Source organism: Epinephelus fuscoguttatus, linkage group LG4 (genome assembly GCF_011397635.1).
Source record: "Epinephelus fuscoguttatus linkage group LG4, E.fuscoguttatus.final_Chr_v1".
Taxonomy (NCBI): domain Eukaryota; kingdom Metazoa; phylum Chordata; class Actinopteri; order Perciformes; family Serranidae; genus Epinephelus; species Epinephelus fuscoguttatus.
This window is the reverse complement of record NC_064755.1, coordinates 24245926-24390104: the sequence shown is the minus strand read 5'-3', so window position 1 is coordinate 24390104 and position 144179 is coordinate 24245926. Positions and strand designations below refer to the sequence as shown.

At 39.9% G+C, this 144179-nt stretch overlaps 1 protein-coding gene and 1 long non-coding RNA gene across 4 annotated transcripts in view; one reads left to right on the top strand and one right to left on the bottom strand.

The window, feature by feature from the left end:
- nr2f2 (nuclear receptor subfamily 2, group F, member 2) overlaps window positions 1–9849 on the top strand; it is a 10607-nt gene extending 758 nt beyond the window's left edge. The window contains exons 1-3 of one of the 3 annotated variants that reach the window (XM_049573088.1): window positions 1–2487; window positions 6933–7460; window positions 9549–9849. The exon at window positions 1–2487 is cut by the window's left edge and continues 758 nt beyond it. In XM_049573088.1, coding sequence (XP_049429045.1) covers window positions 2451–2487; window positions 6933–7460; window positions 9549–9823 — 840 coding nt within the window. In that variant the 5' untranslated portion in view covers window positions 1–2450 and the 3' untranslated portion in view covers window positions 9824–9849. Of the gene's footprint in view, window positions 2488–4615; window positions 5873–6914; window positions 7461–9548 lie in introns of those variants that run through there. The other 2 variants (XM_049573086.1, XM_049573087.1) reach the window with 2 other exon arrangements.
- Window positions 9850–66049: 56200 nt separating this feature from the next.
- On the bottom strand, window positions 66050–143484 carry LOC125886777 (uncharacterized). The gene is made up of 5 exons (XR_007449094.1): window positions 143376–143484; window positions 142056–142136; window positions 139867–139934; window positions 68818–68924; window positions 66050–66160 (listed from the first exon to the last, which is right to left on the bottom strand). It is a non-coding gene; the product is annotated as an uncharacterized LOC125886777 (long non-coding RNA).
- Between the last annotated feature and the right edge of the window lie 695 nt (window positions 143485–144179).

The window sequence follows — 144179 nt, the reverse complement described above, 5'->3', positions numbered from 1 at the left end:
AGAAGGTAAGGTGAATTAAAACACACTATATGCTGTAAGAATTGCACACATATATATAAAAAATTATCTCAAAATATCCCTACTCTTGAGTTCATTATTTTATGCCCACACAATTATGAAATCTTTTATAAAATTAAAATTTTAATACTAAAATATAGACGATTTAGCTCACGTTTTGCTTATATTTCTTCCCAAAGTAACTTCTTGAAACTTTAATTATGTCAGCAAATATTCTTCACCTAAATGAAGCCAAATGTGCACGCACACATTTGGCTAATTGGCCTTTTTTCCCCCTTTTTTATTTATTATTTTTGCATATAAGCAACATAAAAAACAAGCTGTGCTATAAAGAGACAAGAGACAGTCCTTACCAGAGGGCACTGATTGATATTATGCAATGCAGCAGATAAAACTGACATATGGGGCACAGCCACCATCAATCAAGTGATCTTTATCAAGCAGGAAACAAACCATATTTGGCTGCTAAAGAGACTTCTGAATATTAAAAGTTGCTGAAACCTGTTGCCTGTTAACAAGTAAACCATCTTTTGTGTTATGTGAAATTAATTCCTGCGTTTTTAATATTTTATGTTAATTTAAATTGAGTCAATTATCGAGACTGTTTCTCACCCTTTTTTAAAAAATATTTAAGTGGGACAATTTATTTTCTGTCCTGATTCCACTGTCATCTAATTCAATCAGACTCTTGAAGTTGATTTGCCTGGTTAACATTTGCTCCTGCGTGGGTCTGCAGGGGTTAATCAGGCCGGGAACTTGGAGACCTCCGGGTCAGTATCCCCCCTATCTTCCATGAAGGACTTGGTGACGGCAGAGATGAGATTAAAGTCAACTTTCATCCCAGTTTTTGACTTTTTACGCAAGTGTGAGAGAGATGTCTTGCCATCAGAGGAACCATCATTTTCTTGACTTTATCTATGCAAATGATTTTTAAAAGAATTTAAATTATTATAATTTTTTTAACCCTACTCACGCCGATAGCTGCATAGTTGTCGCCTATAATCTGTTGCCTCTACCCCTGTTTTGACCAGTGCGCGCGTCCTGCCATATAAGAAGAATTACCAATCGCAGTGCACGTGTCAGTTTTAACCTGATACATGAGTGAAAGCTTTCTCTTTGCACGCCCGTAAATCTCAACTATTATCTACTCACTATCGATTAATTTAACTGCACTTATCCCAATCAGCACATCTCCACTCCTGTGTTCCAGAGCGTGTGCTTTGTTTTACTAACAATAATAAAGTGATTTAGTCCTTTCTCCCAGCCGGTGCATGGGAAATCGTTAAAGATCCAGCTATTTGTGTGTGATCAGTAAATATTTAGTGCAGGCGACATCCTCTGTCTCGTCTTAATCGATACTGCTCCCGTTGGGCAGCGCTATTGTTGTGCGCACGCAGGCTTGCTGAGCATATAGTGCTTTTATCCTCTGCTTGAAGGGGAGAACAACTACTAATCACACAGAGGAAACTTTTAAACCCGGGAAATAAAAAACTGCAGCACAAGACTTTCGGAGGGGAGGGGGGTGTTTAATAGCAAATCAATTGTGTTGGTGTGGAAATGTTTAAAAAAAAAAAAAAAAAAAGGTGTTCAATTTTTCAACCCAGTATAGATTTACGCGAGGTTAATTGAGGCTATTATCATTTCATTATATAGGCCTGTGTATTCTCTGCGTAATGTATAATTGCTGGAGGTGTAGCTGTGAAAAAAGAGAGGTATGTTGTTATTTATTTACACGCTTGTGTCTTTATTTTGTATAATGTAGATGCACCAATTTTACATTATAATTATTAATATTAATTAAAGCCAATTAATGATGATAATGATTATAATAATATCACAATAGTCACTGGTGTTTTAGTTGGTGGGTGGTTATTTGAAAATTAAAATTAAAATCAAGCCAGATTTTAATTGCAGCTCTAATCACATGTCTTATTGCATCTTAAGTTGCAATCTCCATATAATTTGTAATATGCAGAATGTCTCAATGCATTGCTCGCCACACTTAAAGACAGGTGTCTGTTCTGACTTCACCCCCTCCCTCTCTCCTCAGTTAGCCCACACAAAGCAGCGGCGTACGAGCGCGTTTTGGCCATATTACTGTAGGAGAGAAAAGGCGCACAGGATCTCTGCTTTGCTGTGAAAGCCTACTTGTCATTTCCAGAGGCAAGTCAAATGATATTCAGCTCGGGAAGACACCTTCAACGTTATATTTCCAAACTGCTCGCTCAACAGCAACACATTGACGTGAATCAGTTGGGTTTGTTCCGGCTCTCCAAAGTTTTCGCATGATCAGACATTTGCAAATTTTCCAATAAACAGCGTGCCTTTTTTGTGTTTGATCCCGGGTCTGTTGGAGAGGAAGCTTTGCCAGTTTCATTCTGAGCACTGTGTCGAAAAAGAGAAGACAAAATATATTCTGAATAAGAGAGAAGATGCATCCCGCTACGGACGAAGCAACATATGCATTTGGTAGGTCTGTTACTATAAGAATACAGCCTCCTGCCTCTCTATCACTATCAAATAACTTTATGAATGGGTATTTGTGAAGTGGTTGGGCTTATTGTGAGCATCATATAAATTAACACTTGGATAATAGACGCGAAAATGCCTAACAGAGTCGCCCGTGTGCAATGCGCACTGGAAACATCGTATATGTTCGCTACTATATGCTCTGTCTGCAGCAGTACATGTTTTTTATTTCAACACACGAGTCTACCCGCTTATTTTGACCACATTTAATTTAAAGCTGAGAAATAAAGCATCGCTACTTTTGCCGATTTTATCTGAATAAAGTGTGCAAAATGTATACTTACCATTTTGGAGCTGGCTCCTCGATAAATGGGTACCTTTTCGGAGTGTTATTTATTTACAGACTCTCCATTTTCACGGGGTTCTGTAAATAAAACCGACAAAATAGTCATGCAGACAAAATATAATCGGCTCATTTGTTTTAGAATAAAGACATAATTGGTCTAAATACCACCGCTGGGACTGCCTGAAGTGGCAAAAAGTAAATCCAACTTTGGCAACTCTCAAAGCTTTGCCGTCCAAGTCATGTAAAACAGAATTTAAACAAACAGTCATCAGTTTAAAATGGTGCTCGTTAGTTTGGTCGATGCGGGAGAAGAGACTGAAGCAGTTTCCGTGTCGGATGGCTCCTCTAAATTGAATCTTATTTGAAGCGAGAACTTCATACGCTAGGGGGCACCCATATACTGTAATACATCCTGGGACAATGCATGCTGCTGCTGCTGCTGCTGCTGCCTGTGCTGCTCTCTCTGTAGACTAACACACAGCCCAGGCTATAGGTTCATCTGTATGGCTCCGTGAAGTTTTTACCTGCAGTTCAACTCTGATAGCCCTGGGGGCATTAAGTAAACCAGTCTTTACCGCTGTTTAAATACAAGTCTGACAAAATATTAACCAGGTAGGCTGCAACTCTGAGCAGCCACTGACCCCGTTTTACATGCACGGCATCCTGCACTATGTTTGCCATCATCTCCCAAAAACTATACATTATCTTTACTATAATGCAACATCTGACAGCTATTATAAAACAGCTTTTACAGCGCTGTTTATCAGGACTTCACTTTCATCCTAACCTTAATGTGAAGGGCACGGCCTTTGACCCTTAGAGACGTTTTTAAATGTAGTCCCTTATTTACAGCTGTGGTCATTTCACGTTTTGACCACATAAAGAAGAAAAAAAAAAGCTCTGACTTTTGAGACCCAGATTTGGCCTCTCTGACCTGATGTGTTGGGGGGGGGGGTATTTGCGGCCGGGAGGGATTAGCAGGCTGCAGCGGGTGTCCAGATGATGTCAGTAGCCTATCATAACATTTTTATAAGAGGTGTGGATTGTGATGAATGGTACCTGGTGCGATTAGAAGCGCTAATAGGTGCAGTAGCCTGTGCAAATATAGGGAAGTTGGAGGAAAAATGAGGAAATGCAGGCGGCACGGTGTTATGAGTGTGACCCTTTTCCAGCATGTGGCTTTACTGTATGCATGTGCATCACTCAAATATGACCTCATGTGTTGTTTTATTTGCAATTATCCTAAATAATGGTAATTTTCATTTAGACTGTCATATTTTGTGCTTTATTTTTATTCCTGTGTGTTTGCTGGGTGGTGAATTCTGTGTGCACATACCTAAAGGATGAAGATTAGGGCACAATAGATTGACAGTTTTATAGTAATGAGCACAGATCATGTCCAGAAGGTGCACCTGTGTCTCGAGGAGATCATCTCTGTGGATATTTCTGCTATAAGGCAATCCTTGGATATAAAAATTGTACTATGATTTTGTGTTTTCTTCATGCAATTGCTAAAGCTTTGCCGGGGAAATGTGAGTATATTCTATAGTCTGGGCGATTTGAGTGACTAGAAATGATTCCTCTTTCCGAAAATCGTCTCTTTTTAGGACCAAGCGGCCCTCTCGACCTCCATGCTGGCTCTGGCAAGGTACCAAGTAGCACAAGTGCCGACTAGCCAATGGGGTTCAGGGGGAGGTCCCTGAGCTCTGACCAGTCAAACACACTCTCCTTCCTTATATGGCAGCTGATCTCCATGGTAACGTGTGCTAAGTTGCAGCAGTCGTGTCAAAGTTCACTATATAGAGAGCTCAGTGAGCTGATCAGAGAGAAAGCATTCTGCCAGCCCGGCTCCTACCAATCGCAAATCACTTCCTAACCTCCGCCTTTTTAACATATTTGATCACTTTGATTCTCTACTCCTTTTTCCTATTATTTTTCAGTGCACGGAGGAGGTTTGTAGGTTGTGATCTTTGTTTTTTTGTTTTTTTGTTTTTTGGTGCTTTCGCTTTTTTTGGGGGAAGAGTTGTCTTCATATTCCAGGCTCTCCAAAAAAACATTGGCTTCAGCTGCGCGCTTGCTGGCGCTACCTCACAAGAAGAAAAGGAAGAAGACGCATTTTTTTTTACCCAGTTGGTGATTTTCTTCAAGACTTGTGCTGGAACTTGATAGTAGCTGCTACAGTGTGCTCACCAATTGTTTTCTGCTGCTGCAGGCACGGTCTCACCAACCCTGCTCCATCATTCACTGAATAGTCCATGCTACCTCGGTTGATTATTTTTAATATTTAGCCTACATTTCCCATTGATGGGTGTACTGGATGGCTGACTGTAAGCGCCCCTGGACTTGGCCTTTAAGCGCAAGGCAGCGACTCAGCTCGCCATCGCATCAGTTTTGAAAACGTGCTTCGCAACGTCTCCAAGAGCAATAAATCGACAGTTTTCGGGAGATTCTGAGTGGATTCAACGTAGGCTAGATTTGACATTTTGTGTGTCCGGCTGTTAATCACAGTTTACCGCGTTTCCTTGAGACATTCTCCACCGCGACACCAAAACGGCAGACAAAAAGTTTCTTTACGTTGACTGATAGATATGGCAATGGTAGTGTGGAGAGGCTCCCAGGACGATGTGGCTGACACCCAAGGCACCCTTTCCTCGCAAACCCAAGGAGGACTATCTCTTCCCACCCCTCAACCAGGCCAGTTGAATCTGACAGCCTCTCAGGTCGCCCCTCCGACCCCTCAGACTCCGGTCCAAGGACCCCCGAACAACACACAGTCCACGCCGACGAACCAGACGACGCAGCAGTCGGAGAAACAGCCACAGCACATTGAATGTGTGGTCTGTGGGGATAAATCCAGTGGCAAACACTATGGCCAGTTTACTTGCGAGGGGTGCAAAAGCTTCTTCAAACGGAGCGTACGACGGAACCTCACTTACACATGCCGTGCCAACAGGAATTGTCCAATCGACCAACACCACCGCAATCAGTGTCAGTACTGCCGCCTCAAAAAATGCCTCAAAGTCGGCATGAGACGGGAAGGTATTGGGACTTTTTGTTTTCTTATTCATGTGTGTGTTTGTGCTTTTAGGCTTTTCCAGACATGAAAACCATCCTATGTCGCCCCCATAGTCTGTGCTCTCTCCCGACTCTTCCCTCCCAGGCTGTGCGGCAGGAGCACGCCATGGAGCCGCTCTCTGCTGTGGTGGAGACGGGGCTCGCCGGATCTTCCTTTTAGCCGTTGTATTATAGTATGCAGCTCCAGCGCATTATAGCAATGCATTTCACAAATAAGATCCGAGCCCTGGCTATACGCTTGGGCTATCGAATTTATATTTAGATAAAGCCACGAGCCGTGGGGGATACATCTGTGCTGAATATGATACAATATAGCCTCCTGCGCTATTATGGCGAGTATCGAATTAAGAGATAGCGTGTTCAGGCTACATCTCCACATCTATCCCGCATGTCTTGTGCACTGTGTCTAAAGCTGGACATCGGAGGGAATTGTGCACACATAGCCTCGGTGTAGCCGTGAGAATTTATCTGAATATTAGTCGAAAATAGGCCCTGCATGTATGGTAAAACGAGATGAATTGCTAAGTAGGTTAAGGGTTAAACATGCAAGGTCTCCCTTGCCCTCTTTGTGTTCCTTCACAGCCAGCTCATGTTGCTGTTGCCGAATAACATCATTTTAAAGCTGGACATATGCATGTGTTGTGGTGTTTAAAGCGCACCTCTGCTGCTCCAGCACATGATTTGTCTCACCACAGCCTCATTGTTATCCATGCTTTATAAACTCCTATGCATTATCACAATGTGTGTGTGTGGGTGTGTGTGTGTGCGTGCGTGTGTGTATGTGTGTGTGTGTGTGTGTGTGTGTGTGTGTGTGTGTGTGTTATGATGTTACATGGCAAACATGCTGTGTGTCATTTATTTTCTTAAGGTGTAAGCTTTTTAATGAGTGGTCAGTTGAAATGTACAATATATGACAGCAGTGTGTGTGTGTGTGTATTGTGTGTGTCTGTGTGTTCACAGTGTTATTGTGTGATGATTTGTAGAATTCAGGCTTCAATATCTGTAGTTTCTCTTTTTACTGCAGCCGTGCAAAGGGGACGGGTGCCACCCACACAGCCACACCACGGTCAGTTCGCCTTGACAAATGGAGACCCACTGCACTGCCATTCCTACTTATCCGGATATATCTCTCTTCTGTTGAGAGCGGAGCCCTACCCGACGTCCCGGTATGGCAGTCAGTGCATGCAACCCAACAACATAATGGGCATCGAGAACATTTGTGAACTAGCAGCCAGGATGCTCTTCAGCGCCGTGGAGTGGGCCAGGAATATTCCCTTCTTTCCAGACCTTCAGATCACAGACCAGGTGGCTCTGCTGAGGTTGACGTGGAGTGAGTTATTTGTGCTCAACGCCGCGCAGTGCTCCATGCCCCTGCATGTGGCTCCTCTCCTGGCGGCGGCTGGCCTTCACGCCTCCCCCATGTCCGCGGACAGAGTGGTGGCCTTTATGGACCACATTAGGATCTTTCAAGAACAAGTGGAAAAGCTCAAAGCTTTGCACGTTGACTCTGCTGAATATAGCTGCTTAAAGGCAATTGTGCTCTTCACCACAGGTAAGACAATAGGCTGGCACACTCCAAGTTCAGTCTGTGTGTGTGAATGTCACTAACATGCTCACTGACATCAGCTAAATCAACGCTGACCTAAATATATCCACACTGGCTGTAGAGGTTGTTGCTTGTCTTAGATGACCCCCTTTGCTTAAACGTCCACCTATGCTGCCTTCATGGTCAAGGGCTTTCTCATAGGCTTCAGGCTGCTAAATTATAAAAGCACCTGATTAATCAGCTGATTTATCAGACACACACTCAGGGCTAATGTGGAGATAGTGGTATGACAAAGCAGGGGATTTATAAAAAATATTCTGACAACAAAACAGAGGAGAGTGGCTGAAATATTAAAACATAATCCCCAGTTTTGTTTTGTTTTTTTAAAAAAGCAATAACTTCACAATAATTACCCCAAGCATCACAACACACTTTTGGAGAATCCAGTAGCTTGCACATGCATTGCTACACTTTGATTTTTTTTTTTATTCCGCCATTTATCAATGTGTGTATACCCCACGTCTTGTTTGTAGGGAATGACAGATATAAATGATGTCAGGCTCCGAGGGGGAGGGGAATAGAAAAAAAAAGAAAAAGCAAGACAAGCCTAATGTCCCATTTGCACACAGTAAAAAGCAAAGCGCAGGTTCCAGCGATCTCGTGTCATTTAGGGGACAGACATGTCCGAGACAAAAGCATGCAGGGACCCAAATGCACAACCCTGTAATTGCAAATATGTCAGAATCAAACAGTATCGTGTGATATGGAGCAGTGACAGGAGGGGCGGCTTTAATTTTTATTTGCTGAAATATTCTCTGCGCCTTAGTAGGATCCAAGGCGTCTCTGGACTTGCTCCAGATCTAGGTCGTGACCCAAACTTCCCAGCTATTTTGTTACATTAGCTCCACCAAGCAAAGGGCGGGAAATAATATTAATAATAATTATAATAAAAGAAAAAAAATCAGCGTGGTAGAGATTTACAAGGTTTCACCGCATGTCTTTGAAATGATATCATACCTGCAAGCCATCAGCCTCTGTATTCCATGTAGCTGTAGCAGCTCACTATTGTTCTCCTGATGGTTTGTTAGCCTATTCACACACACAAGAAAAAAAATCACATTTCAGGTCATTGAATTTTATTATGAAGCCTTTATGGGGCCACGATGGCTTAATTTGTCTCCTCCATACCTGAGTCCCGGAGGCTCGAACATGAGCTGTGTGTTGTAGCTTGAATGACACGCCTTTGCTACTTTGGTGGTTTAGTTGTTGTCATGCATAAACTTTACAAACTTAACCAATGCGCGTACAAGCGTTTTTTGGCACATAATCAGCTGCCGCCCACATGCAGCAGCAGCATAGATAGTGATTATGCGTCTCTGGTGGTATAGTATGACGGCAACTCCGTAGGCTATGGGCCCTTTTTTCCAAGCTAAATCTCTGCTCACTAAAGGTCAGTAGGTCTCCCTGTCTTTCCCTCCCCCCCCTCTCCTGCTCTTCTTTTCCTCCTCGCTCTGCCTCTGACTGTGAAAGACAGGCCCATCTCAAACACAGTCTTTAGCTATGAATATGCTTAATTATTTAGTTCACTTTTAAGTGGCTTTATCGAGGGAAATAACCGAGGTTATGGTAGCGATAAAAAGGAGGAACACCGAATTCACACACTCACATTTTGCTTCTTGACACAGAGTTCAAGAGTTGCCTTTATTTCATCTGCATATTTATATATATTTAAATAAAATTATATTTAATTGTTAAAGCAAAAAAAACTTGTTATAATAATGCATTTTTTTAATTGTGGTGTGGTGATTATTCGCCAAGCGCATTCCTATTATTGAATTATTCTCACACACTGAAAAATATCTGCACTATTTATTTATGTAAACAAGCCTCCAGGCATTTAAACTCCACTTTTACATATAATGGCATGAGAATAATTTCCTAAAATAATTGCTTTTTTTCCCAAATGTGACAGGCTATCAATTTCCGCCACTATATATCACCACAGTGGGGGAAAGAAAAAAAAAAACTGCTCGTGAGAGAAACACTTTAGGGTTACACTTTATTAATGTTTATTTGCTTTCCCCCCCTTCCCAGATGCTTGTGGCCTCTCAGATGTGGCCCATGTGGAAAGTTTGCAGGAGAAGTCCCAGTGCGCCCTGGAGGAATATGTCCGGAGCCAGTATCCCAACCAGCCAACACGGTTTGGGAAGTTGTTACTCCGCTTGCCTTCCCTCCGCACAGTCTCTTCCTCGGTCATAGAACAATTATTTTTCGTCCGATTGGTAGGTAAAACCCCAATTGAAACTCTCATCAGGGATATGTTGCTTTCGGGGAGCAGTTTTAACTGGCCTTACATGTCAATTCAGTAAACCAAGAAGGAGACGAACAAACAAAAGGTGGGGTTGGGGTGGGGGGGGAGGCTGCGAGACTACAATGATTATAGCTGCTTTTGTGGAAGGAATAAAAAACCCAACCGGCTGTTACACGGGGCTGGCTTTCATGAAGAAAGACATTGACGTAAATGACTGTGAATTCCCCCCCTACTCCAACAAAAAAAAAAAAAAAAAAAAAAAATTGAGACATCCACTGAACTTTCAAAATGGCAGATACAAGCTCCCAGTGTTCATGCAGAACAACCTGCTTCGATTCATTTTTTTTTTTAATGAAAGAAGAAAATGAGGACAAAAAAAGGAAAAGGGATTTTGTTGATCCTTATGGGGAAAAATTTAAGTATTAAGTGCATTTAAAAATGATAATTTGGGTAAAAGGAAAAAAAACTGGAGAAAGGGAAAAAAAACGTGATTTTTTTTTCTTTTCTCAAATGAACTTGTCCTGTGTCCATGTATAGCTGTGTTTTGTACTTTCTTTGTTCCTCCTTTCTGGTTCCAAACCGGCCTATGTGATTTCTGTAGTACAGGTGGTGTTAATTTTCTAAGACAATGATTTATTTTGAAAAAAGGTGTAAAAAAATAAAAAAACAAAATAAAAAAAAAAGTTCTAAAAAGAATTAAAACCACAGCAATAGGAGTATAGGCTTATAATCTAGGCTTAATGCTGCAAGCGCACTTATATTCTTTAGGATGACCAATACCATCATGGGAAAAGGGAGTTTTTTTACTTTCTTTCTTTCTTTCTTTCTTTCTTTTTTTTTTTTTTTTTTTTGGAGTTCATGTTCAACTTTATGACCCAGCGGAAACATTTTTAGCTCTTTATTAATATGAAGTTTAATTATTATTTTTTCCCAATTATTTGCCAAAAAAGTATTCCCCATTTTCATCCAGCTTTGAATATTTGGCATCACTTCCCCCCCAATTGGATACAATTTAAAAAAAAAAAATAAATAAATAAATAAATCCTACAAGTTGCTGTAGCTGCTGTAAGAAAAGTATTTGAGACAGGTTGCTCTTAATGCTTTATATGTGCATTTAAGGGGCACTGGAAGCATAACTGACTTGTGATTAAAAAAGATTCGGAGAGGTCAAGGGTCATAAAAGTTTGAAGCCTAGCCAGAGTAGTGTTTAATAGCAGTATTATTAAAGCGTCCCTGAAATGTCACCCTTTATTCACTTCAAGCATTAAGTGCCTGACAAGCATGATGTGATTCCTTATCAAAACGTTGTTAAAGTAGGCCTACAACATTTTGGGGGGAAACACGATTAGATTTTTGGAACTTCAGTCGTGTGTTTCACTTGGAAAACACTGATTAGAGGCAGTATTCTTGTAAATATAGGTCAATTCATTTCAACGAGTTTTTCCTTTATACAAAGTATATGTGATTAAGAAAAAATCTGTGGTTGCCATTATTTTTTTTCTCTCTCGGTAATACAACGTCTTCAAAATTGAGTGGCAGACTTAGCTAGTAGCACTGAAAGTTATGTTTTTAAATGTATATACATATTACTACAAATGTTTTCTTTTTCATGTATATTTAGACTGTGAATGCATGGCCACAGGTCGCTAACCTATTTTACCTTTGATATATAAATGTAAATGTTTTCTCTCTCTCTTTTTTGACTGTATAGATATAATCTGTGCATTCAGTACACTAGCCCTTGTATTTAAAGAAACAACAACAACAACAAAAAAAAGGAAAAGAAACGACGTTCATTATTAGGCTACAGACTTAAACAGGGTGAGCAGGTTTGGGAAAAAAGGAGTTGATATTTTAACTTTAGTGTTATTGCTCCTTTGGTCTTTGACAGGTGCCGTGGTGTGCGTGAGCGTGTGTGCGCGCGTGTGTGCGTGCGTGTGTGTGTGTGTGCGTGTGTATGTGTATTTGGAAGCTAGCAATTTTGTCCTTGTTTTGAGGCTTTTCTTCGCCACACACAAAAAAGAAACACCATGTTGTGGTTGAATTAAAAAGGGATCACTGATTGAACACTGATCTTTGGCTGTTCGTGGCCACATATGGACCAGAGAATGATACATGATTGTAATTATGAACAGTTTAAACTGACCCACGTTTTTATATAAATATATAAAAATATATGACTGCAGGGTATTGATAACGTATAGATACTTTTTTTATGATTATTATTATTATTATTAATTGCAAGTGATATATGTGAGTGTGTGTGAAAGTTTATAGTTGAACACAATTCTTGTTTGTTTGTGTTAGCTTATTGTAAACAAGCATTCTGCTGTAAATTTGTTCTTGGTATTAAATTATAATTTATGAATTTGAAACACAAAGTTTTTCCATGTTTTTTTTTACTGCGCAAACGTGCGTGTAACTTTGTCCTTGTGTGTGTGTGTGTGTGCGAGTGAGTGTGTGTGTGGTGTGTGTGGTCGGTTGGAGAAGGGGGGAGCGGAGTCAATTTGCTGTGGCAGGATGTTGCCCTTTTGCCCCATGAAAGTGATTAATGAATTACAAAATAATTAATCAATCAGCCAACAGGCCCGCTCAACGCCTTCACTTTCTTTTTGCAACAAGGTTAAGATTATTTTCTGTTTATTTAAAAACAAAAAAGCCGATGAGGAATAATGGATTGAAGGCGGATGTGTGTGAAACTTCAGAAATAGGATCCAACAGTTGTAATAAGGCGCCCTGCCTCCACAGATAATAACATCTCATAACAGCAGACCCCCCTTTACGCGGGACAGAGTGGCGAAATACCCACCTCAGCTTCCCTTTGGACGCTCACATTAATATTAATGGCGTGAATTCATATAGCATAAATAGTAGCATCCAAATATTATCTTATATTGACTGGGGGGAAAAAAGTTTAAATTATTATCTGGGGGTAAAATGCTGCCTGTTTGCGTTATTATTATGATCTGCTTTTTATGTGCTTCACACCGGAAGTTAAAGTTTATAATCTCAAATGCATACATGTGTGAATATCCAAGAGGACGTGCATGTGCTGGGTTTAAATGCCAATTATTGATGCGCGTGCCACACACCTTTGGCCTATCGTTAATTATTAGTAGTACTGGCTTAGGCCTGAAATAGAATTAGCCTTGTTGTATAGGAGCTTAATCAGGATCGGTTATGGAAGCCAACTTCACCACGGTTTCTGCTGCTGCTGCTGCTGCTGCCTCTGTGTATGTGTGTGTGTATTTGAGAGAGTGTGTGTGTGATTGTTGCTGTTGATAATGATGAAAATGATGATTATGATGTGGTGCTGATGGTGTTTTATCCCCGGCTTCTTGCTGAAAGCGTTATTTATCCTTACAGTGATGCTTCCACATGCTTGTCCAACCCAATCTGCCTCTGAGGTATCTCTCACACCGAGGCCCCCATATTGATAATTAAAGGTAGACAGCGAGCCAATATCATTTCATAGGAGAAGTATTTACATGAAGAGCAGAAATATAAATATAAAAGCTCACTCCAGCATCCCGTATAGTCTCCAACACGAGGGCTTGGAGCCTCTAAAAACACACTGGAAGCCTGAGTGGAGCTTCAGAGTAGGTTTGGATGGATCTCGACACTGACCGGGCTGATTTCAGTTGACAGAGCGTGATGTATATGCTGGACTCTATAATTTGTACTTCTGCTCATTTATTAGCATTGTACAAAAAGACTAATGAGGTGTAACTCGCCGCGACGTCACTTTTATTTACGTCTGTGTGACGTGAGAAGTTTTTGACACACGAGCTGGTAGCCGCTATATATACCCACCACCACCCACCAACACCACCACCCACCCCCCTCACCCCACCCCCCAAAAATCCTACAGGCTGCGGGGAGGATGCTGCGGGCCGGTGCGTGTGTACAGTAGAGTCTGTGCGGATGCTTGGAGTTTGTTGGGGTTTTACGCACTGAAGCTGAGAACTTATTCAGGGCTCACGGGCTATTAGTGGGGCTATTTGTTTAATAAGATAAGAATATGGTTTGCAGGCTCGCTCTTCCTCTGTCCCCCTTTCACACACACATACACACACGTGCGCGCACGCAGGGACACGCACACCCGCACAGTTAAGCGACAAATATGCACATTATTTGCACCTTGGCACTATCACTATGACAAATTAGCCCATGCTGCATGCGCTTTATTGCATATATAGGCTGAGGCACCGCAGCTCATTTACAACGTTTCCTATAAGTCAGACGCTTTGCAACATGGGCCACCTGTTCCTGATGTTAGCACACTGGCTTTCAATATTATTATTAATAATAAAGCATTATTATTTATATTATAATTACTATTATTGATATTTTTCTTTTCTAACAAGTTGGTTGTAAAATAAAGATAAATCCTGCATCAAGAGCAACACTTTTTATCTTTTATTTGTCTTTATTCTAAAAGTAAAAGCCTATTATTTTTAATTTTTCTGCACATTCTCCCACTTTATCTCTCACCATTAAAACAAATAGCCCTTCACTTCTACTTAGCTGCACCAGGCTTCCTGCATTCTGCCCATATATGTAAGAAAATTGTGCCATCTACCCGCTAACCCCGGAACTGTAGCTCCAAGACCTCGGAGACCTCAGCTCACTTTAAACACAAAGGGAAAAGCGACCAGCGGGCTGCACACGCAGGCGCCTCCTCGCACCAACCATGACAGCAGCTGCCGACTGCTATTAGGCTGTAACTTTACAAGTAGTGCGTGTTTTTAAGCACCTGTCATCCACTCTGTGGCCCACTGCGTCTGTCTGTGTGAGTGGAGAAGGTATAGTTGAAGCTGCCAGTGGACACCTCAGCCGAGAGGAGAGTCCAGCATGTGATGTTGTGGTTTTAAACATGATCAGAAGGAGGAAGGGGTGACAGGAAAAAGTCAGACATGTATTTGGGTTGGTTTTATTAAAATGAAATAACATTAAAGGATAACTTTGGGTTTGTTTTCTCTAAATTGTTGCGCAACACATGTGACCCACGGCTGGATTTTATACCGCAGAGCAAAAAAAATATTATGTTGTTGACATCATCAGCGTCTTTTCTGTCCCTTGATATTGGACATAAGCGGGTTTGGGAAGCTGTAGAGAAAATATTACAGGCGCTGCGTCCGACCTTCTGAGTGCATGTCTGCAGCACACCGTCCACACATAAAACCAGTGATCATTACAGCCCCTTTACACCAGGATATTACAGCCTTGGATTTGTCCTATTTAACCAAACCTTTCCTCTTCGTGGAGTTTTTCATTTGCGGCAGAAATTGAGGAGAAACACGCAGAAAGAAGAACCAATCAACACCAACATGGCAAAGTTCATTTGAAAAAAAAAGAGGAAAGAAAAGGAAAAAACACAGCCAGACTTTCAAAAGAGGGCGCAGCGCTTTGTGGTGATATAAATAGGGGAGATAAAGACAACTGCAGCTGATGTAGTGCATGAGTGTGAATATACCCCATGTTGAATTCCCCCCATTTTGAGAAGGCTATTCCAGTTTTCTTTTAACCCAAGCGCGCGCACGGGGAGCCTATCTCAATGCCACTGGAACAGCCAAACATTTCCTATCATAGCTTGAATATTGCATGCCAAATAAATCCGAGCTACTATTTGGCCACAGAGTACTGGGTGCTTATAGTGGCATTATATTAAAAAAAATATGTATTTATAGCCCGATAGAGGACTAAAACTTTCCTGGACACCGCGCGCCAGTGTGGGTGGAAATTAAATAACGATATGCCCAGAGCTTTAAAGCAGGGACACAGCACCTTTTTTAAAGCATGCAGTTTGATTTGTCTTAATATACACGATCACACACACACACAGAGGGAGAGAGGAGACTGAGCGGTGAGCCAGAGGGATGATTTGAAGAGACCGCAAACACTCTCCTGGATATTAGACAGCCCCCCTCAGCCTCCCAAAACCCTAACGCATTATTTCATCAGGACTACTTCATAGGTATTGATCGATATAGGCCTACATCTTGTATCGATTTGTTACTTGGGGTACATAGATACTTTATTAAGATCCCCATTAGGTGCACCGCAGTGGTTGTCAGTCTTCCAGGGGTCGCAGTATTAATGTTACAGCCTCGTCACTCTCAAGTAGTTTGGAGAAGGACCCTGAGTGTGACCACAGCTCGGCTTTTACGCACACATTAAGGTAGAGATCACGTGCGTGGTGTGGAGGCCCCCTTTGGTGTATGTGTGTGTGTGTGTATGTGTGTCACTAAGAAATGGCTGATTATGACATCTTAATTGACAATGTCAATTGCGCAGGTCTGTTTACTCATCTTTCCCCTTTTACGCACAGACATGAGCGTGCATAGGTGCGTGCGCGCAAGCTACACGAAGATGATGATGCTCGCCTCTGTGATGATGAGAATATTGAAGACACTGGGTATTACGTGTATGTAAAATGCCGCATAAATTGCACAAATAAGTGCTAAATGTTTAATCAATTTTGCATTAATTAGCCGGGCAGGCCTGCCATGCTTTGCTCGTGTCACTCCACACACACACACACACACACGGCTCTGCCCTCGCGCGCCGCTGATGGAGATGTTTTCTATTTTCCTTCCTTGTAAATGCTCTTTCTAGAAAACAGTGTGTGTGTGTGTGTGTGTGTGTGTGTGTGTGTGTGTGTCACTGTGTGTGTGTGTGTGTCACTGTGTGTGGCGTGTGTGTGTGTGTGTGTGTGCTTTACCGAAACTTCAAACACGCACTTGGCAAAGCTCCCTCAAACTGTGAAATTAATTTGGCGTAATTCTGGTCGATGCTGGTGGTAGACTGAAGGTGCTTTAACAAAACACACACACACACACACACACACACCTCACACCCTGAGCGTTATCTCTCGTCCAGCCTTCATCATCATCACCATCACCGTTATTACCATCATCATCCTCACCATCATCATATCCAACACCAACACACTGAGCAGCCTACACGTTCACATATTCCACAGGTGAAAAAAAACAGATACAATTAATTCTAACTTTTCCTGTAAATTATTAGAAAACTCATGTGCAATTTCATGTGGATTTTTTTCCCCCAGTATGCCAAAAAAAAGTCTCGTGAAGTTTATTTGTTTCCTTGCAACGCCGTTCATTTAAATGGGCTTGACATTTCTGCAGAACGGAGCTTACACTGGGCGTCTCACTGGGAACTCCGAGCGCACACCAGACATATGAAAACACAGGATATAATACAAAGGCCTGCATACAGTTACAGCTTAACTCCTGGTTCTCCTTGACCGCATTTTTACGCGTGGTTTAGCTGCGTTTATTTGACCTGGAGGCCTTAATTGTTGGAGAAGTTGGATATTTTTGATCAGGTTTTGCTTGAAAAAAATATTCTTACTCTCGTATAGGCCACACAACAGGTTTAAATAAAGGTAAAATAAATAACTTTATTGTTGACCTTACATCCTGCCGCCACCCACTCACAGTGCGCAGGGAATCTCCGCAGTAATGCTGGATTTTGTTTCTCTGCGTGTTGCAGAAACAGAAACAGTCCCTATAATATTGAAAGCAGATTTCTTGTCTTGTATGCTCAAGCCAACCTAATGATGCATTACAAAGACAGTAAGTGTGTGCAACTCCTCCTGCCCATAGTGTCCGGGACTCTTTCGCTTCCAATTCATGCGCTCCCACACCTTCTCATGTCAAGCACAGCCCGCGCAGAGACGCGCTGCAGCCCCTGGATCCCCGCTTGATAAGATTTTTTTTCCCCACATCTGATATGTTGTGTGGCTTGACGGGATTTGGTGCACACTGTCCATAAACAAAATAAACACAAGCTGAAAATCCCGGATCAGGGAAATTTATATATCCTGTAAAATGTGCAACTGCAAAGCAATCATGACCCACAAGAGAAATTAAATTATTTCTCTGATTTCTGGAGGACCCTGTTTATCTCCCTCGGTGACCCCCCCGGGCGTCCCGGGACGTCAGATTGGGAACTAGTGTACATGTGATCATTTTGTTGAATTAGATTACAGTGGAAATGACAGTACTTCTCAAGTTGCTGGGGACGCGCTGCACCTCCTCTCCTCCTCCCTTCCCCATCCTCCTCCTCCTCCTCTCACTGACCCCCGCAGGTCCCGGGACCCGCTCCGGGACCCCCTGCACTAATCAACAGCGATAACACATATAACTGGTGGCCGCCAAAAGACAGCAGCATGCAGGCTGTTGTCATAGCTGGCTATGCACACAGAAATCGGTCAACCTTATGAGAGGACAAATCTTCACGGAGGGTCTCAGCAGAAGGGGAGAGGAAAAAAATGTGCATGAAGATCTGGCCGCAACAGCGAGATGGCGCTATTCTGCACGTTTAACCTCAGCTGTGCTCCGGTGCCCCGACTGGCTATTATGTGTTACATGTCTAACTAGGTTGCTTTCTTTTTTTATTTCTACAAAATGGATGCATAAAAAAATATTAAAAAAATATTAGACACATGCAGCGGCAGTGCGGTGCTGCTGTGGCACAATTTGGGCTGAAAATATTACATTTTAATGCCAATTTTAATTCAAATTATACATTTTTTTAAAAGATGACTCATTATATCTCTTCTTTAATAATAAATTAAAAATAAATTATGTATTTTTGTTGAAGAAATAACAAATAAAACGCCAAAATGTTCAGTAAACATAAAGTTTAGTTAATTTGCGTTGCACATGAAGCTCAAACACCTCCCTGTATCCTCCACAGCCGTCTCCATCCGTGATATTTCGATTTTTTCTTTAAATCACCTGCTCTTGACAAGTCTTTAGTGCTAACAGCCCGATCTGTCACATAAGGCTGCGTCTCATGTATCGAATATTATTTTACACGTCAAACACATCCGTCTCCAACACCATCACCATCGAACAATTTATATGTTCACTGAAAAGAGTTATTTCTCAAAAAAAATCATCGAAATTTCTCACATTTTTTTCACACCTTTTTTCCACGCTGTAAAACTAAAAATACATTGTGCTGTCACCAGCTTCTTATACTGTTACAATTCACTTATTTCATCATAAGGAAAATGTTGGTTTTATTCTCATGTGTCACAGTTGGAGGTGATAATGACAACGGCTTGTTAACGACGGATGTGCACTGACAAAATGTAACAACAAGACGATGTTATTATTTATTCCTAATTCCGATATTAATCCTTATGCTGCAGTAATAATTTAAATCTGCATTACTGGAAATTAAATGATGTTATTTTCGTTTTTAATTAGCTTTTTAATGCATGTTTTACTCTTATTTAAGCTTCAAACGTGGTAATGCAATTAATATAATCGGATTTTTCAAAAATAAAATTCACTTGATTATTTATTTATTTAATTTTTGCCACAGCAAATTTATTGTAGGTAAAATTAAAGCTTCAAACTCATCTAAACGGGCTCAATTAGCGAGTGTGATAATATTTTTTAAACCTTGAACATGTGATCTGAATGATGTTGGGATGAATCTCACCCGCAGGCTTGATATATTAAGGAAAGCAGATTTAATAATAATTAACAATATTAGGTTTAATTATTGAAGTTAGTCTATTGCACATGCGCACTGCTTTAATTTAACTGCAGCTACCGGGTGTTTGTAACAACATAAATACTTTTAAAAATGAAATAAAATGAGGAAAATCACGTGAAGAACTTCTTAATTTCCATTTTAAAAGTTTTCCAAACAGCTCGTGCACAGAGGGTTAGAGATATGAAGGTGTTTACTGGAGCCCACTTCATGGTGCTCACACTCGCTGATCAAACTCCCTGCAGCCTTGGCCAGTCCTCTGAACTTTACAACTATATGTAAACAAGTTGTCAGTTTGGGAATAATCTTCTTTACTTTTTTTTTTTTTTTTTATTGGAATGAAAATTCAATCTCCCAAGCTTAGATTAAGCAGACGAGCTCTTTTCTCTCTCTTCTTCTTCTTCTTCTTCTTCTTCTCCTTCTTTTTTCCCCGTTCCTTGTCATTGGTGGGGCTGGACTTTGGTGGACAATAATGCGGCAATTGTTGATGCTTTGTGACCCATAAAATTTGAGGGTGGCTATTCTGGCTTTGGTATGTAATTATGCAAAACACTTTGCATAAAGACTTGCCATCCGATCTAATGATAGAGCCTGCAGTCTCATTTCCAGAGAGGGAGGCACCAAGCAAAGCCTGCACTCCGACTGACGGAGGGAAAAAGCTGCCATAATAAAAACCCAAGACAAACTGCACATAAGAATACATGCTATTGTTCAGGTAATTTTGTTGTGGTGTGGATATTTATAATCTAACACAATGGGAGAGTGTATTTAAATGTAACTGCTACTTACAGTATGTGTGTGTTTGTGCAGATTATCTGTTGTGTGCTGTGTTATCATACAATGATGCACATTTAGACGCCACTACCAGTTTATTTCTGGAGTTGTAGTAAATTTAAGTGTAAAATCTTTTCTGTGAAACAACAATAAAAAGATGGAGACACAGTTGAGGGAACATATTTCATGGATCACACTGGGTTTCTTGACTCCAAACACAAATTTCTGTGACAATATTTACCCATTTTTAGTTTAGCAAGAAATGAGATTATTGTGCCATAAATATGAGGTAAAAAAAAAAAAAAAAAGCAACACAATTTACTGTAACATATATGTTTTTTCCTCCCCCTGAATTTCCAGGATGTTTGTTGCTGCAGCCTGCATGCCTTTGAGGTGTGCACTATATGAGATATTCTGTGTGTATGCACATAATAAACACTTGTGCTGCCTGACAGAGGTGTGAATCTGAGAGCTTTTCTACCAAATGAAGTGCCAGCAGAGAGAGAAATAAAGAGATCTGCAGCTGTCAGGGGTCAGTCAGGCAGAGATTGCTTCTAGAGATCTTTTGAAAAAATCACACGTTTGAAGGCTTAGTGCTTTGCTGTCTTCGCATTTCAAGCTCAGATCAGTGGAATCAGGGAAAAAAAAAAGAAGAAGAGGGAGAACATGGGTTGGAGAATTGTGATGTTGGGATGGACACGGGAACGAGTGTGTTTTGGAAGGCACGAGACGGGAGCCTTTTTACCTGATCCTTTAGAGGGAAGGAGGAAAGCCCAAGTTTTTTTGTTCTTACATTAAAACATGTATCACACAATTAAAGCAACAGTGCCTCTAATGTCTCTGTGTGTGAGTGTGTGTGTGTGTGTGTGTGTGTGTGTGAGAGAGAGAGAGAGAGAGAGAGAGAGAGAGAGAGAAGGGGAAATTTAATGTACAAAACCTGCTCCTCTAATTTGCTGTGTGTGTGTCTCGACAGAAAGGAGGAGTGAAGGAAAACAACTCTGAAGTGTTTCATGACTCTCCAAAGGATTCAGTTTGTTGCTGTTGGACAACCTTTATAGTTAAAATGTGGATCCCCTTTTGTGGATACCATTTTGGCACTGTGGAGGGAGGCACAAGGAAACATAAAGTAGGATTTAAATTGAGGCTGCTATACACATTATTAATCATTTTCAGGATATAACTCATCACTTTAAACGCCACTTTGCTGCGTTTTTTGAGTAACTTTTGATCCTTTTCTGATGCCAGAGCCAAACAGGATGTCTTCCTGTAGCTTCTGTTTTTCATACAGATGATTCCATAGATTGTGAAGTTGCTTTATTACGCACAAGAGCAAGTTTGAAGTTGGAGTTAAGCAATAGAGGAAGGAATATGAGTGGGCAAGTTATCGCTAAGAGTATTTTATATTTATTTGCTGACTTATGCAGCCTGGAGGGAATGGTGGAGGCACAGCAGCGTCTGATAACCACCAAGAATTTAACTGTGAAGCCAAGAAAATTTGAGTTAAGGACAAATTTAGATAAAGTTTGAGCTGCACACACACACACACACACACACACACACACGAAACAGAGTATAGTTGCTGCAAAGTAGGCAGTTGTAGTGCATTGTTAAATCACAGCTCAAGACAAGTTTGGGTTTGCATCTTCAGGCTACTGTGAGCAAGACATTTTAAATTGTAGCTTTTATTTTGCCCACATAAGCTTCATCATCACAGTCAAGGAAAGTATTACTTTAAAAAATTTGATATCAGTAAAATCCTGAACTTGTATGAGTCAGTGTTTTTAACATAAGACCACAATAATAATAATATTCTAACCACCAGCATGATTCACATCACTAAATTGACAATTTCAAATGGAATTCAGCACCCTTTACTTCAAACACAAAACAACCCAACCCCTTCACCTAAACTTGAAACTCCCACCATAGCAGGAGAAACAAAATTTTGACACTGACATACCCAACTTGTGTGACAGTGCTCCCCAAAGCAAGGACTAACATTATTTGACAGCCAAGGTTTCGGCGTGTTTAGAGGCTCTTGAAGTGTTTTTTGAAACAGTGTAATAAAGTAAAGCTGTTGAAGTTGAACTAAAGAGAAACTGTTATGCTCAAAGAGAAAAAGGAGCAAAGGTCAAATGATGACTGATTATTTGATTGATAATTTCCTTGACTTTGAGTCTTTCAGATATGAGAATGAAAAAAATATTTTCTTCAAGAAGCTTTTACCTTGAAATCCTCATGTTTTCAATCACAAGTGAGTTCTGGAGAAACACATCCTTCTTAACGTGAACCCTAACTTCTGAGTGTGTGTGGGTTTTTTTCTTCCTCATATGCCATGTGATTTCTTTTGCCTGCTTCTTGCTAAGGGAGGCAAAATATGCAAATCCCATCAGATTTATAACACTCGCTGCCTTTCAGTTGCTCATGTGCTTCTGCTGTGGTGTATTATTATTTTCAAGGGTTCTCAGCAGGACATAAAAGGATCATAAGTTATTCTTCCACCTGACAAAAATATTTCATTCTCCCTCTGTTTCAAAGATGGACCCAAGTAAAAGTGATAATGACGTGATTTATTATCATCTGAATGGATGATGGCGAGCTGATTGCTTTGGACTGAGCTCCACGCAATGCCGCATATGAAACAAAATATAAATTGACAGGGGGATGTTTTTCGATGAAGTAAAAACTTCTTTCATGTGACAGCATCACGCGCTCATTAAATCATCCGCAAAACAGGTGATACAAACATTTTCATTCAAACGACCACAAAGGGAAAAAACCACTGGACTTCATTCATCTGAAACTGGAAATGAAAGCTGAATCCTGTCTGAGAGAGACGCCCCTCGGTGAACTCTGGAGCTTTTGTTTTGCTGTTAATAGTACTCCTCAAAGTTTTTTTAGATAACTTACGGAAACTTTCTCTCTTGTTAATTACAGTTGTTGATCATTTAGAGTTCACTGCATCAATCTCATAGTGTTAACATGATTTAAAAACTTTCTTTTGCTCGTCAGGATTTTATTTCCCTCACAAACTGGCCTGTATTGGGATCCAGTGTCTTCAACAGAAGGACGCCTGATAGGCCTGGTGTTAAAGAGCTCTGATCTGGGCCATGACAGCTTAGTCCAATCAGCCTGTTCAACATGCTGGTTTGACTGTCACTTTCAATTTTCACATGACCCCTTGGTCCTAGAATGGGGGATAAGTGGCAGAAAGTAGGACTGAAAGCTCATATTATTGCTCTGACAGCTTCACTCATCTGAAAGTAATGCAAAATGCAGTTCATATTTATACTCTGACCTTATGCTCAAACAGGGAATCTACTGTATCTGCATGTTAGGTGCTGAGACAAAGGCCGAACTGGTGGATTCCTGCAGCATTATTCGTGTAAAACGCCCATTATTTTCTTTCTAATTATTCAGCAGATGTAGATATAAGAACACGAGCGCTTTTGCAACAAAGAGTTTGACTAAATGTTTACACAAAACAACATATGGAGCATTTTTAGGTGCATAAAGCGAAATGGTTTCGCTTCATGGATCAAGTGACCAGCAGGTACATATGCAACATGTGGCTTTTTCTTCATATAACATCATGAAAATATGAAATAAATCACAGTTTCCGTTGCTGCACGTGCACAGCTGATCATATTCTCAATATCCCCCGTGAAAATGTTTTATCTGAGCTGCATTTATGCTCATGTAGGTCATAAAAGAAGGAGCGCTATCAGTGGTGGTGGATGTGGTCATTATCAGACATGGTGCTAGACAGGAGGGAGGGGTTCATTGTTCACTGTGCACTGCCTGCCCGATGACTGAATAAGGTGTGTTCATTGTGTGAAAGCCACGGGCTCCAGTTTTCCGCCAGTGTTGTTGCTGTGCTTTAACTGTGGCGTCGTGCAGAATGTGGCCACTGTGAGATACTGTAGTTAAAAAAAAAGGTTGTAAAAGAGAGAAAGTGAAATTGCTGGATCACCTCCGATCATAAAAACATCCACAGTATTACAGTCATTTAGCAAAAGACTGTAAATGTGTGATGGTGTTTGGTTTAAACAACATGTCTCATCAACCCTGGGGCATTACACATGTGAGTTATCTCCCAAAAGAACATTTAATTTGGACATGATGGACGTGAATAAACACAAACACTATTAAAGCGTTCCTTTTATTTGGCAGTGTTGTCTGCGTCAGTGTCAGCCACTTGTCATAATTCACTGACATCTCTGTGTATTTGTCATAACTCCAGCAGCAAACACGCAGAGAGTTGGGTGACGGAGCAGTAAAGGTTGTTGTTGTGTTTTTTCCCCCCTTGTATAATCCACACTTCTTGTCCCCTGCCTGCCCTCCTAATCCCTTGGCATGTGTTGGTGACATCACATGGCTACTGGCTCCAAGTTCTCGTCCCCCTGCAACTGTCATTAACTCTGTGAACAAATGAATAATGACTGGGAGACTCGCTGGCTCCCACCACTGACCTTGGGTATTATTAGAGTGACCTCTCTTTGGCTTGACCAAAAAACCTTTTTGATATCATTGCTGGAAGTACACTAGGAATGATGGCCTGTCTGCCGGCGGGGGGAAAGCCGAGCATTACACATGGGAGGGGGTTTGGTGGGGAGGGTGGGGGTGGGGGGGTGGGGGGGCAATGCCGTCGGAACCACCAGTGTCGTGTAAACCTATACTTTGCTCCCACTGCTGCTTCATGAATACTTAATTAGAGAACACAGCCTGAAATACATGACTCACAAGTTGCCTGACCTCGCTTTACCAACAATGCACAATATTTGGGTCTAGCCGGGGCGACATGGTCAGATGACATGTTTCACTGTAAAGGAGAGCCATTTGGGAATCTTGTCACAGTTAGCTGTGTGATATCATCTGTGCAGAGAGAGGAGAGGATCAGTCAGGTGTGGCTGTGGGAGGAAGCATCTCCATATGTCACTGAGATGGTTCTCATAAGAACATGCTGGAAAGCACATGCTGATAGTGATCACAGCCTGCAGACACATGAGTGTGATTTATTGTCAGCTGCAGAGGTGGAGAGTAACTAAGTAGATCTACTCAGGTACTGTACAAAAGCCCAATTTGAAGCACTAGTATATAATCACATGTTACTTTATGCCATTTATTTCATTTATTTGAGAGCTGCTTGCAGATGCAGATTTAGCACACAAAACATGAATGTATGTATAATACGATGCAGTTAGATTAAACTACCCAACAATGTATCACAAATAATCCTCCAATAATGTATCATATAGTTTGATAGTAATGTAACACTCCTCAAGGGGCTATTCTGCATGATAAATACTTTTACTTTAGTTACTTTTTGTACATTTTGCTGCACTTTTACTCACCTAAAGTACTTTTACTTGCAGTGGAGTATTTTTACATTGTCTTCTTTCCACTTCTTCTTGAGGATCTGAATATCCACAGCGGGTAAGTTACTCCGGAAATCTGGAATCTGTCCTTTAACCCAAGAAAACACCGGTGTAAACAGTAAATAGAAAGAAGAAAACAACAAATTATATTTCACATAACCTTACATACACATGGTGATAAACAACACTGTGAAAACAGCTTTGGCTATATAGAGCAGTGCTGGAATGTAACTAAGTACATTTACTAAAGTACTGTGCTGAAGTGCAACCATGCCACATGATCCACATTTCAGAGGGATATATTGCATTTTTTTTTAACTTTACTACATTCATTTAAAAGCTATAGTTACTTAACAGATTGACAATTTATATAAAAGTTGTAATACCAAAAATATAATGCACTATTATGGATAAAAGTAACAAAATAATTGCAATTAGCTCTACTAGCCACTTCTTACACATTAATGCATCCGTAAAAATAATTTAATTCTATATTATAGCCTATAATAAAATAACATTCACTGTTTGTTTGTTTTTTCTAAATTATGAGTACTTTAACTTTTTGATATTTTAAGTGCATTCCGCTGATAACACATGTGTACTTAAGTGACATTTCAAGCACAGGAGGACTTTTACTTGTGGTATTGCTATTTTTACTTAAGTAAAGTATCTGAATACTTCTTCCATCAGTGGTAACTTTGCATGGACACACCATGCAGTAACGGGTGAGGAGGAGCCTCCAGCTCTTTAGAAAAAAGTGTACTTGGTTTATCTCTAATTACAAAGCTCCACAGCAGCCAATAGGAAACCAGAAACGCATTTTAACGCACAATATAAACTTCTGGACACATTCTAACGCCAACTTTGCCTGATTTCTAATTACGCACAGAGATCAATTAATGAGCGAATAAACGAGCGGAGTGAAAAGTGTCAGATTGTTAATCTTACCGTCTGTAATGGAGAGTCCAGTCCCTATATGAACAGTGACAGAGACGTATAGGAGCTGTGGCTTTTTGCGGACCGCGCACAGAACGAATAAATACCTTAGATGAAAGGTAGACACAGAGACTGGCTGATGTAATCAGTGCTGCCACATCGAGGGCTCTCCATCATTACAATCTGTGGATTGCAATAAAAGTTCCACAGAATTGCACTGAGCAACCCAATCTAAACCAATAGACAATCACAGCCTCTGATCTCAGTCCCCAATTGAGACATATCCCAGCTGAACGTCTCAGAAATTAGACCTACTTGGTGCGTTCATGATCCCCGAGATGGACAGATAGAGGCAGGTGCTTCCCTCCACTGTCTCTCTGTCTCATGCGTCAATCAATAAGCTCCACTAAAGGTTGGTTATTTACTACAATTCGTGTTGGGGACTATTTTACACAGCTTTGCACGAGCCCGAGGGGGCAAATTAAGGCGCTATTAAAGGGTAACAATTAGTCGTTTGGTTGTGGCGGAGTCAGGAAAGCCGCGCGTCAGAGCTGGACGACCTCTGGCAGCGGAAAACAGCAGAGAGGAGAAAAACCCTGCTTGTTCAAAAAACATGTGTGACAGGGTCCTAAAAGTTCCGCGTGGAACAGTGCGAAATATCTAAAAATAAATAAAACAAAATCAATAGATTAATAACACGTTTAAAGGACATTCCGTCGATTTATCGAAGTGTTTTGTCAACTATTTAAAATATAAAATAATAAAAAAAATCATAATAATTTGAGCTATACATGAAGGCAATAAATAAATAAATTTAGACACCACTTCCTCATTAAGTTCACACTAGTTACCGCGTGGTTATAATCATAACGCGGAGGTGTCAGTTTGGATATGTGATGAGTTTTACGCACGTAATGATGAGCGGAATAATTTGTCCAGGTGGGATTTTTTTTTAAATCCTTTATTTATTTAATTATTTTCTAATTACATTTAAAAGTCTGCAACCTGAATTTAAAAAAATCTCAGCCTGAAACAAGAAATTTATATTTTTAAATATTTTAATTTATTATGAATATAATTCAGTAATAATAATAATAATAATAATTATAATAATAATTATAATAATAATAATAATTTAATATTATTATTTGCTTCATTTTCAGTATTGCGGGGACACGAGCCAGTTTAAGGGTGCATGTGTATCTGGCTGCAACAGCAGGGAGAGCTGAAATAATTCCCAGTGCACAGACAGAAACATTTCCTCAGGCAGAGTTCCTCAGAGCCAGATTCTGCATGGAAATGAGTCGTGAAACGCGGCGCACTTGGAAACAGAAATCAGCAGGTTTAATGTCCGCCCAGCACCTGTCATGACTTGGATGTTAATGACGAGCACGATGAAGAAGAAGAAGAGGAAGAAGAAGAAAGAGAGGACATGCGCGACGGAAACAGACGAGGATGTAAAGGAGTGGGCGACATAAATGTGCATGGGTTTGACCTGTCAAAAGAAAGTTTAAATGTGCCGGGTAAAGACCACATGTGACCAAGGTGACCAAGATGATAGAAAGCATGAGCAGGGCGATAATTACAGTATAGTTTATGGCTGGCTGCCTTTGCCAAAAACAGTAATTGGAGCACATCTCTTCTTTTAAAGCAGAGAAAGCGTTCAGCTTGGAGGATGGAGGCAGTTGTGAAAGCAGTGATGGATACTATTGTCCAAAATTTGACCCTCTATTAACATCTCTTGGCAGCATCTGGATGCTGTCACCATGGAAGAGGACAAAAGTCATTTTCTCAACATACCAAATCCCCTCTTTTTAAATGCCTCCCCCACCAATAAATGGGTGGAGGCCAGCCCAGAAGCCCAATCTCTTCCTTTATCGCTCTCCACACTACCACCTCTCCATCCTCCCCTTTGTTTTGCAGGTGTCTCCAATTACCTGCTAATTTGCCTCTAATCTTGGCACAATTCTTAATAAACATGTTTATCCCCCCTAAAACCAAAGTCGCTGCAAATCTGAGCGAGAGCGAACACATAGTGGTGACATTCTCCTCCGCTGTGCCATTAAACAATGTGCTGATTTATTAATTCCTGTGTTAAAAAAAAAAAAAAAAAAAAAAAGTATTGCAACCCAAGAGGGAAGTGAGGAGTGTCTCTGATAGATGCAGGCTGTCGGGTGGCATTTCATTATAAATTTTCTTGGTGAAAGATGAGTGCCAAGGACCAGTCAATTCAACACAGACACCAAGAGAGAAAGAGTGTTGCTAAGAGACAGGGATGCTGCACAACTTCCATCAGGAGCTTGACTCTGACCTTATGCAAATTGGCTTCTGCCAAATCTTTTGTGTGAAAGCAACTGCGATGTCACTAATACCTGGCCTAAAAAAATGCTTTAATATCTAGATTCCTCTCAGAATAAAAAAAAAATGCACTTTGGAAAGTGTAACAGTGCAACAAATCCAGACCCCGGCACACTTGTTAGGGTTTTAATTGAAATAAAGGAATGACTGAATGTCTAAATGAAGTGTACAAATGAAGACTGGGGGGTTGCTGCTGTAAACCTGTAATTGAATTTGTCTGTCTGCTATGAAAGTGTTTTTTTTTTTCATGGAAAGAATGCTCTGAAAACTGTGGTGATATTTAGGAGCTGACATGTTTTCAAAATATTCTATGTATGTAAATTCAACCACAGTTTATTACATGTAACTGGAAGAAAGTGCTGCATCTTTCAACTGTCTTTATGCTGCTCGGTAAACCAGATGCATGACATTTTGCAGGAGGTGCATGGATTATTCACATGTGAGACATCAACACAGTGCAGTTTTCTTGACCTGTGTGTCATTTAACACAAGAATGATAATGATGGGTGGGGGTGGGGTGGGGTGGGGGGGGCGGGGCTGGAGAGGGCAGAGAGGTTGCGACCTGTGAGAGGGGCTGTATCAGGTTGTGGCAGGTTATCTGAAGTGGACGCTGATAATGGCCTTTTAGACATGCCAGGTTTGATCCTTTCACCATAGCGGGGGGGGGGGGGGTCAATCAATAGTCTGAGTAGATCAGTGATATGAGGTTACTGTACGAGCAACTAGTCAGCAGACAAACAACAACATCGGCACAGCGGTTAATTGGCTGGACATTTGACGGGGGTCAACACGAGAGAGAGGAAAAAAGATCCGGTTATCAATAGGGAAAATGTTATACGCATTATGTCGCAGGGCGTTAAAAAAGTCAAATCAATTGCATATTGATTCCACATTATGTTATTGGCTCTTTATGCAAAGAAGCATCTGGAAATTTAGAAATTATGATCACAGCGTGCCCTTCACAGATTAACTTGTGGGTGCAATGAACACAACTTCAAGGCGCGGGCATAAAATAGCCATTTTAATCAAAGCTAAGTGAAATATAGATCCCTTCCCTCTCGTGGTGGTTTATATTATGCAGAGAGGAGAAGAAAAGAGAGGCAACACACACACACACACACACACACACACACACAGAGGGAGAGAGAGAGCAATACACTACCGTGTTCAAAGCCAACCTTGTCAATAGTACTCACAGTGGGCTAGGGGAGTGTAATAGCACTTCCCTGATTCTACATTGATATCATATAATCCAGTGTGCCCTGTTTCAGTATCATATTTATCTAACCTGCTGGGGGACAGGGTAAGGGGGACAGTGTCCCTGCTGCTAGGAGCAGACACATTACACACTGCCTCGTGTATTCTTATTGATTACTCCCACCCCACAGCCCAGGGACCATAATTTAACTCAGCAGGCACTACAGTTAATACTGGAATTCAAACATTCCATCTACACTTCAAGAGACAAAAACAATTGACACTTTAAAAATGTGCAGGGCCTCTCTAAATGGGATCTGAAGGGAGTGGATCTCCATTTTCTGGTCTGTGCTTTTTTTTTCCTCCTTCTTCCTCCTTACTACTTGAGTCTCCTCCTGCCTGTGCAGTTACTGTATTGTTTCAGAGAGGAGCTGCGGATGAAGTGCTTTGGCAGAATTAGAATATGTTAAGGAATTTGATCGTTCTATTTGGATCATTTGTTTAACTTTTTCTCTTTTGCAGCTAAATCCCCAAATATGTGGATATGATATGTGAGAAAATCTGACAATAAAAAGCAAATCAAATATTTAACTTTAATTTGTTATATCAAGTTTGAATGTTGGAATTAATAACGAAGGAGTGGGGTAAAATAAAGAGTGTGATGAGAAGCACAAAGGCGACAGCAGTGACGTAGTTTGTCTGCATTAAAACTGTTTTTAAACCTAAAGAGCGATCACAAGATTGAAACCATGTCACCACTGGACGTCTGTGAGATTATACAAATTCAAAAATTGAATACAATTGATTTTTTTGTGACCAGAATTTCGTCAAACATCTGAAAAGCTCCTGCAAGATATGAAAGTGTTGCCATTGGCTGGTTTGTGCTACGAAATTATTACAATACATGTCGTCAGAGGGGCGTCAGATCAACTCATTATTAGAACTTCATCAACCCTGGTTAACTGTCTGATCGTGATGATTGGGTCGGTTAAAGTGGCATCCAATGACATCCATGAAGCCATGTGAAGAGAGCGAACAGTGGGGGACATTCAAACAAGAAATGAAGCTGGTTAATATCAGTGAAACAGACACTGGAGGAGGGTTATGTGAAGAAAATTAATATTATTAACACAGCATTATCTTGACACTGGTGCATTTTAAAATTAAACTCATCTCTTCCTATTAAGACAGATGTATTGAATTTTATACTTTTGAAAAACACAAGAATGATCTCATCGATAGGATTACACATCAAATATATTATTTAATTATTGCCTGGCTTTAATTGAAACCAGCTAACATTAATAAACAAACTCCAAAAATGTGCATCATGGCTACAGGTGACACCCTCACCTGCATTTACATTAATTAATCTAAAGAGCATGACAAATACTACCAAAATTTGTATATGTTGATTCCCAAAGTGATCAAACCTGATTTTTTTAAACCTATGAATGTGAAGTCCACACTGCCATGCCTTTTTTTTTAAAGCTAAAATGAGCATCAGTGGGGATTAATATGCATTAATTAAATTGACTCTGTTTCCTTTAATGAGAGGGAAAGGATTTGATGTTAATGCTGTTGATCTCACGGAGGCTTCAATCCACCTAATTAACCAGTATTTCTGCAACACACTAAAATAATCAATAAAAAAAAAAAAGAAAAAAAAAAGATATTTCATCACTGCTATGGATTGTACGCTCAGATATCCAGATAATTAAAACACATCACATGCTAGCTCACCTTAGCAATGACAGAAATTGGATTTTTCAGTTCGGAAACATGTTTCCTTTTTTTGTCTTTTTTGGTGGGAATAATTAAAGCATGTCTGTTTTATCTCAGCTCTTAGTCATAGTGTGGCAGCACTCACTGTTGCATCTGTGTGTTGTGCAGAGATAGAGCGTCTGTGGAGGGCCAGGGAGCAGACTCCAGAGATCCATCCATCTCAATCTGAGGCTACAGCTGACACCTTACAAAGAGGTACAATTAATAAGGGCATTATCCAGCAGTAGGCAACAATAGAGTCCTAACGCAGAGACACCAACCTCGGGAGGCCCGGCGAGGAGAGAAAGGGAGCGTGTGTGTTTATGGGTGGGGGGAAGGGCGAGCCAAAGTGCTTCAAAATGGGATGCATTACAACCAATGTCTTCAGAACATGAATTACAATCTATTATAACTGAGCCTTATGATAGATGGTACCAGCTGCTTTGTGTGCTAAATGGGTCACTTCCAGCAGCTCATCCTGCACTCTTTAGGTAGTACTTTTAAAGCTCTGCATCTGTAATCTTACATGTGCAAAACAAGATGTAAATCATTACAATAATTCATATTTTTTCACTGTATAAAGTGCATAAAGTAGCAAATTTAAGGCTCAAAAAGGTGAGTATAAAAGCGAAGAAAGCGTGTATAAAACACACCTTTATTGTCGTTTGTTTGATGACAGTCGTTCAGTTTTGTTGTGGCATCATAAGCAGGAAACCTGAGATATCAAAGACAGCCTAACTGATAATGGAGCTCTCATGAAAGTGTCCTATTAGTGCAGGTTGAGTGCAGCCCTATGGTTCACAGGGGAGAGGGCGGAGACGCCGCTGCACTGACATTTACAGCAATCCAGGAGTTGTTTGTGGTCACTGGACTGGAGACAAACGCTGAACCCAAAGGTCAGAGGTCGGGGCTAAATTTCATCCACTGTGGAGGTCCCTCTGTTGGAAAAGACAAACAGAGAAAGCAGCTGAGGTGTGAAGTGCTCCTGCTGTCGGGGAAATCAATCAATCGTCATGTATAAACACAACCCAGACCAAAGGAATATAGGAGGAGAATAAATGCTGGTATAAAATTGTAAAAAAAAAAAAAAAAAGCAAAAAAAAAAAAAAGGGAACAATAAACACACACGGATCAATACGAGATGCACTGGCATGTGAAACAATGGTCTGGGAACATATTCTTAAATAATGAACTCTAATCACTTCTAAGTCTGTTCCAGTTTTTATACACGCGGTCAAGAGTCCTCCACAGTGATGGTTTTATATTTTCCTGCTCGTTCCATGGGGGAAAGGATGGGCTTGGTTATGGATTAACGCTGTGATCAATAACAAGATAGGAGTCCGGCTCTCTAAGCTGGGGAAAATTAATTCGAAATGCAGTCAAACTCTTATCGACCCGGAGACAGGGGTTGCTTTCATTGCAGGTAGCTGATAATCCACCAATATTGTGATGAGCGGCTAATCTCTCATTTTAAATATGACCTCCACTGCTCGTAATAAAAGTTAAGACTGGCCATCCATTTGTTGTCCATAGAGTGTGACGTCTCTGGAGCCAGATTTCTCTGTGTGATCTGAGTCACGTCAGAGTTTAAGTCAATTAAACAACTTAGATATCTTGATCACTGACAAACTAATCGAACTGTCGCTGACATTTTAGTGCTCAGTTGAGAAAAATGGTTTGGTTTACATACTTTAACACAAAAGGATCCTCCATCCTCACCAGTTTTAAACGTCATATAGACACAACAATGCAAAAGAAAACATAGAAATATGTTCACGTTTGCGCACTTTGCTGCTGCAAAAAGAAGTTTATGCAGCAAATGCAAGAGCGATATCAAGAATTAAATATCATTAGACAAATTTAAGGTTTGCTAAACATTCAGGATTATCATTTTGAGCTCATTTGCACCACTAAGTGCAAGATTACACTCAGAAATCATATCAGAAACTAATTTAATTAACTATAAAAAAGTGAAAAAAAAGTAACATCTATGTTTGTTCTTTGCCAACTCAACTTGCAAAGGCGAGTTTGTAAATTGTAACGATTTAATTTGCCTCATCGTTTGCTTTTATTTTTAGTTTCATGAAGTAGAGATGAGCAAAATCAGTTAAAAAGCGAAGAACTTAAATTTTCCGCCTCCTATTTACACATTTTTACATAGTCTTGGAGGATCAGCAGCAGATTATGGTCTTAATGACACATCTTAAATTTGATTTTAGACAAAAACTGTGTTTTATTGTAGGTAACTCCACAATCAATCGTCCTTTCAAATCAACCGATCAAAGCCTGTCCCTCCGTGACATAAGGCAGCACTTATGATGCGTCTTGGTCACCTCCAGCCAAACATTATGCACCAACCCTTAAAGTGGTGTTACGCAAGTTTCACATCAGATGCAACACAAAGCAGGTTAATTGATGATCAACACAGTGTGACTTTAATGAGGCCCCGTTGCCCACGGCCAGGCCCGGTTCAGCATATACGGGACTTTCTCATGACTGCTCGGCTTTCTTTGATCTTGTTTGCTTTTTCCACTGCTGGGACGATCATTGTTGGTTTTAATTACTTCACCACTAAATGGTACAGATGAAAGATAGGTGTCTGTAATTAATAAAATTTCCATAAATTTGAATCACTAACCAGTCTCATTAGCTCGTGCCTTTTGTCTCCACTGAAGTTCCCATGTCATCTTTTTCCAACTCTAACTATACAGAATAATATTACTTAGGGCAGGAAATCACTTGATATGCACCATATTTTCCAATAATCAAATTCCACTGTAGGTAATTAAATGCAGCGCATACTGTAGTCCTACTCCAATGATTGAGGTCAACCTGGAGAAAATGCCAATTGTTGTATTAAAACCGTTATAAAACTCATAAGTCTATTCAATTAGTCGTTTTCAGAGGAGCGCAGGCATGTCGATTTTATTCAAGCTCAAATATGTAATCAAACTGTTGAAGAACCCATCTCTGATCATGTGTAATCAGGATCAGGGCTGTGTGGTACATCTCTGGGCCACAAACTAAATGAGTTGCAATGCTGCTGGCACTTACTGGGTTGGATGGTAGTCAGCTTGGCAGTAAGAGAGCTGTGGTGTATTCACATGACAAAAAAAAAAGGACAGTTACACAGAGGGGTATTTCGAGGAGCAAACACCTGTTGTTTTGATGACTTCAAATATGTTTGCATTGGAAAGCGTGGACTCTGACTTCGATTCTGATCAGATATACGCTTTGAATATGAGCCTGACTGCTGAAATGTTGTTTTGTTTTTGTTTTTTTAAATCACCCTTAAGGCAAACCTCTGTGATAAATGTTTCACATGTAGACAAGTTTCAAGCGAAACTCTTGAACGTATGAGAATACATACATATTTTCCAGCTTGCAGCGCAAAAAAAAAGCAATTTTTATTCAGTAAGTCAATCATATTAATAATTCAACACATTACAACGTAAAAAAACCCCCACACTATTTTAAATATAATAAAGACATCCTTCCATCAGCATCATTTTTTTTTCTGTTTACCTACAGAGTAAAAAATGAAGCTATTCTCAATTATAGTAGACCAGGTCACACACAGGGAAGCAAGTCTTTGTTGCTTTGTGACAGAGCTCTATAATCTTGTGGAGAACAGCCTATCATTACCAGGCTGTGTGGTAATAGACTGACATGGATGCTATGGGGAGCAATTGATTCCACACATCAATCAGTAGGGAAACTCATCTTAACGATTGCGGAGAAGTGGCTTGTTTGTCCTCAACATCACGATAAATACTAACATGGAAGCCGAGCACAATACCTGCGGCTGAATGAAGGGGTAGTTACCCATCATAAGAAATTCATTAGTCTACACCTACTTTGTCTTCCTCCTGATATTTTCCAAACATGTCTAATACCTGCAAATGTATACTGATGTCGTCCAGCTCGGATGAAATGTTAAAAAAAGGTAATTGCCTCTCAGTAAACACAGTGAACTCTGTTTTATATCAGACCATTGTAGCAACAATATTTTTCAAACGTTGGATTTAATTATCCTTGTTGTTAATAAATGATGTCAGATTTGCACTAATGGGGAAATTAAAGTATCAAAGAGAAGCATGCATTCTTGAATTTTTTAAATGCTCGACAATCCGCAGTTTTCTTTACAGACTTCTGAAGGTTTTCCATCAATAAAAAGAAGCACACAGCAGCAGCAGCAGCAGCAGCAGCAGCAGCAGCATCGCTCTCTTCCATCACAATTTCTCTGCTACGTCTTCATCCGCGGACATCTGTGCCAGTTAGTATAAAAGACGCAGCTGGATGCTGAGAATATACCATCTTCCACTCTAAAAGGGAAGGGTCCCACCTGATTAAGAAGGGCAGGGGAAAGACTTTGGCAGGCCAATGGGAGAGGTCAAGGATAGAGCAGCCAGTTTCACTCCCCCACCACATCATTTTTGTATGACAGCACCACCCTAAGGTTGAAGTTCACCGAGACTTTTCATGAACAGAGCGCTTAACGTCAAACACAAGATTAAAGCGGGGGTGTCGCATCTTGGCAGGACCAAATGAAAATATCAACTGCTAAGCCCCCCTCTGAAAAGCCAGGGGACAGGTATCTAATATTAGAGAGTAAGCCTAGTTAGCAAAGGCAGCCTGCTGCTTTCCACGTTCTCAGTGCTGGTCAAAAGGCCAGGCTGGCTTTGGAATTGCTTTATTGGTGAAATATATTACAGTAGAGGCCTGCAGAACTACCTTATTAAGAAGGCAGAGAAGAGATGCCCTCGTGACATATAGCAGGAACTGAGGACATTTCCATATCTCTGAATAAAATACAATCTTAGATTCTATTTTTCTTTTTTTTTTGTGCCATACAAAAGTCAAGCCAATAAAAATTTTGCATGAACAAACATTTACGGTGATATTCATATTTTAGAATGAAAAGAACAAGCGTTTTATTACAGTGAAAGCAGTTTGAAGCATCAAAATAAGCGTTAAAGTAAAATAAAAAAAAGCTTATTTAGCATTATCGAATATTACTTTTCAACATTTTAAAGTCATACAGCTGCTGTGAATCTCACTTTTTAAACTACATTTTTACAAACGAACCCGGGCTGATAAAGCTGATAGTATATTAAGGATTTGAGGGGACACATTTTTAGGGAGAAGCCATTTTGTAGTACACAAATGACTTGTTTTCTTCCCTCGCAGTGTAGCAACAGAAGCTGGTGCTTCAGCTCTTTAAGTGGCTTGGAAGCATAAAAGAGGCTTATCTGCCCCTCTCATTTCTTCAGCCACATAATCAGATGACCTGAGGAGAGCTAAAGAAAAACAAGACTAGACTAACTATCTATCTATCTATCTATCTATCTATCTATCTATCTATCTATCTGAGACAAATTGTTTTAAAGGAACACAGCTGGGAAAAAAAGAATTCCCTCCTCACATTAAAATAATAAGAGGCAAAGTGCACGACCTGAGTTCAGCCGACTTGGGGCGCGGAAATAAATTAATACACAGGAGTTTGACCACATGGTAACTGTGTGAGTGTAATGGCAGTGACATAAAACTTATCTGCTGGATTCTTTTTTCCTGTTTAAAAAATAAAGTTTTTATTTCTATTTCGGTGCTTTTTAATTTATTTAAATAAAGAAAAAAACATTGCAATCAATTAAAACTAAAGGAATATTGAATTTAATTGAATAAAATGATTTTAAGGCGATTTAGAAAAATGTCCCTCACACCACTCCTTCTTTTTAGTTTGACATTGTAGGTAAATAAATGGCTTAAAGATATTTTTTTTCCATATGATCCTTGGCAATGCCTAGTTTTTTTTTTCCTGTAACATAGCACTATTTATAATCAGAAACTCTAGTAAGACATGAAGCTGATCTCGAAGGCTTTTCTATAATCCCTCCCCTGGAAGTGGTCTTTACTGGAAGGCTAGTTTGTGATGGGCTCACCCAGTAGCACAATGTTGCATTGGGATACAGCATTCAGCTTAAGCCAACTTATCAACTACATTCAAAGCACATCCATTGAGCTATGTGGGGAGACTTTTTGCAGATCTATTAAAAATACTCTTATCTGTATTTAGCATATGCTGTGTATGTCAGTGCTGGCAGCTTTAGACGGATTTACACTCAAAACACCTCAAGCTATTCTTGAGCTGAAACTACTGATAACATTCTGAAACTTCTGCAGACAAGCAGGTTTTACAAATAGATAAATTCATTCAACACACTCTTGTATCATTTGCTTTACTTATTGTCATTTTTTCGGTGCACAGTGACTGTTTTTAAATATTGCCCTTTTTCTACAGTGTTTTTTTTTTCTTTTTAGAAATAATTTCCACCTGCGTATAAATAAAAGCTGATTTAAATATTTAACAGAATGCGTTCATTTATTGCTTGGCAGCAGAGAATTAAAAGATATGCCCTCATTACACATATTTAAAATAACATCTCACGCCGTTGCCACAACATGCAGGATAATTTTTGCAAGGTCACATTTTTTGCAGTTGAAGAGGAGGAAATTATAATTTATATTACAATGAAATGATTTTGTTTTGTAAAATGTGATTGAAAGAAAAAGATTTCCTGCGTGTAATACAAACAAGACGGCCAGTGGGAGAGATCTGTTGTTGCTAGTGAGCAAGAACTTTTGGAATCCAGCAGCAAATAATGTGGAAATAATCCACGTGTGAGGCTTTCAGTGCATTTCAGTGGGAAGTCCTTCAGAGGAAGCGCTGGGGCTGCAGAAAGCCTCACACTCTTCTTTTTCTTTCAGTTTTCTTTCTTTGCAACAGACAAGCCCTATTTGTACTGCAGAGTAATTACTATTAGACTGAGGCAAGCTCATATTTACTCTAACTAAAATGTAATTACAGCAAAATTAGTTAAAATTTTAAAAACACACACATTGATTTTGGGGCTTTCTTGAGCTGTTTGAGGCTTTTTAATAGATTAAATTTTCATCAGAAGAGATTTATTCAGTCACAATATTAGCATGACTTCACTCCTCTGCTACTTCTTTTCCAGAATATTTGTTATTTCTTAAAATATTTATCTATCTATCTAATTTTTTTTTCTCACTTGCAAGCAAACCTTTATTTAACTCTGCTCTCTGGGCTGTAGAGGTTTGGCCTTTGAAGCGATTGAGAAAGAGCACCGTTATTCATGCTGCATTCAATGCTGAGAACTGAGACTCCAAAAACAGCAGTATCCTCTCATACCTGTTGAGAACACTTTCATCCTTAATGGGCTCATTAGCCACATTGTTAATTGAGTGCTATTCAGGCCAACATCAAAGCTAATAATAATTGTTTACTTACTTCCTTACTTTGCCAAAATAGACCCAACTGTGGCATAATGCTGCTCTCTTAGAAGGTATATGTTTGTAAAGGGACCTATGTTTCTGAAAGGACTGAAATGCAAACCCCCCCCAAAAAGCACTCTCATCACAAAAAGTCTCACTTCACAAACTCAGTGCTCTGCTTTATTTTGGGGAGTGCACTGCTGCAATTTGGTTTTAAAAATAAAAAACTCTCCTCTCTGTTAAAAAATCCAGTAAAAAATTATCCAATAAATTTAAAAATCACTGCTTTTTATGCTTTAAATCCGCACACTTTAAAAAAAAATGTCTTAAAATTAAAATCTAAATTTTTGTCACCTAAAGAAATAAATTAATCTCTTAATAAATGACATGTTAAATATAAAACAAATAATAATAATAATAATAATAATAATAACAATAATAATACTATAAATAAACATCTAAAAGCATTTATATGTATATGTAAAGACACACATTTTATTTCCTGAGTTCTTGTCCTGTAAGTTTCCTCCTCCCACACGCTGCTGCCACATTAGTGGATAATGGGATCCGAAAATGGAAGCTAACTCATTGGAATTAAATTTATCAGCATGTGCTCAGAGGTAATAAGCTGTCAGTTATAAAATGAAGATTTGTATTTAGATATATGATAGGAAGAAAAATGAATAGGCAAAATAAATGAAGCTGCTTTACAACTAAATTACTTATTTGGAGCCAACAGACCACGAAGAGAATCATGATGATGACAATGATTATTGCAGATAATATTTTCCCTATGGAGGTGAAGATAGCAAATATGAAATAATTATGTAACACGGGCCCACAAAGAGTTAACAGGAGGGGAATATTTGCAGAAATGTTTTGATAGAAGGGACCAAACCTTAAGGCATTATCAAACATTATAATGTAGGAAATCTAATTAGGACTGAGGGAGTGGGGGGGGGGGTGGGGGGGATGTTACCCCAAGATGCTCTGATCAAAACCAGACTTTGTAAACTGCTAACTGACACATGGGAGCATTAATGTTTGGATACAGAAATATCATAAACCACAAACATCTCCGCTAATTTTAACCATCACGACAATCAAGTCCTCAAAAAGTGCCAATCGTGTAAATTGTGTAAATAATAATAATAAAAAAAACTCTGCGTAAAAAAGTTTTGTTTACAGCGCTCTCAGTTTTAAACACACTTAGGACACAGCGGAGGAGCCGAATATCCATTTCAAACTGAAAATTTCATCATAGCAGGATTTCTATTTTTAAAAGGGCTGAGCTGATGAAAGCTGGTCTAAGTTACACCCAAGCTTGGGGCTAAGGCAGCTGAATTTCAATTGATTAGGTACCCATGCATGATGAAAGTTTCTTAAAATGACACCATAGTCACAACATTTCAAAGGAAACAATCCCTGCTGTATGCCAGGATACTGCAAATGTGCCAGAAACCACATGAGAGAATTAGATGAGAGGGGGAAGTGAACACAACTGGGTAAAACAGAAATTCAAACACATTAAATCTAACAATATATGACAGCAACTGTCTTATTATTGCTTATTTTCTTCTGCTCCGCCAATAACTAATTTGTAGCTTGTGTAATATGTCATTTTGTTATTTGCCAGCGACTTGACGGCTGGGAGTTATTATTATTATTTACCTGTTTTTAGTATTAATGAAACAATTTCTGCAGGGGAACAAAGACTTTTGGAGCACTCTGACAAAACAGACATGATGGCTTAGATTTTAAATAATTTCCTACAAAAAAATAAACACTTGCAGCTATAGAATTAAAAGTGTTTCGCTATTTTGACGACTCCAAATGCTTCTTGAGCTGCTGCACAAGTGATACAATCGAAGACGCCACTGTAGGTTTTAATATATATCACTTATTGAGAGAGAAAGAGATGATAGATATGTTCTTTCATCTGGAGGTTGGTGTAAACAAGCAAAGAAAAGTGTATTAAAAAATGCTGTGTCTATAGGGCTCATGTCTGACGCCTGTCAAATCATTAAAAAGGAGAGGTACTGTTATCAAATGCTTGGGATCAGCAATAGTGGTGGCACATTGCTGAGATGAGGTATGTCTTCCATGGGGGCAACTTGAGGGCCTTTTGTGAATTTATAGAGTACGATAAAATCTGCTTCATATTTCTCCACGAAATCGGGCTGATGAAAGCAGCCTGAGAGAGAATTACATGGCAAGAGTTTTGTCACCAGACCCATAGGCTTTATAGGCTGGGAATTGAAAAGGTAATGAGAAAAGCCATGCTGCCGGTTGGCTGTGTTTAATAAGTCATCATGCCTCTATCTATTGTTAGTCGCACAGACCCCACCAAGATTGTGTTTTCACCATACTTAATACTCTGCAGCCAGCAGGCATTTCAATGGATATAATATATCCAGCGCAGAGGAGCAGGCTAGCAGCTTATAGCACAGACACCATTACACAGAGTCGTGTGATAACAGTGAACAAAGAACAAAGTCTAAAAAATGAGACTGTTCTCCAGTTGCCTCTCTTCTTGAAGTATATGTGATTGCAATTAAGATAGATGGCTTTACTTTAAAAAAAAGACAGAGAGAGAGAGAGAGAGAGAGAGAGAAAAGCCAATTCTGGGACATGGTAATTATGTGCAGAACTCACAAGTAAAACTGTCCCTCCCTGCACATTGCACACTACAAGTAATGTGTCCGTGCATGCGTGCAAACACACACAGCATTCAGGCAGCAGTCGACAGCAGGATAAAGAGTGACGTAAACGCCGCGGTCCTCTGGACACAGAGGATGATACTTGGCAGATGTATTTTTCTCCTCTTTTTTTCTTTTAAAAGACAGGTTCATCTCATAACTCATCAAACAAATTCCCGCCATCCCAGTGATCTCTTTATTCTTCTCACAGATTTCTCTGTCTCTGAGTAAACTCGGCATGTAGGGGGAACAGAAAAAAAAAAAAAACAGCCTGAAGGAAAATTTAAATGTGAGCTGATGATGAATGGTTGAACTGATTTTCTGGCAAGAATTACAGCTTTGTAACGACACTTGACACGCATGTGATGAAAGGAAGAGCAGAGTACAACTCAAAAAAAATATATATATATAAAAATGGAAAGGACTACTTTTTACAGTTTGTGTAATTACTGTATGACACATATAAAGGGCCATATTTCCCATCCTGACAGCACAGTCCAGAGCTATCTTTTGTCTTTATGTCATTGCCTCCGGCTATGCATGAAAACAACACTATTACTACACTCAAACCTGGCCACACTGTTTGTTGTACATGTGAACACTTCCATCTACTTACACGTGCAGACCTGCTTTAAAAAGACGGGCTTGTCGCACACTCTGATCAACGAGGGGATTTCTGAACCGTGTGGAGTTTTTAACATGGAAATTGGCTTTGAACCCCATCTGCACAGGTCGGCACATCTTTGGGCAAAGCTCTGCTACTGCTGACAGGGAAAATGAACCATCAATTCCTTATAATGTGGCCTGATTATTATCCTACTTACCCCCCACAAATTCAAACTTAGTGAATTTCTGCACCCTTTGAAATGAGGGAAGGCCTAATATCTCTTTTTTTTTAAACGACAGTCAAATAGCAGCTCCACCAACACAGCAATTCCAGAAAGTAAAACCTATCAACAAACTACTTAAAGAGCAGTGCATGGCGGTTTTACCAACACACTTCAACACATGAAAAACCATCATATCCATCTGATAATAATGGTCTGAATCTGTGTTAAACAAATCTTTAAGAGATTGAAAGTGACGAACAAATAATAAGAAGTTGGTTTTGAGGCAATAGATATCACTTTTACATAAAATCCTGGCACCATGAAAATAAAAAAATGTATCCTACCTGTGTAGAAATGTTGATTTCACACCCCAAAACCAAAATAAAATAACAAAAACAAAAATAAAGATTTATATATTAGGCTCTTAACAAGTGAAATGGGACTCTGACTGTGACACATGATACAAACCGCAGCAAAGTTTGAATGTGTGAAGTGTGTTCAGCAACTTCGGGAAGGGATCTGTCAACGTCCTATCTGGGATGTCTTTATTTGACACGATTGGTTTTGTTAGGTTCCTTGAGTCAGTCCAGCCCGCCGGTGTCCCTTTCACCCCTAAAAGCAGCTGGGCCCTGACCCTTGCAGCACTGGCCCTCAAAGCTGAGCTCCTTTCAGCTCAGGCGTATAGGGAACCTCCCTATTCCCTCCCACCAGCAACATCCCATTCAGCCGCAGAGATAACTTTATTCATCTTGTGCATCATTGTATCCAGTTGAATGCAGAAACTATGCAGACACTCGAGTGAATTGAACTAGCGTGCGTGCATGTGTTAAGGACAGGAAAGAAGGGGAGGTGTTATGTCTTAATTTCTCGGGTTTTGACAGAAAATGCATGCGTGGCTTCACTTTGAAAAACCACCTTCAGCCTTTCTCATTTCAGGACGAGTACTTGCAGTTTACCTAAAGTACAAAATTCGAGGAAGATGGTGTTTTGATTACACGTTGGGGCTTAAAATATTGTAATCACGCCAGAAAATTCAATACATTTTGACAATTACGCCAATGTCTGCAGATGATGTCTGTGTTTCTGGTGTTAATTTACATGAAAGTGCTTCACAGCTCTCTCTCTCTCTCTCTCTCTCTCTCTCTCTCTCTTCTTTTTTTTTTTTTTTAATTTGGTAAACTCTCTGCTCTCCTATTTCTGATTTAGCGATGGGCAGCTGGCGGGGACAGTTGAGCTTATTTTCACCTGCTTAACACCAAAACAGCACTAGGACCACCCTGCTCTTCTCTCATCATTCATATTCAAGCCAGGGCCTCTTGACAAGTCTGCTGATCTCACTCAATGTTTTGTGATTTGGACAATACGTTTTCACTGTGTGGGCAAAAATGCTGAGGCCATCACACTTCTTGAGGCCAGTCTTGTGAGACTCAACTGAGGCAGAAGCTCGGAATTATTCCTCCTCTGTGAGCGTTATGCTCGTCAGTGGATCCGCCTGATCCCAGATAAGTCTGCAGTCAAAGGATCCCATGTTTCCATACTAATATGACCAAAATAAGACTTTAAATAAAGGTCTTACCAAAGAAGAACAGTTGTCTTTTATACAACCTGCACTCTAATTTATACATTCTGTTGCACTCCTGAGTTTTTGCTTCTAAATTTTGAAGACTTGGACATTTATTCTGAATCAAAAGCTGTTTATTTTATGTTGTCTGGAAAAAAAGTCAGCCATAAAGTCAACAAATGCAAAGTTTACTATAAAATGCACTTTATAGTGTTCTTTATATTTAATTTTGCGATGGCTTTTTCAAAAAATAAGGTGGTAATGGCTGAAAATGTGTGAGATATACTGCAATAAATTGGTAGAAATGCTGAATATTTGGTTTATCTTAGTGCTAGTTGACACAAGATATAGTCCTTTAACTGTTTAATGACACATCTGATTTAATTACATTTTAATTTAACAAACAAATACAGGAAACTTGCATCACGAGTGTAAAAACTTCTGTCTCAAACTGCAACTTCTCCTCACAACCTTTAAAATGCCATGTTGTTTTTCTGCTCCACGAAGCGCAACTACTCTCAAAAATATGATTCTTCATAAAGAGCGTGAATATTTGTGATGTGGCCATTGGTAAAAAATCCTTTTGGGGATTTCGATATCTAAAAGAGAGAGGTTTATACATTAGCGCTGTAGTTGCAAAACACTGTTGATATTCAAATGATTATTGTGCAAAATCTGGGATAAGCTTCTGTGTGAGAGCTCTTCTAAGTGCCTACAACTATTGCTAATTCCCCTCACCATTGTGGGCCGAACAAAGGCCTTAATCCCATTTCACTTTTGCAGAAGGCTGGGGCTATTTTCCCTCTCATAAACCAACAACACTCCCCCTAGCCAGAGCTGAGAGGTTCTGAGAAAGGGGCCAGTGTGTGTATACTTCAAGGCTTTTTTGTCCAACTTGGCTAGTGCTCTGCATAAACTTTTAAGTGGTCCCAGTAGGCCTCAAACACCTTTTGGCAGAAAAAATAAGCTACCACAAACTGTAAAAAGGAAACCAAACACTCTCTTAACCTGGACAATACAAAAGAAAATATATGAAGTCTTTTATAACTCAGATTGGGTCCGGACTGCAAAGAGTTAACATGTTTTTTTCATGCACTAGTAAAGGAACTTTCATTCCTCTGAAAGCAGCGCTCTTTCTCTGCATTGTAAATCCTTTAATACATTATTTATAACATGGTGGTCCACTATCAAAGCAAGTGGAGTAGGACAGGATTCGGTTCTTGTACTTTGTAGTTTTAGCTTTAGCTTGCAGCGGAAAATGAAACCACTTCTCTGACTTTGACATAATATTTTCCTTTGTTATTCAGCCCACTTCATTTCTACCTTTCAAATTTGTGGTTTAATTAAAACAAGTAACAGTTTCAGGGGTTTTTTGTCCATTCAATTATAATTACATCACAGAGTCCTGCAAACGTGACGACTGTCCAGAAATACAATTACTTTTTAATGATAGACAAAAAGGCATGTCATTTAAATTTGATGCACCACCTAAAGATTATTTCATCTTTTCCCATTAAACACAGGAACTATCTTAAGGATGAACATTAAACATCCCATATGTATGCATTTTTTTAACCATTCAATTTAATTTTGTAAATACCAGCATGGGCAGAATATGTCTAATAGGAGCTTGAGTCTATACGGAAATGGTGAAGCTCCCTGGAACAGACAGCAACGCCACAAGCCCAGTTGTTCAGTGAGTAAGTGATGGCTTTATTCAGCTGCTGTGTCATGCGGTGCATGTGAACCAGCATGCAGACCAGCATGTGGCCTGTGTTGGCTCATGTTAGGTGTGTAGTTAGAGGGTCTACTTGCACTTAAAAAGGAGGGGCACAGCAAAACACAAATCAGCCAGGAATTTTCTTCAACAGCCAGACAAACCGTCCTCCTTTAATCTTAATCAATTAGACACCCATGAAGTGCAAACAAATCACAAACCTGTCAGCATGCACAATACAGTGTAAAGAATCTGCAAATTACATGCAGTGTAGACAAGCTGCACCCCTTCCTACAAAGCTGCTGGGTTGAGTCCTCTTAAAAAGCTCCACATCACCCAGATCATATTTGTGCCATTGACTTACAGTGTAATAAAGAGGATCTCTTTGCTAAGATGCCCACTGGAATCCAGAACTGTTAGCTTAATATCCACTGGGATCCACTGAGGTGAGTGTAGCCTTTCACATACAATACTCAGTCCTGGGAAAGTGATACGTCTTTGCTTGATGTTAATGGTTTGTAACATCCCAAGATAGCAAAATTTATCTCTGGCAAACCTGGCCTAATGATATTTCCCTTGCTCAAGTTGACAGAGAGAAAAGCCATGGTTAAAGTATTATTGAATATACTTGTGCATACAGGGAGTCGTGTATCAAATTCTACCAACTCTTATCTGCACAGAGGACCACCTGAGGGTTTTTAGGGGGATGGGGTTGGGGGTGGGGATTACATGATGTACCTGATTTTCATTGACGGACTTTAAAATGAACAGTGATTAAATAAAGTTTCTAAAAAAGCACACATTTGCTTTCTAAATACAACTGTCAAGCCCAAATGAACCATAATACATTTTAATAGTAGTGATATTCAACATAGAAACTGTTGCTGAAGTTTAAGGCTCGTATGGCAGCAGTGTTGGGGAGTAGTTAGTTACGTGTAATTAAATTACAACATAAATGTAACTGTGATCAGTTACAGTTAATAAGAAAGAAAAATATGTAATTAAATTACAGTTACTAATAACCATGTTGGCGATTACAAAGGGGTTACATCCGAATATAAAGTTTTCGGTTAAAAGTTTTTGAATGAATATAATATTCATTCTGGTGCTTTGCATCTTTTCCCTGAGCAGGAACGGCTTCTTTTGCCCCCGCCCATTTCTGGACAATGATTTTTCAGCTTGCCAAGTTAAAATCATTTATTACAAAAGTCATCAAAAAGCAATCAAACATATGTTACATTACTTTCTAACAGTACTTTGTAGCAGTCTACAAGCAGCAGCTGATGAACTGATTTCTATTTTTGTTTTTTTACCAATATTGCCTAAGATATAGAAACCAAAAATTAACTATCTCAAAACTTCAATTAGTAGCCCGGCCATTATTTGCTTAAATCACTGAAATCAACAGGCCTGTATTTGGGACTGGCCTTTAATTCCTTTTACACAAAACTGTTGCTCTGTAAATACAATCAAATTGTGTATTTAAACCAGTATGAATACTACTTGTTTAAAAATTAGGCTTCAGATAATACATCAATTATGATCATTCATTTGATATAGCTCCGACAGACAGCGTATCTGAGAGTAACGGCACTTAAGGATTACGGCACCCGGCATACCGATAAAACACCACTTTATCCTGTTTAAACAACACTCACAACTTGGATTAATTTCTATAATAAAATCCCTTTTGCTTCTTTTTATCCGAGGATCCTTACAGACTAAAGGAGTACGAACAACTTACAGGGTTATCAAGGAATGGACACAATTAGAGATAGCCAACAACCTGGTTTTAAATATCTGAAGAACGTCTATAAAAAATGCTTGGCAACCAGACCCGGTGTCTAATTGAGACAGGCCTTTATTTGTTAAATGTGTAGCCACATCGGGCTGGTAAGAGGGACTGGGCGTTTAATTGGAGTTTTACACCATTCAAAGGAGAGAATGGATGAACATTGGCAAGATGACACTCTAAGTCATCTCTTTCACATCTATAGTGGGCCTATATCTACTCCCACTCAACTGCAACAGAGCCATATTTCCTGTATATAGGATACAATAATGATACTGCATTGAAAACCCCCTGTCAAAATGTGGAATTTTAAGAAAAGTTTATATGATCGTCATGACTATGTTTTTTTTTCTTTAACTGAACCACTGTCTAAGACCACTGTCTTTCCATAACCTACAGCTTTAGTTACCTAAACCTAACCAAATCTTATCCACACTGCAGTTGTCATGAGCAGATATTGTAGGAATAATGATGTGAGGAAACTTTGGCGCCAAACAAATGTTGTCACAGAACATAATCTGGGTTTTTGAGAAATGGGCCAATATCAGCGGTCTGTCTGGTGAGTGGGTTGTGTAAAAATGATCTTTGCAACCAACATGTTGTGAGTTTCCCCACAGAAAATGTCCTGGCGGTGGAATCTGGCAGCAGAATCATCTGCAGGGTGTCCTGATTCAGTTTAGCTAATATCCATTCAGTTGATTACTGTCTGTTGTCGCAAAATCAAACCTAACTCTGCAAACTCATTCATCTGGCTTTGAATGCAGCGATCACAGAACCCACTGAGAATCACTGTGCGAGCTTTTGGTTAAAATTGCAGTGGACTCTTGTTTTGGTGGTGGTGTGTGTTCTGCTGTGCCGTTAGCTACGTCTGATCCTCCTCTGGCTACAGAACAATAGATTTTCATCAAGAAGGAGTTTTACAAGTTTCAAAGTGCAATTTTGGCACATATCCTGAAAGTTAGTGAGAAAATATGGTTTTTCATGTCAGTTTCTTAGAGACTCTTCATTTTTATTCCAATGCAGTGTTTTAGAAAGATATATTAGTTGAAGGTAAAAAAAAGTTTGTGTTTTTAAAAGGAAACACCTCTTTGGACAATCAAAAGACTTAAAACCCAAACTGGGGAGTCACCCTTACCGCTAATGTAAAGACATGATCCCTCACCAGCCTTCCATCTACACCCCTGGCTAAATGTGTTTGTTGAAACTGTACTCAGGAACTAAACTTGACTATCTGCTTGAATGTACTGTATATTTTTGTATACTGGAGTTTGTTGTTATTACCAGTGTTTTGAGACAATGGTGACGCATGTGACCAACACTGCTGGATTGCCTACATCAAGGACACCTCATGAAACTGTCACACTGTGTTGAGGTACATCACCCAATTAATTGTGAAATGGCACACTGACACACTGATGATGAGTTTATGTCAAAATGTTTGTTTTCAATCTGCTCATTTGACACTGACTATTAAAAAGCTCATGTTTTTGAAAGACTCTTTGATATCAGAAAACTTATTAAAACTGAAAGTGTGTGAAACCAGTTGATAAACTCTCGGGTTATTTTCTTGGTTTATTTTTAAAATTATGGTAAAGGTCATAATTATTTTGCCTGCGAGGTGGTTGTGATTTTTATTCTTGATTTTCTTAATTAGGAAAAACAGGCTGAATGGTTAAAAAGCTTTCTCTGGTTGAAATCATGTAGGTCTTTTGGGCATTCCACGTAATTTGTGTCGCCATTCCCACTTTTTAATGTGCTGACTTCTGCCAAGTTGCGTCAAGGTGCGCTTGAGATGGACCATCTCCAGAGACAGGTCAAAGCTCACCTGTCTGTCTCCAAGTTAGTTGTGGTGACATCAGATGGGCTTTGTCGTCATTCAGAGATTATTCAGCGACAGTTCAAGACACACCTTCAAGCGGGTAGCCCTGTTGTATGGAGATGCAAATCCAGTCAAGTCAAGCTAGCACACATGTATGGAAAAGGGCTATTAAGAGTAACAATCCAGAGTGAGCCTTTCATAGGTGTTTTAGTGATCTCGACAAGTAATTATTAACAAAAACTGAAATACTAATTCCTTTGATAAACTATAGGCTTTAGTGGTCCAGTAAAAGTCAGACTAAAGGCATTCGCACACTGAGTCCGTTTTTCTCTGATGTGTTTTTTTAATCTGTTGTCCAAAAGAAACTGTAACGCATAGAAACTTTGCACACTGAGTCTGATGCATTTCTCTGTTCTATGCACTGCGAAAATTCGCAATGCGAGACAAAATGAAAAGACACATTTCCTCTCTTGCCTCTCTCCACTGGAGTTATTTATTTGTCACCATTCTCTCTCCGTATGTCTTGCATTTGGCACGACAGCTGCATGGAGGAACTGAGCTTTCCTCCCTGTCTGTCTCCACATTCTGTGTGTGGTCCACATCCTCCTCCTCGTCATCATCATCCACCTGAATATCACTATCTGACCTGTTGAACATGAGCTATCCGAGTTATGAAAGGATACTGTGCGACCCGTTCTTCTCTCTCGTTACGGATGTGTCCCACTGCCACATTTTCTTCACAGATTCTTGGTCAAACAGCTCTGAAGGATTCTGACATGCGTAAAATGCAGAAAATCAAACCTGTTCCGAAAACTTTAATGACGGACTAACGTTTCAGAGTCAGTGTTCTAACGTGAGGTCGTATCTATTTTTAGACGTGCAACATTTCATATGAAACAAATCGACTCAGTGCGCAAAGGCCTTAAGACTGTCTAACTGCCTCGAAGAGACCCTTTTCATAACAGATTGTCATTCAGGTCAATTATATCCAAATATCATACCCATATAATATAACCAAATACTAAAAATGCAATAGCATTTTGATCATATAGTATAAATTACATTTTCTCTATATTTTGCACCCAAACAGTACCATGAGAGCGCAGTATTTTTTAGGGAGACGGTCCTCCAAATTATGACCAAATGCAGCATATTACGACCCATATTTACGTTGTTGTTAGGCCTCTAGTGGTTGTAGTAGTTATTATGGGAGCAAAGCAGAAAGTCAGATGTAGTAGAGGGACGAAGTCAGGTTGGATGGATGGGTCAAACAAACACAGGACTTTCACCCAGGAGACCAATGTTTAATTATTTTGTCTATGTGATATAGGACATGATGCATGGCATGTGGCATATGTTTTAAATGTCACCTAACATACACCATGTTATATTAGTAACAAATGTACATATTTTAACCTAAACCTAACAAAGTACTTTTGGTGGTACTTTGATGCTAGCCATTTTACAATGGTCTTACAATACTAACCATGTGCTTTATCTTTTTTTTTTTTTTTCTTTTTTTTATAAGATATTTTTATGGGCATTTTGTCTTTAATTGACAGGAAAGCTGAGCGTGAAGTGGGGAGAGAGAGGGGGAATGACATGCAGCAAAGCGCCGTGGGTTGGAATCGGACCCGGGCCACTGCGGCAACAGCCTTGTACATGGGTCGCCTGCTCTATCCACCAAGCCACCGATGCCCTGCCATGTGCTTTATCTTTAAATGAAATAAAAATGAAGACACTTGTTTTTGGAACCTTATCCATATGTTTTTCACTGATCTTCTGCATTATAATCCTGGCTGTGGATAAAGCAGGACTGATTTTACAAGGCACTGTTCCATTAATGTAATTGCAAAAAAAAAAAAAAAAGTACTAGTAATGTAACTAGTATGGTGAGTTGAGGTGACATTAACTAGCTACTTCTGCTGGCTAGGTACTTCATCTGTTTACAAGCAGGTAAAGAAAGGGAAAACATTTAGATTAAATGACTGCCATGACTGTTGTTTACAAGCAGTTTTAAACAGATTCATACCCTACTGTAAGTAGGAATCGCATATCTTACGAATCACTGTTATTTAATGTAATTTCTTTGTTCAGTCCAAAACGGCAGCGACTTGGCTCTGGGGCAGTGAGCAGATGTTGTATCGACAAACCAATGGAGTTTCGCCTCTTGCTAACCTCTTTGACTAACTCCAGCATGCTAACATGCTCACAACTACAATGCTAACATGCTGATGTTAAGCAGGTTTATTCTTTACTGTATCTTTGTTGAGCAATTTAGCAGGCTTTTGCTACTTTAGCATTAAACAGACAGTACAGCTCAGCCTGTTTGGAATCTCATTGGGTTTGCATGTAATTACTGATAAAGCAAAGCATGGGACCAACTCTGATCTGATAATGACTAGATGAAAAGTCAGGGATCACCAAAGTTATTATGATTCATCCTGAGGGAGACATGAATGTATGAACCAAAATTGATGGTAATCATTTCAATAGTTGTTGAGAAATTTAACTCTAAACCACATATGCAAATCTTATGGTGTCACTAAAGGAAGTCAGGGGATCACTAATGTCAGTAGGATTCATCCTCTGGAGATCATGAACATCTGTACAAATTTTCATAGCAATACATCTATATTTCAGTCTGGACCAAACAGATAAATGGACAGACCAACCGACATCGCCATCTGAACTATGTCACTGGCTAAAAAAATGAAGTTTGTATCCATATTTCAAAGCTATACTGCACAGGATTTTCCTAACAAACAATGTATGGACTCATTCAAATATAATCCCTCTAATCATAACTTATGACTCACCAAGAGTGTGGTCTCTGCAGAGACTCTGCCCTCTGCCTGTATTTTCTTATTTTCTTCCTATTCTGTTGTGGTTGAGACATTACTCGGCACAGCACAAAGGTGAGGCCTGGAATTTACAAAAAGGTAGCAACCAGGTGCCAGACAGTAAGCAGCAAGCATCCAAGAGGAAGGAACAAAAATCACAGACATAGCACCTAAAAAGCAGGGAAGGCAAAATGCCAAGCAGACAAAGCTTGTTCCAAAACTAGAGTTAATCTAAGGTTGGCTTTCACTTTGACTGGTGTTACAAAAATTCTTGGACAGTATACCTTTAAAACCAAAAAGCTGGAGAATAAGTAAATAACCAGGTCTCTGACAGTCGTCATTGTACAACTTTCTATACAAAGTTTTTATTTGTTCTGTTTTGCTGACATATAAATCAGAGCAAAAATGATTCTCTTTGATAAGATATCAATTATGGATGGATGGAGTTTAATATTAACAATCTGTTAATGTATTTGTATGAGTGAGTTATGCCCTGGTTTGCTCTCTGTGAAACAACACAGGTATACTCTATGATACAGTAACACGGCTTACTGAAAAACTTGGTACAACACTCTAAAAACAGCCCACACAGCATGAGGCAGCATAGACACTTGTGATTGGTGGAAATTACTCCTGCTCTAGTTATAGACCCATTAAAATGCTTTTAACTTGTGAAAGCAACAAACACCCACCCATGGAGGGTAAATATTGGCAGAGGTTGAATTAATAAAATATAATTTGGACTGTTCAGTAGATCGTTCTCTCAGAAAGTAGACAGTGTACCTCAGAAACTGAGCATTTGGCAACACAAGGCAACCAAAATCCTGTGTGTGTGTGTGTGTGTGTGTGTGTGTGTGTGTGTGTGTGTGTGTGTGTGTGATACAAAGTTCTGCATTTGCACATTACTTTCTGTACTAATTGACAATTAGCACGGTCTAGAGCACAAAGTGTGAAACCTTTAAGGAGTCCAAAGTTAGCTTTAGTTTTTTATTCTATTGCAAGTTCTGAAAGAAGGTCAATTTTAATCAACAGTGGAAGTGTTTTGGAGGTAAGGAAATTGTTTTAATACTCATCACTTTGTATAGATAGTACCAAGACTAGAATTATATTAACACTGAATCAAATGACAACACATTTCAGCCCCTCCAGGATGCTACGATTGCAGGCTAAAATGCAGGGAGAACAGAAATATCACGATGACAGAGGCTTTTGCATTCAGATCAATTGCACGTGATGAAAGAATCAGGGTGGTAAGCATGGTTCATGGTAGTGTTGGTGTAGTAAAAATCATAAACTCAGAACACAACAGTTTTACTGTTGTTGAGGAAGTTGCCTTCAATATTTATATCTATTTCTGTTTTTTGCAATTTTTATTTCCTCCTGCAATTGCATCATAAAAATATATTGCACCAATATGCATTGCAATTTTTAGGCGTTGGTAGGCATTTCAGGCTACAACAATGTAATGTAGTGGACACGTCTAGTTACAAACCCATAACAGAATTTTTATTATTAGCCAGGCTTAGTCAGGCTTGGCCTCTTTTAGTTCACCGTTTTGATTATACAGCAAATTTCATTTTACTGTAAAAATCAAATCTCTTGCAAACAGTTTTCTCAGAAGATGGTGGAGACCAAAAACAGAGCAAAGAGGAGATCAAATAACGGATTTGCTGAGAGGCCAGAAACACGACTTAAATGGGACGACAATGTTGCCTCATGTTTGCAATAGGTGGGCAAATGTTTGCGCATATGTGCGTTCTAACAGTTTACAAGGTGATTATATGTTCTGGCCCCTGGTAGCTAAAATTTTACAGCTGCAGCATGACATAAGAGTCTACGAGAGAATGAGTAGCATTTGTTTTAACTAAACCTAGATGGTAAGTCTGTTGAATCACTAGCTGGAGAACAATACACAAGTCTTTCATGGTTCTGTGCAATCTTTCTGTCATATATTTAGGGACTTCTGACCAAAAATTTTGTGTAATACTCAAGAACATTTTTGTGCATGCAAACAAACAAACAAAGGTTTGTTTGTTTGTTTGTTTGTTTGTTGTCTGGTTCAACATGAAAGAGGACTACAACCAGGCAGAGGAGACACAAATTGTAAGTAGACCATACTTGTTTGCAGTGTACTCTGCTTGCTGTACTTTTGTTTTGCCCCAAGAAATGCTGTTTACCAGCTGTATTTATTAACTATTGGCCAAACTTATATTTCATTATCTATTTTCAGGGTTCAAGCACCACACATCGAACACATGTTGTTGAAGCTCCAAAATCCAACAGCTGTCGACAAATATGAAACTGCAAGACCACATAAGAAATATTGGCATTATTAACTACCTTAACTATGTTAAACTGACCCTCTAGAACTCTACATAGCTGGACTATTTATGCAAATACAAATAAATAATCAGATAAAAAATATGTGCAGAAATTATGTGCTGTCATGTGCTATCAAGATCTCATTGCAATATTACAGAATGAAAAGTGGAGTGTTTCTGGCAGGGCTACTAATCATTTGTATTTTGTTTAGGGATTAGGGCAAAAGCAAAAAAAAAAAAATCATCTTTGCCTTTGTGGTATTGTATAAAAACGCATATGTCTAAGAAATTGTACGATACAAAAGAACCACTTAGCCCCAGTAGCTTACTGGTCTTATTAAGGTCTTAACTGGTGTGATAAGTTGTAACATCCAGGTGGTCATTAAATAAAATCTCTTATCAGGTGTTCACTTGTGGAGGAATTAAGCAGTAGTTTGGTAAAGAACATTTTCACCTCAGAGTTTAATTAATATTAAAGGAGTGGCAAAACAATAGCCCCACTGCATTTGAAATCTTAACCCCAGGTGCCCTCATTTGGAGTGCCTGGCATATCTCCATGCTGCACCAGTCTAATCTATGGCATGTCAGCGTGACCAGGTGAAAAGTGGCGTTAATTCTATATTGGAGCTGGGCATGTGTTGAGAGCAGCAGAGACAGGTAGAGCATGCCATGGGAGTAAGCGTGTGACCTGACAGGGATTGGCAGGCAGGGTGTTAATTGGATAGGTGCGCCAGCCCATTTGTGTTGGCCATCCCATCGCAGAAGACATTGTACCTAGTTCTTGACTCCCAAGACAAGCTGCTGTGCTCTTCGTAGACATGCTCTGAATATAGCCGGTGAAATTATTTGTTTCTCAACAGCCACGTGACTTTCCCCAGACACAAAGACAGGGGGATGGGAAAGACAATGCATCACAAGGTAGAGCCTCTCTAGGCTAAAATGGATGTTATTTGGACTGGTAAGAATTCATTGTGTGTGTGTGTGTGTGCGTAATTCTTTAATATATCAAGAAGAAAACCTTATATATATATATATATATATATATATATATATATATATATATATATATATATGAACTGAGTTGTAGCAGCTGGACACAAGTTTGATTAGAAGTTAGGACATTAAAAGATGTTCACAAGGTACCTATATGTGATTAGTTGGTTAGTAAATGTTATATCTCTGTCTGTAATTAGAAAACAGCAGATCTAAACATCTATAACAGGACGAGATATATTCTGATGGTTGTCATGACCTTAAGTTGTCATGGTGGCATAAATAACTTAAATTCAAGGCATGTGTTGTTCATTTGGATTTGTTTGGTGTTTCAACTTAAATATTACATTGTTGAATTGTCAGTTAAGCTCATGTCGACATTGTGGAGTTTCTGAATGCAACCTGCTGTTTCACATTAGTGTTGTCAAGATACTGGAATTTCTAACTGATAAAATACCGCAAAAAATATCTAAATTCAATACAATTTTTGATACCACGGGGAAAAGTGTCAAGTGTGGGCTTTAAATTTATTATTTAATAATAATTTTATATTTGTTAAAAGATCTAGCAAGTCTATAACATGACAATATATATATATTTTTTTGGTTAGTAGCAGAGAACTGCAGAATGATTGTAGTAAACATTATCAATATGAGACCAAAGATACACAGCTGATAGTCGTGTCTCAATACTGCAGAAAACAAACGCTGACACTGTTGTAAATATTCAGAATTGATTTGTATTGATAAATAGACATTTTGTCAACACTGTTTCACGTAGTCAAACCAGTCACATAGGCTACAAAATGAATGCTATACTGAAATCACACAGCCAGTGATATTTCATATTTATACTAACATCATGTGCAATAACTTTATTCATTTATTTATGTGTAAATAATTCTAACTTACATAATGTTCACAGCATATGCTGGCATATATGTTGGCATATGTGGGCACATGTGTGCGTGCATGTCTTATGCGTGTGTCTTATTATTTATATATTATTTCCGTTTTATTCTGTGCATTGAATTTTTATTGTACTCATTTACAATGACAATAAAAGTAATTAAATTGAATTAAATTGAATTGAAAACACTGTCATTTATCTCTATTCATATTAAGTAGTGATACTTTGTGACACCTGTTACTCAAAATAACATCATTTTAGGTTCATCTTAAGTTACAGGTTCATAAGGATTTTCTGCCATGACTTTCAACATATTTATGCTACATCATAGTAGGTGTATCCTGCCGAGAACTGAGGTTTTGTTTGGTTTGCATTTTTAATTTCTCCTTGCTATTTGGGATCAGTAGGATCTGATAACTATAAAAAAAAAAAAACCTAAGCAATGAACAGAAAGTAGATGTCCTCAAAGATGTCCTAAATGATGTCCTCATATGGGGACAATGGCTTTATGTTTAATAGCCATAAGTGTGTAATTAAATATAAAACAGTTTATTTCAATACCCAAACATTGTTGTGCAAAAACAAAACTAAAAACAATGCAACATTTGTTCAATGTTTTGTAACTCTATGAGTTAGAGGTCACTGTTCAAATCGAAAACTGTTGGTAAAACAGTTGTTCAATGCCTGAACTTGGCTGTGCAAAAACTATACTGTGATTTACTCATTTTGTAACTCAGTGTGAATTCTCCTTGCTCCATACTTCAAGCTAGGAATGTCATTTTTGTCTGTCACACCTGATTGGCCTGTGTGAAATGCTGCAACAATCAAGTCCCAATGTCCACAGATGAGACGATAATAAATGACAATGCCTTAGCTTGTTCCTGTTGCTAAAACTGGTCACATTTTTATGCAATATCAAACTACAAACATTATAAAACATTAGTAAACAAGTTTCAACCATAAAATGCGATCAGGTTTGATACCTTGTCCACTTTTGTGTTGGGATTGGCTACAGACTTACTCGGCAGAGATGGCTGCCATCTTGTTTTTACACGTAGTAGTGTATTGTGCTTTTACTTCCACTTGCACAAAAAAAGTGTCCACAAACAAGGACAACAGGCCTAAGTTGAATGTTGAATGGCAGAATGTATTACATGGGGCAGCAAAGCCAAAATGTGATGTCCTTGAATGAGGACGCAGGGTCTCCGGAGGGTATGATTGCAGAAGACATTTTCTTAGCTACGGTGCAGCTCAACATTTTGGCAGAAACTTCAAAAAGCTTTGGATGTAATAAAATTACTTTGCATAGTGTCAAATTCATCAATTTTGTGTCTCTCATCAATGAACTGGTTTCCCTCACCTTTTTATTCACTCTGCTAGGACCATTTATGGCATCATATAACTGAACAAATAGCTGACTACAAAAACTGTGTCAATGTCGCAAAATGTTTTATGGTTACCAGTGATAGGCTGAAGCTTGACTCTGTTAACTGGTGGCACATTTGACAGTGGCTTTGGTTTGAAGCTGAAGTTGAATTGCTGGTTGGCTGACTTCACTAGTTCCCTGATCCTGCTGTAAAACCACAACCGGTGAACGTAAATGTCCATGAGAGAACCAGACAACTTTAACTACCAGGTCTGATGATATCATTTTTAATTCACATTGGCATATGCTGCTTGCGACAACCAGATGTCAAACTTATCTTTATAGTCTTTGCGGTCTTCTTAAGCATTCTGTCACTACCTTTTTTTTTCTTAACTTTGAGTCTTTTTTCTGTCTTAACTGAGAAAACTGATGGAAAATGTTTGATCCTCAATTTTGCTTTGCACGCTGGCTACAAACACTCTCTTCTCTGCTGTCTGATGAGCAAACATGGTTGAAATTATAAACGCTTCTGAGTTATCACTGTCAATAGTCACGGATTGCATTTGTTAGCCATGATTAATATTGACAGATATTTTCTACATTAATATGAAAAAAAAATGTGTTGAAATGAATAAAATAAATGTTGATTAAATTGAATTTGAGAGCTTAAATTTGTATATTTTAGCATCCTTTTGTAAAGCTAGCAAGTATACTGAGCATGTAATAAAATAACAACTTACAAGGCTTATTCAAATATGTTTTTTGGCACTAAAAGGAGTGCGTCTACAGCAGTTTCAGAAATATTGTCAGTGATTGGTACATTGTTGATGAAGGAGAAGTTCTGCTTACTGTTTCATTTTAAATTTCCTCAACTATCAGGGACACATCTCATACACATCAGGCTCTAATTCTACCAGGCAGTATAAAGTATTTTTAGATCAACTAAGTGGAACAATGCACATCCTATTTTTTAATTGCTTGATCAGGCAAGTGGGTCAGAAATCAGACAGAAATATACTTGCCGGTGGTGCCCGCAAGCTTACCTGATAGAGCAGGTGCCCCATGTACAAAGGCCATGTCCTTGCCGCAGTGGCTGCAGGTTCAATTCTAACTCCGGCCCTTTGCTGCATGTCATCCGCTCTCTTCCGCCCCATCTCTCTCCACAATCTAACAAAGGCAAAATGCCAAAAAAAAAGAAATCTACTCACCCAATGTCATTTTTTGTCCCTTTACAAACTATTTTATTTTTTAGTGGTTATCAAAAAACAACAAAGACTAAAGTTAATTGTCATGAAAAATAACTCTGTATTATAGGCCTTGCTCTCAAATTTGGGGGGCAAGCTGCATAATAAAAAGTTGGGAGTTTTGCCCAGATCCTCTGGCCACAACGCCACTGAAATAAAAATCTTGTTACCAGGATAACTGAAATGCTTGCTTGCGCTTTAGCTCATAAACTTTGTCTGTACTTGCTGCCGTAGTCTTGCAATTGCCCGATCAGTGCTGCACATGTGCAACTCTCAACAGAGATGACAAGGAAGTGAGATGGGTCATTACTTAGCCACCTTTATCATCAGCTCCGGGAAAAACCAAAATCATGTGTTTGATTCTTAGGATTGGGCGTTATCTATTTTTCATATCCTTATACCTTCCCAACATTTTACCAGGGCATTGTCACTTTTTATCCTGCCATCCCTCAGAGTTTCCGCTAGGAGGGAGATCTGTTCAAGCCATGAACTCAAATGTCAAAAAAGGAAATATTTTTACACCTATTTTCCGTATTAAACAGAAAAATACGACCATACACCTTCAAAATATAGGTTTATCCCTTCCTAACTAAGACTAGCTTAACTGCCTTGTTGACACATCGTCAAACACACAAACAAAATAAAACTCACCACAACCACCTTGGTTAGCTTTCCATTGTTCCAAAATCACCAACTCTGGTTTGGTCGAAATAAATCCCTAATATTAATTTATACGATGTTAAATATATGCTGGCTCTACACACTATTTTTCACTGCTGTCTTTCTCTGGCATTGCTGACCGTGTTTTTACTAGTCCTGTAATGTTATCCCCACCTCTCTCAGCTTGGCTGCCCGTTCCACCATTGGAGACTGACCTCTAGTGGTGCACACGTTGCACTACATCACCTCAATACAGCATCTCCGTATAAGTTTAACAGAAAGAGGAGCATCTGTATTTTTTTTACAGTATTGAAAATCATAACTTTGGGTTTTCTAAACATCTTAGAATACCGTAATACTGTGATACTGCCCAATCAGTGAGTTGCTGGATTTACTAGCCTGACGTGGCATTTTACTTGCATGGGCAGTCCTCATTGTTGAGCCCTGCAGTTGCTAACATGACTTAGACTGTGTGAAGTGAGTGGCTTTAAACTGGACTGTGAGGCTGTAGCTGAGTGCTGTGGTTATGGTCTCAGTAAGCAATCAGAAAGTGAGGAAATGTGTGAAGAATTATAACTAATACAACATTTTCCACAGCACAGATAGTCTTTTTTCTGTATGTTAGTGCAGTACTAGATATTGAAGTACTTATAGAGGCATTAAGTATTTGGATAGGAGTAAATGATTGCTCACACAATGTTTCAGCATCTGCAAAATGAAAAACCGGTTAAGAGCGTTGTTCATTTTTAATATCAGAAAAATTGTAACTGCGCTGCAGTTTCGCTTTGTGCGTACAAATGCACAATTGCACACTGCTATGCAATATGAACCAGGGCTTCATGCTTTTATTTGAATATGAATGTTCTTCTAATACAGCAAAGGGTATACACAACCTTCAATTTAACCTTAGCCATTGTGTTCGATGCAGACTAGCCTTTCTATTGTTAAAGATGCTGCATCTTATTTTTTTTAATAAGCAAAAGGATTAAATTAAACCCCATGCAATCCAAATGAAATGGGGATTTTTGGATGCATTCATACCAAATGTGTCTGGAAAAGATAATTCCACTTAATGGAGGCATTTAAAGAAGTTGGCTGATGCCTCCACTGCAACTTGGATTATATCATGTGTTTTTTTTCTTTCTGCCATCACATTTATCTTTAAAAAAAGGGAGAAACTCAACATTAACATGAATGTTTACCACAGCTTCTATATTAATGATTTTATTTTTGATGGATGCAGCAAACAGTGAGGTTTTCTACATTCTGAGAGGCATCTAATGAGGCATATTAACACCAATGATAATTATCATTATTATTCTGGTTATAATTACTTTTATAATAATATTGAATAATAATAATAACATTAACAACATTATTTTCTTTGTCATTTAATCTTATTTGGCTCTCTTTCCGTTCCATTTCCGCTCACTATATAGATTTCCCTCGGCCTGAGTTAGGGGCCGGTGTGAGCTGTCAGATTTGCGGGTGATATCTCAATTAAGCAAAATAGGAAAATCCATTGTTTATGGGGGTGTGAGAGGGTATTTCCAAGCCGCGGGCTTTAAAATGGGAACAAGAATGTGTTCGGTCAGCCTGAACAGCGCAGGAGGATTTTGGGGAGGACTCGTCCTTTGTGACACATGCAGCATAGACATAATGAATTATATTATAATTACAAAGCACAGTCTGTAGAAGTGGACAATATAGATATTTGGCCAGGGGGTGGAGTGTGCTGCTCCATAGAGACTGGGCCACTCCAGACTGCATTTCTATTCAGATCACTTTAACTTAGACAAATCTCAATGTGAATGAATGGGGCTTTGTTCAGAAAATAAAAACATTTGAACAAGGACGCATCATCTTCTCATTCTCGGGGCACATAAGCAATTTTACACGTCTGAAAAAGACACTGAGCTGTCGATGTTTTACTTTTTTAGATTCTCAAAAAGTACTCATTATGTATCTTTTTATAAATAACCTAGAAAACACACAAAAAATGCAAGCATGTACTTGTATTACACTTATTCAACAAATAAATGTTTGTAGGGAGGAATATGTTACACCAGAGAACAGTGGTTTATCTGGAGGAGCATGGTGTGTAAGTGTGTGTGTGTGGTGCTAGTGGAGGTAGTGTATATTGTGGAGAGATTGGGCAAAGCAGAGCGAGCAGAGAAGCAGAGGGGAGTGAAGCTGGCAGTGACTGAGAAGATGAGGATTTGACGGCAAGGTGACAAAGAGTTCAAACAAAATGAGGCTTGTAGATTAGCAGCACTCCCCTCAGTGACAGGTGTCATCTCTTGGGGCAGTCTGTCACTCTGCCTGCTGCCACTCTTTATATAATATGAGGAGAGAGGGAGAGACGGAGGGAGAGAGAGAGAAGAGGAGGAGAGGCAGCACACACTTGCACCTCACAAGGCACGGCCTCGCCTGCTCCTACTTGCCAATAAGCAAGATTAAAGACTAAGTGGCAGTGGGAACAAAAGTCGAGCAAATGTTTATTTACCTTTGCTGGTGATGTCGCGTTAATGGTTTTTATCATAACCAGGAAACTTCTCAATCAAAGTCAATGTAAAATCACTTAGGCGGGGACATTGTGGTATAATAGAGAGAGACACTGATGTCCATAATTACTCTTTGACATTGCAGTTGGAGGGTATGCTATTCAGGCAATTCAAACTGCTTTACATCTTTAATTGGTTTCATAATAATCAATCACTTTCATATTCCTGGATTTATTAAGCCATTGTAGAAAATGTGGGAAATCAGTGGGTAGGATTAGATTTTTTTATATAGTTACGTTTTATTTTTTGTATATTTAATCCAATTTTTTTTTTATATAATTTGCCAAAAAACAGAGTTTGCCATCTGTTTTTTAATCCATTTCCTGATGAAATGTACACGACATCTTCTATATTATTCTAAATATTTCATAGAATTTTATTGCCCATTCAATAATACTGTAAATCGAAATAATACTACCCAACTAGAAAAAAAATTAATGAATAAATATGTATATCTATATATGGTTGTATGTATATTAGAAGAGGTTCAAGGTGATACTTACTAGTAAACATTTACTGCCACCCAGGAGAGACAGCAAAACAGAGAGTGACAGAGACACGGAGTATTGTTCTTTTGTAAAGAGTCGCTGAGTTTTGCCAAGACCCTTAACAAGTCTGTGATACAGGAAGGTATTAACTAAAGCTCGGAGGGAGCCAGCTCACATCATCCTGGTGACATGCAGGCTGAGACCTGCTGCTCTCTGCCCAGGACTCCAGCCATCTGCTCCACAGATTGCACTGAAACACACACAGCAAGCGCTGCTGCCACCCCTCTGGGTGAGAGAGTCACCAGAGGGTCAGCTACTTCTTCAGGACTTTCTCCCTTATATGTTTTGACTGCTCTTACTCGCTTATGCTGATTAGGGTCAGCAAGCAACCCGACTAATAATCTCATAATCTGCAGCGAGCGACGAACTGAGGATCTACAGTGTGTCCTAACAGGCAAGCGAGAGAGGCTGCACAAAGAGAGAGAGGGAACGAGAGAAAGAGGAAAATAGCACGAGAAGTATTCTGATATTTGTTTTTGACAGATGAGGGATGCCCCCTATTGACTTTGTCAGGGAGGCTAGAAACAGGGGTAGAGAGAGTAAAACCGGAGAGCAGCGGTGATTGCAAATTGTGAAGAGAAATAACCCGAGTGACAGCATTCTCAGTTACAACCACAATGGTAGGAAAAGGGGTCCCTGAGATTATATGGACAAAGGGAAAGACTCGGGCTGGAAATTCAGATGGCCAATATACATTAAGGTTTTAAAATATTCATTGCACAGGTTGGAAGGGATAGAAGGTTATGTGAGTATTTGGCGCCCTCCCGAATGGAAAATTCTCTCTGAATAACAATCAGGTTGTACATCATCAGACGTATAATGAAAACGAAGATGAGTGGTAGCTGGTTATAGCAACATGGGGCAATTTTCCGTAGCCTGGAAAAGAAAAAATGTATTGACACAATAATTCTAAGTTAGACACAAAATAAGCAGCTAACTGTATATTTTATTTTTGTGTTTTTATTCGGTTAATTCTCTTTAATTCAGAACTGTTTTTTTGCTTAAATGAATTTCCTGATTTCACACACTTGCAGCATGACGGCATCTGTGCCCTGTGCATTGAAAAACAAGTCATATGCCTCACAGTGCGTCTCTGGTCTGTGAACCAGTGTCCGTTGGGGAAATCGACCACCCTGGGCACAGTTGTGCTGGAGTGAGTAATGAGGCAGGCTTTCCACGATGGCTGATAGAGGCTCCCATTAACAGCCATGCTTCAGGGTATTCTCTGTCTCTGTGTTGTGGAATGGAAATGAGATCTGATAGAGCCATGTATAATTTGTTGTCACATCAAAGTGACACTTATTAGCTTTATTTCCTTATCATTGTTACATCTACAGTACCTCTGGGTAAATATTTCAGTAGATCAGACTGCTGCTAGCATGCTTTTGTTATGTGCCTCTAAGTATAGCAGTAGTCAGAATAAGTTTCATTGATTGTAGTTCTGTAACAACTGGTTATGGAGACGTGTGTCTTCTATTGACGTGCTTTTAAATTGGACACAATGAACGTACTTTACCCCACAAATAGATTTCCTGAAAGCTTATATCCAATGTCTCTGTTGGCTCTAAAGGAATAGTTTGGGCATTTTATTCCTTCTGGGAGCGCAAACATTTGTCATTTTTTCTTATTCCTCTGTGTGTCATCTCTTTTCATCGCCAAGGTTGATAATCTTATTACGAATATCATCCTGTAATATGTAAAAGTTTTGTGGTTTTTGATATATTTTATTCATCAGTCCGCATTCTCACACAAACACGTTAGCCCGCGCGCGCACACGGACACACAAGCAAACACGCACATTTTTCCATTAATCTCGCAGCTATCCTGAAGTGGATTATTTTGAATTTATCCAACAGCCCTCTTCATATCTTTGCGACTTTGAATTGGGATATTGCGGGATGGACCGCTATCAGAGCAGAATTATTTTCACAACTCCAACAGAGGACTGAGCATTGAAGGGCTATATTTTACCATTGCATCTATAGATGTGCAGCATTATAACTCATGAGTGGCACCTCATTTCACACAGCCTAATGGCTTGACACTGAGAGCACGCTGGGGATCCAGACAGGGGAGCTTCCCTTCATTTTTTTGGTCTAAGTTTTATGAGATACAAGGATTAGGGTTGATTGAAAGTCACAGTGAGCTGCTGCACAGCACTGCAGTATGTATAAGGGTTTAAACTTCCTTCATTGATGACTTAATTCTATTAATGATACACACACGCAGCCAATGTTACATCACTTTGATTTATGGTTTTTTTTTTTTTTTTGTACAAATTCTGCAGGCTCAATTTGCTGTGTCGATAAAAAAAACCTGACAAGTCAAAGATAAGTTCAGTTGTGGGTCTTTATACGTCCCCCCAAAAATCACCCTAGACTGCAGCAGCTGTGATATTTAACTGATTTAGATAGAGAGAAGCAGACACTGAGGCACAGTCTACTCTTCAGTGAACTTATCTTACCCGCCTGCATGTGACAGACAGCGTGGCCCTCCAGCTTAGTTGTCATACAACGGCGACCAGTCAGAGCTCGTCAGGTTGCATGATTGTATAATTGTGTTGTGACACCTTGAACCCGCCGGTGGTATATAACCATGCTCATTTTCTGATAGCACACCGTGGGCCGTTAGAATCAGAGTTATGATGGGTGTAATTTGTGCCTCCAACGGCGGAGTGAAAGGAGCGGGTCATCAGCAGGATAAATACAAATTAAAATTGATGCAGGTCTCATTTCTGCTTGACCAGTTTGTGTTGGGAGGCTGCAGAGAGCTAGGAATGGTGCACTTGCCATTTGTGCCATTTGGTCTTCCATTTCAATTCAGGGCCTGGAGGCAAAAACTCCAAATAAAATGTACCTGCCCAAAGATATGCCGCAGTATCACAGGCTTGATTATGAAGCTCGGCAGGCTGGAAATACGGCTGCTTTTATAGCTCAAGGTACGCCTTCGTGAAGATGTTGCTCATATTAAGTTTTTAAGTTCATGTCAAAGCCCAAAAATTACTAATATTGAAAAACAGAAAATAAAACAACAATAGTGTAGAGGTAGATTTGTGATATTTTCCTACACTTTAAATTAAAAAGCGAGTGATTTGTGATTGACAGCTTCTTTCTGATTCCTACATTAGCTGTTTGCTGCTGTCTCTGGGTTCGTGTGTGCCTGAGTGTGTACCGGTGTGTGTGTGTGTGTCGTACGTCCAGCAGAGCCAAAGAGGCATCCTCCTGAACTCCTGTCACAGCTTCTCTGACTGCGAGTTCAAGAGCTCTTCATTACAGTCTCTGCGCATCTGAGGGAAAGAGAAACAATGCTTAGAGCTCAATGCACATCACCTTTCCATTCAATCAGCGGTTCAAACTGTCTCCCACTACTGAAAATCACTCTGTTTCTACCCGGTCAAGTGCACCGCTGAGTCAAAAAGCCTCCTATCAAAAATTAATAAAAGTATCTTTCACTGTACTGGCTGCCAGAAACCAAGGAACCTAAATGATAATTTCCAGAATGAGACTGACATTTTTCGGAGATCATAAAGCAATACAGAAGCTCTGATTGAAGACAGTAATCACAACATTTTAACCAGCATGCCTATGCATTACCCATCACTGCCTTTGAAATATGTATATTTATGAAAATAAGCAGTAAAACTAGCCTGACAGTACAACGGCGACGTCAAACAAAGGCTCGTCAGTAATGTTTTATACAAATCCACTGATATAATAATTATACTATCCCCAGTCTTTAGTGGAGGTTGATTGTTCTTGCTGTGAGCTAACACACTTAATTGTAGTATGCAAATGAGAGCAATTACAAAGCTTTTAGGTGAAGAGATGACAGCTGAGGTTGGTTTTATTGGAGGCCTCACCCAAACTGTTGCCATGGAGACCACATAGAATAACGCAACTGTCAAACGGATGTAATCTCATGATATGCCCAGAAATTGCCTGCGCTCTACTTTTTTTGTTCCACGAACTGATCCATATGAAAAAGGAGATGCTTATTACTGATTACTTAACAAATTGACAATTTGTGTTGTGCAAAAAGGGAAAGAGGGGCTCGTTTGAGAGACGGAAATGTTGGAATGGATTCAAATTTTCCAAACCAGAGTCTTCACAAGAATGTAAAATATGCTCGCACGCACAGTCCAAAATTCTTTGAGCTTTTTATGGTGTCAGCAATTAGTCAGATATATAAAAAGGGACAATTATTTAAAGGAAAATAGTTTTATATTATTATTTAGCACATATATCTGACTGCACTGTAAGGTCTGTGGCTTCAACAAACAGGCCTTTGATTTATTGATACATGACAGGATACAGGATATTGATATGTGGCAATTTTATTACTAGTTAGGACTATTAACTGTGAATCAAAGAGACTTACACACTCAAACAGAGCAGGGTTTATTTAGGTGAGTGTTTATTGTCAGTGGAGCCGCCCAGAGTCACCTTTTCACACTGCTGATCACATGACAGTCCTAATAATGCTGCTGATGATTGTCATTGTCTATGACATGACACAGGACGGTACCTTTCCAATTAAAATCATCATTGCCTTTTTTTTTTCTCTTACAGTATATCATTTTGTCAAAAAAATACCTGCACCTTACAGTTTGATCAAGTTGCATGATTTTTAAATTACATACTTTTCAGGACAATTTTTTCATCAGTCCAAATTTAAAAACACTCACTGCTCCATCTTTGTTTATCCCAAATTACACCAAATGACACAATCACTGGCGTTGGCGTGCAAAAAAACAAAAAGTTGCGTTTTAAATTTGGTCAAATTTTCAACAACAATCTATATTACAATTACTCCTGTGCAGGCTTTCATGAATTAAATATGAGTTGTGTCTGAGAATGAGATGTTATAGAGGTAAATGACAAGAGGCAGCCTGTAATTGAGGTGGTGGCAACATGGGCCTACTGAACTAATCCCTGACTCGGTCATGTGACGGGCTGCTCACCAATGGCGGGAGTCCTTTTCACCACAAAGCCAGGGCAGCTGGGAAAATTGATTTCTCATCTGAGCTGTATTTGATAGCTTTTGAAATCAAAAATTGAAATTAACTAACCTACGCCCCGTCATTACAAAAGAGCAAATTAAACCATGCAGCGGCGGTTCCTCCGAGCTCTGGAAGCCTGTGAGGGAGACAAATGTGAAGATGCGGGCTCTCCTCGGCCTGTGACTCACACTCTCTGCCCAGAATAATATTAGAAACAATAAATGAAATGTGTGCTGTTGTATTTCAATAATATGTACTGTAAACCACTGAGCTTTTTAAAATATAATTTACAGCACATAGCAGCACATTTGCCTGGTGTGAGAGAAATAAATTATCTTTTTTATTCAAAAAAACAGATTCTATCATGTAGTTTGCTTTTTGCATGTTTTTTTTTTTAATTTATATATGGCAATAATTTGCCAACATTTAGATTTATTGGCAAAAATAACAGAATATATATAATCAATATAAATATAATTGAAATAATCAACAGATAGAGTAAATTTTTTTTGAGTGCAATAACTAAACTATAGGTTCTGCAGATTAGGCAGCTTCTCTAAATGTACAGTCTCAGTCTTCCTAAATTAAAAACAAAATGTAATTAAAAAAAAAATATATATATATATATATATTTTAATCTAAAGTTGTATTTAATTGTACTGGGAAATGAATCTTTATCTTTAAAGATTCATTTCCCAGTACTACACCCACAATTTGCACAAGATGCAATAACTGTGAGTGACTAATTTACAATTCATTATTAGAACAATGCAAAGAGCAGTTTAACAAGCATTTAGGAGTAAATGTTCTTTGTGAGACTGAGTGAAAGTGGACGTGAAGCAAAACAAGGTAGCTGGTTGCGTTGACAAACGACATGCCGAAACAGATGTTCCTGCAGGTGGACATGAAGATCAATAGGCGTTGGAGAGCAGCTAGATAGTTACCTGAGCTGCTGGAACTTGTAGCAGATGTTAAACAGACTGATGCCCTGGAAGGCTGATCAATGGACAGGAGGCAGATGGAGGAGAACATGGAGGAGTGCTGGGAGGCGCTGTGAGCAGAGAGAAACATAAAATAATGGGAGTCACATTTGATATGTAGATGGGCGCCTGTCCACAACAACGTTAACCCATCAACACAAAAAATAATAGGCTTCAACTTTTGGGGGGAAAACTTCCAACTTCAGCCAAAACTCGGCTCCCTTCATCGACTTCTGTTCGGCTAATTACTGGTGAATTTATCTCGTCAAAGTCAGGATCCTGTGAAGCTGATTATTTGCCCCGTATCGTAATTCTAAACAGGTAGGTTGGGGCACTGTGATGACCATTATCAGGGATGAGAAACAAGAGATTCAGCAGTTTTTCTGGGCTAAAAACTTGCCTAATTAGCAGTGGTAAGAGGTAGTGTCAGGCTGTGATCTAACAGACTATCACCTTTACCTCCCATTAGTGAATTAAATACACACTGAAAATCCCTAAGCATCTCTTGGCCCTCACTACCGGGTATAACTAGTGCATTATCAATCTTATTTTAAAAGCACACATGACAGAAAAAAGCCTTATTCGCAGTGTTGTATTAAAATATTTGTCAGGTATTTTACAAATAAAATAATCAGGAAATATCATTCAAACAAGTTGACGTCATATAAATTACATTTAGTGTACGACACAGTTATTTTCTCTGAACTTTAATCAGGCTAACTAGGTCTGCAGTTAGTAGCAATGTCTCTCAGTTGCTATACACCTGCACAAGCACACACACAGACCCACAGAAAGACAGTGCTTACTGTACACACACATACGCTCGCACACACACACGCACAGATCTTCTGACATCCAGCGTCCCAGTGGCCTTGCTGTCCGAGAAGCAACTTGAACTAGGCGATAACCTGATAGACTTTATCTTGTCTTCCCTGGGTCTCAGTGAAGCCTGAAGAAGACACTTCAACTGCACAGCATCCCCCCAGAGTCCTAACCTTCCCCTCATCTCTCCTCGCCGCCACCGGTGCCTGAGAGCTGTCAGCGGCCTGTTGCTTATTGATGTTTCTGCATGTTTTATGTCTTTCTGAGATATGACGGCCCTGACACAGTGCTGATTTCAATCAGCTTGCCACATACCGCCGAGAATGACAGCTGTGGAAAGTAAGAAGGACAAAAAAAAAAAAAAAAAAAGGGGAAAGAATTGGTGGGGATGTCATTGGCTCAGATCAGCTCTGGCCTTGTCTCTGACCGGGGATTCTCCTCCCTTCTAATGAAAATGTTTCATTCACATCTCGCATCTCATGCCTCCCTCGCTGATGAATTCAATAGAAGAAAAAAGAGAAACGAATAGTGAGGGGAAAGAAATTCAGCTTTTGTCAGATTGCGGAGGCAAGAAGAGAGGATGACCCCGGAGCCAAAGGTTTTGACACTGCATCAATCCCTTTAGGGGTGAGGCCTGCTGGACCAGCTCTGGCTGAAGATTACTTCAGCACATCTGAGGGATGGCTGCTCTATCTATTTCACACATTCTATGCAGAGGAGAGCCTTGTATGCTTTGGATCCTGAGCTGCCCAGTAAATTAGGTCTGAGATCATTCCATGGAATGAGGGGAGCTATCCAGGGCAATTCAACTCCAAACCATTGACAGAGAGCTTACCGAATCCCTGTAAAAGGGAGACACATCTAGTCCCCTCTTTCTCTTTATGATACCAACTAGAATGTACCGTGGGTAATCCCAATAAGGCTCTTTACTTGCAAATTCAAGTATATGCACACATGTACCGATAAGACGCTCCCACGCAGCTTTCTCACATACGCGTTATTGACAAGCATATCACATCTATTCAGTTGTCTGCGCTTTTGTCCCTATCTGAAGTAATATCTTTGACTTATTAGGTGGCGCGATGCTAAATATGATGTGGTGATAATTGCAAATTCCCATCAGTGTTGAATCTGTGTGCGGGTCACACAGATTGTGCTGCTGGTTTATTTTGCTATGTTTCCCAGAACATGTGTATTTTAAAAAGATAATAAAACTTTTTTTTTTCCTAGATTTTTAATTATTCTATATGTTCACTTTAACACCTCTTAGTGTTTTAATATTGAGGCTGTGTTTTTTATTTTTAATTCCTTTTTTTCCAATTGTTTTTTTTTACAGTTTAGATTTTAACTCAATCTAAACTGGACTTTAAAGTAAAAAAAAAAAAATCTCCAAGATCTCAGTCTTTTCAAACTTATGTTTGTCTGAATCTGATAAAGAGAAATTTATTCACTTCTGTTTTCATTGAGAGATATCAAATTAATAGCTCTAGTCGGGGTACTTTACTTTGAGTGCGCAGTCATATTTCACTTTCAGTTTTTTTATAGAACACAATTACTGCGGCCATAATGAGATTCAAAACAAAGACTAAATTAGCTGTCATTAAATTATTTCAATTTCCTTACTCTAATAGAAGATTGTGACAGGTGTCATAGTTGCTGTTATGTTTGGCTTCGCAACATGTTATAATGGATAATTGATCCATCAAAAAACATCAAGCCAAGGCAATAACTGGCTTGAGACTGGCGCACTGAACATGCAGAAAATCGAATTTAACCCCATGTTGACTGAGACACTCCCTTGCTCTGTCGATCAAGCATGTCTCTCCTTGACAGCTCTGTTCGCATGTTGTTAAATAATCTAAAGGGAAAAAAGAAACATGAAAGAAAAAGCAGTCTCAGAGGAACTGTCACAGAGAAAGGAGAATGCCATGGGGGGCGAGGAATGCCTTCAGTCGCACAGCTTTTCACATTTTAATTTCAGTCTGCGGGACTGACTCATGGTAGCGCCTGAGTGAGTGGGTCCTGGGAGTCAGGGCTCGCGCTGACCCCTGAGCATAGACAAGCCCAGAGAGATGTCAGCTGAGAGCTCCTGAGGATCACCAGGCTGCCAAGCGCTTTGAAAGCTGCTGCCAATTCAGCCTAAGTTTCAGCTGAATGGTCGCCACAGAGAAGGGGAGCGACAGCAATAAAAACAGGTTGCAAAAGGAAGAGAATTTGCTTTCAAAATGTATTTGGCCTTTGACCTTGCATCCAACCCCGTGGCCTCTGTCTTTGAAGCTGAGCATATTTTTTGAGAGACATTGAAAGAGGGGAGGGTTTTAGGGGTGGACTTGGGGCCTGTCAGTATAAATATATTAATAATCTGACAGCTTCATCTGCTTTTGAGGGCTAGACTTGACAGCTTCACAATGGCCTGCGCTGTAGTCCTTCTCGTACATGTCTAGCTTTCCTGTCTGAACAACACAGAGAGTTTATTAAGACATCACACTCCTGTGAAGTATTGATTTTACACCAGTCTCTGTCACTTACTGTATTAGCCCAAGCAGGAGCTCCAAAATAAACTATGACAGCTGCATGTAACCTGCTGAATATGTTTGAGAGAACTGCTCAGTTCAGGTAAATGTGCTTTTTATTTTGTTGTACATCTTTAATCTAATATCGCCTGACCAAGTTCCGAGATCAAACGTAAACACACAACAGGAAAAATGCTTTGATTTTTTTTTTTTTTAAAACAGAAAATTCAAATTTTTTGACAGTGACAAATAAAGGAGAAACACATTAGAGAGGAGATTGTTGCAATTAAGTTTCTGCAGCTCAGGAAAAGGAGCGAATGCTATCTTGAACAAAGGAGGGGGATGTGCATCTGCCTGTGGAAACGCGCCCCGCCTCTCAGACAGTGCGTCTGTCCGTGGAGAGACAGAGGGAGAGAGGGGTCAGAGGGAGCACAGGTAATTGAGGTGTCCCCTCCCCTCCTTTTTTTCCAGGGCTTCTCACCCCATCCTTTCACCCCCCACCCTATCCACACAGCGGGCACAATTACGCTCCCCATCACCCCACCAGCTGGCCCCCGTGATCCCACACTTCTTACTAAACGCGACTCCATCGGCCCTTTCCCTCTTAACCTCTCAGCACCCGCTCCGGGGGAATGGTAAGGCTGCACACAAAACTGGGGAAAAAGAACTGACAGTTCTACTACTTTTAACACTTTGCAAAAAAGGGAAAAAATGGAGAAGTTGAGTTAAATGCAGGCTGTGCATTGAGAATGAAACTGTCTTTATGGCAGGTGTACTGTACAGAAACCTACAGCAGCTCTAAAACTGCATGATTCCATTGAATTTAAATGGCAATAGGAGGCTGTGGATTAGTTTAAGAGTAAAATATTGTCATACTGGGTAACAAGACACTGCTAACGTTGTAATAATTAATTTTACACTTTAAATTAGAGGAAATCTGACACATTAAGGAAGATTTGAAGAATAAATTCTTCAATATGGAGTAGCCTGTCCACCGCGCAGCATGCTAACAATTCAAATCAAACTGTAATAGCTATCAACATGTATGTTAATTGAGCGGCTTGAAATAGATTTCAACACCCGGGTGTCAGTCTGATCATACTTCTCGAACACGCTCCGAGTGTCTCTTGATAGACAGTGTTTTCACTCCATCCCTTCACATTAATGAGTGGGAAGGCTCTCCTGTGCGTTATTACCTGAAATAATACCATATGGTAAAATGTAAACAACATCTGCATATTCATGTCATAACTTCATCTGTTTAATTAGTTCCAGCAAAGCAGTTTACCCTCTGAGGCCCTCCCTGTCAGAGCAGTGATGGTAGAGCCGTGCCCTGCTGTCGGTCCTGACAGTCCTCCATTGTTCAGTTGACGCTCCTGCCCTGTCTGTTTAATGCCAGGTGCATCTTTACAGGCCACGGATCAGGTGAAGTGAGTTAGGGAGCTTCTCTCACACTGATGCCAAACCTGACATATTCCTCTTTAGCGAGGAGACCCAGCAATTATTTGAGGATATTCTATATGTGTAAACACAGCTTGGTTAAAAGCCAAACTTTCACCAAATGACACCATCTCTGACATGCATCAGCCACTGCAGGCATCAATATGTGTGGTGAAATGCATCTGTTTTCACTCCGCACAGCCACACTGTCGGAGAGAATGTGATACGCACAGTTCAGGTCAATCACGTGTGTAAAATAATAACCAGATATATATATTTTTTCTATTTAAATGCTGGCCAAGATCAGACCCATTCAACAGACTCTTGCCATGAAATAATTCATACAGACATACGCTTCACGAGTAGGTGGTCTTTGATATGTAACACTGCTTTGCAATATTTTTATGCATGTTTCATTTTGGCAATCAATATTTCTGTATATTATGAAAACAATACTAGCAGTGCCAGAAAATTTACAAGGTTGTTTTTTGTTTTTTTTTATATGCTGCTTTTCTTTTTTCTTTGGACACTTGTCCTACAAACAAAGAAAAAATAAAGAAAAACAGGGCAACGTGGTACGAGAAGCTTGAGTGGGCATTCTCTAATTAAATTCTCCTTCATCAGACGCTCGTTTGTGCACAAGCATTAATACTTTTGACCCCATGTAGCCCGAACACTAACATGCCTGAGGAAGGAAAAAGAGGAGGGAAATGAAAGAGAAAAACATGAAGGAATATCTTATTAGGGGAGTCAGGCATGTTTTGGCCCTCGTTTCTTGATGGCTGCTCTTGGTGTCGCGACCTACTGGCGTCTAGCTAATACGACAGTGTACGCCATGCCATTGTTCTCAATCAATAACTAATTATCAAAGTACTGGCTCCGACTTGTATTGTCCTCTTTGCTTGGAGCCCCTTGTTGTGGACTGAAAGACAGAAAGGGGGAAGAAAGGGGAAAGGAGGGTGGCTTTTGGCTACACAGTGATGCTGCCGCCACAACATCCTCGCAAGCCTTTCAAGATACACTGTGCCGTCAGTTTGAATTACCATCCCCTACTAATTGATATGAATTAGAACAGAAGAATTATTGTTGCTGCTGAATGTCATAACGATATCCTCAAAGTAATCATGGGAGACAAAAAGAGAACAGCACAAAACACACAAGCAGACCAAATAAGAAAAGACAAATTAAGCCGACTCCTGCTAGGGACTTTGCAAACGAGGCTTTAAACAATAGGGAAAGAAAATTAGACTGCTACCAATCTGTATGTTTCATTATTTCAATCTTGTTTGCAAGTATGTACCACGATTTTAACCAAACAGAAAGGATTCCTCCTCCAGACAAACAGCGTAAAGTTGTGTTTTATTTGCGAGCCGTATCTTAACCATCAACAGGTTCAAATGCAGCACTCTAATCACTGATACAATGTCCTTTTATCACCTTGTCATTGTTCGTTGGTTTTTACAAATGAGCTGACTGAAATAGAGGAACCCAGTAATTCGTAGTTGGCAACACAGCGTGGATTGTGTGCTGGTGCCTGCCTGTCTCTGTGCCTCCTAATGGAGTGGCGAGTCCTGTCATCCCACGTGGCAGCACAGTTCACTTCTCCACAGTCCTGTTGGTGCCACTGGCACCAGGACTGGGGGCCAAAACCCCCAGGAGCCCAGGGGGTGGCTGGTGCCCCAGTGGCAGGCAGGGGTCAGCCTAGTAAAAGTGCAGCCCTCAGGACAGTGAGTCTAATCCCACAGCAAGAGCATGGCAGCTGGAGCGGCCCATCCGTTCAGCCTGTGTAATGATATCACTTGCACTAGATCTGATGTCTGACCTCATTACCAGAGTTTAATTGCGTTGCTAACAGACTTTCAGTTCTTCTCTTCTCTGGCCTCTTTCTGTTTTTGACAGCTCTCCAAAAGAATGTCTCTGTTGCTCAAAAAACTAAATTAATTTTCCTATAGGCCTGTATTTTGTCCTGTTTACCATGTGGGCATTAAAACTGAAATGGATAAAACAGAGCCTTGGCTAGATAGCGAAAATATGACTCGTCTTTGAATTTTAATCAGCTAAATATTGGAAAAATTAAACCTAAAAAAATAAATAATTTATTTATACATTTTGTGAGGGCTCCCTTACAGTTGGAAAAGTTCAGTACTGTAATGCATGCTGTATATATTTCCCAAAAAATAAACTTTTCATCGAAAAATATCACAGCTGCCACTTCAAATTGAAAACCGATAAATAAATAAATAAATAAATAAATAAATAAATTCGAAATTAAACATGCTTTGTTTTTCTAAAATAAATGACAGGTGGTTACTGATATGGGAATAATTTGAAATAGAAAAGAGAGTATTAAACCAGCAGTTCATTAACACCTTTTAAGTGTACCTGGACCTTATCATGTTGTGTTTATTACAGATGAGTGTGAAAAAGCCTCACTACATATGTAAATGACAATCGTGTTGTTCACACTTTTAATTAGGTAATGATTTTTTTTTTTTACTCCATTGTACACTTATAAGCAATAATTTTAAAGTGGCAATTTTACCTTTAGATTTTTTACACTGAGGTTTCCAATCATCAGATTCATGTAAAGCTACATGTTGTGGATGACTACAGAGGACTGGGCATTACGTCTCAAGGGAAATATTCCTTTTCTATTTGTGCAGGCTGTTTTGATGCTTTGAATCCAGAGCCGCCCCCCGCCCCAACTTGTTGTGAGCTGTGCGACCTGAGAGCCATCTGTAACCTGCCCTCCACCATGAAGGAAATAACTCTCTTTCATGCCATGATACCACATGAAATATGAATAATGAAAACAGACAGCGTTGTGGTGTAAATAGGAAGCATGACTGGGGCTTGTTGCTGCAGATAGCAGCTCAGTTGCCTCGCTATCACCAGCTTTCTCCCTCCCACACAGCTCAAGAGGTAGTGTCATCTTAGTTTCCTACTCAGCACCCGAGCTGCGGCCCTCCGTAACCCGCACACCCTTAGGAAGCTAGCACGGGGTCGTGGGGAATGGGCCACCACTGTTAATGGGGTTGCTCTTTGAGTACATCACAACACAAGTAAACAGGGCACTCCATTGTGTATTAAGTGCAGTGAAACTTTAAGTAAAAGTCTCATGGTGGGCAAAGGTTACAGGCAGAAGGTATCAGAGCGCGTTTATGTGTGTGAGTGTATGTGTGTGCAAACAGCGGTCTGTGTACAGGTGCTGTGAAAAAGATGCTGTGCTGTATTGAAAATGCCTCATTACCACCCTTCCCGTTTTCTTGGGCTCATATAGTGTAGCAATGTGCCCTTGAAAACAGACCCCAATTAATTCTTTGCATTGTGCATGTGGATAGATTTTCCAATATTCTCATCATGAAAGAGCAATTATAATTCCATGATTCATATGCACACTCCATTTGAAGCAGCTATCCTCGCCCATTGTCAGTTGTCAGAGTAGAGGATAAACCATGAAAAGGCCTAATCCTGCTATGGGCAGCGGGCTTTAATGAGCAGCCTGTCTCAGGCAGAGCCATGTGATACCCTGGCTGGGGCCAGACCAGTGCAACGTGGAGGTCAGCTCCTAATGGAGGGCTCCATGGCTTCCCCTCTGGAGAAGGGCGGAGCCCACTTACGTTGACCTGTTAAGTCAAGTTGCTCTCCTCTGACCCTCCAAAAGATGCCTGGATGTGGGAGATTGTCAGGAAAGCTACAGCACAAACAGCCGTGCTGCCTGCAGGCAATGAGGCTCGCTAGAAATGAAAGGAGAAAAAAAAAGAAAACGCAAGCTCAGAACAAGAGACTGGAGCCTGTGAAAGATGTAAATTCAAAGCAAAAGCAGCAGAACTTTAACCTATGGGCTATTATGCAGCAAGTGAAACAGAGCTGCCGCTTGGAATTAGGGGACAATAGGGAGTTCAGGCCAGGGGCATTTAACCAATGGACATCTAGTGTATCAGATCCCAATCTTAATGACATCAGTGACCGAAGCTTTGCAGAAACTCTGATCTCTGGTGGCATAAAGAAAGGGTCGTAGCCAGAGGGGATTAGTAAAATAAATGGAAAAAAAGAGAAAAATATTAAAAAAAGAAAGGATAATGAAAAGAGGTTATGAGAAACCAGGGGGAATATTATTGCTGGACTTCAGCGAGATGCAGAGAGGAGGAAAAAGCTGTGCAAATAGTCATGGGATTGCAAAGTCAATAATACGTGCAATCTTCACAGACAGAAAGCTATAATCAACAAAAATCCATATTGAGGGTGAATGCCAGAGTTTTTCAAAATGTCAGTGGAGTGTGTTTGCAGAAGGGCAGGAATGACAGATGAAGAGCAGGGAGGTGAGTGGCAGGGACACGAGGACAGGCGGACTCTGTGCTGATGAGGTCCTGGACACAGAGACCAGGCAAAGTGCAGCGCCGGGCCAGGAGAGCACTCTGCCTCAGCCTGCTCCCTACAGAAAAGCCAAGAGGAGTCAGCAGTGCTACTGCTATCTAATGGGAAGCGTCCACTTAAAATTCATAGGTTAACAAGACAGTAGGCAGCCCGGATTGCAAAATGGTTGCAGGAGTGATTTTTGAAGACACTTTAAAATCGACAATTTCAGCAATGATAAAATTACTTTTTCCTTCCTGGTGCAGTGCTATAAAATACAATGCTTCGTAGTGCTGGGCAAAACAGAGCAACTGAAAACTGGGCGATTGTGAAGGAAGTGCAGTTTTTGTGAATATAAGCACTTAAGTTGAGTCATTTTGAGGATATAGATATTTTCCATTTTCAACTCTGACAAAAATGCAGTGAAATGGACGGGCCATTTTTTTCTTTCCGATTTCTGTCTGGTAAATCCTTTTCAAACGCAATTCCTATTCTTCTTTTGAGGTCTTTTAAGTCATTATAAATGTTTTCTCTCTCCCCCCTCTCTGTCTGTCTCTCTCTCTCTCCCTCTGCCTAGCTTTAGTCTTCTTGAATAAAATAAGTGCAGATTTGCTGGAAATCAGTGGCTTTTGTGTGTGGCTGCAGGAGCATGGTGAAATGTTTGGACACTAATACCCATTCATTTCGGTAGCGCCATAAATAAAAGCTGCCAGCTATGCGGCTGCCGTGAAGTGGTATTCTTTGGTGCCCAGCAGGATGTCCTGTTCACATTAGCGCAGCAGGGAAAACTGGCCGGAACAGCCAGACAACTAAATCAAGACATTGTCAACTTCTGACAAAATTGCTATTGGGATGAGAACCGGTTTTAAGAGGGGTGGTGCATGTCTGGTTGTGTGCATGTTGCAGTGTGTGTCTGTGTGCGTTTGTAAGACAGATAGAAACAGAGAGAGGGAGAGCAAGAGAATGAGAAAACAAGAGAGGCATGGGGGAGATATATCTTTTCAAAATGCAGTATATTCTGAAAAATAATTCCTAACAGAGTAACACCACAGGGGTGACATGAATGAGGAAGTGTTGCTAGAATGGGGATGGCAGTGCTTAGATCAAGAAATAAAACCTGAGCCTCCACAAACACTCATCTCCTGTTGTGTTTTTTTTTCCTCAATCCATGCCAAAATGCTTCTTAGGATCAATTTTCCAATACATACCAATGTTGTGCAAGCTTTAAAACTGTGATACAATATAAAGTACTACAGCAGAAAAAACACACCTGCAATATGTTCTGAGTTTATCACTGAGCTTGGTTCCAGGCGCTGGATTTTGTCTTGTTTTTGGGTGACAGGGCTCTGGCCTGCAGTCATTTTGGGCCACCTAATTAACAACTAAACATAAGCCTCCTGTCAGCACATATAAACTTTACCGATCCCCTGCAAAGAAAAAGAGATCAGAGGTAAATCTTGGAGCATCTGTGCTAAACTTCCACCAGGTCAGGGCAAACAGCACACATGTGATAGGATGTCATAAAGCATACTCCTTTAAACACAGTCCCAGCCCTGGGCTAGATTTGCAGGTGGTCGATTGCCTGGTCTTCACAGAGGTTAGTTCTTAGGGAGTGCTAAAAGCTGAAGGTCTGAAAGGGAGTCCTATCATCAGAGGAGGCCTTAGTGCCAACAAGACCCAGATAATGACAACTCTGACCTCAGTTAAGTACATAACACAGCAAGAGCTCTTGGATGTGCTGCCCAGAACAATGTACGGGGAGAAGGGAAATGCTGCGCCAGGGCCACAGCTGGGACATACCATGCCAGTGGGCTTGCCATTTTGATTAGGGGTAAGTAAGCCTTTTAACTTAGTTAGATTGAAAAGAAAAAAAAGACAGGGTGGAGTTTCTATTCATATCTTTTCGCCTTATAAAGCCTACTTGACAACACAGTGGTTCAACACTTCCCTACAATGGTGAAATGAACCATTACGGTCATGTCAGAGGCCTAATGTGTACTGCAGATTATACGTGGAGGAAAAGATTGAAATGAGGTTTGGCAGTGCCACCGTGAGGTTGCGGCTGGATTTCGTGTATCTCGAGGCATCCTGGAGCCCGTCCAGACGGCCCCTCTTTTGGAGTTCTGTGAACTGGAGATGAGAGGAGTGCTCCCTCTTTCTGCAGGCTCTAAGTTGGAGTCTTTGCTGTAGGGTTCAGTGGACCTTGAGAAAACACCAGTGAATCCGTCACCATCATCCCTCCCGGGACAAAGCTGGCTGGCCACTTCTGAAGCTCCAGTGACCCAAGGCTTGAACCCTGCTGCTCTCCATTCCCTGCCCTACGCAGCCACTGGGAATCTATGACCTCAAGTTCATCGGGAATCACACACTTGCATGGCAGCTTCAAAAGCAATGACTGGTTCTGTCATGTTTTTAAACTGTGTGGTGCCCTCCACTGCCTCTGTGCAAATTAACAAAATATTGATACGTGCACTGTCTCTGCTTCAGGATAATTCATTTTCAAGAAATGAAGACATATCATTGAAACAAAGCTTTGTTTTATTAAAACATTTGAGTCTCAACATCAAAAACATATCATGAAAATATGAAAACAGTTATGATTTTGTAATAGCTTTCTTACTGCATCCAAGCCCAGATGGCTCTTAATTGGTTGGCAAAGGGAGCAAGAGGTCTTTTTTTGAGGCGTGAGTGTGTGATTGTTGCTGCTGAATTGCTGCTGTGAAAGGCTGGCTGCGTGATGTGGAGATGGAACAGTGTGAGAACAGGTCACACAATGGAGCCACCAGCCTTGCACGCGGGGGGATGTTGGGGGTGCGTGGTGTGTGTCTGTTCGGGGGGAAACGAAAGACAGCTTAAGACGGGAGAGTGGAGACATGTGAGGGAGGGTGAACATACAGAGGATCTACTGAGAGCGAGAAAGTCATGTAGTATAATGCTGCTCACGCACAGTATTTATATTCAACACTTCATCTTAGAGAAAGTGCATGAATTACTGTAAACCCACTTTATCTTATAACTTGAAATTCACTTGAACTGACACCTTGTACTGGGGAGCAACACTGATTTACAGTATATCAACAATAACACTGCTAGTTTTCTGCTACCTCTAAAAAATAATGTCTAATTACAATTTATGTTCATCAGCGTCCAAGCCTTTCCCCCCCAATTCTCACCACCAATTATTTATATTATTGCCTGCAAATAAATAATCTGTATTACACATAAAACAATCCACAACAAATTGTTACTTTTATTAGTGTAATGGTACACATATTCATGACAAACGCTTTCAATTCTTTAAGTAAACAACTTTTTTCAGTTTGGTACAGACTATCACCTAATGATTAAAGCACTATTAGTGTAAAACACTCTAATTACAGTCTACATCTCGGAACAAGCACAACATCCCAAAGTTCCTAGGTTTGGCAGTGTGCCTATTATTGACTCTTACAGTAACTATAGTATAGTTACAGTTCGTTATAGCATAGTCAGGTTAGCTGTCAGTATTAGCTTACAGGATAAACTAGCTAGCATCATGGTGAATGCAAGTGAGAAACCAGAGCTTGAGAAGTATTTTCAATTAATTCTATGAATAATTAACAAGAGTTTTTTTTAGATGAAAACTTTGTGGGACTACTGCACCAAAGAGACACCAAATCTCCATCCCAATACTCTACAAAGTGTGTCACTTTGCGCAGTGTTATAGCCTACTTGTATACCAAGGGGCAGGAGGAAAAAAACATATTTAATGTAATTACTATGACTGTGCCCAACTCAGAATTATGTCAGTTGAATCAGATTTAGCTGTTCAATAAGAATATTTGATTTTTTGTTCCTTTTTTTCCATATTGAGTTTGAGGGTTAATACAGTAAACAAGTCAAGTTAGACCCACAAGCTAATGTGTGCTATGCTAACGATGGATCAGAAATGTGTAACAAGTTTAAGTTTAAGTATAAGTTTATTCACTTTATTAATCCCCTGAGGGGAAATTCAATTTTCACTCTTGCTTGTCATTAACACACAGGTCTGAAAGACACACACATGCACAAACAGGACCTATACATGCACAAAGTGGAGAGATCTCAGAGTGAGGGGGCTGCCCTTTGGTCAGGCGCCCCAAGCGATTAGGGGGTTCAGTGCCTTGCTCAAGGGCACCTCGGCAGTGCCCAGGAGGTGTACTGGCACCTCTCCAGCCACCAGTCCACGCTCCATATTTTGGTCCGGACGGGGACTCAAACAGGTGACCCTCCGGTTCCCAACCCAAGTCCCTATGGACTGAGCTACTGCCGCCCCTTCTTTTGCTGATCAAACGGCTTTTGATGAAACAAAAGCCGGAGACTTTATCGTATTAAGTTGTTGTGAGCTGTAAATTCACCACTTCTACGCAGAAAGCAGAAGATAATGTTGTCTTGGAGCCTGACCAGGCAAAGCCTCTCTTCCTGCAAGCAGCTGCCTCCGTCACACTCACCCTGATATGGGTGTGCAGCTGCCTGTACTGGAAAGCAGCGTGAAAGTATGAGAGCTATGTCTGCAGCAAAATTTGGGGACTGAAATGTCCCCTTAAGTACACTGCACACTGACTCACGTAAAAGAAAAAAAAAAAAGACTGATTGAGTTTACAAAAAATCCTAGACGACTAAGGGGTTTCTGACGGACGACTCCAATCTTTGGCTTTCAGGGGGCAGCCCTACTAGTTACTATAACAAAGTCATTTCTTTGTGTACTTAGACTTTAAGCATTTTTTTAAAAAAAGAAGAAGAAGGAATACAATTTTTTCACTCTGTTGTTAATTACGTCACATACACACAGGACCTATACACATGCATTAAATGGAAAGATGTGGGAAGGGGCTGCCCGTGGACAGACACCCCAAGCAGTAAGGGGTTTGGTGCCTTGCCCAAGGGCACCTCGGTAGTGCCCAGGAGCATGTGAGAAAGGTAAAAGAAGAACTAAAGAAAGTTGCCAAATTAGCAGTTGCAGAAGCACAGAGCTCCATGTTCAGAAAGGTGAGGCTTTTGTAAAAGATTTATGTTAAATGCATATGTTTACTGACAGAATGCCATGGGCGCAAGGGTTGTGAACACTACAAAAAAACAACAACAATGTAATACAATTAAGGATGACATCACCATGGGTTACGGCTAGCATTATTGTATCTCGACATAGGTTAAAAAAGAGGAGAAAAAAAGGTTACATGTATCTTAATTAACCACTGATTCAATGCACCATTCTACAAGCACATTAAATAATGAACACTGAACACCCTGACAACATTATGTTACCAACAGGTGCATGGTGGTTCTGGCTAAATATGCTCACAATGGATCCTCCAGCAGTGACTTCTGTGATCATGTTTTTGACCATTCCTGTCACAGTTGTGACTGCAGAGTTCTCATTCAGCTCCAAATGTTTGAAAAGTGTAGAGGAGTACAGTAGGATAATACAGTTGGAGAGGACTGGTCATATTATCTAACTAAAAAGAAAGAAATCTCTGTCTGTCTGCCTGTATGTATCTGTATGTGGTAGCCTATGGCAGCAACCTTTATAATCAAAAGAGCCATTTTAACCAAAAATTAAAAAAAAAAAAAAATCTGTCTGAAGCTGCAAAACACATTTGAGCGTTATCATGATGGTAAAACAGACTACTGCCTCTAAAATAGCTTATCAACATTAGTATTACGTCTAAATAAGCATTCAACAATATGATTTAGCACAAGGTGGCTGCTCTGCAGTTGGTTATTTATTGGTAAAGTTGGTGGTGGAAGCAAATTAATCTGTCCACCAATAATAATTTTTTATTTTCCTGTTAGACTTTTACTTCTTTGGATTTGGAGTCCATAGCTAGCCTCGCTAGGGAGATTTAAGACTAGCCAACACTACAGAGATTCATTTAGGCATAAACCAAAACATTTAGAGGAAAAGATGTCTGGCTGTAGAGGAGTTGACAAAAATCTGATTTTTTTTTTTTTTTTTTTGATTCTGTGTATGGGCTACACATTTTTACAATTAGGGAATGTAAACATTTTTTAAGGCCTACACCAATGATTAAAAAAAATGCTATCATTTCCATATGATTTTAATTTTTTTTAAAGCCACAGGGAGCCACTGGAGAGGGGCTAAAAAGCCACATGTGGTTCCATAGCCGCAGGTTGCCTACCCCAGGCCTATTAGAACAGTGTCACTTTGCCATTACAACTAAAACTGTGCAAGTTTGCCATACTTACTTATAACACTAATAACATTACCACTGACAAATTACCTCTGCTAATTAAATCCATGGTTGACTTCATAACCACAGTGGTTACAGTGTGTCATAACAAGCAAATAATACGCCAATTGTATTTCACCTTGGACGAGCAGTTGGGGTTTTAGTGCCTTGCTCAAAAGCAACTCGGCAGTGCCCAGGAGGCAAAGACAACCTGGCACCTCTCCAGCTACCAGTCCACGCTACATACTTAGTCCGTACAGGGACTTGATCTGGCGACCCTCTGGTTCCCAAACCAAGTCCCTATAAACTGAGCTACTGATGCAGGGCGGATTTAGAGATTTGGGGTTCCCAGGCAAACTCCAACTTGATTTACTTTTCACCCTCTCTCTAACTGGGAATGTTGGTATTGGCGATGGCTGAGGAAGTACTCAAAACTTTTGTTTGTATGAGTGGTTCTCAAGAAAGCTGCAAGCAGCAAAATCACAGGCCAAGCAGTCAGCCCATTCCAAACAGGCATGTTTTTAACAGGCACAGCACTAGTGTACTGAGAATACACGAAAGACTGAACCTAAGGGCAGATTGTGGAGGATGTTACAGTTCAAAAGGCTCACAATGCAGGTTCAGACAGAAAAGGAATTGTTGGAAATGCTGTTCAACTGACATGTTCATACTATTTACGTTGTAGCCTAAATATGTTGTTTGATTTAATTGTTCTATCACATATCCTATAATAACCTATCTGAACACCCCTCCCCCCCCCCCCCCAAATTAAAAAAGTAACAGTTATATTTACTCACAGTACTTTAACCGACCTACTTTTTACACAAGTAACAGTACTTTTACTTTTGGGAAATAATCATCCCTCTGTATTCCACATGGTAAACTCAAAGAACTTCACCTTATTTCAACACACTGCTTCCTCTCACACCTGCATTATTACACATGTGCCTTGTGGGTGAAATAAATTTAACGAAGCGGTCTTTGCTTAATAAAACACTGCAGCTCTTCAAGCTCTGAGAGGGGAGATATAGCCGGGAAAGATGAAGACCTAACACTTGTGCAACACCATCTAACAGGATGTCTTTATGAGCAAGGGGCAAAATTAAGCTGTGTCAAAATGGCAGGCCATGGGAGAGGTTGCGGTAGACATCAAATCAACAGCAGTCCAATACAGGATCCCATTATCAATGACACTATATGGGTGCCCCCGGCCAAAAGTCTCCTGCACTGCAGAACTTAAGGTGTTGCTTGATTCATTAGTGCCTGTGTCTGAGCCAAGGTGATGGCTCCCTCATTGTCCTGAGAGGGGTGAAAACTGGAATGTCTTTTCTTCCTGTCAACACTATGTCACTTTAATTTCTTTTTCTGACGCCCAGTCTTGACACCTAGAAAGGTTTGACCGAGCATGGTAGCAAGGGATCATAGGAGAGTCCTATTTAAAGGGAGTGGTTGACACTGTTGACATTTCATTCTCCTTCTTCCTTGCAGCCTCACCTTTTCATGTAGGAATAGAAAAATGCATCACATTAAAGGTAGATAAGTTGTTCATTGTTTAAAAGACCAGATAATGATCAGTCATAACTCTGATGTTCTCAAAAAATTTGGCCAGACACTGACACTATCATCCGCACGTTTGAAACTGATCACAGATGGCCAGGGGAGGGGATTCTAGATATTAAAATATCTTGCAGTAATTTAAATTAAAGATGCAATCTCACTCAGTATTATTAACTTGACTCAGAAGCAGACTTATTCAGGCAGTTTCATTGATTAAAATACACTGAACTCACAGCTAAACAAAAATGTTAAAAGAATGAATGTAATGCACATTATTGTGGAGTATTCGTGTTGAAGTATTTACAGTATGAAGTCACCCATAATACACTGTTAGAATATAATAGCTGTCAATGGATGCACAGTGCTAATAATGTAATGTGCCCCTCCCTAAGGGAGCTGATCTCCTCATCTGGGTCATGGTGAGTATTAAAAGGGTTAAGGGTGCACAGTAAATTTATTGTGGGTCTTCCAGCACCAATGGGCCAGAGCACTAATGGATGACCTTGGGGTTTGGCTGTTCCAGACTTGAGGAGATCATGTCTCACCACCTCCCTACCACCAGGATGACCCCGGCCCTCTCTGCCCCTGGCCTCAACCTTTAACTCACTGATCTTTGACCAAATTATTAAGCAGACACCTGCTTTCCGGTGTATGGTCAGAGTGGGGGGAGGACTCACCCTGGGTACTCTAATTTGATGTAGATGTGCGGTGCGACAGTATCCATCTCACTAAGGATAAACCCATCTGTTAGACTTCCCAGCAGTGTGACTTTCACTGACGCCTGCACGCTGTGTAATCATCTTACTGTTTACACTGGTGTACTATAACTTTATAATTTAATTTAATTAGCCTTAATAATGTATTTTAAAGCTAATGTTTTTCGAAATCATACAAATACCAGTGACTTATAGCCACATTATTGCCACACAAGTATGCATGTAACATATTAGGACAGATCCCTGAGTGTGTGTGTGTGTGTGTGTGTGTGTTTGTGTGTGTTTGGGTGGGGGGGGTGGGGGGGGGGGGGTGGTAGTATTTGTAGGAGATAAACCTGGGCCCTACGGCAGTTTGCTCTGGTGAAATAATGTCCTGTTTCATGTGACATTTGTACAATGTTCTGCAACTTCCAGGTTAAGTTCTCCAGGACAGAAACCTTCAGCAATTACCAGTTTTTGATAAGAAATGAGAGGCTCAATCTAACTTATTTTTCATTCATGTATTTCATCCTAAAAGCTTATTAATATCAAGGTGAGAGTGTCACTAACGTCTCTACATTTGGGGAAAAAACAAATGAAAAACTGACTTTTCTTTCATTTATAATTATTACCATTTTATTTCTATAATACTCTATTTCCTCTATGGCCAACAAATTCACACAATCACATATTCATGGCACACAAACGCACACACTCACCCTGAAAGTGAAGGTGGGACAGAGAATGTTGCCATTATATCAACTATAAAATATAGTCCTCTGTCAAGGGCACTAAGGTACGGGGACCAGCCCCAAAGACTGCTATGGACCTCGGGGAGTAGTATGTGTCAAACTTGAGGAAAAAAAGGAGAGAGAAAAAATTGCTGCCATTAAGGTATAGCTTGGAAATGACACTGACCCAGGTCTGCCATCTTGCATTGTCCCACCATCTGCACAAATGTGAACTTTGCCTTTAAATCGTGGCTTCTCAATTAACATGTCCAGCTGGGTGGAGAATTTCGTCAGCTCCCTAATATCATTACTGCCACACCAGACTGTGATATAAATATTAAAAAAGTGCCCAGAGCTCTTTGCTGGCTATGCGAGAGCTGCTGTTATAATGAAGTGCACCCACATAGCAGGGTAACAGTGGAAAGCGTGGTCTTATTAGGGCTCCTGCAGACTGTAAGACAGAAAGGATAAATGTCTTGGGCCATCTTTCTTTGTGAGTTCTTATTCTCTCCACTCGTGGGGGGGATCTTAGACACGAGGCAGCACCTACATGGCAAAACAACACATTCTCCAATGCTCTACAACAGCAGAGGCTCAAGCGTCTTTGAGATATTCTAGTGGACTCAAACAAAGAGGGTTTAGAAAGCATCAAGTCTTCTTCCAAAATGCAAGCTGTGTGGTCTTTGTGATAGCCCCATTACAGCATGAAGGACTCTTACTTTAGGCTGTATGTGTCTGTCTGTGTTTGCTTGTATGGATAACTGTACTTTCCAGGAAAAGAGATCTTAAGAGGAAGTCTTTGAATGTAGGACATTGGCGCTGTAGCGGTTAATCTCCCCCCACGGCTTTACAGACGGCTGTGGATTTAGGAGTTGGCATCATAACTGACCAGTGCTGTTTGATTAGATAACAGGGGATCTACTGCAGGCATCAATGGTCCACCGTGCTGAAATGAAACAGTTTGCTCTCCGCCCATTCTGCTTAGAACACGATGGGGGTGATTCTTCAACAGTCTGATGCCACAAGCTGCCAAGCAGCGTCCACCACAGCGATACCATGATCATGGCGATACTACGGACAGCACCAGCTTGTACCAGATGTTGGGAATTAGCTGTCCCTCTGGCTGTCACGGGTTGTGCCCTGCAGCTCTCCTTGAGACGCAACGTGCAGGATTGCAGGTGTTGATGAGTTGCCAAAAAGGCCACTGAAGCATACTTAGGTTTAAACGAAATGGCAACTATACTTCCACAACTAACACTGCATTCTGCAATGACCATGTTTTTGGCTTTTAAGGCAGCCACAGTGTAGCCAAAGATGCAGACTGGCTCATTATGCTTGGTGAACACGCTGACCAGATGAATACCCTTTTGTCTACATGTGATACTAAGTCGAGCTCCACATGGACAAGGACTCTGAGGGGACAGACTGGGGAGCAGGAGGCTCCACATTTGCTGCGAACCAACAATCTAGTGTAGAAACTCTGACACAAATGGGGCCCATTATTTTCCACCATTATTTTCTATCCCACAGCAATATCTTGAATAAACCCCAAAGACTTAAAATTCCCGTTGCAGAGTATACTGTATGATCATTGCTTTACTCTGATTGCTACTGCGAATAAATTTGTTGTAGCAAGTTATGACAAAGCCTCTTTCTTTGGAACATGATTTCTTTCAATTGCAGGTGCTCAACAAAATTGCAGTTGGAAAATTGTTGGAAAATCTTTGGTCAGTTTGCTTCTATTTTATTTTCAAACAAGATCTCTACCTATTTTATGCACCATGCTGTAGTGTAATAACTCATATTATAGTATATGCATTTAATGCAAATGTATTCCTCTTAACATACTGCAAAGGAATCACACTGAATGTTTTCACTCCGATAACCAATGTTTGATACAAGTTGTCCGAGAGCTTGCATGGCAGCAGCAAGACTGACTGGTTAAGCTCAGCCCTCGCTGTACTGTGGTAGAGGGCCTTTGTCCCCTAAAACGAAATATACTCTCAGTGCATGGGGGTGGATGTCACTTCAGATACTGATGCATTTGGGGTCTGCATGGGGGGAAATAATGTGCAACAATGATATCTTTGATCATTGCTCGAACTCCCCAACACAGGAACTGTGTCGAGTGTGGTTATCATCAACCCATTTCTATTCCCCCAGCACAAATCATTTCATGGCTCCTTCATCCCATGTGCCAGGACTGGGTTTCAAAAGCAATTTCAGCTGAAAAATAAGGTGCTTTTCTTCAATTTTCAAGCCATTTGTATCAGGGTTAGTGTTGTTTACCTAGCTAGTACACTGGTATTTACATACCTCTTTAAAGGAAAAAAATGGCCTGGTATGATTTATGGACTGCAGCAAGAGCGCAATTTTCTGTCGTACACCTAATCTGAGAGGGTATGGAGAAAGGTCACATTGACCATACAAATACCATGGCCCTTCCACAGAGAGTGGGTGGATATTCATTCTCTTTAAAAAAAAATGTCAGTTAGGTCTGATTTATGATATGCAGAGCACACTGGGCTCGACAACACCTCTGGTTTCAGACTTACGTCTGGGTCGATGTAATAGAGAGAATAAGATAAGAGAATAATTTCTCCTAAACTATTGTCTTTGATAACACCACAGATACAAAATACATCTAGGTAACAATTATTATTTTGTCTTTGTTTCTTGGTTTGCTTTAAATCACTATGAAAAGAAAAGGAACAAAAGCAGCAAAGGATGAGTGTTACAATTACAAAGACCAGAGAGACAGTAAGAAACAGGGATGGAAGGAGAGATGCTGTCAGGTGTTGGGATCAATGCCATGTTTCAGAGTTGTAACCTTTAGCCTCCCCTTGACTCCAGTGTGATACGATACCACGAGACTGATAGAGATAGAAAATACGTTTTCACGTACTCAGTGAACACGATACTGCTACACGGCCTTCTTTCTTCCTTCCTTAATTTCCTAAACGCATCTTTCCTTTATGGTGTGTGGCGTGAATTTGATCTGCTCGACAGGAAAGAATAAACCATTTTCAATCCCTCTTATGATTTATTAAAATATCATCGCTTACAAAGACAGCGTCCTGCCTCAGGTGATGTTTATAGCCCACACAAAGTTAATTATCAATGAGAATGCTTTAATTTATTATCCATTAAAACCTGACATTGTCAGTGTATGTTCATTAATATTAATACCTACAGTCTTCCATGGTATAGCCGCGTGGCAAGGACGCTTGTTTCTGCAGGAGAGAACAAAGGGGAAGACTCACAAAAAGGTCAGCCAATTCACAGAACTGCTGAAACACTAAGCAAAATAATAAAGGGCATCACAATCAAGATATCATGCCGGGACAAACCAATGAGTTGAAATGACAGCACCCAAAACAACTGTGAGGCTGACACAATTTATGCTTTATATCAGGCGTTAGAGATCCAGCAACCACAATTGGTTGATGGGAAAAATGACAACAAGGATATCTTTTGAGTATGTGCAAGTTTTTATTTGGTAACCGAACGGGTTATCGACTTATCTGCCAATTATTTTCATGACTAATCGATGAATCATTTAGTCTATAGAATGTAAAAAAAAAAAAAAAGTGAAAAATGCTCATGATAAGCACCCAGAGCCTAAAATGACGTCTTCAGTTTGCTTCAAAACTCTTCATTCACCATCATAAATGACGCTGGCACCAACAAATGCTTGACAATGGCGATTAATTTTCTTGGGAATGACTTATCGATAATTGTTGTAGCTCTACTATCCATTTCAAAAAGTTTGCAAATGAAGGCTTTTGTCTCAGAAACAACTGTTACACCAATAATCCCTGTCTTCTTTAGAAGCTACATATTGGCTCTACATGTGTTTGTGGTTTCATACTTTTACTCTGGTGCCATGCCACATTTGACTGGGAACAAATGGATCCATATCATATAAAAAGAAAAAGTATAGAGTGTCAGTTTTGAGATTCTGTTTCATGTTCGGAATTATACGCTCATTATTTACAGTGTGCTCACTCCTAGCACGGACGGACCAATTTATGGGGAAGCAGGGGATCAAGTTCAGTCCTAATGACAACCCCTCACTGACCTCTCCAGAGAAAACAAATGGAGCCCCAAGGTGATGTTTCAATATCACTAACTACTTGGGTGTCCTAGGGAAAGGAACAGATGTAGCCCTGAGGATGAGGAAGGGGTGAGGTGCAGGTCAAGGTCACCATACGCCAAGGTTAGGGTCAGATAAGCACGGCTGGCTCGGGGTCTTCACATGCCCACGGGCCATAAAAAGGAGGCGTGGACAGAGACTCAAGAGCTATGGATCAAGTGTTATTCCACTGAGGGCCTGAGGGGCGGGTGAGGGTAAGGGCACTGAGGTTCAGCACTGTCATATGCCTGGGTTATACTATTGCTCTTAGTCCCATCGCCTGCTTTGGGCTGGTGGGAGAACACTTGCTAAATTACTAATGTGTTTACCAGTGAAGAAAGTTACAAATCCTCTCAGAGTGATGCAAATATGTGTTATGAAACTATTTGATAACTCTTCAGCTAATTATAAAATCAGCTGCTACTTCTGCCTGATACTTTGATGCAGTTATGGGCGATTTATAAGTAAGGTTAGACTTCTTTTAAAAGCCTCAGCTCATAATTAAGACCGCTGGTAGGATTTCAAAAGACAACACGACAAAAGTCCGTCACCAGTTCTGCTCAGCTTACAATGCAAATTCATATGTGTATGTACTATGTTACAGCTGCAAGAAATGATGTCTAATTGGAAAAATCTAAATGAATTACTTCAGGTTATTTGTTAAGACTATGAAATGTCAGACTATGCCATTAGTTGCAGTGGGAGATCCCATGGTATTTGGAGAGAATAAATTGGCTCTAGCACATTTATTTTGACTTAATTAATAAGATAACCTAAGTGATTTATTTGATTCCCCAGACTGTATGGCACAATAATAACCTACAGTACGAGGTAAATTTGCTAAATGTGTTCAACTAGAGAAGGACAACAGGAACAGAGTGAGACTGCAATTACTGTCATATTCATGGGGAGGAGGATGCTAATAGGGAGATTTTCTGCTCCAGATCAAATCAAATGTAAATGTATCCTGGTGGGTTGTGCTTCCTTTAATTAGAAGGTGCAAGTAGTTTGATAAACTCTTAAAGATTGTGGTTCCTCTGGTTGTCAGCTCATTACATGCCTGCTCATTCTGCTGCAGCACAACTCAGTGCATGAAGCTTCTCCATATATTAACGATACCGTGCAGCATGCAGTTATAATAAGTGGAATATCCTCTCACGTAGAGAAGAGAAAGACATCCAATGCCTCTATTCATCAATTACGACTCAAATAAGAATTCAGAAGTAATGAAGAGTGTTGAACCTCTATTCACTTATTATTCAGTTTTCAGGTGGAAAACAAAGGCTGGCCTTTCATATAATGAGGAGATTAAAGAGAAGGAAACAAAACAAAATCAATTACATTCTTCAAAAGCTTTTGAAAATAATATATTTAGGACATTTTAGATGGAACTGAGGTTTGGAAAACTGTATCATTATGTATGCAAGGAAAACATCTTTTAAAGCAAATAAAGGATTTTATTAATCATCAATATATGATGCCATATGTGCTCTAGAAGTACACCACTGCCACTATACTGTAACATATACAGTGTCTGTGTGAAGAACTGAGAAAAAACTTTCACAGCATCTCGTTATAAGGAAAAGTTATCCTATCATTACTAAAAAGTCAAAGCAAGAAGTGTTGCTGACTTTAACAAGTACCTTTTTATGATTCTATAAGATGCTTTTTTTTTTTGGTGAGACTTTATCCTTTGTTAAAAGAACAGGATTTGAGAAATTACACTGGTGGCTGAAGGTTAGGCAGATGACAGAACATGCTGTCCAATGTGTAATAATGCAGCATTCTGAATCACACAACCAAAAGGGCTCTAATGGAGAAGAAATTCTCTCTCAGTCGACATAATGTGCATTAGTATCTGCAGAAGAATGGCTCTCTCTTTTCTATTACTTTACAAAAAAAAAAAAAAAAAGTGCACCATCAGTTCTTTCAAATGTTCTCACTCATCAGTTTCTGTGGTGTTGTGGTGTGAGGCAACATGGCTTATAAATTATTCCGCTACAACAATAAAACTCTATTATAACGAGAATGTGGTCATTGTAACAAGATATGTTTCTGCTTAGAAATAGATATGATTAAAAAAAGTTTTTATAAAAATTGCTGCTTTGTGTATGTGTGTAGCACCATACATATCAATGCTTGATATTCAAAAAATATACAAAAAAATCTATGTAAATTCCCCTGATTGCAAATATGATGCCAAAGTATTTCCGCACAATACAAAATATTTTAAATATTCATTGTTAAACATGTGAACAGTTTTGGTATTCAAAATAAGTGTTAACCCATCAATTTAATTAATTACCTTTATTTATTAATAGCTGGATGACAGCAATGCCATGGTGCATGGATCAACTAAATTACTACATGTAGAATACCCCCATATATATCAAGTAAACCAAGTTACTTATCGCTGATGCATTGTGCCATTGTTTCACACACTTTCTTTGTTATAGCTGTTCTTTTAATGAGATCTAAAGGAAAGCTGTTGACAGTGAGTATATGAACATTATTAACAGCATGCATGTCAACCGACTGTTGTCCTAAAACGTGATAAGCTAAGTTCGTCAACATATAGCTAGCACAACAGCGAGAGAACCCAAATAAGACGCAGAGAACAGATAAGAACATGGGCAGAGAGCGAGCAAAACAGAGGGAGAGTGAACAGGGGATGAAGGCGACAGAGGGAGAGATGACTCCCAAGAAGGTCACTCCTTTTTTGTAGTCAATAATTGACATTTAAACACACGTTTCAAACGTCACTGATAAAATTACGCGAGATAATGGAGAGCGAGCTGCTTACACTGGCATGCAATTATAACCATAATGAGATGCAAAAATGCAAATGTCTTTGTGCATGCTCCAGCCTCCTTTTGTGGAGTGCCGCGGCGTCTGTGGTGGATGATAGATGCCACGCTGGTGGTGGTAGACAGAATGGTGACATGTGGGAGTGGGAGCAAGCAGAGAACAGAACTGGGGCAAATATGCCACACACCCTCACAGAAGTAAATCCCATAACTGCCTTAGCTAATGCTTCCCTTAATGCTCTCCAAGTCTATACAGTTAATTAATGGCTACATATACATTTTTTTTTTTATTCAATTAATGGGGAAATATATGGTTTACAGGCTGGTAATGGCTGTTCTGCAATAGAAGGATATAAAGATATCAACATAGCTTAAGGTTAAAGGTGTAAAACGATCTTCATGCCTGCACGTATACTTCTCTCTCATGAAAGGAAAGCAATGACTCGTGATCTTTTAACCTTCAAACAAAGTTTTTGTTCTGACACAGTCAATAAAATGAAAGTTTAAGCCTTGTTAGACTAAAAGAAAATCACGTCCTGTCAAAATATCCAGTGTCTTGCCTACATGTGCTGTAGCCACGCACGGTTATTCTTCTATTTTAGGCACACATGTATGGACATATAAATATAGTCTATTTAGCAGCATGTATTCATTTAAGTCTCCAATGCCATCACTTTGTACTGATCACCTGTGTTGCTCCACTGATCTCAAATTTAATGCTCCTTTCAGACGCAACAACTGGGAACATTACACGCTCTACGTGACACATACCTACACAAATACGCCGCATAAAGCCTTTTGCCGCTATCTATCCTTGAATAACATTCATATAATCTTAGTACAAATTCCTGTAGCCCACCTCCCTCGTTTGTAGGTTCACCCTTTCCAGACCGGTCGCCCACCCCTCTACCTCTGGAGGCTGATAAGAATGGGACACAAAACATGCTAGCAGTCATGCTGTTTGTTAGAAGCAATTAATTTCTCCGAGGCCTTCATTCCATTCAGGGTAAGCTTTTGTGCTCTAAATCCCACTATTCTGAGCTTCTCTTGTGCCACGTAGGAGGGTATGAGAGAGTGGAGGATCGGAAAAGAGAGGGAGAGCCCGAGACAGAAGCTTTGGATGACAGATTATCTTGGGCCAGTTAAGCATGTAATTGCTCAAATGAGTTAAAATCCCTTCAAATATCTGTCTCTGCACCTCATCACACCACTTCATACACTCAAATATTTGACAATTGACAAAGATAAACCTAAAAGGGGTCTTCAATAGCCAGCTGCCAAGACATTTTTTTTTTCAGCTAGAGGAATATTATTCACAAGATTTCTATACGTGTTGGGAAAAAAAAGTACTGACTTTCCTAAAACTTAAGCTGCAAGAACTACTTTAGGTTGCTTACCTCTGCAAACTAGTGAGAGCACCTTTAAAGACCTTCAACATGCGGTTGATGCTACAACATATCTGAACACTAAAGATCAAGTAGCAGGATGGATATGTCTTACACTGCGAGACAGAGGGATTGTTATACAGAGTAACAGACACAGCAGTCCACAGATTCAGATCTGGAGAATGCGTGCCTTCCTCCTGCCAAGCCTTTTTCACATAGCCACTGTTGCTCCAGACTAAGGCTGATGGATCCATGCCTTAGAGGGAGAAGCTGCTGCATGCCAGACTTCTGAGGGTCACTGAATGGACTGTTCTCTTGTGCTTTCATTCTTTTAATTTAATCAGTAGTCTAATCGCAGCTTTACACAAATTTCCCCCACTGCATCACATCAAAGACTTTGATATGAATTGTATTGTCTGTGGCGTTTAGATGCAATTTGACAGTATTAAGGAGCAATTGTTGCTCACTATAGCATGATATAAATAAATTCTCTCTATGTCAAGTAGTCAGCGTCTATAAAAAGATGTTTGGAATAAAACAAAGGCTGTTTTTGTGCGCATGATGGAAAACTAAATGCAATGAACATGATGGGCTGGGGTAAGATGCAGACTTTTTGCCAGGTGTATTTGGCCCTTGCCAAATGCCACCCTCAGAGCAGAGAGGGTGTCCTGCATTGCTTCCCTGAATGAATGCTAATGAGGGCGTGTGTGTATGTCTGAATGTTATTCACACCACATCAAACTGGGCCTGCAAAGAGGTGCAAAACTGGAGCTGGCAGCCTCCCAAACCAAAACAACCTGGAAAAATGTCAGACATTACATGTGCCTAGGACACAGTACATGCATGGATTATTGTAGAGGGGTGGAAAAAAAATATAGGGCCTATATTAACAGTGGCTCAGCTGTCACAAAAAGGTGGAGCTGACTCCTGGAAAACTGTTAATGTTTATGTTAGAAAAATGCTTAGCTCTTTAATTTTAAAAGCCAAATGAGAAATAAGCAGGGACGTGGTAATAATATACAGTTTGCTGCCTTTAATACACAGAACTAGACGGGTTGCTGTTTTTTTGGATGCCCGTCAAAGAAAATAGCACTGGCATTTTTTAGTTGAAAGTAACTACATTCTTATTTACATAATTTGACATGAATTTAGAGAAATTGCACAATGAGAGAACGCCCTACTCTGATGTGTTTCCAGGACTCAAAGCACTCCTTTGAATTCTGATAAATTTAATGGCACATCTTGGGTTGACTTTCCCAGTGCACATAAAAAAACAAACTGGTCGATAGAAATAATACTAAAAGAGAGAACTGGGGTTAAGATGCAAAAGGCATGCTTTAGATATACATCCAGCACAAAGAGTTTGAACTAAACTTTGACCGGCTTTTGCCATGCACGCCGCAGCACAACACAAGATAGATTCACAAACCAATTACAATCATTTAGGACGGTCTACTTTGCTAAGGTGAGACATTCCCTGGATTGGCTTCACATTCGCTGACAGCTGATGGGCAGACAAGGTCACTGGATGTACAAGCTCTCATTTAAAACATAGACATGAGAGCAGAACTGGGGTTAGTTGGGTCTATCAGAGCTGTCAATCAATTAATGACAATTATTGAGCAAGGACGCCCGTGGGAGGTGAGAGAGGGAATGAGAATGACCATGGGGGAACAACATGGGGAACGGGACGAATTATGGAGATTGGAAAATAATAACCAAAACTGAATGATATTACCAGCCCACACATGCAGATTGCTTACTTCCCAGCATGCATAAAGTGTGTCAACTGAGCACCATGACAGGGATTTGGGCCTTGTTTTACTAATCAAACCACAGAAGAAGAAGACATGCGATGACTTATTAGAATTCCCATAAAATATCAATGAGTTTTATGAGCCTAACTACATTATGTGAGGTGTCAAATGAGCCATGAATTATTGCATTAGGAGAGATGTGGTTGGTGAACATGGGTGTTTTTTTTTTTTTTTAACCACACATATAGGAACTTAGCAAACACTACTCTAAGGAGGATAACTCAGAGGAGACACGCTGTCCCACACTGACAGGGTGCTACTGCTGTGCTCGTACAAATGAATACAGGACAGAGTCATGCTCAGTCTAAACTAGGAGAGAAGCGGGAGAGAGGAAAAAGGAGGGAGGGAAAGCGTTTTGAAATTCTCCAGCTGGCAGGCTTTAATTTTCCACCATTCTAATTAAAATGCAAATTAAATTTATAATTAGCAACCACAGTATCCGAGAAACCACCTTGTGTGCAGCCCAAACATATGGGGCAACCAGCGGTGGGCAGCACTGTCTCTAGGAGACAACAGAGGTGGGTGGCAGGACTGGGGAGTGTTTGTCGAGGACAGAGCTACTGATCACGGGCCGGGCCTGGTGACACGGGGAGCAGCGCTGTGCTTTAACCTGCTCCTCTCAGCTGGGAGCCCTCTAAGCTCTCCAGGCGCTGGGAGGCAGGGGAGCACAGCCCAGTTTACTCTGCTGTCACCGGCCGTGTCACAGGTCACCGCCTGTGTCACCTCGGCTAGGCACGAGTGCGGCGACCAGCACTGCCGGGGTCAGCTCCTCTGGATCGAAAGGTTTCTGACCAAAATTAACCTTTGCTGACTCTCAGATAATTAATTTTTCATTGATGGAAATACTTTGTAAACACAGCACTCCAACATTTCTTCACCCAGCAGCTTTCAGCCGCTGCAACCTCACATGGTGAAGGTGTTTTTCTGGCATTACGAGTGCAAAAAGTCTTAATATAATAGTTGTTGAGCTGAACAGCAGCGAGCAGGATTTTACAATAAAGTCATACAAGACTGCAAAGAGTAAAGCAATAAATAAATAAATAAATAAACACTCTTTGGATGATAATCAGGCAAGGGAATAATGACAGGCACAAACTGTAACTGACCATCTTTTGTTGTCCAACACAAGTTAGAGCCAGGTCACTGTGGGTCAGAGAAACGCTTTCTCCAAGGTGCCTCGCTTTTCCACTGACACTGCTGAAACAGCACCATCAATCATCCATCAGTTGTCACAGCCCGCAGCTAAGGTCAGAACAAATCCATGTCAAAAGAAAAGGCCACATCTTACCATGCGCTTTCGCTCAGCTGGACAGTCTGCTGGTGACACTGTGTCAAGAGACTGCTATCCCACTCTATAGTCCTTCTCTGTGACTGACTTAGTCGATGAGAAGGTCTCATATGACCTCCTCAACACCGCCATCCCCCTTGTCACCTGAGTTGGACCACCGGCTTCCATTACGCAGTTAAGTGTCTCGACTACAAGACAGACTTATCTGGGAAGCTGTCAGGTGAGTTAACTCGCAAAGCTTTGGGTAGACAATTGGACGTGGCCCTGTGTCACGACTGACACTGTTTCCTCTTACACGCTGCTCTCCGAATGACACTCGTTGCTCTGCGGAGTCAAGCATTAACACACTGTCATCAGTAATCACATGCAGTAAGAGCCATTCATAGATACAGTATAGACATCAACTTGGAAAAAGATTTATTTGTATTAAAGAAATCTATCTACTTTAATTGCCAGCATTTTAGGCTTTCCCTCTTAACTGGCAAAGGCACATCTTGGACTGAATGTGGGGTGAGTTGATAATCAGAACACTGGATGAGCTTTTTACTCTACCACATTGTTTGGATGTGACATCTTCCTGTGCGTCTGACCGGGCTGACAAGTTGGACACAAAAGAAACCTCTCTGTGAAGATATGCTAACTGCAGCGGTGGACAAAAAAGTCAAAATGATATATGGCTTAACCAAACTGACAGTCACTGTTGGACAAAACATGGTTTCTAAATATAATCCTCCATTGTTTTCTCGCCTCTAAGAAATGTTCTCGCTAGCTGTTTGGTTGTGCCACCTGTTGCCTTGTTAATCATGCTGAGAAGATACTCATAAATCATAACATTCTTCAATTAATCAAGCTGTCAGCTTCTAGGTGAGAGGTCATGCATGGAAGAGACAGAGGTCATCGGTGTGGTGTGAAAGGGCCATGGTTGTGTGGCATCTCTTATTCTTGGGAAGTGTCAGTGGAGGAGCCAATGGAACAAAGGAGAAATCAAAGTCCAAGGGACACGAGAAAGGGGGGCGGGGGAGGCGGCTGGGGCAACCACACCAGAGCCAGAGAAAGGAACCAGGGTGCAGAGCATAAAGCCAGTCAAATTGACCTGTCATTACATCAAGAGAGCCGTGCCAAGCTGCTACATTATCACACTCACCATACCCTTTTAGATGACAGAGTTCCCGCAACTTACCAGGTTCCTGCAGCACTCCATTTGCATAATTAACAAGTCATTCATGTGTCATTCATTTGACTTCTATTCATTTGTAGGAGACTTCAGATTAAATAGCATGCACTGTATCTGGTAATTTCAACTGAGTGTCAAATGATTATGACTCTAAAAACACAAATTAAAGTCTATTACTAATGTATCTTGCCATTTCGAGACAAAGGATGAAGAAACACATGCAATCATTTGCACAAAACATCACATTGTGGGCGCTTGCATGTCTGGCATGCGCCTTTTTTTAGAAATGCTTCAGGTTGACACAGATATGGGAATGCAGGTTCAACAATGGTGGCTTTACTGTCACAGTCAGTGGACTTCCAAAATACCCACTGGCAGAACTGGCACCTTTCTTGCTTCAGTGAAATTGTTGGCTCGGTACTGCACAGCACAGACAAAGAAAATATTATGTACTGGTACTCAGGGCTAGAAGAAGTATTCAGATCTTTTTCTTATACAACACTGCCATCAAAAATAAAAGTGGTCATCATTGAGGCAGAATGGGCCCTACATTGTTTTGTTTTGAAATATTCAACATTTGGATTACTATTCTTGATTTATTAACGTAAAATAACAAATTTAATGCTACAGCTAGATGAAGTAAAGCTAAATTAAATACTTTATAGGCAGTTTTATGTAAAACAATACATCATATTTATAAAAGCAAGAGTAAAACGTACAGTATTTCCCTCTGAAATATAATGGAGTAAAAGTATTCAATGGTGTAAAAATGGAAATATTTAAGTAAACTTACAACACATAAATGTACTTAGTTACTTTACATAAGTGTTGGGAACTAGTTACATGTAATTAAATACAAAATAAATGTAATTTTGATCAGTTACAGTTACTGAGAAAATTCATGTAAATAATTTACTTAGTTACTGATGAAAATTTCTGTGATTTCAGATAATTCTTTTCATTAAAAGCCTATATGAGGAGTATAATTTTGCTATGTATTAAATCTTAATATAATATTTGTTTTGTTGGTTTGCATATTTTCACCATGCAGGAATGTCTCTCTTGATATAGCCTATTTCCAGACATTTTTCAGCTTAGTTAGCTCAAGTTTAAAAAGTGTTAGAAAAGTAATCAAAAATTGATCAAATGTAATAAGTTACATTACCTCGAAGAAGTAATTAAAATAGTTACTTTACTTAATACATTTTTAACAGGGTAACTTGTAACCTATTGCATCTCGAAAGTACCGTAAAACTTTAATTAAAAGCTTAGTCCCGATTTAATGCCCTTAACTAGCCTGGTGTGGCTACACATTTTGACAAATAAAGGCCTGTTTCAATTAGAAGCCTGGAGCGGTTGCCAAGCAGTTCATTTTTTTTCCCATAGAAGTTCTTCGGATGTACAAAACTGGGTTGCTGGCTAACTCAAATTACGTATCCATTCCTTGATTCCAAGTTGTGAGAATTGTTTTAACAAAATAAAGTGGTGGTGTGTCAGTATGCCGGGTGCCGTAATCCTTGAACGCCATAATTCCCTTTCTCTCTGATGCGCTGTCTGTCGGAGCGAGATCAAATGAATGATTCATAATTGATATATTATCTGAAGCTTAATTTTAAAACGAGTAATATTCATACTAGTTTAAATTAAGAAGTTTTATGTGAAAGGAATTAAAGGCCTGTCTCAAATAAAGGCTCGTTGATTTCAGTGATTTAAGCAAATAATAGCCCGGGCTACTAGGCTAGTTGAAGTTCTACCGTAATCTTCACAATGCTGTACCACTGCTGGTGCTTTAACAGTGACATGATAGAGTCAATGACGAGAGTGGCAGATTCACTGCTGGAGTTATTTAGCCTCTACACTGTCCCCTACAATACACTAGACTCCTGTAGCCAACTGGTATTGTACCTCTTCTTTTACACTGTTATTATACCTGTAGGTCATTGATGGAAAAAAAGCTCAGATGAAGGTTTGAAGCAGCAAATAGTTATACAGTAAGTCTCATTTTCAAAGTACACTTTGGTCAGAAACAGTGCACTGATGCGAATTTATGTAGTAAATGTGAACTGATCATTTCCAACTATGAAAATAACTTGCAGAATAAACCCTCTTCCCAACTGTGCAGCTCATCATACACTCCTTCTAACTGTGGAAATTATTCTTAACATTACTATCTCCCCCACTTGCCCCATTCATTTCAATAAAAGCATGCCATTTGCGGATACATGCCAATCTTTTCTTGTGCTACACATCTTAAAAGCAAAGTACAAGTACTTTAACCCAACAGCCTTTTGCACATGAGGTCAGTCATTGCTGATAATTACAACATCTGTAATTTCCTATCTTAATGTGCTATACATCAAGGTTGAACTTTACCGAGCTCGACGTGTCAATCTGCTCTATGTATTTCCCTTTGCATTAGTGAATTTGAATGACATTTAAGTCTCACAAACGTTGTTACCAGCCTGTCACTGCCCACTCATCCACCACCTTAGAATTTGCAAGTGATTTTAGTCATTGATTACTAAGTGTTTGGAAGCCTAATGCAAGTGTATCCGGGCATATTTAAAACATCTTTAATGAGTCCATGTTACCACTTAAGTCAATCACTGCTCTTTTGTTTAAACAGAGAAAAAAAATGTGCCAGGATTTGAGAGAGCCACAAAGTCTACATATCAGGGCACACTTACCATTAATTATTTAAAAAAGAGAGAGCGCTGCATTTTTTTTTACCTACAAAGCACAATTTTAAATGCTTCAGATCAGCACAGGTTTGTAATTTTAGAGAGAGAAAGACGGAAAAAAACAATGGTTATGTGGCGTTTTACACATTTAAACCATGCAGGGCATTTATGCACCATTGCCAATAGGGCTTTTTAACAGTTTGATTAAATGCTTTAATCAATCACAATCCCAGCCTGTTTATTAATCACTTTATCAAGCAGTTGATGCATTGCTGCTTTTAATGGACTCCATTTATTTTGATTTCTCCTCTCTTCATCTTATCGAAAGGGCTCTCCCAATCTGGACAGATAAAAAGGGGGACGCGGGAATGGCTGGCTGTAGTGGCGAGAGCTCAGACGAGGCAGTCCCTTAACTTCATTACAATCACTCTGCTCAGACTTAACCAATTTATTAGTGGCAATATGTGCCCTGAGCGATGGCTAGGTAAACCACATAGCTTAGCTCAGATAAACAGGCGCCCATTCATTTGTCTCCTCACCTGACACCACAGTGATGTATGATCCTAATAAGATTAATATCCCCTGGATTTACTCCCTCTCAGGCCCCGCAGGCATCTTTTAATGTTACTCCTCAATGATCTAAGGCTGTTTCTCAACTATCCATGTTGCAAGATTTGAGGGAAGAAACACAGCAGTTTGGATAAATACTTCAATCCAGGCTGGATGTAACACTTCAGACATAAATGTTTTATTGCGCGGAGACTAGGCAGCCTGTTCTTACACTTGAACTATGAATGAACATTCTTCCCTCCTGTGGAGGGGCTGAAAACAAATTTCTAAAACAGAGGCTTCTCCCACAATTGCATTTCAAGTTTCTGTTGTATTCAATAACGCATTAAAGTAGTCATTGAACCTGTCATGTTCTGGTCAGAAATGACCACAATTAGCAAACAATCCATCTCCTTTTAAGCCCCCTCCCAGCCAACCCCCGCCATCACCCAACCACCACAGCCTCTGGTTTGGATTCACGCACAGACTTTCTGTCTCATCCATATTTCCCCCTGTCTGCCCTTCAGCTTCTCCTCTTCTCTCTATTGTGCGCTAAAAAGCTATTGTCTGCATCATCTGAAACTCTGTTCGCTGTTACGAGGCAGCGGTGAAAAACATGAGAGTGCACAGGTTTGGAACACTGAATAGAAAATTGTACTTAAGTGGTCTTCTCTTGCCCATCACCTCTAGCCTCTACCCTCCTCCACATGAGAAGGGCTGCTGGGGTGGGCTGGAAGGGGAAGCCAGCAGGGCAATAGCAAACTTGAAAGCAGCCAACATTTGCAGCACTCTTGAAAAACAAGCATTTCACACCTGAAGCCTTTCATGCAGGGCCTCGAGGCATCCCCTTCAAGGCATTTAATTGGCTATTGCTTCAGAGCTCGTTCAACGTGCCCATTATGGTGAGGCGACAAGCAGCCAAGTATGTCGAATGAAAAGGGTCCTTCTCCCAGATGGGCCTAGTGGTATTAAAAACTGCCCGATCACTTCTTGCTGTTGACTGGCAGAGGTAATTCAGATGTGTGCACATCTACAAATACTTAGAATGAAAAGAGTGAACTGGATAAGATAGAGAAAAAAGACTGGCCTTCACCATTTCTTTCAAACACAGCACTTAGGCACAAAGATTATAAGATGATGAAGAGATCATGGCGCGATACTGATGCATGTATGATATAAAGCAAAGCACATACAGCCGAGCGCTACCTTATTCTACTACAGATAGCTGCTGTAATAAATGACACTCAACTTCAGCAGTCCTGTTTATCAATGATGACATTTGAACAAGCTGTGAAACATTTCCTCGGTTACTGTCAAATGGTGAAAACATAAAAATACCCTGCAGCATGCCTCCACACATCAGACACTTTGATCGCTTACAGTTTTTGAAATGAAGACATTTGCGGCTCCTCTAAACATATATTTCATGCTTTAATCTCAGCCCTGGGACGTAAGGCTCTAGGATATGATGTTCCACTTTTGTTTGGCAGTTCTACCTCAAAGATACGGTCCTTTTCCTTCCCTGTGCCATCTGCCATCTGAAGTTTCACCCATATCAGCCTGAGGCATTGGAGCCCTCATTGGCAATGTTTTTGAGGGCACCCTGACTCCCCATGGATGGACAGCCTTGGGGGAACCAGATAAAGTAGGTGTTTAGTCTCTGGGCTGCTGATGAGGAAGGGATTGGCTTTGAGCTGGGTTGGGACTCATGGGAAATCTGGCGTGCAAACTAATTACGTTGTGCTGCCAAACTGCCTGTGATTACAAAATGGAGAGGCGGCGAAGGTGGAGCTTAGACTTTATCAATTGCCCTACTATTTCTTTTTAAAAGAAAACAGCTAAAGCTAATGAGATTATTTGACGAGATGTTCTTTTTGTAGAATGACTAGCTGTCTTAATTTTATAGCAATTGTAAAGGACTGAATGAATGGATAGATGGATGAAATATAATTAAATAAATAAATAAAGAAACAAACAAACCAACATCAGAATCTTCCACTTTTAAAAGTTGTGTTGCCTAAAAAAAAAAAAAAAAAAATCTGAATTCTCAGGATGGTTCAATAACAGCAAATACCTAATTACTTGTGCCATGTTTCCCCACCTGCCTGTCACACTTTTGGAGAAATCCACTTAAAAAAACAGGTTAGTTGACAAATTATCTGCTATATTTGTATTAACGCCTCAGCTGGTGGCACAGACAGCCCCTGAAGATACACACCAGGCAAATCATTAAAGGTACAACGGGCTACTAGTTCACTCCCCCATCATGGACCAAATCATTTTAAAGCTCAACATCTGAATAAAACCACTTGATTAATACTTTTTGATGTTTTAATTGATTAAAGTTACGTTTAAAATCTGAAAGTATTTGTCCGTTGTACAGCATGAATCATGTAATTTCAAATATAACATTTATTCGACATTTGTAGTGCTTCTTCATGTTGCAAGACACGCTATTCTTTATACTTTCTGTTGCAAACACTAGTCATTAAAGGCATCATAAGGAAATAATTCAAAATGTTTTTAAAGGGCATCCAGTCCGCAGACCCTTGACTGGTGCGAGTAAGAATTTCGCAGCTCACGAAAGCTCTCCATTTTCAGAAATCCTCCTCTTTTCAAGGCGCAGGTGGAAGGTTGCAATAAAGCAGAGCAAGGATGCTTATAATGGGAGATAAATCTTCTATGTTGCCTCCATTATTTTTATTACATTATGTTCCATTACATATGAATGTGCTTAGCAGATGTCTCAAAGCATTGTGACTTACATAGCTTATATTCCAGCTCATAACCCATTTATACAGTGGAGCATGTCACCAACTCAGATGAGGAACATTTGTCAAGGATGGAATGACAGCACACAATGAAGCAATATCATCCTTTAAAATAACTTCACTTATTCTTCCTCCCTCGCCCATTCACCGGCTCGCTCTTTTCTCTCCGATAGGGGACTCGGCGTCTTGCGGGTTAAAAGAAAAGGAACTGATTTTATGAGGGAACTGTAGGCGCAGTCATGGATCTAATCATCACGGGGGGATGCAGGTAACATCAGTCAGTGACATGGAGCAACATGATATCAGACACGGAATAGATCACTGTCTGTGTGGTATACATAGCACCACTCTTCTGAGACCTCATCCTTCAAAGGGGCAAACTGGTTGTGGTTAGGGAACTGAACTTGGTACAAGAGGGCTGCAGGTTCAGTATCTCCAGTCAGACACTGAGCAAGATACTTAACCTGAGCTGCCTCAATGAACATCCCAACTAATAAATAGATGGCATATAAAATGTCAGCACGGCGCTGGCTGATAGGAACACGGCAATAATAATATACACAGCGTATGGTATGGACATATCACAACATACACAATCAGAATTTATATATAAAATGTACTTAAAATACTGCTGCTGGAATTAATGCTTATTTCTCTAGGATTATTTATTCTTATCTCACTTTGTTATTTATGTTTCACCATTAATCTTAATAGGCTTTCTTCCTCCTTTGTTACTGAGACTGTTTAGTCATTATAAATTGGTTTAACGCTTTTTTTATTTAATTATTTCATCATATTTTGGGAGTCTGTCTCATTTTATTCTGCAACGCACTCTGAGCTGCATTTACTCCTGGAAAAAGAGCTCTATAAATAAACTGTATTATTATCTGTTATTGTTATTATCAAGTGAATACCTGCCTGACAGTTAAACCCTTGAGTAAGGTATAGTCGCTTTTCTGTACCTTGGCTCTCAAGTTTCTGTCCAATGTTCACAGAGCAAGGGGAAAAGAAATCAATAAACCAACAGGACAACTGGTCTCAGAGGATTTCACTTTGGATTAAGAATAGAGGAAAAAAGGGACAGAATGCAATACTGAGATCGCATTATGACATTATTATCAAAATCCTCATTGATTACTGATGTGTAAAAAATAAAAAGGTAATCCTACAAGTCGTAATTGAAATGAAATCCAGCAGATCACTCATCGACTGGGAATGATAGCCAATGACATGACATTAAGCAACGTGAGACAAGGGGCAGTGGTTTAAGTGATCTGGCAGGCGGTACGATGCCCTCCTGTCAGGATCGATCAGTCCTGCTGAAATTTAGAGCAACACTCTAAATTGGTCTTAATGGTGTGTTTCATCCTCCAGTCTCCTCCACACATTGACAGGGAGCCAGTGTCCTTCATCACGCCGGGTTCCTGCCCTCCCTTTCAATCTGGGCATACCACTGATCTCTGCTCTCTGAGGAGAGAGAGCAAATCGGGCCAGGGGCACCCACAGCATCGAGTGGCTTACATCCCACCTCAGATAGTCAGGGAGGTTCCCCTTTTAAGGCGCTGAAATAGCCTGCAAAATAAGCAGCGATTTTCTGATCTGCTCAAAAATCCACTTCTTGAGCATGTGAATTATCAAATGGCATGGAGGAGCGTACACAGAGTCACCAGTATGAACTGACGGTGTATATGGCAGTGGCTTCTGTCTCAGTCTTTAATGGGGGGAGACCCATAAGGGGCACAAAAAAAGAATGAAAGAAAAAAAAAGAAGCCCTGTATGGCCCTTTCCCACTCTGTTGGAAAGTAATCTGCTTACATCATTAGGCTAAGCTTGCTGAAACAAATTACCAGATGTTGTGCTCCTTTTTCTCTCGTCTTTTTGTCAGCATTTTAAAATACTCTCCGCCATTTTTCCTCACTAGCGCCCCCTCCTCTCCCGACACCTCTACACAATAAGGCCATTTGCAAATAACAACAATTGGAAAAAGGAAAGTCCCTCCCGCTATTCACAACCCCTATCTGGTTCTGTTCGCGTCCTTGCATTTTTCAGGCGATCCAGTCATGTAGCGGCTAATAACCTGAACAGAGGAGAAGAAAATACCAGGGAAAAAGAAGAATGAACTGAAGCAATTGAGGTCCCCCACCCGTGGTTGCACTTGGTAGGGATTTTTGAGGGTCTAGTTTAGCTTATCACATTATAACCCATTTAGAGATAAAGACATGTCCCAGCGCTTATTATAACTCTGTAGCATGCTGAGCATGCAAACACATATTTCAATCCGCCTCCCTTTTAGATATTTCTAAGAGCAGATGTAACATTAACTCCAAAGTCAATAGAGAAGAATTAGGCAATGTGTGCAATGTCCTTGAAACACATTAAAATTATAATATTGATATTTACACTTGCAATTCTGAATTATTTCTTAAAATTATCAATAAATTAATAATATTGCTTTTGTGAATTATTGATAAAATTTGGACTGAACATTCAGGATATTAATAAAATCTTAAAGTGCTATGGTCTGGTAATAATAAATGAAAGATCAAAGTGGCCATATCAAAGATACTGCTTGTATTGATTCTGATTGTGAAAAAATATCACAGTAATATTCTGTTATCACTGATAACTAATTGTGAAATAATTTTGTGGAAGCTTTTATTATTATTATTATTGATAATAATAACAATAATAATAAGAATAATAATGTATTTTTATTGACCATTTATGATGTGTTTATATTTGATTTTATTTTTAATTTTATTATTATTATTTATTATTTATTTTTACTGCTTCAAGTCCTAATATAAAATAATATTTTCTGCCTAAACACACTGCACATTTACACAATTTTTTAAATTAAATGCAAGCTTGTCTAAACTCCTTTCTTTTCAGAGGCAATGGTAGTAAACTGGAGAATTCAGCCCTCACAATACAACCTGCCCTCACACTGTATGGGACTTAAAGAAAACCGTGTGCAACAAAGCCAAAATACTGTCCGCCTGGACCTGACCTTATTTTCTTGACACATAAAAGAATACATAAACAGATATATACTTTCAAATCAAATTGCTTGTGTATTTACCTCTTATCAACCGCCTGGCAGCAATTGTGATTCATAGCAGTCATTTAAGTGATAATGCACTCATTCACTACACTAACAAACACATACCTCCTGGTTATCAGTGCGTCGGCGTCGTTGCAATGCTAGTCGCCAAACAGGAGGCAGAAAACTCAAGATGGTGTTGATTGATAAATTGACAGGTTAATTTTCGGATGGATAATGAGAGTAAGACCCTGAAAGATGGTAGAGAGAAGTCTCTGGCCCTTTGCTCTACCTTGGATGCAGTGCCATCTATCTATTACTGGCAGAACCGCAACTAGGAGCAGGTACACTCAGGCCCTGCCAAATGTTTGTACCATCTAGGTTAAATGAGGTCTCAAGCTTCATATGTGTATATCCTTGTTTTATTCCTTCTGAACACATTAACCGGAGCTTCACAGAAATTAGACCGTATTCAATTTGCACCATGGCTTGTGGATCCTTAAAAAACTATGATGGATAAGACTTCAGGAAACATTTCAGCATCTGATTATGCATCAAAATACCACCTACAAATAATTCAAAAATAATTAAAGGCAGAATTATGAGTTTGACAAGTTTCCTACTTTTGGAGCACACTCACAAAATGTGCAACTTTTTCCACATATTTATAGTTGATCATTTCTAAGGCTCCTTTTTGACATATGTTAGACAATACCATAGATTATGATTTTGGACAATACTGTCATTTTCTACGGTTGCAATTAGCAAGATTGCATGTGAGTGGTTAAAAAAAACTCCACCTCTGGAGCTTAATTAGAGGGCAAACTGTTAGAATGGAAGAGAGGGTTTAACTAGAGGTTAGAAAGGTTTCTATATCTTACACACTTTTCTACTGCTTGTCACTGCAATGTGCCAAGTCTGCAAGCACTCTAATTAAGCCTCCACCACCAGCGTTACTCTATAGCTATTTCCCATGAATCAGCATACAATATAATGCTAATCAAATGCCACTATTTTACTTTCGGACCTAATGCCCATTATTTCTATCTTGTCTACTGTACCTATTAGTGGATTTGTCTGCGTCTTTATTTAATAAGGCAGAGACGTGGGGAAGTGATTTGTGATTGTGAGTCCAGGGAAAAAAAAATCTTCACCAACATGTCAAGATGACAAGGACAAGAGACCCGAGTTGCATTTTCTGACCATGTCCTTCAATGAATTTAAACAAAAACCTGTATGAAAACTGGAAATCCTTGATACAATTATAAAAACCAGTTTAGTTAGCAGATAAATTATCACCGTGGTGACTGAATGCAATTTTTTTTCCTATATTGTAGTACAACATGACAGAAAGATGACCCATTTTTTGTTTTTTTTCATTGGCTCTTGTTTGTACTGAGGCTTCAAGAGACCCTGGTCTCTTTTGGATATGCCTCGATTGAATTTTCTGGCAACTCATTCTCTTTGCTGTCTCCCAGTAGTGAGGCACAGGGATGGGAAAACATTTTAAAAAATGTATCATTTATCTAATAATTAATCTGAAAACATAATAGGTCTTTTATATTGAATTTAACAAATGGCACAATTTCATGCATTTATTATCTGGTTTAAAGATAGAGTATGTTATATTACACTATTCAGCCTTTTTCTCTCTCTCTCTTTCAGAATGTGATGCTTCTCTTATTATTTTACCCAAATAAGTTTAATATTCTGTCCGGCCGTGAAGCGAACACGCGAGGAGAAACAATTTACATGGAGCACAATACCAAAGTCTCGCTCTCTGTGTATGAGCTTCAGTGAAGCAGGAGCGGCTCTGTTTAGTACAATGTTTGATGATATGACCACGACCATGAAAGAGGACAACACTCTCTGTGTTGCCATGGATGCAGAATGAAAAAAAAAAAAAAGATTATTTCTGTAAGCTATACTACACTTGGTAGATATAACAATATATTTGCCTCTTGATGATAAAAATAATCAAGAAATCTGGTCCAAACTTGAATGAAATAGATTTCTGCTCTATGAAAGCACGGGTCTTGTCCACTGTTTAAAACTTGACAGCATGAAAACACCTCACACATGCATTGATCTAATTTATAATGCAAGGGCTCAATGCAAATTAAATCAAAACTAATTAAACACCAACAAGTATGAAAAGAGCCAAACAGACTGCACAACAATTTAAAAATCTGGTATGCACATCTACAATACTGTTCCACAACCATTTTCTTGCAGTGCATTTTGTCCCCGTATTGTTGAGATGGCGAGCAACTGTGACAAGAAGAATTATGGCTTAGGGTGTCATTGTATCGCTGTAAATGCTGTTGATTACCAATAACCACATGGTCACAACTAGGGGCGCCTCACTCCTCCCATGCGCTTGAACGGTGCTCTGAGCTCTGACAGACACGAGAACGAAAAGGAAAGGGTGCAGAGGACAAATCTTGGGGGATTCACCCCATCTGAGACTCCAAAGCACCCAACAGCTTGATCCTGTGTCACTCTGAGGGCATGGCTTGGCTCTCCCTTGATTTGCCTTTGAAATCTAAACGTTTAATTGTGGTCAATGAAAAGGGTTCAAGCAAATGAATGGTTGAGGAATATGAGCGGAGGGAGGGGCTGTTTCAGAGTGTCAGGCTGTAAAATGAGTATACATAAAAAGCAGGAGGGAGAGGAGAAAAAAAATCAAGAGGGAATAATGAAATTAGGGATGGGGCGAGAGAGAAAGAGAAACCAAGGGCTGGAGAACTTGAAGCACTGACCCCTATCGTCCATGGTGAAAAGCAAGAGATTAGAAAGTGTTTCATGCTAATTTCCATGGAGATTTCTGTAATTTCTCAAAAATTACTTCTTCCCGCTTTGATTTGTCCGTACTGCCTGGCCCCCTGCTAGTGTTGTCGGGGTGGTCTGCTCTATCATGCCTCTGCTCTCGTGGGCCCCTCGATGGCCCCTCGCTGCGGCCAGCCGTCGTGAGATTACTGAAGCGGCGCTGACGTCTCTATCAGCTCGCGCCACCGTCATGCCCTCTCCCAACCCCCCACCATCACCCGATCCCTTTCCCTCGGCCTAGCTTCCTTTCTGCCCACCCACCACCAACCCGCCCTCAGTGCAAACTCTCACAGATCTGTCAGATGATGGCTTCATTGGTTCGCGCGCTGCTCCCTGCAAACTCATACTGGTCTTTTTTACACTCCCTCATCCCGTCCTCTCATCCCTCCAAGAAACCTGCACCACAAGAAAAATCTCTACCCCCCCCCCCAACCACCCCCCCTCCCATTGTAGACTGTTTCACCTTTTGCTATCCCTCAGCCTTCTCTCTCTCTGCCTCATCCTAGTTTGTGCTTCTGCCTGCCACATCAAAGGAGAACCAGGGGTCACAGAGCCACAGGCATGGAATATAAATGCAGCCAACTGCGTGGCAGTATGGGAAATCAATCCTCTAAAGATAGCTCCATACACTTCATGAACCCATCATCAGTCTCTGATACATATAGTAACATATAGGAATTTTTGTGGCCTTTTGTGCATTGTATACTGCACAGCGTGTTTGCTCTCTAAAAACAAGTGTTTGCCTCAACTAACACTTTCTTGACAAATTATTTGTCAACAGATTTTACAATATATAGCATTGCAAGAAAATATTAAGGTGCACAATGTACATGAATGTATTCTAAAACATATATCAATTAAGTGAGTGATTTGGTGTTATAAAATTAAGGCTGAAACACAAACTTGAATCTCCCTTTCTCTTGGCCGGTGTGTGCGTGTGCGTGTGTGTGTGTGTGTGTGTGTGTGGGGGGGGGGGGGGGAGCAAAAAGAAATGTCTGAGACTAACACTGCAGCAGAAATATGTAAACAACTTTTACTGGTGGTCCTGAGCTGGAGATTCACACCAGCATACGCAGGTGACGCTTCCTGCAATTTGTCAGAATTTCACCCAACTTTGTCTCAAGCACCTGTGAAGCAGTTGGGCCGTGTAGTGGATGGTGGTAAGAAATATGTGTCTGAATGATAAAAAAAAAAAAAAACTAGACATGACACGAAGCAGCAGCAAAGCCATTGTTATGAATTCTATAAGTCTTGAGGGATGAATGGGAAAACTAGCACGATTGCCAGACACCGAGGTCTGCAGCGGGGTTCGATGGCTCCGTGTGGGGGCGACTGACTCTGGTTGCTTAGCATTAGTATTAGATAAACACTCTGTCGGAAGATGTCAACGTCTCCATTAATGCCAGAGCTGCCACACAGGCTGTGCTTGAGTGACACAGTGTTTTGTGGAGTGTGACAGGGGTTGTAAATGCTAACTCTCTCTGGCTGCATCTCCCGAGCCTGGTGGAGCCAAACCCCGGCGACACCTGGGAGCAGGGACGCGCTACACTCTGACACTCTGTGGAGATGATACATGTTGTCCACTCGTCCTCATCTCGGGGACGGCGTAGCATTCACTGTACTCATTAAATTCATCCAATTAAATGATGAATTCAGTGTTTAATTGCTGTAATGTGTTTACAATTTGAAAGCTTATTCGGTATTGTGTTTACTTCATATTTAATAATCGCCGAGTTTGAGACATATTAGAAAGGCTTAAAAATCTTTGCTCACTTATCACTCTGTACCAACCACGAGCAGATTAGCCTCATCTGGAAGTGTGGCTACCCCAAAAGGCTTTTCCATAGTCTTTACAAACCACAATATGGAAGCTGTGTGTTCAGCACAAGTCTGATGCACTTAAAGCCTGCCACAAGTACACATATCCAGCCGCACAATGAGCAGGATATGGGTTTTTCCATGCTTTCACGACTGGACAGGGGAGTTTTCCAGTCAGTAATTATGCAGACAGAGGTATTCCAGTCAAAAATATCATTTGATTATTTTTGAGAAAGCATGAAAATTTACATGGATCATGTTAATCTTCAGAGACAAAAGGAGTTGTTGCTTTAGGGGAGCTACAAGCTTATCTCGGATAAAAAAGTCACATGAATATGTGCAAAACTATGTATATAGATGGGAAGCAAATGACCTCAGAAGAATGACCAGGCTCCAGTAGAGCTACAAAGTCAAAGAGCTCAGCTGGGGATCATTTTAAAATGCATTTATTCTCTAAACCTGTATTTTCTTTCTTTTTTTTTTTTTTCAGAAGATCACGACTACAACAGAAGTTGATGTGTGGCAAGAAAAAAAAAGTGGTAGCAGAACGATATGAACCAAACTCCAGTTGTATATAAAGTTCATAGTATATTTCATCTTTTTCTCCAATACATTTTGCAGCCGGAAAGGTTGAAATTTTTATCAGTCTGAGAAAACAGCATGGAGAATTAAACTGCCTTGAGCTCAATAATACTGGCCATCTAGGAGCTGCTGAGTTGTTCTGTAGGCTGGAGGGCTGGACAGTGTAGTGTACTCTTCCCCCTAATGCCCTGTCCATTGATCTTTCCCGTAACTACAGCTCCCCACAGAAACCCACACAATCTGTGCAGAGGAGTGCTCCTAGGCACCCCCCACTTCAAAGGTGCATATTTACTCTTAGAAATTTAGAGAAAGTGCAGCTGTGGATGCATCCTCCAACCTCAATCAATGATAGGGCTGGTCCTCCTGACCCCCCCCTGCTGGCTAATAAAGTGCTTCTTAGGCTTGGTGGTTTCCCTGGAAGCCTTGTGGGGTTGCTTCAAACTAGCACTTAGGTTTGTTTCCATTGTCTCTTCTCGAAAATTGATTTTTAGAGAAATACTTATCTTGTTGCTCAACAAAGTTCTACAGCGAATTACTGTAGACAGTTTTATTTTGTCCCAGATTTCTGTTTTTTTTTTAAGCTGTGGCATTTAATGGTGAAATAAATAAGAAGCAAATCACCGACTTCTGCGGAGACCGGCTGGAGAATGAGCCTGAACCACATGATGCTCCAGACACAAAGTTTTGTATTTTTTCCGAGTAATTGACGTCTTTTGTATTAGCAGAAAACTTTTACCTTCGCTTTAACCTCAAGCCAAGCAAATGAATACCTGTCTGCAAGTATGTTTAACCCACATTCCTCCAGGGCGATTAAGAAAAAGAACTTAACAATGGTTGATTTAGAAGACTTATTAATTTTATATTATTAACTTTTTTAATCCTCAACGTGTTTCCTCTCACACGACTCTCCACTACAGCTGCGCTGCCCTGAAAAGAATTTCAGAATGAAAAGCTTCATTTTCAAATCACAGAAAAATACAAAATAGATTGTTACAATGTCTTTAATTAGCATTTTTCAAAGAATCTACATATGCATTATGTCTACTTAACATGTCCTGTTTTCCATCTTTGACAAAAATATTTCATGCTGGGATGCACATTACCATAATTGTCATTCCCAATCTTCAAAAACAAATGTGTATTAAGACAGTAGCTAAAATAGTCCTTCTGCTGAAAATCAGACAATCAAAATCTTTTGTAATTAAGCACAGCGATATTCTAATTACCGATAATTCAAGCTACTCCATGCTGCTTCCTGTCCCCCTTCTGCAACAATTAGAAAAATATATGTCAGCTGTGATTTTTTTTCTTCCTTTATTTCACTTTAAAGTGGCGCTGTGGGGGATTTATTCAAAAACAATGACATTTATAACTCTTCTCTGGAGGAACTGCATTCATTGTCTCCTCAGCAGGAAAACCTAAGTTTTAAGTGGCTGGACTAAAGGTCTGCAGCAATTTACATATCTGCACAACACCGTAAAAACTTTCTCTTGACAATGTGGCATTCACTGTGCACAAATTATACTTGTTACAGCATGAAAAGTAAAACTTCTCACCAAGAAATCATTTCTCTTACAGTCATGACTGCAAGTGGATACACATAATTTTGCATGATGAGCTACAGTAGGCTGAAAACTAGTGACCTTGTGACTACATTGTCTGACATTCATCATCTGATTGTCACTCTGTAGGTGAGTGCCTGCCTAACAGGCTTTTCCTTATAGCGTTGATTGCATTCTTCCAGTGTGCCACAATAGCTCGGAAAACAGCAGAACAAAAACTTGCTTCAATGTCATTAATCCTAACTTGTTTGGACTCCTCACGTTGACTCTCCCACACATCTCCTTTTCTCCCTTTTTTCTCGCTCAGCACATAGTACTGCTCTCACTCTCTCTGCCTCGCTAACATGTTGACAGCAGTTTGTTAGTAGGTATCAGTTTTCAGTGAGCAGGCTGAGAGGGAGAGAGGGATGTGGTAATCATCTCTATCTCCGGCTGCTTGGCAGCGTTCCCCTCGGCATGCTGGCAGACACTTGCCATTGAGCAGCTGTCAGGCAGAAAGGGTGTGGGATGTGGGCTCAAGCTACACAGGTCACGGTCATTTCTTTCCAAAAGCCACTGAAGCTAAAACCTTAAGTGGCATTTGAGCTACCTGCACTGTCAGTTCTGACACTCACAACACTAACAAGGAGACCACCGGTAGAGAGTCAAACTCGATTATGCCTCCCTGGTGGATTTCCTTAATATAGCTTAGCTACTGCCAGGCTTGTTTTTCTAACAGTTAGAAAGCACATGCTTTCAACATTAAGAAAGATGCTCTGCAGATATGTGAAGGAACATTTACAGCGATAGCTAAGGAGCGAAGATACATATTTAACCCATTAATTAATATAACAGATACACCGGGTATGATCTATATATAACTGCCTGCGCAATGAGAAAAGAGTCAGTTAATCAATTTTAATATGTTTCATAATTTGTCTGCATTATGAAGATAGATAGATTATGCTGACATTTCTGAACTGTTTACTGCCTGACTTTTATAAAGAAAAAAAAAATCAGGTGAGAGGTGCAGAAGGGTTTTTAATTAAAAGATAGACAGATAAGTTTATAATACTTGTTATTATTATTAATATTGAAACTATTATTTCTGTGTAACATTAATTGTGGTTGATTTGTTTTTAATTGTGAGGCACACAGGTGTGCTCATGGTACACAGTCCTGCTACGCTTTAATTTATTTTTGGTTGTTGCCATGTCTGCACGGTTACAAATAAAACTGTACATAACGTATTTACGGTAAAGGGCGGTGTGCTGATTCATTCCTGAGTGTAAAGAGAGAGTACAATAAATGATTTTCAATTACACTTCAAAAATCTACTCCTATTTCTCAAGTATTATTATTTATGTACCACTGCTTTTTTCCCCTTACACACCAGAATAACAGTCATGCTCTTCATCATAACAATTATTCTGCATTAATTCAAGGCTGTCTTTAGTTCACAAACCAGACCCCCTTAGTTTATGCTAAATTATTTGGAAACATAACTAATCAGCAAAACAAAAAGGAAAAAGAAAAAAGAAAACAGCATCAAGTTGCACAGAAAGGTTAAAACTTTAAACAAAACTGTATGGAAAAGTAGTCGACTTCCACGGCTGCTGCAAACTGAATTGTGCTTGATAAGTTGCAGGCTCTCACAACCTGGACCTGTGATCTTTAGAGTGATACCCTCAAGTTCATAGCAACAAATACACTCAATCACTCAGGGAGATCCTAAGTCTCTCTGTTGGCCAATTACTGCTTTTAAAAAGCCTAGGGCACCCAGGAAACTTTGACTCCTGGAAATAAAGACCAATCTGAGAGAGAAACATTGCAGCTATTAAAATCTTTATAATTCTGTAAATCACAAGTGATTTGTTTTGCCCCATGGCTTGTTCCGATACATCCTTGCTGCTATTGCAAAGGGCACGGGGTGACTGCAATTGAGGAGAGCAAGCTTATTTTTACAACTAAGCTTGGAAAAAAGGGAAGCCTTTTTTCTTCTTCTTTTTGAGTGCAGAAGGCAAAGATCTCCTCTGTGTCATAATTGCCTGAAGTTAGAGAGTAAAGGCTCTGGACTCCCAATGTTAGTGTGGGCCTTTCATCAGGGGGGTTGGAGTCAGAGCTGCTTTAAAAGATCAGGCACTCTGGAGGATCCGACTCTGTTTTTATTTATGTAATAAAGGCATTTTAGAAGAGAGAAAAATGATAATCACTTATCTGCTGCATTAGATGTTTCCCTGACTGCTGCTGTCATTGTTGGGGTTTGCTGTTTTTGTTGATGAAGGCTCCCATTATTGGACGCAGATTTACATTTTCTCAATTATTTCAGTTTTGAACTTCAATATTAAGCATGCTATACTGATTAATTTTGAGGATGGGATTCCGAAATTAGCCCGCTTATTCAAATAAAGTGGAAGCCAAAAGTGGTAGAGAGGATCATGCAATTATGAGTAAAATCACTCCAATTAAACACTGCCATGTTAACTTTTAGAGAGCACACACTCCACATAATATAATTACAAATTGGGAGGAAAAATGGAAAAGAAAACACCAACATTATAGAATGAAGCGTTTACAGTTGATGGATTCTCAAAAAGCTCTTCTCTCCTCTGGTGCTCAGGGTTAAGAATGGCACTCCTCTGCTGGTGCTGCAACACTTTCCCTCCCAACTGCATCGCTCCCCATTCAGCAGCGCAAGGCCCTCTGGTACTAGACAAGGGCCCTGACTGAGGACGCTTTGATACTTCAGCCTCTGATCACCAGAATATCCTTATAGTGCCGAGCTGATGGACGAATGGGTCATAGGAAGGATGTCCAAACCATAAATCAGACTACAGGGGTGACAGCACACAAAATAGGTGAATTGTCCTTGGGTTCGCGATGCTGGCGGCATCCCTTGTGTCCCCGAGTCACACCACCCTTTTTATTATTTGGGAGTGAGTCAAACGGATGCCCCACCAGCCATTCTGCCCTCCCCCTTGTGTGTTTCCCCTAGTCTTCGAGCCTGGACCCTGCTATGAACTGTTTCCAGAGTCAGTTACTGGTGTAATTGAAAGTGCTTTGTCATCGCTTTCAGCCAAACACTGATGGATGTGAAGTTGAATGAGGTTTGGGTTTTAGTTATACGAGTGAGCCTGTGTGAGATTTATCACCAGAGGCTTAAGAGGCTACAAGGGACCATTAAAGCACCACCGCCGTCTACATCACAGTGAACTGTTCATTATTATTCATTAAAAGAGAATGCCTTTAATATGTCTAGTTTCCCCATGTGAAAAAAAAACATTGTACATACGTGTTTTTGATGACTGCTGGAAAAACTGTTCGGTTGCCCGTTTTTTTTTACAGTCTGGTGCAATTAAATTTGGATTTTAAAGCGTGTAGGTAACACATAAAAAAGTAAGCTGGCCGAGAAATTCATGAGAAAAGAATAAATAGTTCAGCAATTTTTTAAAGTTTCAGCAAAATCAAAAGCTTCAGAAAGCCTCTTTTTATGCCTTCATGTGTACTGCATTAATCTTTGTCCTTTACAACTTTGCACTTTCAAACAACTTACCGTAGTGAACTGAATAATACATTTTCTTAATTTGAGCTCTATTATGTTAAACATATACCCTTAATGTATGTACAGTCTAAACCCACCAGTGGATTTCATATCTTTTCATAATTAGTGTGGTCTATGGAAAACCTATGAAACCATTTAATTTCAATTCTGAATCGACATCCACATGCAAAGCGTGGGAGGTGTGCTAGTTCTCATTGTCTCCCACTTATTATAGGCTGCCCCCAGCTGCCTGGGCTGTGAGGGCCTGGATCCTGGCTCACGTCCAGCTCAGCTCTGATCTGGGCCTCTTTGTGATTTGAGGAGTATAGAGCTTTGCTGGGCTGCTGTCCTAGAGCCATGTTGGAATGCAAGAGCAGTGGAGGTGCAGAGGGAAGTGACCTCACTGTGTGATGCGAGCAAGAGTACGGGGCAAGAGTTACACACTGAGGTTGCTTGGATTATAAATAAAGTAGCGTGTGGTTTCTGTGCTGCAGCCGGGAAATAGGAAAAGGTGAATACCAGTGCTCACAGCACAGTTGTAAATGGTGCCCTATCCTAACACTGGTTCAAGGCTGCCAGCACGGCCAAATAAAGTGGATTTAATAGAAAAATATTGCCCAATTTCTGCATGTACTCAAGGATTTTGCTGCACCATTGTGTATATATATGAGTTTTTGAAACATTTTATTGTCAGACTAACGATTGCTATTATCATTTTCTGCCATCTAATTAAATATCGTTCCTTATTTCTGGGGGTAGGTGAGTCATAAGTGAAAGAAAAAAATGTTTCTCTCTAATGTGTTGTTTTTAAGATTTTGAAAAAACCCAGATACATCTTACTTTTTAACATCTATCAAAATGTAACATGAGTGTTTACTCCAGATGATTAAATCCGTGAATGTGCTGACATTGTACAAGCGCCAATCATGTGGACTGCTGACTGCGTGTTGAGGGATACTTGTGACCGACCTGTCTGAGGCTTGTGTGCATGCCAGTCATCTCGCGGTGCAGAGGAGGGAGCGGGAGGGAACAAAAGACCAAGACCCTGCCACAGGCATAAACACCTGGGAGGATAGACAAAGGTAACATCACTTTAACAGGAAACGCAGTGTCCAGGATAAACAGTGCTTACCTAGGCGCATCAGCAGTGTGCGAAACTTAATATGTCTGCCAGGACATCCCCTTTGGAAGACAAAAATGTGCACGGGACCAAAGTGTTACCGCTCTTATAGTTTTGTGTTTGTTTTGGGCCAAGTTTTCAGCACCAGCTGAATTCATTTCTCAGTTGAACGCGCCGCAGGCTCGACATTTAACTGAACACTCCCACATCTACAGTGTAGGCTCCATTTTATATATTAAATGTTTTCATGATGCTAATTGTGGATAAATCTCTCAAGAAGAAATCAATAGATATGCTGTTGCCTATGGGAAAATTAGCATGGTAAATGAACATTAACTCGCAGATGGTTGGGTATGGGGCATCGCTTTGGCTCCTAACAAACAATTGATTAACTTGTAAATTCCCATTGCCCAGCTGTTATTCAGGCTGTTTACCATAAATAAAAGAGGGGGAGTAGAGAAAGGATCCAGATGCTTTGAGTGCTGCAGAAAGGCAATCTGTCATTGTTCTCAACTAACACTGATGGATGCTGCTTTGAATGGGGATTGGTTTTAGTTAAACATGACAAAGTGAGGGATGACACGCCATTGGTCACAAAGGTCTGGAGGTCCAGCAACGCCTCAGCAGTTGCTTTTTTTTCAGCCAAGACAATCTCTTGTTCATGTATCAGCTGCCAATAAAAGGGAAGAAGTTGTCGGGGCAGGCTTTCAGGTTTGTTTGTTTTGCTGTGTGTTCATGTTGAAGTTGAGAAATGGGAAAATGAACAAAACTTCCGCGCAGACTTCACCAAGAGGGCAGCCAGTATGATTCGAGTCTAACTTTACTTCTTTCCACTCTCGAACAAGACTCACAGTATTTACAATACTTGGAAAGTGTATGATTCCACTGGGGTCACCACGGCTCACACGTAAAATATGAGAAATCCTCTTTACATGTTTCTTGTCGCTTGTTGAGTACAAAAAGTACAGCTCATTACACAGACACATTGTTGATCTCTATATCCAGTAATTAGTGTAAATATCCCAACACAGTCTAACCTGTGTATGTCTTACAGAGTTACTGCTGTGAACTACCAGCTCTGTTTCCCAGAAATCACATTTTAATGCAACTAATTTGAAACAGCAAATACTTTTTAAGGGAAACGAAATGACGAGGGAGTTATGTTTTCTGTTAAGATAATAAGAAGATGTTGCTAATTGACATATCTGGCAAGTTGCAAAAATGTTGATATTAAGTGTATCTGAAAAATGTTCACTGAAAAAGTATTTCAGTTATCAGCAAAATGTTTACTAACAACATATTTCAGTTGTTTTCCACCAAAGCAGGCAACCCTGCAATACAACATCCATTTGACTACAGAATCATTTTGTATTACCTTTTCCTTAAAGAAATGTGACTGAAATCAAAGCTTTACAACCCATACTCATCCTTTCATGTCAGTATGACACACGGCTTGACGCCTTCAGTGTGTAATGGCGCCTGATGGCATCAGGGGGAAATATGGTCAGACAACAACGGACGTTAAGGGGGTGAGAAGCCTGGGTAGGGTGGGTAGGAGGGGTGGTGGATGAGTCCAACAGTCACTGACTGTCACCCGAGAGGCCAGTGTTCTCTTTTGGTATAACTTTATAGCCTGAACCTAATCACATGCTTTTGTTGCCTAACCCTAACCATGTGCATGTGCTGGTCTAACTTAACCACTTATGTTTGTTGTTAAAGGAAATTTGCTGTGTTGTATCGACGTAGTGCATTTACTTTGAAAGAGACTGTATGTAAACTGTACATTTCCTGTAAAAACAGAAGCGTATTTTGAAAAGACACAATGCATGTAACAGGCAGAAGTTGACATGACATCCAAGAACGTCGACAACAGACGAACCCAGGCTACCTTGCACCAGTGTTTATTTTGACAGCTATTTTAGATTTAGTCTTAGTCTTGAGACAGAAATGCTATGTCACATTTTAGTCATTTTTATCCTTTATAATTTTAGTCTAGTTTTAGTCGACAAAAATTCAAAACATTTCAAACATAACTTTTAGTGTTTTCTATGTTTGTTTTTTTAACTTTAAACTGATCCAGTTAAGCTAAGTGAGGTATCAGAAATGAGAATCAGTGTGACAGGTTGCATAAAACTTTAATTTAGACAAATTTTTTATCCAGCTGCAAATAATTTCTGCACATTTACACACTCACTTCTCCAGCAATTTTTGACAGGTTTAAGGTGTGATCTATGAGCACACACTCACAGATCATCATTTGAAAAGCTCAACATCCCTCTATTTATGCTCTCAAAAATTTTGACACCACAAATAACTAATCTGAGACAACTAGAATTTGTACCCAGGTTCACTGTAAACTCTGACTTATTGATATCACTGTTAAGAAGCAGAGAATTAACTTAATCAAAGCCAGCTACACTCAGATAACTGAGCCTCCAACCTGCCTGTCAAAAGCATCAACTCAAAAACGTTCTCTAGCCCGGACTGAGCAGAGACCTGTGGAGACCAGATGTGAAGTCCCACGGCAGGTGGCTGCTTGCTCTGCTGCCATTCAGTGGCTAACAAGCGGAGCTAACTGCTAACAGTAACCACTGTAACTAATAAACTCCACAAATCCATTCAACAACTCCACAGTCAGACACACACAGCTGATTATTTACTGCTGATTTACAGCACACAACTCGCACTAACTGCTAACTGATGCTGCTCCGGTGTGAGGGTTTTTGCTGGCTAGCAAAACATCCTGGCGCAGACTATTTACTGGAGTTTGCCAGGCTGTTGCTCATGCAGCATTTTAAGATAATTACAAGAACAGCCGTTCTCAGCTTTCAGTGTCTGATAGTCCACCACTAACATTTTTGTCACGTCTCATCATAAAACAAACATAGATTTAATCTTAGTTTTTATTTTCAAGATCTATTTTTAGCTTGTCATCATCTTGTTTTCATCATAGACAAAAGGTTGATGAAATTTTTTTGTCATAGTTTTCTTTTTTAAAATGAACACTGCCTTGCACATTATATGTAAACATGGAAAGTCCACGACCAAGCTACAATACGTGACAAGGTCGGAGTGAGAATGTGTTGAACATTCTCCAAATTGCTTATGTTGCCTATCCCTATGGCAGGAGTCTTGATGCAAACCTAAAGTTCTGATGCCAAAGTCCTGCACTTGCTTCCCAAACTCCTTCCAAAGCTAACGTAGTACATGAATAAAGTGGGGATTTTTTTACTGGAAAGAAAAAGCTGTCTCTGAGCATAAACCAGGCACTGATTACATTGCCACAACAATGTAATTAAGAAAGCAGTTTGATAACAAACTAATTTCTAGAAGACAGGGTTGGAATTACAGTAAACTAAGAACACCAACAATGAAATTTGCAAAATGACTTAGCTATAAGAGTACTGGCCAATACATTTATGTAATGAACCATGTACAATGGCAGCAAACCAGACCAAAAGTTTTGACATCAGGTTAAAACATTAAATGCAGACATCTAAGTTTAGTTATACAGCATGATATAAAAGTTTTAAAGGCATGATGTGTTTTGGGGATATTGCTGTCAGTGGACAGGAGCATGGGAAGAAAAATCCAGTCTTAACCAAACTTCAGTGTGATGTCAGATTTTGAATGGTCCAGTAAACCCTGCTTCTCTCTGACCCAAAAATAACTAAGGGTGATGTAAAATGCATATGGGCTGCTCTTCCAGCTGCAGAAGATCACATACATGTTCTCAGTAAAGGATGACATCAGAGATCTGGAAGGAACAAAACACGTCTGTCTTTGGGCAGGAGGCTTCAGGCTGCTGGCCTCAGAAAGTGAGCTAGTTTCCCAGATGCAGGGGGGATATACAGAGCACCACTAAGGGACAGTTTAAGTAAAGACTTCTGCAAAACTCATCATTCATTGTCATATATGGCTGAGGTAAAATCCACCCTAAAACGTAGACTCCTTTCATCTTCTATCATTGAACGTTTACATTCCCACACATAAGACAGCTATCTCATAAGCTTGCAAAAAGAGGGGCAAGATTTCAAGATTTCAGGGATCTCATTAAACCCTACCCTCCACATACAGTCACATACAATTATACAGATGCTCCTTGGAGGAAGGTTTCAAACTGAATAAGATGACACAAAATGTTTAAGAATGTAAACTCAGAGCCAATGACAAGGAGCATAGCCTCCCTAGTACAGGACAGTAAAAACATACTACCGCTGCCCATAGAAAGCTACGCATCTGCAATTTTGGTGATTCTCAATTTTTCAAATTAACTGTATTGTTAAATATTCCTGTGTGCGTTGAGAAAACTCTCTTATTTTTCAAGCCAAATAAATAAAAAAAAAGAAAAGTATTTTGTGTGTTTTTCAGGCATAGAAGGTTAAAATGTGTCTTGACTACAGGTATACAGATACAGTACTCATTTATATTTTGATTATGAACTGTACTTTCATCAACATCAGCTCTTACTATTTGAATAATGTTTTCTGTTACACAAAACAAATACAAAACTTGTATTACTTTATGTTAAAAAAACTATGAACTTAAAGGTGAGGTATGTCAAATTTAGTGACATCTAGTGGTTAGGCTGCAGATTGCAACCAACTGAATACCCCTCTGCTCTTACCTTTCCCTTTCCAAGCATGAAGAGAACCTAGGGCTGCAGGCTGGAAACAGAATTACATCTATCATATTCCGTCATATTCCATTTCTGCCAATACATCCCCCTTACCCTAAAACTGCCCCTTTGGGTCAGTGAAAACTGGGAGACTCAAATAAACCCTGTAACTGACAAACATACTTGGACATCTTTGCTGCTCTGATGACATATTCATAAAAACTGTTTAAAAAAACCCACTTAAGTAGGGCTGCCCCCTAATAGTCGACCAAACATAAGTCGACCAGAATGGTCATTAGTCGGCAAGATTTCATTAGGAGTTGCTTAGTCCCAGAAAAAGGAGCTGCACCTTGTCAAAATAAATCAAACCTAAATGACTGGACTGTGTGGGAATTTAATTTGACAGACACAGGAAGTGGCCACACTCAGCAGTCAGACAGGAGTCACGTTGCAAACCAATCACAGTCGTCAGATATCTTTCTCTTCTTCTGTAAATATTCAGTCTGATAAATACCAAAAATATCTCTTTTTAGTGCAGGGCTACTCAGGCCTTACACCTGGACAAGATGTCAACACACTTAAAAATAGCTCAGGATTTCAGGTAAATAGGCTGTACAATACTTGCTAAAGTTTCTTAGCAACCTCAGATGCAATCTGCTGTCATGCTCTTGAAAGCTGGCACAGAAAATGCACAAGAGTAGTGCCCAGTGCCTGACTTCGCATTTTCCAGGCGGTAAAAGACGCGGCATGTGTATGGCCCCTAATTTCCAGGGCTGGTACCTGTGGTTATTCCACAGGCGAGTTAATAACATGTCGGGCAGGAAATCCAAAGTGTGGGATCATTTTGAGAAGGTGAAGGACGAACCCAAGGTGATATGTAAACTCATCTTCATTGGTCGACTACAAACATGACGTATCATCTGAAACATGTAAGTAGCTACATGCCCATTAGCCACTTAGCATAATCATTACTGCTTTGCCGACGGCGTCATTAACAGGCGGCTCGCTGAGTGTGTGATGTGCACTTGTAGATAAAATATAGTACGGTTTTGTATTTCTCTGTGCTTACAATTTCCCAACAAGCATTAATATTTCATCAACAGAAAAGTTGAACAAATTTAGTTTACATTTAATAGTACTTATAGGAGTACTTTAAAGGAGTCTCAGAAACAAGGTAATGACATCAAAATGGCATCATCACTGCCATTAATGGTGTATGTATTGATTTAAGCTGCATACAGTTACAATATGTATGGTTATAATGACAAACTACCGCCACATCTCACATTGACAAAACTAAGGATATCTGATGAAAGTAATGCTGATCTGGTGCTACTAAGACAATGCAGTTAAAAACGTACATAAATAAATAAATAAATGAACTGAGATATTCCAGCTCCTGTTAAGTTGCAGACTATTTACCTAACCAAGCAAAGCTGACCCTCTGTTATAAAGTTCATAACTTTGAGGAGACATTTTTTGGACAGCTCCGATTTCACGAACAGTGACGTACACCAGTATATTTAAATATGTCTGTGCCAATTAAAGATATTGACTTTTGTTGTGTGCTAATTCCTTATAACAAAGCATTATGATGGAATGCAGAAAAAAACACTCTTTTCCAAAACAAAAAGCAGACAACATGCATTTTTTTGTTGTCAGTTGCCTAGCAACATCGAACCCAATGTCCCAAGTCGGAAAAAACTAACTTGCAAATTTCATAGCTATATCTGAAAATCTCATAATGCAATCAGATTTAATCGTTTATATACGTAGCTCCCAAGCCTACAGTTAGACACACAGTGTTAACCTCGAGATAGACTCTCTTCTTCTGGGAAGATGCACTATTTCACACAACAAAGACCACTTAATAAATGAGGGTGTTGTCTAGACCCTCCGTTAGGAACTGTATTGATCACAAAATGAGATTCCATCACATGACGGCAGCTGACCTGAGCCAATCAGGTTCACACACGTGAGCTTCCTGTAAACCGTAAAACAGCATTATGCAATGTTGAGGAAAAAAAACACACCCTTATGAGTTTTTCCATTTGGAAAATGTTCGAGGCAAACTGCTCAATAAGCCACAATAAGTGAGGGATGCATTAGGAATAAATTACTGTACACGTGGAACAGCACAAGCACTGCTTTCTGCCTATCAGAGCTGAATCTCGATATTCACCAGCTGGACACACATTTTAAGTACCTCATTGTGTGCATGTGGCAAAGTCATTTTCAGATTCGGTATCCACCAGCAAAAGGAAGAAGAATAGATTTTGACTTTTTTTTTTATAGCTCCCATTGACTGGGTATGACTGGTAAGAATTTTAATTAAGGTGCTGTACTAGTTGTGGGATTTTAGCTTTTTGACTGTGCTGGACACAAACCACAGAATGAAGCTCCACTTTTACACTGTCATTCTGTTATATCACTATGTGATATTTTATATACTCAGAAATATTTTTATACAGCAAATAATATACAAATAATTTTGTTTTAGTCCTTGTACTTCTTAATATTGCTGAAGAACACAGAGCTAACTGTGTTCATTGGACCATAGGCCAAAACCTGAGGTCACATCATATCAAGGCAATTTATTTATATAGCCAAATATCACAAATCACAAATTTGCCACACAATCTGTACAGCATATGATACTCTCTGCCCTTAGACCCTTGATTCAGATAAGGAAAAGGCCCTATGATGTTTGAGCTTGTAGTGTGCAGTCGCCTTTATAAACTTGTTTTCCAGAGACAGCCCAGTATGGTTTCTTATGGGAGAGTTAGTGAGAGCCATTGAGAGGCAATCATAGAGTAAATACAGACCAAACAAACAATTAGCTGAAACCATAGACTGTATGGAGGAAGTGGATGTAGCCACCATGACGTCACCCATTGGTTTGTGAACTACCATTTTGAAGCCTCAACTTTGGCATTTTGCCCATCACCATCTTGGTTTTTGGAGCCAGAAGTGACCATATTTGGATCATAGGGTGGAGCTGTGGAGAAGCGAGGGGTGGATCTGACTGAGAACCTGTGTAACATGGTAAAAGTTGTCAATCGTAAAGTAGCTACAACCTAAAGCATACACCACTTTACTGTCTATGTTACTCTCAGCAGGACCATAATTTACGAAATGAAAATCATGCTGTATTGAAGAAGGCTTGAAACTAGTGATCAAACTCATGAGGAAAGTGTCTACTGCGGTAATAAATCAAGTGAGTAGTAGGGCTGGGTGATACGGAGGAAATCAAATATCACAATATTTTTGACCAAATACGTCAATACCAATTTTGTGACAACATTGTGGGATTGACTATTGGTGCATTAACAGAATATTCACGCAGTGAATTTTTCAATAAACAATCAATAGTGCGGATATAATGACTAGGTGGGTAAAGGCAAATAGTAAAACAGCTGAAATTACCTGGTAAGTTCAGAAAATTATATCAGTTACTGTAATGCAATAGCAGCCTCTAAAACCAGGAAAAGACAACACTTTGATATCCAAAATCTAAGAAGACATCGACATCCAGTCTTGTATCACAATTGATATAATATTGATATATTGCCAAGGCCTAATTAGAAGCAGGGTCATTTTCTCAAAGACTTCTATACAGTCAGAGTTCTGTTTGCAACCAGTGGAGTCGCCTCCTGCTGGCCTTTAGAAAGAAGGCATTTTTAAGGCGCTTCATTTTTCAGACGAGACGATAACCCCTTGGCTAAACCTTTTTATAATGCACGGGCTGTAGGATAAGGTGATGACTCTAAGTGGGTTTAGCAGTGCTAGCAAACCTTTCACATTACATGTAATGTTGATTTAATGTCAAGCGTAATGAAGCTTTCGTAAGTCTGGAAAACATAGAAAACAAATGGTCAAGCTAGCTACTTAAGTACAAGCAGAGATACTGGAGACAATGTCAGTATAAAGATGTAACTGTCATGTGCCAGAGGAAAGACCACGGAGTCGTTAAAATCACCTTAAATACGTATATAAACCCGCATAAAATTCCATGGGATTCCATGTATTACAGGAAACTGTAATTTGAGCGCAGTTAGGTCTTGGCGGTAGTAGCGCCATATCAATATGTTTTCAAATGAGATATAAGATGAGGCAATACTGTTTGTATCATTATAGTTTGATGCTGTGTTACAAAACCCATTGCCGCGCTAACCTGGCAACATGGAGGGAGACACTGCACCAGTACTCTACTTTTATCAGAACAAACAACAACAACAACAACAACATATCATTCAGCTCTAGACACAATATGTGATTTAGCATGACACTTTGACTTGAACCTGATGCTTGACGAAAGCTCAACGAGTGTCCAATGAGGAAAAGTTTGGAAAAAATTGTACAAATATACAAAAGTAGGAATTCATTCATTCATTCATTCATCTTCTAACCGCTTCATCCTCTTGAGGGTCGCGGGGGGGGGCTAGAGCCTATCCCAGCTGACATCGGGCGAGAGGCAGGGTACACCCTGGACAGGTCGCCAGACTATCGCAGGGCTGACACATAGAGACAAACAACCATTCACGCTCACATTCACACCTATGGACAATTTAGAGTTACCAATTAACCTAGTCCCCAATCTGCATGTCTTTGGACTGTGGGAGGAAGCCGGAGTGCCCGGAGAGAACCCACGCTGACACGGAGAGAACATGCAAACTCCACACAGAAGGGCTCCCACGCCCGGGATCGAACCGGCAACCCTCTTGCTGTGAGGCAACAGTGCTAACCACCACACCACCGTGCCACCCCAAAAGTAGGAATATTATTAATATTATTAATTATTATTAATTAATATTAGGAATATTAATACCAAATTTTATGTCAATCCTGTCTATAACTGTTGAGATATCTGCTCGGGACTACTGTGTTGAATGGAATTTTGAAAAAACAATACACTGATTTCTTTTCTGGCTATTTTACAGGCTATTTTGTAATGATGTTGCTTAATGTGTTTCTGTAATGTTTGTTGCACATCAAAGGTCATTTTTATTTTTGTGATATCTTGGAAAGACATAGAATTTAATGACCTACTGAATACTTTCCCGTTGCCATCCGTGCTCTCAACTCCAACAGTTAAAACTAAAACACTGCCATTCTTGCACCTCAGCTACTCATTTTAGCACTTTATTATATGTGCTTTTTATATCTATTTATTACATTACTGCCATTCTTATGTCTATTGTAAGTGTTTCATTGTCCTGTGCTCTTGTCCGTTTTGTTTTCTTTTATGTATACCATGAGATTGCTACCTCAATTTCGTTGTTTGCTTGACTTACAATGACATAAAGATTTGAATTGAATTGAATTGAATTAAATCATCATAAGTTGGGTTTTCATCCAAATGTAGCGCAAATTTTAACTGTATTTTCATAAAAAGGGCAAAAGTAAATGTGAAGGTATGCAATTTTCTATCCATTACTGTTATGTGAATATTAGGAGCTGGTACACTGAGATAGACAGTAGTTGGCGCTACTTCTCCAGTCAGGTGCCACTGACGAGATGTTGTAACTAAAACAGCACCAGTTCAACTGAAGGAAAACAATGGATGTGCTATATTCGAGAGCACACACATGAAAATATAGAGTTTTGTATTACTATTATTATAGCTATGCTCTCTTGGAAATCCGTTTCCTTTAGTTGCATTTACATTTATGAATAGACCAACTTTTCCATCTCTCCTAAGCGAAAAAACTTTTTTTTTGTGATATTTCAAGATTTTTAAACATTTTTGCAGCTTCCACTGAGTTTTTTTTAATGTCCCAATTAAAAACATACATCAAAAACAGGTGGATGGAAACACACCGTTTCCATTTATGCTCCCCTTAATGTATTCTTGTACCAATTTCAACCTTCAAAATGTCACAGTTAATAAACTATGTCTAAAATATGACAGAGGCAACCGAAAAAATATAGCTTCTTATTGTGAGAACCTTTCCTGTCACAGACTGGGCTTTAATTGTGAAGAACCAGTATGATTCCAGTCACCAGTGAGACAGAATGTCAGATCAGCATGTTTTTTGTGATGTTGCTTTTAGTTCTCTAATGTGAGTCCATGCGGCCAGACTGCTCACAGACTTGGCCGCTGGCTGAAGCCAATTGTCTGAGTTAGGCAGCAGAACACAAGACTCCCCACTTGGAAAAAGGAGGCGAAAACAGTGGAGGAGTTTCAGCAGTCAGCCCTCAGACAGGAAGACTCTAGAGGAAACACCAGAAAGCCATTAACTAACCACAGTATTATGGTGATCTATTTGCTGGAATGGGCTACAGACAGCTAATGAACAAGCCTTAACCCCCCCCCCCCACTCTCAACCCACCACCCATCACACACGTATCGCACACACACACACTGAGGAGCAACACACACTGAGAAGCAATGCTGAAAGAGCTCTTGCTTGTACAAAACAGCGTGACAGATCAATGCCTGATTCCTAAATCAAGGGAAAAGGTTATTCTGTGTCTCACTGGGATTCCACTTACTATCCCCCTATATCTAAGACACTCCCATACCCATTTAAACCAAACAAGTCCGACCCCCCCCACACACACCAAAAAGAACGCACCCACATCTCCTAATTAAGAGTGAGGCAGTGGGGCTTTTTGTGTCTGTGGTTATGCTTGCAATGTTAGTGTCTGGAGTGTGAAAACAGATCTGATGGACTGGTGCCCTCAGCTCTCCCTGATCAGGCTCCAGCAGGTATCCCCCATGATTGACAGCTCACAGGTCAGCCGCCCATCTCTCAGTCTGTTAGAGGGTGGGCGGTAAAGAGATTTGGAATGCCTGGGACCCTGATTGCTTTATTGCTCGCCTGTCAGAACCATTGTACAGCTCTGTATTATTAGGGCTCGCCATCTCTCACCGTCTGGAAGGTGTCGCGTCTCAGCTCTGCATAAAGAATCACCACTCCATTCAAAATCCTCTTTCTTTTTGGCTGAAAGGAAGAAAGCACAGATTTTTCCACAGAATCTCCTGTATTGGTTTGTCAGATAATGCAACACAAGTGTCTCTGGGGAATGGTTTGGATGGCGCTGCTTTACACTCGAATGCAGGAGATTTGAGATCCCATTTGGCAATAATTTATCACAGTGATACCAACAATAGTCTTTAACATTATACAGGAATTACTCAGATGTTACTGATTATGTATCTAATCATGTTGATTTTGTCATTGCTGTGGTGTCCACGCCCCTGAAACATAAGGAAACAGCAAGCTTCTATATTTTGCATTTTGCTTTTCCTAGGGTTGTTTTACTTTATGAGCCAAAAAGCCATTTTCATGAAAACCTGTGATTTTCTGGTATAGCTGAGACATGAAACTAATTTTGCAGGACTGCAATCTGACATATAATGCATAGCAATGCACACATTTTAAGGAATGGTGACTTAAACATTAAAATATTTTGTGTATTTTAACACTGGTATTTAAAATAGCCCATGCTTTCATGCTGCTAGAGCTGAGATGAACAGAAAATTAATCAGCAAATGTATTTTTTCCAACTATAAATACCAAATTCAAGCATTTAAATTGTGAGGATGTGCTTATTTTTCCGCTTTTCTATCATATTATTGAGTTTTGGACTGTTGGTCGGACAAAACTACAAATCTAAATTTGCAAACTTGGGCTTTAAAGCTGGTGACAGCCATTTTTTTTTTTACTATTTTGTGACATTTTATAGCCTAGAATTTATCAAGACAACAACAAATTACTAATAATGAATCATTAGTTGCAGCCCAGGAAACACTAACTTGTTTTACCCTGGTATTTTTTAAAATTTCACGATGGCGAGCTATATTATCTGTGATCACAACAGGTGAAATAGTTTTAAATTAAACACATTTCTTCAACAATAAAAACGCTGCGCACCAAAGCTGTGAGTCGGGGCATGTCCAAACAGCAATTTCACTGTATTGTCACTTGCTGTGGAAAAAAGTATCGCTATGATAATATTGCAATCTAATTATGTTAATTTACTTTTACCCTTTACCTCCTCAGCCAAATGTTTCTATTTGACTAACCAATGAGAGAATAACAAAGTACAAAAGTACAGTATAGTTAAAAATCCCCCATATTGTCTCAACATGAAAGGGTAATACAGGCAAAGGAATTTTTTGAATATCAAGTGAGGTAATGTTGTGAAAAGTGCGTCCTTCTCTATAGTTCATCCCCACTGGAACAAAGAGCCTCCTCCAAAGCTACAACGGCCAAGTAAACAATGTCTCTACACAAATCCCTAGCTGATTTTTTTTTCCCGTTATTCCCCGAGCCGAGATGACAGACTGGCAGGTTGTTGAAGGTCATCGGAGCAGTGGCTCCTGGTCCCCTGGAGCCCAGGTGATGGCTGGGCCACATCCCCAAGTGCTCTTGCTGCTCTAGGCCACAGCAGAGACAAGCCCACTGGGGTGCCACGTCGCCGTCTCCATGGAGATGAGGCGACAGGCTGGCCACGGCTCAGGCTCACACCTTTATGGTCAGCGGCTCGGCGTCTCTGAGGAGACTTCCCTGCCTAACAGCAGTTGCACACAAGTTGTGATCACCACCCCCACCACCACAACTCCCACCCCAAAACCATTCACCCTCTCTTTTTGTTGTCTTCTTTAAAGCAAGTGCAAGCACAACGCAGAACGGCCCCGCTCCCGCCCCCCCCAACAGTCCAACCCTCCTTGCCCTGGCAGTGCTACCCTTGTGAGGCCTGCTGGGAACAGTGGTGAGATGTTAGATTAGACCTTCAAGTCTGGGCAGGACCTAAGAGGGGATGCAACGCAAAGGGACTGCCCACTCTGTCTATGGCTCATGCTCCATTATGGTTTTATCTGAGGGTGTGAAACTATCATTCCCAAATGCTGTCTCCTTTAAGATCCTCTCACAATTGGCTGCTGAAGAAAACTGGCTTGACTGGCTCAGTTTAGCGTCCCTGTTGATCGTAGTTATCATGTCTCATTAGACCAATGACATTTGACTGATAGCTGAATATCACATGCATACTTTCAAATGCATACATCCCCAACATGCAGCTTTCATGTTAGTGATCATATTGATTTTTAAAGCGTTATTGTTTCTCATTGTGTACGTATGTCCTAATCTGAGAAATGAATGATAACCTCTTCATCACTCTACCCCCTGAGTGTTCTTACTGGAAGCCATATTGATTTTGTTAGTCTGAGAGTCCTTGCATTGCCTGGCCTTTACCTCAGGGACAAATCTAATTGTTTATCTCTGGACAGACTTCTGCCTTTACTCCCTTCTGTCTCATTATGTGCCAAGATTTGTCAAGTCAAGTCTCTCCACACTCTCAAATCTCGCTTTACAACATGTCGTTCGGCAGAACACTACAGATGGCTTACTTATCAACAGACCCTCCCACATGGAATGTTACAAACATGACAGCACAACACACTTGCAAAAATATACACAAACTGACATACAATGTAATCACACTCTGGAGACACGATTCCACACACCGACACACAAAACATGAGTCACTTTTTTTTTTTTGTGAAGAAACACTGATTTTTCATATCTTTGTGCATGCTTTCTTGGAAAAAAAAATCACAAGAAACTATTGTTTGAGATCTACCATGCACTGTGCTGCAACAGTTACTATTTCTTACTACTTCAATAAAGACAATGCTGTAATTTTTTCTTATTTCTGTTCAGGCTCATCACAGACAACCAACAGCACAACAATATGACTGACAATCCTCACTAATTCAGACGCAACTGGTATTTTAACCAACTGAGTCAAGTCAATGGACAAATTTGCCATTAGTTTAATACTGCAAACGCTGTAGGTGAGTAGCCCAGTAGATGAAGTGCATTATGTCAGACTAACTCAACTGTAATTACACGACACATACTACCATCCCAGTTTGGCCCACATTATTCATCATATTGCAATAAAACCCTTATGAACGATGAAGCCTCTGACTACTGCAGAGTAAAAATGGCCTGTGACAATCTACCAAAATACTGTATATGCAAGAAAGTCTCAGGCAATTCAAACTCAGAGTCTTAACTACTGTAGAGTACAAGATGGGGTTACCACTTCTGAAGATGCCACACTCATGTCAAGATGTGTTCTTAAAAATCAAGCACCAAGAAAACCATGTGTAGAAAGACAAATATCAAGTGAGTGAACAAAAAGACAATAAAAATCAGATCAACAATTACAAATAGTGCATTAAATTTGCCTATAGTGAGGACTACAATCCGAAACATGCCATTTTAAAATGTATTCAATTTTTCTTAATTAGGTCCCAAAAGGCCCAAAATCATTGAGGTTTTACAGCACTCTCAGAATAAGCAGATTATTACCTGCTTAAGAGCTGTAAAGCTGCCAGATTCTGTGGTGCAAATCAGATAAGTGCTAGTTTTTTTAAGTTCAGCATCATTTTAGCTTCTTCCAAGTTGCCTACACAGTGAAAACCTCATTACATTGCCATACACAACAACATTAAAATGTCAAAACTAGTGTCTGCACATTTAATAAACTCAACAGTTGACTAACTCAACATTACGACAAAATATTTTAGTGATTTTAGCGACCACTTCTTTGTTTTCTTATCATCTTTGCCTTCTCACCAGCTCTCCAAACTCTTCCAGGCCATTGGAAGCCCTTGGTCAGGTTTTATCAGTGAGTTAACTCCAACGAAGTAGGCCAGATCGATAAGCACATTCTCAGAAAGGAGCCAGAGCAGAGAGAGTTAGAGGCGCGGGGGAGAGAGGCGCGAGAGGCAGGGAGCAATCAGAGAGCTATGGATGTGTGTGCCTTCAGGAGTGGATCGATGCTCTGACAGGAGCCCTGCTTTGTTCTCGCACAGTGCTCAGATGTTAGGCGTGCTTAACATGATTGCTTAAAGGTTTTTGTTTGCCTACTTGTGTTTTTGTTTGTCATTTTGCTCTACTTATAGTATATCCTGCTGTCCCTTTTGTTATCAAGTTAGATAGGTGGTTAGGTTGGCTATCTTTGGTCTCATTGTTTCTTACACAGGGATTTTTTTTTCTTCTTAAATCAGCAGGGGGTTTAACTTGCATTTTACTCTTTCGAATTTTGACAAATTTCTGGGCATGGGTAATGGCCAAGTTTATTACTGAGGGCAAAAACACAAACAAAAAAAATGCTCTGAATAAAAAATGTTTAAAAAGTGATGATTAACAATAACCTAAAGCACGCCTTTGAACTTATAAAAAAAATCAAGTGAGGAATTAAGCATTAAGAGAGACTTTGGTGCCCTTCATGCTTTAAATATGAGGACTGTTTGCTTTCGACAAATTGGTCTTTGACATCCCTTGTCATGTCCCCAGTTCCAAGGAATTTTTCATCATTACAAAGCTGCATTCTTTATCCTTACGCCACATGGCCACCCAAACCGAGTTAAGCACTTTGCCTCGCTAAATACTCTGCCAAGAATTACTTCTAACAAGAACTTGGGTGTGCCTGCTTCTTCACAGAAAGGTGTTGACCGCAAAGGACAAGTAGGTGTCAATAGATCTGCTCTCAGCGCCTATGGGACGTTGAGACGCATGAGCTCTTTTCCAAGGCTTAATAAGATAGCACAGATGCGCCCTTGTCTGAGCACAGCTCTGCGTCTCATTGTACTTTGGCCTCCCAACCCTGCCATTGCAAGACCTCTATTGCATTGGCTGCATGAGAGGGTCTCATTAGGACAGACAAACGAAAACCGGGGTCAAGGTATATAAAGGTAGCCACAGCTAAGGAGCATGCCTCTAAGATGAGCTGGGAGCTCCACCACGTCCTAAGGCCACCCCTGCAGACCTCTGGCCCTCCCCATCATGACCTCCAATATCTACCATTATTTGATGAAGCAGAGCTTGATAATTATTTTGCGTGGTTGAAGAAGGGGGCACAGTGTGAAAGGAGTGTCTCACTCTAAGGGAAAGGATAGTAGGGGATGACAGAAAAAAAGAAAAAAAAACTAACAAAAAAAAAAAGATCAAAAGCAGGCCTTTCGCTTTTCATGCCTCAGAGGCTCCAAAGAGGATAAGGAACAATTGGGCCCTGGGTATCCTGTCCTCTCTGGCAATTAGACTCAGCTGATGAAGTGAAAGGGATGAATGGCAGGGTTCAAGGCCTTCTCTAGGATTCACACAACAGGGTGTGTTTTTACCTTCTTCTCCTTTATCTTCATCTCCCTTTAGAGTGGCAGAATTGCAGCTGAAATATTTCCAGATGAAGACAATGTAATTCAAGGTGCCAAATCTTTAGCATGGGGGCTGATGAGATTGAGGAGGTGTGAGAGGAGCAGAGGGGCACAAACAGTGTTGTATGCAATCACATTCATTCTCAAGACAGGGCACAAAGAGATGTCCTGTGTGTTTATAAGGCATTTTTATAATGTAGCAGATGCATATGACATATGGACAATTGTTCATGCAGATAGTGCACAAGTTGTACAGAAACATACCTAATTGGTCTGTTGTTTTTTTTTTCAACAACTGAACAAACATAGTCAATGTAACTGACACTATTTAGTTACGAGATTATGTATAAAATAATATAACATATAGTGCATTTGAATAATGAAATAAAACACTGTCAAAGTTCAGGCTATATAAGACTTGTTGTTGGGTGCCAACTGTTATGGGTTGCTGCTGTAAAAAATGACCAACAATTACTAGCATTGAGACAAAAATACAATCTACAGTATTGCTCCCATTCAGACAAACAGTAAACTATAAATACAGAAAATGAGCCAGCAAAAATATGCAGCGCTTAGCAGCAGCAAGCAGGTTCCATAGAAATCTGACTCCTTCATATTTCCACTTTGTATAATCCTTGTATAATATGTATGAGCTCTATCACCCTTTCAAAACGTATGCAGTTAATGCCAATTTCTTGACAGTAACACATAAATTATTTATTAAACTGTAGCATTAACAGCTTAAATTAAACGTAGAGTCAAGTTCTCTGATGTGGAGGAGCAAGTTTTACCCTGACACACAAAGTCAGTTAAATCGGCAGAGCTGCATAAGTGAACTGAAGGTAAATAAATACCAGGCTGTCTGTATTCAGATGCAACACAGAGGATGCTACAAGCAGTCACGCCACAACCCAACTGATATCAGAAACATCACACTGTTTTCAAGTACCATATTTTCCACAAAACTGCTCCCACCCTGGTATGACCCCAAAATTAAGTTGTACACTTAAACAATTTCACTTTTAGAGTGAATTGCTACACAAGTGTAGATTTAAGTTGCTCCTATACGAAATGCATCGACTTCCAAAACACTTGCTGCCATCGAGATATCGTATATTTCACAGAACATTTCTAACAGTGGCCATGCCAGTAAATGGGCCCCGAGGCTTGAACGCTCCTGCCACACTGCACTAAAACCTTAAGATGATTAGTGATATTCTTAAAACCTAGCCCACTGATAATGTGTTTAAAGAAGCGATACGGCTTTTCCAAGCTTTGAGTTCAAAGTCTGAGAAGCATGGGGTCAGAATGCCAATGGGCTAAACAAAGAGTAGCCAAAATGGGCTTTGGGGGATTTGAAACTTAGGCCCCTGAACCCCTTTGATCAAAACAGAGCTACGGCCATAGAAATACTAAGTATCAAGTGCCTGGGACTGAGTTGTTGCCAACGAATTGAGAGTTTGGCATGTAGAATGAGACACTGATAGATCAAAATAATGGTATAGTAAGAAACTGGGAAGTATGAGAACAGTGTAAACTCAGGGTTCCAACCAATGACCAACATCCAGGACAATTTAAGGTTGTTTTTTGGCACCGTTTCTTCTTATGGAGCCAAATACTTCCTCAGCACTCATCAGCACAAACACTAACCTTAACATTTCTAAAGCAAGTTGTACTGTATGAGTCTTCTAAAACAAGACAGACACAGAAGTACAAGAGTCTAATCTATAGTTGTTCAGATGTTTCAGTTTCTTGTCATTTATAACTAAATCTTTGGGTGAACCTTTTCTAAAATGTATTAAAAACTGATGACATATGAAGACTAAATGAGGTGGTAAAAGTATCTTTCTTCACCATCTGTTTTAAAAGGGTGATATGTAGTAACTGGAAATATTCAACTGGCTAATTAGTTCTACTTTGACTCTCAGCAAGTGTCCAGTGTGCTTGATGAAACAAACAAGAACAAAAATGATTCAAACTCAAACACGAACAGATTTGCCCGTCTTGAGCAGCCTCAAGCAATTAAGTAGGCATGTTTTCGTCTTATTCTAATAATAAATCCATTAAGTATGAGAGAATCCAACTGCGTTCAAAGTTATTATTACCAAATTGATAATAAGGCTAACAATGTAACCTGACCAAATGTACAGTGCGATTAATACAGCTTTTTTCTTAATGTCAAGATAGCTGAAGTCGTTAAATGAAAATGGGAAAATAATCTCAAATCATAATCAATCAAGAACTCAATTATGCGTGTTTATTTTCATCCTGTCAGTTATAGTGTAACACCTCTAGGAAGCTACATTAACAACTGATTAGTGCTGCAGACAGCCATAATGACAAATAGAACATATGATGGTGAAGTCGATTAAATTGGGAGAATTTCAATTAGCCTATGTGAAGTCTTTGAATATTTCCTCTCAGCACTTGTAGTTAGCTCATATTTAAACAGTTATTGACATGTTTCCAGCCCACATTAAAGGGTAGTCAAAGGGTGCAGTGTGAGCTACACAATATAACTGGTGCATCACAACAACAACACACACTGTAGTCAAGTTGGACTGTCTGTAAATACAACTGAAGGACATAAAGGTGCAGTATGTTCGGGAGAGCACAGCTCTAACTCCATGAGTATATCATTCTTTTGTTAAAGATAATAATATCACTGTCAGGATACAATGGAATCTCTGCTGTCCTATATTTCTATTAAGATTAGTGAAGTATCAGACACACTACTGTTTGGTATGTACCTGCATGCAGCAGCACCATTGTATCAAGGCTTTCAGCTGTGTTTTTTTATGCATTCCAGCACTTACCTTTAATGCCTTCTCTTGCTGTTTATGTTTACTGCCTCTTTGTTTATGAAGCCATCGAGCATCTCCAGCTGCAGAAAAACACGACTTATCAGAAGATTCATGGGGCCAAATTGTCGCAGATAGGAGGGAAAGCTAATTATTATTTTCAATATTTAACCGTTTGGTTTATAAAACAGCAGGAAACAATGATCAATCACAACTTCCTAGAGTCCAAGGCGATGTCATAAAGTGTTGTGTTTTGTCCGACCAACAACCCAAACCCTGATGATATTCAATTAACTGAAAAATAAAGACAAGGAAATGCAGCAAATTCTCTTTTTTGAGAAGCTGAGCCAATAAATTTTTGGAGGTTTTGCTTGAACACTGGTTCAGGTTAGCGTGTTATCAAAATTGTTGCGGATTAATTTCCTGTCAATCCATTAATCAACTAACATAGACATAGAAATAATACATAAGGAACTGTACCTATCATTTAAGTATTTAAACTGGTCATTTTTGTCTTGAGGACATCTTCAATGAAATCAGTAATAATCAACTAAAAACTCCATTCCATTATTTAGTCCATTACCACTGTCAGATCCCTCCTGATGACACAAAGCAATGGGATGCACAAAATATAATGGGTATCTTGTTTTAATTGTTCAAATTTTCCCTCGTCTTTTTTTTTTTTTTTTTAAAGGTGACAGGGCCATTACTCCAAAGTCACCACTTATCAGCGGTATCGCTGAGGATTAATGGTTTCACTTGTGCTAGTAAGAAATGTTTAAGTTGTCCCGATTATCAGTGCAAGAAAAAGAATAATGGTTATTTGTCATTGTGTTAAGCAGTGAGAGAGACTAATCTAACAAAACACTCAGTTACGAATGTGATTAACCCTGTCTGCTGGGACTGAGTGGGGACATGCGCTGGACTGTGCACAGCAGTGAAGCCACTGTCTAAAAGGGAATGCTTGCCTTCTCAAGAGCTGTGTGACACTGGTTCATAGTTAAATACTCTAGCAGCAGCTATGCTGTTGTGTGTAAGACAAAAACTATGCTAAATAAAAGGTAGTAGATGTTAAAAAGGAGCTCTCGCAAAAGGGGAACTCTAACCTTGCACATACTGTCTGTTAATTCAAACTTTAATGAAATATTTTCCATATTATTCCCAATAGTTTGGTGCTGAACCAGACTGCGACTGGGTGAAATGACAGTGACCTACAAGCCAGGAGATAAAAAGGTGTCCTTTTTACATACTACATAGGAAAAATTGATATAAAGCTTGAAAAAACAGCGGTGGAATATCAAGGACTTTAAGTCAATCAGTAAAAAGCAGTCAGTCAAAGAAGAAACCATCAAAAAGAGAGAGCAAATTGGAGCTGAATGTTGCACAGGAATGGCTAAACATTTACCAAATATGACAAATGAAAGAAAAACCGTAAATTACAATGGCAAAATAAAGATTTAGAATTTAAATTTAAATTGAGACTTAGTTTGTTTGCAACAACAGCAATTACCACCACCAATAGCTGCCATACTACCCATTTAACACATTTGTCTTGTGAAGGATTTTTTTTCCAGCGGTACAGTCCCTGAAGCTTTTGTACTGGTTGTGCTGGCTTGTTCCCGCTCCAGTAATCTCCTACATTATTTTCCTTGTCTGTCACCTTTATAGTATCTATTAGCCACTCTCTACTATCTGTTTGTGGGGCATTTTCTCTTCCTTTTCCCCATGAATGTTTTATATATTGGAGGGAGAATGATTGTTCTTTGCAATGAGGCCAGCGCGTGGCCTCAGTAAGACAAATTGCTCCAGAACGTCTAAATGGCAGTCAATGATAACTCATTGTAAGGAGAGTAAGTGACTTCCAATGGAGTGGATAGGGGACAGAGAATAATGGCAGAGCACAGGTGAAAAATAGATGTTTGGCTCGGTGTAATTACTCCATTAGGGGGCTCTCTGTTAATCTACCAAACCACAGCAAGTGTTTTTACAGCGATGAGGAGGTGACGGGCGAAAATGACTGCAACTGGACAGAGAGGAGCCCCGCTACCTCCCCAATCACAACACACACTATGAAGTGTTTACTAATGGACAAATGTACTCCCAGTCTGCGCTCTCGGCAGCATCCCACGAGCTACTCCAGTTACAAGTAAGTGTGGTGATAGATGTATTGACGAAGTTCATCATTGAGCTGACATATTAATTACCTGCAATATGGTCCCGTGCGTTCAGAGTGCTTTAACCTCCTCTGTCTCAATTGTGCACTGGGAGATGGATCAGCTGTGGGCCTGTTAAACATGAAAATCTGGGTTAGAACAAAAAAAAAAAAAAAAAAAAAAAAGGGACAAAGGAAAACCCACCCGCTGGAAATCAACACCCCCATTCTGCTGATTTTCCAGACAAACATAATGATAACAATTTTTTGACCATTTGGTGTCTGCTGCTTCCGCCTGTGGCAATCTAGACAAAAGGAGCCTGGAAAAAAAAGGCCCAATATGGTCTTAAGAGTTTACTCTGACCACACAATCTGTTTTCTTAAGTCAACTTTTAAAACACTGCTATGAGCAGTGCCCACAGCTTTATCACTGAAGCTCAGATTGACCTTGCGTTCACCTTTATACTATTTCCCATCTGTTTAGGTTCCACCCTAGAATCCATCCCAGTTGGCTGTAGGCCCACTTTGCATCGGGCTTTCTCTGTGGAACCCTGAACAAAACCCTGTAGGAGCAAAAGACTCTCTGTTCGGCCTATTTCAGAGAAATTTCAGCTTGCATCTCGGCGTTTCTTTCGACGCCCGACGAGCCTACTTGGACTTTTCAGGCTGTTTCCCCCATGTGCAACATAAAAACAAGAGATTTACCCTTCTTTTACTGAGGCTTTTCACTTGACTCCAACCAGTGGAGTCCTCCAGCATGTTGCAGAGATGACAAGAGGGTTAGAGAGATGTGGTCAATTCTGCACATCAGTGTTTTAAAAAGGTAAACCTTGAATGTAATATGGCTAGTGAGGCTGATAGGGAAAACAGGCACCGATATAAACAAAATAAAGTGATTGAATTTGCAGAAAACGAGCCCATTCTTGTTTCTTAACACTTTAACTTAACTTGCATTAGAGTTACAAGTGAATTAAGGCTGTGCACATTTATCTGCATCCTTGGTTGGAGCTCTGCAGACAGAAATCCTCACAGCAGCTCATTAGAGGAGAGAACTGACCTTCAACTAGGTTTTGAAAAAAAAAAAAAAAACCGTTGAAAGCTATCAGCAGGCAGGTGTACATGGCTCAAAACATACAAAGGCACCAATAGGGGAAAATACAAGGCGTCCAGCTGGACAATTTTCACTGCCCCAAAAGCTACAGGTTGCGGTAAGGGGACTTCAAATGCTAAGGACAGTGAGAGGTGCCATTATCACTCAGTGCTGAAAACGAGCACGGTGACCCGATTAAAGCGAGAATTTCTGGGTCACGGTCTTGTTTTTCAATGCTTAATTTGTCTATCGATAGTGACACGGTCCGTGGCTTGCACCTACCTGTAATATTATCTTTCTAAAAGTCGTGGTTCAGACAGGGCCCTTGTCATTGTAACCCTACACGGGGTGTGCGAGCGGATTGGCCCTGCAGCGTGTTGCAAGGGAGGAAACGCCGGCTGGCTCTGCTGGTGCAAGTTGCGGGCTGCGGCGCCGCTCAGTGGACACTCCGGTTTCAGGAGCTCCTTCTTCCTCTCCTGCCTCTGTAGCTCTCACGGCAGCCAACCTTCCGGGCATGCAAGAAATACACAAACTCTTTTTCAAGTTTGCAAACCTAAACTTTTTTTTGCTTTTTTCTTTTATATATTTTTTTTTAAAGAATATATCTAGTTATTTGTTTATCTATTTTTGAGTCAAGACTTTTGAAGTTGGATTGTTAGAGCGCACAAAGGAAAACACTTTTGTTAAGCATGTCATCGAAAAACATAGATAGATAGATAGATAGATAGATAGATAGATAGTCTTTATGATATGACCTCTGGATGGGTCTGCCTAATATTAACTGTTTTAATGTACAATTATGTGATGCTGATTGCAGAAGTTTTATGTTTACTAGCTTTTTTAGATAATCAATTATAGATAATTATGCTGACATGTCCCTGGGTGTCCTCACTTGTAAAAGAGAGCAGATAAGAGCATACCCTCGCACACCAACACAAGCTTTTCCAAACTTTGGTGTGCTCTATAATGTTTGTGAATATTATGTGTCTCCAAATTATAACAATTGGACCTTTATGCATGCACCATTTCTGGAGAATCAATCTAAATTTGACTTCACTCTCAAATTCAAGCACTTGCTTTGTCTAC